Source organism: Astyanax mexicanus, chromosome 8 (genome assembly GCF_023375975.1).
Source record: "Astyanax mexicanus isolate ESR-SI-001 chromosome 8, AstMex3_surface, whole genome shotgun sequence".
In the NCBI taxonomy this organism is placed as follows: domain Eukaryota; kingdom Metazoa; phylum Chordata; class Actinopteri; order Characiformes; family Acestrorhamphidae; genus Astyanax; species Astyanax mexicanus.
The window spans coordinates 11,698,366-11,842,544 of record NC_064415.1 but is presented as its reverse complement, the minus strand read 5'-3'; the positions used below and the strand labels follow the sequence as shown (position 1 = coordinate 11,842,544).

At 36.7% G+C, this 144,179-nt stretch overlaps 4 protein-coding genes and 1 pseudogene across 9 annotated transcripts; 2 read left to right on the top strand and 3 right to left on the bottom strand.

Annotated features, from left to right (window-relative positions):
- Window positions 1-76,191: 76,191 nt before the first annotated feature.
- On the bottom strand, window positions 76,192-76,292 carry LOC125804097 (U6 spliceosomal RNA; annotated as a pseudogene).
- Window positions 76,293-83,964: 7,672 nt separating this feature from the next.
- On the top strand, window positions 83,965-98,401 carry efcab14 (EF-hand calcium binding domain 14). Its single transcript, XM_007254595.4, has 8 exons — window positions 83,965-84,742; window positions 86,543-86,688; window positions 86,984-87,129; window positions 89,543-89,641; window positions 89,796-89,906; window positions 93,189-93,264; window positions 93,359-93,484; window positions 95,409-98,401. Exons 1-8 carry the CDS (start codon window positions 84,567-84,569, stop codon window positions 95,582-95,584), a joined length of 1,056 nt encoding a protein of 351 aa, XP_007254657.3. The 5' UTR covers window positions 83,965-84,566; the 3' UTR covers window positions 95,585-98,401.
- Window positions 98,402-103,020: 4,619 nt separating this feature from the next.
- On the bottom strand, window positions 103,021-104,758 carry znf830 (zinc finger protein 830). The gene is made up of 2 exons (XM_022678119.2): window positions 103,251-104,758; window positions 103,021-103,219 (listed from the first exon to the last, which is right to left on the bottom strand). The coding sequence occupies exon 1, from the start codon at window positions 104,526-104,528 to the stop codon at window positions 103,392-103,394; it is 1,137 nt and encodes a 378-aa protein (XP_022533840.2). The 5' UTR covers window positions 104,529-104,758; the 3' UTR covers window positions 103,021-103,219; window positions 103,251-103,391.
- Window positions 104,759-106,451: 1,693 nt separating this feature from the next.
- LOC103022185 (ankyrin repeat domain-containing protein 13C) lies at window positions 106,452-127,615 on the top strand. 2 transcript variants are annotated; one of them, XM_049481848.1, is made up of 14 exons: window positions 106,452-107,175; window positions 108,328-108,369; window positions 110,122-110,226; window positions 113,056-113,141; window positions 115,427-115,472; window positions 115,693-115,759; window positions 116,456-116,600; window positions 117,651-117,782; window positions 119,113-119,274; window positions 119,393-119,472; window positions 120,714-120,812; window positions 121,429-121,529; window positions 121,724-121,903; window positions 123,486-127,615. In XM_049481848.1, exons 1-13 carry the CDS (start codon window positions 106,788-106,790, stop codon window positions 121,852-121,854), a joined length of 1,584 nt encoding a protein of 527 aa, XP_049337805.1. In that variant the 5' UTR covers window positions 106,452-106,787; the 3' UTR covers window positions 121,855-121,903; window positions 123,486-127,615. The 2 variants fall into 2 exon arrangements, with proteins under 2 accessions (XP_049337805.1, XP_007254658.2); XM_007254596.4 differs by having other exon boundaries at window positions 121,724-127,615.
- Window positions 127,616-128,689: 1,074 nt separating this feature from the next.
- Window positions 128,690-141,831, bottom strand: LOC103022692 (serine/arginine-rich splicing factor 11). Of its 5 annotated transcripts, none has more exons than XM_007254598.4 (12): window positions 141,528-141,831; window positions 139,775-139,908; window positions 136,548-136,657; window positions 136,118-136,183; window positions 135,970-136,019; window positions 135,336-135,457; window positions 133,937-134,024; window positions 133,057-133,176; window positions 131,729-131,818; window positions 130,540-130,617; window positions 130,216-130,408; window positions 128,690-129,521 (listed from the first exon to the last, which is right to left on the bottom strand). In XM_007254598.4, the coding sequence occupies exons 1-12, from the start codon at window positions 141,647-141,649 to the stop codon at window positions 129,330-129,332; spliced, it is 1,365 nt and encodes a 454-aa protein (XP_007254660.3). In that variant the 5' UTR covers window positions 141,650-141,831; the 3' UTR covers window positions 128,690-129,329. The 5 variants fall into 5 exon arrangements, with proteins under 5 accessions (XP_007254660.3, XP_007254661.2, XP_022533841.2 ...); XM_007254599.4 differs by having other exon boundaries at window positions 135,438-135,457; XM_022678120.2 differs by lacking the exon at window positions 141,528-141,831 and having other exon boundaries at window positions 136,932-139,908.
- Window positions 141,832-144,179: the final 2,348 nt, after the last annotated feature.

The window sequence follows — 144,179 nt, the reverse complement described above, 5'->3', positions numbered from 1 at the left end:
AAATTACTGAATTAACTTAGAGTTGACGTATTTGTTAGCTCAAAAAAGATTTGGTGCCACTTTATAATAAGTGTCACTAAGTACTATGTAGTTACACGGTAACAATCCATGTAACTACAGTGTAACTACTGATGAAGTACACATTGTTACAGATTAACTACAGAGGTACAGGTTATGTAATTACACATGTGTATTAAGGTTAATTTTGACTTGTGTAAGTACACGTGTGTACCAGGTGGAGTGTACTTACACAAATGATGGAGTAAGTGTACTTACACATGTGTAAAAGTGTGTGTGATAAGTTGAGTGTAAACTTATCCAACAGCCATTGTCTGGTATGTAATTAGGGCTGATTGAGTGCACACACATGTTGTTACACATGTGTAAGTACACTTGCTCTACTACTTGTGTAAGTACACTCCCCCTAGTACACATGTGTACTTACACAAGTCAAAATTAACCTTAATACACATGTGTAATTACATAACCTGTACCTCTGTAGTTAATCTGTAATAATGTGTACTTCTTCAGTAGTTACACTGTAGTTACATGGATTAATACCGTGTAACTACATAGTACTTAGGGACACTGACCAAAGATTTTCTCCATCGATAAACTGAAACACAAAGATTTGTAGAGCAAATTTCCATGACTTTTCCAAAACTTTCTGGGTATTTTCCCAAAAGTAATCCAGTCCTGGACATTTTTTTAATTTTTAAATTCCATGACTTTTCCAGGTTTTTCATGACTGTACGAACCCTGCATATAAATGCAATAGGGACTAATGCAATATCCCATGGAAGTTAAGGAATGCGGCACTGAGCTGTGGGAAATTCATGTGCTTTATTAAATGTGGCTTGTCTGTTCACTAGAAGAATTCTATAGCCAGATGCCACTGGTTACAATCATTACCACTCACTGCACTGTCCACTGTTGGTGGTAATACTAGACTTTTATGTTGTTGTTGTTTTTTTCTGGTAAACTCATTATACAATGGATTGAAGAATGTTAAATACCAGCACAAGTTCAGAAACAGAATGGTACCACAATTAATCAAACTGCATTAAAATAGATAGATAGATAGACAGACAGACAGACAGACAGACTTTTTGTACATTACCTCAATTTTTAAGAGTGTTTTCTCAGTGTGAATGTGAAATGTGAAACATGCATTATGCAGACTTATCAATTCTGTCCTTTTTTCTCAATGTATATATGCAGATATGATCAATCTGACATAGTGGTGTCAAGTCTGGCTCTTTTTTGACCCCTAGTGATCCAACTAGGCTATTGCTATGTATGACTTTTACCTGACAGACACACTGACTCCATGAGCCAATAGGAAAGATACACTGTTTGTGTAAAGTACCAAGAATTTTTTAAATGTACTAATAAGAAAAATGTCTAAACTCTTAATATACATTTATAACTATATATTTGATTAACGTTTTACACAAGCTATAAAAAATGCAGCAATGTTTATTGTCTGAAACAGTACTACATTAACATCAGCTTGTTACAGTGCAGAAGCAGCCCAAATTCTCTGAAAGCTCTTTTTAACAAGCACGAAATTGGTTAATTTCCATCTTGGCACATAATTTTAAGCTTATTAAATATATAAATATATATAAGTAAGATCCAGAACAAAAAAGTTAGTTCTCAGCTAGAATATATATATATATATATATATATATATATATATATATATATATATATATATATATATAAACAGAGGTACGATGTGAGTACTTTTTTGTGCTCAAAGGTACACTCTTTATAATTGTACCTTCAAAGGTACAATATTGGTCTTTACAGGGTCAGATTTGTTCCCTCTGAAGTACAAAGTAATTCCTGACAGCAATAAGTACATATTTGTACCATTTAACCTGCCAAAGGGTACATTCAGTATTCTGTACCACTGTACTAATAAACAATATATATATATTTTATTGCACATTTTTTATTTGAAAGCTAGACAATTTTGGATCATCACATTTTTGAGCCATATTCAGTTGATGATAATGTTTATAATATTTATAATCTTTACTGGCACAAAAAACATGGGTACAAAAAAGGACTTTCACAGAAAGGTACATTTTTGTACCTCAATATAAGGTACAGCCCCAGCGACAAGCTTTTTACTCTTTTAAGTACAATTCTGTACTTACTTTTCTAAGAGTGTAGATAGATAGATAGTATAATGTAACTGTATGGGATAGGGATGATAACGAAATGATATCTGAATGATATGATTATAGGCTGAAATTCCTTTATTAAGAAACATCAGCATCGGCCAATTTGGACAATATTTTAAAGTGATACTTGCTGATGTATTTATTGTATCCCACAATGACCAAGGGACTCTACTTAAGCCACACTACAACTGGCCATGTTAGTTTAAAATTCATTCATTTCAGCTATTTTTTATGTTATATTAATTTTTAGGTTATAAAGTTATGAAGGTAGTCTCTTTTTAAGTTATAAATGTGTATATTGTCATCAACATTGGCAGATATTTACAGATATCAGATATTTTTATTTATTTATCAGATATCAGCATTGCCCAAGCATTTCCGCATTAGTGCATCCCTAATATGGGAATACTATTATAAAAGTGCTTGACAGTACTTTGTGCTGATATTACGTCTCTTTGAGCCCCCCAGCACCAATACCCCAACCTGCAAATCCGCCCCATTCAAAGCATTTTTTCTCTTTTCCAGAGAAGTCGAGGGGGCGGAGAAGTGTCTGGGATGGTGGGGTGCAGTCACACTTTGAAGAATACTAAAGCCACGCATTCCACAAAGCTCCTTCTTCAGGCCTGACAGCCGTGAAGAGGCTCTGGCACCACTCTCACCTTGACCTCCGCTGACCCTCCAGCTAATATTGACTTTACTGATTACACCTGCCACCTCGCAGCGCTGCGCCGGCCTCCGCAGGGCGGGCTCTGTGAAGTGCAGCGGAGGGGCTTCACTGAAGAGAAGACAAAATAAGGTCAGTGTCTGATCCGTGTGAAGAAATGTAGGGTGAGCTGCTAATTGTTTCAATAGTACTGAAAATACACACAATTGCATAAACCCAAATAAACCTAAAGTGATTGGTCAGTTTGTGTGTTTTCTTAATTTGAGGCTTTCAAAGACTCATACTGAGCCCCACTGACTCCCTAGTGATGCCTGAGGAAACTGGTCACCTTACATTCGTTAAGTAATGTTTAATAATAAACGTAAAACTTTAATTAAAAAGTTATAATGCGTAAAGTGTAAGTTAACTTAATTGACATTCTTTTGTTATTTCAGTTGCTTTGCTAAATACTGTAGTTCTATTTGTTCTAATTTGATGATCAGGTAGATATAATAGATTTGTATTTAATCTTTTTGATTTAGTTTACCTTGGATTTCACCCTAAAACATTGATGACTGGTAGTAAATCAAAGCCTGTGAAGAATGACTACAAACTGCCGGTGAGTGACAAAAACTATAGATTCAGGTACCAAAACGAAATGGAAAAGAAGCTGCCAATGGCGACAGACTAAATTCAGTTATAATAGATTAGTTCAACTTAAAAGTCACATTGGAATATACAGCTCTGGAAAAAAAATAAGAGTCTACTTCAGTTTCTGAATCAGTTTCTCTGATTTTGATATTTATGTTTGAGTAAAATGAACATTTTTCATTTGTTCAACTACAGACAAAATTTCACCCAAATTCCAAATAAAAATATTGTCATTTAGAGCATTTATGTGCAGAAAAAATCGCTGAAATTACGAAAAAAGATGCAGAGCTTTCAGGCCTCAAATCATGCAAAGAAAACAAGTTCATATTCATTCAAGTTTTAAGAGTTCTTCTCCACCAGTCTTACACACTGATTTTGGATAACTTTATGCCACTTCTGGTGCAGAAATTCAAGCAGTTCAGTTTGGTTTGATGGCTTGTATTCATCCATCTTCCTCTTGATTATTTTCCAGAGTTTTCAATTTGGCAAAATCAAAGAAACTCATAATTTTTAAGTGGTCTCTTATTTTTTTGCAGAGCTCTATATGCGTCTGGAAAACATTCACATTAATCAAAGTGATGAAGTAATGTTGGGAAATATTCAATAGTTCAAACATACTGTGGGTATGTAGTTGTTTGATTTGCCTTTTCAAAACTGTGAATCAATATTTTTTCAACCTTTTGTAAAACTACAGTTGACTTAATTGTTTAGTGAAGGTTGGTTGTGTGTCAGCTGGGCTGGGTAGATGCAATAAAACCTGCCATTGAATCCAGTGCAGCAACAAAACCCCCAAAACACCCCAGCCTGCATTGTAATCTGTTGGTAATCAACAATTACAGCTGTGTAAAAAGAGCAAGATGCTGCCGCTGATAGTAGGAGTTGTGATGGTCGCTCAGCTCAGCTGATAAGGTGATTATTTCTCTCTGAAAGATTCGCCGCCGCCCCGAACCCGCCTCACGCGTTTCTGCTTTGCATTACGGAGCGTACGCCGGCCCGTGACAATCGCATATGAATAGCTTGACGCAATATTGCTGACAGCATAATTACTACGGCTATGTGTTTGTTTATCCCAATTGGAAATGACAAATATAATTTGCTTTAGCAAAATGTCAAGAGCTACACTGTATCCATCTTTTGAGCACTTAATTTCAACTTGTCATTTTTCCATACAAAAAGGTGACTGCATAATTGTTGGGATGTGCCATTTCAAAGGGCACCTTGTCGGCACTGAATAAATCATGAGGATGGAACTGTCCGATCTGGAAGGGCAGCGCCTCTGTTTCCGCCGCTCTACCTGAGCTGTAAATGCTATCCCTCACACACCTTTCCTCTAATGTCCTACCGCTCCTTCAGCTCTCCTCCGCCGTAATTACACAGGCCTGCTTTTAACCCACAGCCCACGAGTACACGGGAGTTTAGCACCAGAATGTCAAGCAGCTCCGCTCGCGCTCCTCTCCGTCCTCACACTCTCCCAAACACTGCTTAAAAACGCCTGGCTGGGGGTAGAGGCAGCCACTAAGCGGAGATAAATGACGATAAATGATGTGAGTCACTGAGAAACGCTTCAGGAAAAGCAGACAGCAGTGTGTTAAGTGGATTAACACCCAGTGGATGAAAAAAGAGAAAAAGGAAGACTTGAGATCTACTGTTTTATTTAAAGTGATAGGTTGGCAAAGAACCAAAGTGACACAATTCCCCCCTCTAACTAAGTGTGTAATGGATCAGCCAAGACGTCTTTAGTGTCTGAAGTTTCTGTCGTTTCTGTCATCATGCAAACTGAATGTCCAGATCACTCAACATTATAGAGTAGAGATCAAAGCATCTATTACCAGCCATGTTGAAATTATGTCCTTTTTTTTCCAAAAAATGTGCTAAAGAGCAATTAAATTTTCAATGATTCTTTAACCTATAGAACCCTACAGACAGGATTTTCCGTCCAAATTCGCTCCTTCAGCAGGGTGTTCTCAGCTTAATTACCCAGGAATCCCTTCACACATCAACATAATCCATATATGTTTTGGTAGAGCTAAATATACAAGAAACCCCCCGCACAAACAAAAACTAAAACAAGATTGCAATATTATGTTTCGATGTTATGTAAAACTATTGTGTTTTTTTATGCTGGTCTTTCAAAGTAATAAAGTATTGATACATTAAAAAAGTTTGAACATTAACATTTTTAATGCAAATTGAGTGAATTTTCCTAATGGAACCTAATTTAATTAAAGGTAAGGAACACCACTGCTCTAAATATTAATAGAATAATTAGTAATGGAGTTAGTAATGAAATATTTTTTTTGTTGTTTCTGATATTTTTTGGATAATTAAACGTGCACCGGTCAAACTGACCAGGGAACAGCATTGCTGTTCCTGACAAATGAACATAACAGGAGGATAAAGTTAGAGAATATCGTCGCTGTCCAGTGTAAAACAAGTATCTCCAATACAGCAACTTTTCAGGAATAAGATAAAACCTTCTATACTTTCAGGAGAAGTCAATGTAAAAAGAGTTTATTTTTTAGGCCATTTTGAAGTATTTCTCTTTGTCCGTTCATCACTAAATTTTGGCACAGTGTAAGGGACAGTTTGTCTGTTCAAATGATGTAGTAATCTAAAAATGGACAAAAATGGAGACTTGTTTTTCATTGGACAGCGACGATATACACTGACATGCCTCTGACAAGCCATGAGATGCTATGAGCAGTATGTAAACAGATCAACCGATCATGAAGTGTTATCTCAGGAAATGACTTTGCACTCAAAGGTTGAACACTGGCCAGTGTGCTCATGACAAGGCAACATAAATTCTTTGAGTTGGAGCGAGGCCAAAATACTGACTGAGTATTTTGGTTTGTTTTGTGTGTTCCTTTATAGTCTGGAAGACTTCAGTATTCATTTACAATGTAGGGAAAATAAAAAAAATAAAAAAAAATTCAATGAGAAGGTGTGTCCAAACTTTTGACTGATAGTGTACATTGTGATTAAAATATTCTATTAATGAAGTTAATTTAATGAAGGTTATTTAGTATTGTTCTTCAAAACTGATTTAATAAATATATATAACAGAAGGTTTTTTTGTAGGAGCTGCATTATGTACCCACAATTCTGAAACCAAAAATATCTATAAAGAGAGACATTGGCTTAAATAAATAATAATTGAATTGAATAACTGAATTCTTAAAGGTGCACAGAGTGAGAAACCACATTAGCAGGTTTATTTATGCTCCACATAATTAGAGATAAGCAATTTGCACAATGCTAATTTCTGTTGGCCTACTTAAGCCTGTGTGTCCATTGCATGCAGTGTGCTTTCAGTTTTTACCCGACACGTCCTCTGCTTGTAAGGTAGGCTAGTCTTGAATATATTCTTATTTGTATTCTGTTAGAACTTTTGTCTGTGTTACTAGAATGTGTTCGGTTTTTAACACAGGTTTATACGATCGCTGAATCTGTGGTTATTCTGTATACTATACATTTAGTTACTGAATAGTTTCAGTAGTTCTGTGTGAATTATAGTAGCTATTGAGTTTATTTGATTTTACCAAATTGAAAACCTCTGGAATATAATCAAGAGGAAGATGGATGAGCACAAGCCATCAAACCAAGCTGAACTGCTTGATTTTTTGCACCAGGAGTAAAGGCCTAAGGCTATCCAAAAGCAGTGTGTAAGACTGGTGGAGGAGAACATGCCAAGATGCATAAAAACTGTGATTAAAAACCAGGGTTATTCCACCAAATATTGATTTCTGAACTCTTTAAAAATTGATGAATATGAACTTGTTTTCTTTGCATTATTTGAGGTTTTAAAGCTCTGCATCTTGTTTTCTGCTAATAAATGCTCTAAATGACAATATTTTTATGTGGAATTTTGGAGAAATGTTGTTTGTAGTTTATAGAATAAAACCACAATGTTTATTTTACTCAAACATAAACCTATAAATAGTAAAAATATAGAAACTGATATAAAAATTGAAGTGGGCTCTTATGTTTTTTTTTTTCCAGAGCTTAATTATTTCTATAGGTTCTGTATAAGTAGCACTTATTTCCAACATTTACTAAATAATTTAGCTAGTTAGTAATTGCTTAATAATGAATAGAATTTTCCAAAGAATTAGCCCTTACTGCATAGTGTATAATATATATTTAATAACATTATTGGCTGGGGAAAATAAACTTTTGTAGTTATCTAAAAATAAACTTTTTACAGTTGAGTTTTTAAAGCTTTGCCAAGCACACTAATTCACAAAAATCCACACAAAATGACAGCCTAAAGAACTATTTGAATGCATAATAATTATATTAATTGCTTATAACTAAATAACTCAATACATTTAAAGATTAGCTCATTGCTGTGACTATTTCACAGTACAATAAGCCTCAGGGACCCCACATAAAGTATTTGCTCAATCCTTATGTCTTTATGCGAGTTGGATTCCGGTCTGGAAAAAAAAGTCCGGACCACCCGGGGGTCCCTGTGGTCTGATTCAAGAACCACTGCTATGGTGAACTATATGATTCGTCTGTGGCTCGACTCCAAAGAACCCTTGATTCCGAGAGTTTCTAGGAGTTTAATGGTCTTCAAGTGGTCTTCACCTCATTAATACTCACTAAAAATATACACAGAACGTGATCATCAGTTCAGTTTCCATAAACACTGCCATCTAATACTGAGCATCTTCAGTCACCTCCACTTACACACTAACACACACTCAGCTGGCCCGTCCACTGAGGGGGCCGATTCGGAGAGTCTGGACCAGAGGAGCACATTTCCATGTGGAAAAAATTGGCTGAATGACAAATCGCCATCTAATCCCCTGCAGATGAAATCAAAACAGCAGGAATAGCCCTGTCCTCTCTGTTTGATAACTCTGGCAACGATCTCCCTCTGGGCTTCCAACACGATCATTCTTTCTCCCGGCTCGTCTCGGACTAAAACAGCCCTTAATATATACTAAACAAACTCGCCGCATAACCCGATCAGGCCAGCGAAAAGCCAGCATCTGATAAAGTCGTGCCCCCATTCATTACGACGTGTTTATGAACTGGAAAGTGATAGCGAAGTAATTTGGAATTAAACCCTGTTATATTCTGCTGATTCGGTGAACCGGATCACGTTACAGATAGAGCGACCCTCTCTATTAGTCACAAATATGGCGACTGACTGCAGAACGCAGGTCAGTATTGCATTTCTCGGAAGATAAACGGCGAGCTACATACGGAGGAGAATGTGGCCATTTTATTTTTATCAAGCCAGGCCTGGCAGCGAACATGCTTTTTCAGATATTAAAACATCGCTGGAACTTCCCGAAGCTGTCGCCCGGACAGTGTGCCTTGGCAGGAAACCCTGTTATTTCTATATTCCCACCAAATATGGGGCTCTAGTGAATTTTTTAACCGGCCCACGGGGACCCGGTGTTGGACAAAAATACTGTGAGTGAAAATGAAGAGAGGAGACAGACTTTAAAAGACTTACTTTTTTTCCCAGTCCCACATTAATAACCTAAACCTTCCATGTGTTCATAATTTATCAAAGGCAGGGCAGAAGACTTCGTTAAAAAAAAAAAGACCAAGAAAAAACTAAAAGAGAAAAAAAAAAAACTGTTTCCAGCTGAAATCTGATCACGTAAACAAGTGTCGGATTTTCTCTGCAGGGTTATTAGACTCGAGTTCCTTTGTCATTAGAAGTCATTACTCAACGATAATTAATAGAACAGAAATTAATTACCAGCTCACGCAGCGAGACTATCTGCAGAGTCGTATTATATTTGTATTACTCTGCATATCCCAGCTGCTGTAACAAGCCCTTCTTATACTTATAGGAGAAGAAAAAAATAGCACTTTCTCTTAAAAAAAAAAAAATTAGGCTTACAATTTCAAAATTAAAGATTTTATTTAAAAAATATAAAAGGACAAAATCCACTTTTGGATCTAAAAGGAATTATGGTAGTAATAGAGAAGTTTGAGTCTAAAAAAAAAAAAAAAACATTTTTATAGGTCTCTCTTAAAGACTCTTAACCAAATTAAAATTACATTTTTCGGACAATTAGATTTTAGAGTAATTTTAGTTAATTGGTCATTTTTTATTATATAATTTTGTAAAATATTTACCGTAAACTAACTATGTTTAGAGTCGTATTATATTGGTATGACTGTGCATATTGTTGCTGACACAGCAAAACCTTGTTATACTTCATAGAAAAAAAATCAAGAATGTACAACTTCAATATACAATTAAATAATAAAGTGTAAAATGTGTTTGGGTGATGCCACAAAACAGCCACTTTTGGTTTCAAAGAAAAAAAACTTTTATAACCTTTAAAACCTTTTAAAACCCTTTCTATTGGTAGATTCATTAGATCCTTGTAAAATCTATTGTCAGTCAAAAAACTAAAAAAAAAAAAATAGTTAAGGCATTTGAGTCACAGTAATGATGTGTTTTTAGATTTTTCTATTATATTTGAGTTCCAAATCATGATTTTGTGTGTTAGATTTTAAATGTATGGATGTTGTTCATACATTTCAGAAAATGTTTAATCTTGTGGCTAATCATGGATTTAAAATGTACATGGGTATATGTAGATTAATTACGTGTCGTTAATTACATTGTCAATGGCATGCAAAACCTCATATCTTTAGAAAATCAACTTGAATTTCTTAATTGTCAATAAAAATATTCCAATAACATTTATATTTATATTTCCTTTCAGTATATAATTTATATACAATATAACTAAAATAAAAGAGAAAAATGTTCTAAATCATGGTTTTCTACTTTGATTTTTGGAATTTCAGCTCAGAGCTAATTGTGGTAAATTATGGTAAATTAAGAACCAATTGGAAGAATTCGTTTTAATTCATTTTTAAATGAATTAATTTTTTTTATATTTAATCACTAACATCGTCACTGTTACAAAAACAGCCTTTTTAATTGTCCATGGAAGTCAATGTAAAAAGTATTTCTATTGGCCCATTCTTTATGAAATTTGGTACACTGTGAAGAACAGCTGCCAGTCAAAATTTGAATTTTTAAAAAAGTTAGTTAAAAAAGTTTTTTTTTTTTTTTTGAGTGACAGTGAAGATTTCTTTATATATTTATTTTATAATTCAATCCAAATCACGTGTTTCTCTTTTATTTTTTGGAGTTTATCACCTTACTGAATTTACAGGTGCTTTTCATACATTTCTACATTTTCATCTCAGATCTAATTGTGGTAAATTATGGTAAATTATCCAGGATTATGAATGCAGTGGATAGGTTAAAAAACTGGAGCATTGCTTTCAGTCAGAACTGAATGGATATAAAGGTGGAGGCATGACTATAAAGAACCCCTGGCAGCTTCATTTTTACGAGTGTATGATGCAACACGTGAACACTTGGTACGAACCTGATTTTTTTTTTTTTGCGTAGTGTCCCACTATCAACAGCCTGTAGTCAAATGTCGAGACTGTGATATCTGATGCCATGGGCTTTGAAACACTCTCCTCTCTGTCTCTCTCTCACTGCCTTTTTGATTGACAGCTCTTTGTCTCGTACAGTTAAATCCTTCATTGTTGCTTTTGCAGCAGCTAAGACATGCTAACGCTAACTGTACTCCTGATCCGGCGGCACCACATGAATCTGTCAAATGAAGCGAGCGGCAAAGCTGCTGGAGCCTGAAACTAAATAATCTCTGATTAAAGAAATTCACTCCAACACCCACAGTGTTGGTTGATGCTGTTAAGAGTTGTTTTTTTTTAGGTTATTTGACAGATTTAAATATTTAATTTCAAATAAACTAATATACTGCCCAACATAGAGATTTAATTACTAATAAAACACTCATTTAACTTTTTTGGTTGAGACGAGATGCCAGTGTCACGTCATGGCCCTGTTCCCTGCCTGTCTCTGTGCTGTCCTGTGTCTAATGTTCTCTGTTTGTGTTAATTTGTAGCTCCGCCCCCTTGTTGACTGACTTCAGGTGTTTCTTGTTTCCTGTCCCCTTCTGTGTTTATAAATAGTTCCCTTCATTCCTGTCTCACTCGTCTGTGGTTGTGCGTTTTTAATGTCAGTCAGGTTCTTGTGTTTCTTTGTTTTCATAGTCCTCAGTATTCCTGATGTTTCATTTAGTTCCTTGTTTGATTATTTGTTTATTAATCAATAAATCTACTCACATTTACGTCCGCTTCCATGTCTCCCCTTTGCCTCAACCTGATAGCGGGCATCGTTGATAGAATCTACTCACTTTATTTGTGTAGATACCCCATATTTTAAGTAAATATCACTAAACACTAAACACGTAACATAATTTTTCTATTGGCCCTTTGCATCATTTACTTGCATAACGGACCTGTCTCCCCACAATAACTCACCATCAAGGTATAATTTTGCCCAACAGGGCTACCCTCTCTTGGGCTGCTTTGTTGTAGGCTATAAGAGCAAGTTACCACTTTCTTTTTTGTAATGTGTGCAGCAATGCAGTAATAGTCTGCATGAATAAAAATGTCCATGCCATGGGACAATAGACATAGAAAATAAGCAGAGGGAAAGCAGAGATGTTTTATCTGGTATTAAAAACCAAAAACACAAGCTAACCTTCACTTTTTTAGCAATTTTTAGTCATATTGATTGACTTATGTTGTTTTAATTCATTTTAACTCATTTTAACAGTGTTAGCTTAACAATTTAGGCAGTTAAATAAACACTACTATAAGCTAGAAAAGGAATTCTGGCATGGTATTAAATGTTTAACTATTTTTAAAGTGTTGATTTAACTCCAAAGAATGTGAAGCTTTATAAACCAGGGAAAACAGTTGAAATGAAATCAACTCTGTGGGAGTTCATTCAACACTTGACTTTTTGCAGTCTGTGTGAGTGTGCTCAGGCTTATTATTACCAGTACATTAGTGACCATATTATAGAGGGCAGTATTACAAAGCATTGCCTGGTGGTTGAAATCGTCCTTTTTTCTTATTTTCTAATGGATTGGTAACAGGAATGTGAAAACCAATCTATTGCTCCACTATGTTCCTCAAAGCTGTTCAAGATCTTCTTATGCAAAAGCCACTAAAGTGCCCACTAAAGTGGCCAAATAGAGACATAGTCCTCTATTGGCTGCACTTCTTCTGATTGATCAGATTCTGCTATGTGATATCTCGAATCAGAGACATCATATCCTCAGTTTTGGCTTCTTTATTCTGAACGACTCCTCTGATTCTCACTGTGAGGTTATTTGGGATATGCTAACAGCTAACACACTCCAGACTTACAGTAAACACAAAGTTTGAGAATCCTAAATGCCACCACCTGCCACCACCCACACTGCAAATTACTTTTAATGAAGGTGTACACACTGCTGACATTAGCCGTCAACACATTTCCCATCCAACGACTTTCAATACTTTCCTACTGCACTTTTAAATCAGGTATATTTATATCAAGTGACCCGAATGTGATCTTTTCATCATATCTTACAGAGGCTTTACCTCGAAAGATGTGTTTTTTTGCATCTTTATGATACCAAAGAAACACTGACACACCATAAATCAAGCTAAAATGGTGCCTATGGTTTTGATGTTTAATTTGGGTGTGAGGGTACACTGAAAAAAATGATGCTTAAAATGTACTTAAAAAAAGCTTTGCCACTTTCTGCATTTGCTTTTTTTGAGTAAATTTAATTTAATGTAAATTTAAGTACCTTCAACTCAGTTTCAAGACTTTAATGTTACATAGAGTAAATAAGTGAACTGAACTTTAGTCAATCCTTTCTTTTATTAAACTTTACTTAATAAATTTTTGCTGAATCAATCCTTTCTTTTAGTAAACTTTAATTTCTGTATACAATATTACCTAATTACAATTATTTAATTTATACAGTATTATTTTACATAATTTTAGTTAAAACACAAATTCAAATATTTACATAATCTCAAAGATTTATCTAGTAAACAGACAGAAGTCTCACTGTCTCAACACATGGGTGGCATGTAATACATTCTTTTTAGTATACAAAAAACATGCCATCCATGTGTTGAGACAGTGTAATATCTGTGTTTTAACTAAAATTATATACATTTCAGGAATTATAATATATTATGTATCATAAACGATTTGAGTAATAATATATAAATTAAGTAATTGTCATTAGGTAATATTGAATGCAGAAATGAAGTAAAGTTTACTAAAAGAAAGGATTAATTTAGCAAAAATAAATTAAGTAAAGTTTACTAAAAGAAAGGATTGACTGAAGTTCAGTTCATTTATTTACTCTATGTAACATTAAAGTCTTGAAACCGTTACTTAAATTTACATGAAATTAAATGCAGAAAGTTGCAAAAGTTTTTTTTTTAGGAAATGTTACAAATCATTTTTTTTTTTTCAGTGTACACTAAAAAAAATGATACTTTGGACCAACTTAAAAAAATTACTCTAATTTGTTACAGCTAAATTTATTAATTTTTCTCAAATTATATTTATAATTCGGTTGAAATTTCATATTTTAATTCAAATTCAATTAAAAAAATATTTTTAACCAAAGAAAAAAAATACTTCCCAACAAATTAAAAAGATCCTTTACTCCAAGGGCCAAATATTGCTATTTTACTTTGTTACAACTTACTTTTTTAATTTAGAGAAAACCAATATTTATTATTAAATTCAAGTACAAGTGTAGCCCTGCTCAAATTACAAAAATTGATGTCCATTTGTTGCATCTAAACTATTTGACTTCACTCAATCTAAATAAAGTCAATTGTTACAACCTGATTATTTTATTTTGACATAAACCATATTACTTCACTCGACCCAATATTAATTATTCACCTTGATCCAAGTTAAATTCTTTACATTTCAGTTTCGGAACCAAACTAATACATTTAAATTGAACCGAACTTCAAAAAAAAAAACATGGCAGCATATTCAGAAGTTCCAGAAGTTACTGTGGCGTGGAAGAGGACGGATAACCAGCGAGATTCGTTTCAGTGCTCTCTTGCTCTATTTATTTTGCTCTGAGGAGGACACTAAGAGCTGGATTTACATGGGATTCCACTTTTGAAAGTGAAACTAACTACAGCTCCAACGCAGCTAACCCCACTCCCACACACAGAAAACACACAAAGGGTGAGGCACAAAACAACCACATAACTGATAACTACATGAATAATACTAGAACAGTGATAATAAAACATGACATGAAACTCTGGGATAAACAGTAACATAAACACGCAGAAAAACACCCACTTCCCCCGACAGGGTGAGCTCCCATAATTCCTTCTGCCCCCCCTCCAGTCCCGACGCCACAATACCATAAGCATGTGTTGCTATCTCGCGAGCCCGTTCAGGCACTTTCTCCCTCTCTCATTCTCTCTCTCGCGAGCGCGTTCAGGCACTTTCTCCCTCTCTCATTCTCTCTCTCGCGAGTGCGTTCAGGCACTTTCTCCCTCTCTCCCTCAGTGCTCTGAAGCACTTCTCTACAACTTCTCCCGTGCTCCACAGTGCGCATGCGCAATTCATGTTCGATTCAAATTAAAAATATTACATCCTTATCTCTTTTCTTCGAGTATGATTTCAGTGGAACCAAAACATTTGGTTTATTTCCTTCAGAATTGTAATTAATTTAGTCTGAATCAAAATTGACACATCAAAATTCAAAAAGGTTGAGTTTCACAATAAAGTCAATAATTGTACTATGTGTTCAATCATATTTATTAGCTTGAATGAACAGCTCCATGCTTCACTTTTTACAGTGTACTTGCTCTTACAGCCTACAACACTGCATGCAGGCATTCCGCCATTATATAAAACTTCCCTCTGTAGCTAAGATCACAATGATGGTGAGGGAGGCCACGCCCTTTACGTGTAACAATGGTGACGGGAACCAATGGGAAGAATGTAAGACTGACTGACAGAAAAACTCCAGGAGGAGTGATCTGATGGGGTCATTACCTCTGAAATGAAGTAAGAATATTATTTGAGTTTAATTATTTATTTTAAGTTGTTTAATAGGGACTGGTTTTGCTTTCAGGCAAACTGAGAAAAACAAGTTTGAACCAGAAATCATAATTTTTCATTAGACCAACATAAAAATACACTTTAAATCAATGACATGGTTGGCACACTTTTTTCAGTGTATAAGAGGAATAAGAATAACATAAAAGAGTTTTTTGTGGGACGCACGGCAACTTTTAGAGGATGCTGACTCTGAATTAAAATGTATTGTATTGTTTAGTATTCAACCGACAGGCAACACACTTAATAGAATACTGCCAGCTATGGTCGATAATCCACTAGTAACAGGCATAAGTGCACTGACATGTATATAGATACATATTTGTTTGAGTTGGGGCAGTAAAGTAATATTACAGGATTTCAGTTTTACAGTGTTACACTAAAGTAACACAGTGCAGTAACAGGAAACAATAGAACAATGAGTGGGCATGACAGAGATGCTATTACTGCCATTTACAGTGGACCCTGAACATGTTTCTGGTGCTAACATGATGCTCTTTTAAATTAAATTGAGAATAAAGCCAAAATATATATATAGTTGTTTAAAATTTACGGTCAAGAGTCATTCTAAAGCAGATCTGGGCATCGTACAACTCAGACTTTGGCTTTTTTAATACCTGGCCCTTTGCATATCTACCTCAGAAATGAATCCAGATTTTACTGAATATGTTTAAGCACACTGTATTTCTCTCACTGAATTACCAATGAGGTAATTAGACTACAAACAAAAAGTCATAGTGCTTTGTGTTGCGCGAATTTAATGCTTGTATTTACTGCATAGACATGACATAATATTTTGTTCACCACTGTTTATGTGATTGTTGATTAAATAGTGATATAATATATATTTTTTTCATTATGCTTTCATCACATTTTCATTACAAAACTACAACTTCTACTCTTACCAGGAACAGCTTATCAAAACCATATAATATATTATACAATCCAGATGATCCAGAACGCAGCAGCACGTCTGGTCTTCAACCAGCCAAAACGGGCACATGTCACTCCGCTGCTCATTGAGCTCCATTGGCTACCATTTGATGCTCGCATCAAATTCAAAGCTCTTTCAATCGCCTACAAGGTGATGACAGAACAGGCTCCTTCCTACCTGCACTCACTCCTGAAGGCTTACGCTACCTCCCGGCCGCTGCGCTCCTCCAATGAACGTCGCCTCGCTTTGCCAAACAAACATTCACACAAAGCAATCCAGACTGTTCTCATACAGAGTTCCCCAATGGTGGAACAAACTACCTTCCACTACCAGATCAGGAGAATATCTCACTATCTTTAAGAAACTCCTGAAGACAGAGCTCTTCAAAGAGCACTTACTCTCCTAACACCTCTAACTAACTACCTTCTACTACCAGATCAGGAGAATCTCTCACTATCTTTAAGAGACTCCTGAAGACAGAGCTCTTCAAAGAGCACTTACTCTCTTAACACCTCTAACACACTAACTACTTCTAACCTCATTTCCTTCTTCCCCTCCTTCACTCCTCTATCCTATTATTCCCCTTTGACCTCCTTTTATCCCTATCCAAAGATGTTTTACCTTTAAACTTATTTTACATTGTACTTGACTATTGTAAGTCGCTTTGGACAAAAGCGTCTGCCAAATGTAATGTAATGTAATGTAATGTAATGTAAACAATTACCCTCCAAAACAGTGCCAGGTTATCATGCTGCACCTTAGGAAAATTAATTCCCCACCCCCGTTCTAAAATCTTGAAGATAAATGGGCAAATGTCAGTTATCTGTTGCCTCTGCTATCGCTTTTTGTCTAGTTTATCACCTTGTAAAAACAGTGAGTTTGTAAGATAGCTGATACCAAACCTGATAAACTCACTAAAGGATGCTGACAGCTTTATTCTAGTGAATAAAACATATAAATTAGTTTGACCTCGATGTTCCTCACTGTAACGCACTCGGTGAGATATAGCAGCACTTTGTACTATCTGCTATGCATTGCTTCGCAACAAAGCATGCCTGGTGTGCTGTAGCCTGAAGCATGAGCATTTTTCACTTTATTGGCTTGCAAAAACATATTACATATTATCATGTGGGTTTATGTTGAGGAAAACAATATTGCAGCACAATAAACGCAGTATTTGTAACAACATCAGGTTGTAAATAATGTCAAGCCTCAAATTAAAACCCTTCTGGAGCAGGAGAAGTGGCCTTCTGAGGGAGTTAAGAAGAGAGAGAGAGTCTTGTGAACATCTTCTAACTGATCCACGGGGTGTTCTGCTACCGCTCGGTCAGGCAGGCTGGAGTGATTGTGGGGTGGCTTGTTGCTTCCGGCCAAAAAAAGCTCAGTTGAACTCCACCACATATGGTTTTCTATGGGAGCAAAAGCGGCTTTTCTATGGCAGTGGTTTTCAAACTGTAACTTGCAATTTACTGGTGAATCACAGTGTGAGAATGAGTAGGTCTTTGTGTTTCCCATGAGTGCCAAACAGCGTGTAGTAAATTTATATATCTTATCCATCATATATACAGCTCTGGAAAGAACTAGGAGATCACTTCAGTTTCTGAATCAGTTTCTCTGATTTTGCTATTTATAGGTATATTTCTGAGTTTTCGTTTTATTCTATAAACTACAACAAAATATTGTAATTTAGAGCATTTATTTGCAGAAAATGAGAAATGGCTGAAATAACAAAATCAGACCTCAAATAACGCAAAGAAAAAAAGTTCAAATAAAGTTCATAAAGTTTTAAGAGTTTAGAAATCAATATTTGGTGGAATAACTCAGGTTTTTTGAATCACAGTTTTCATGCATCTTGGCATCATGTTCTCCTCCACCAGTCTTACACACTGCTTTTGGATAACTTTATGCCTTTACTCCTGGTGCAGAAATTCAAGCAGTTTAGCTTGGTTTGATGGCTTGTGATCATCCAGCTTCCTCTTGATTATATTCCAGAGGTTTTTAATTTGGTCAAATCAAAGAAATTCATACACAAATGCATAGCATGCGTATGTACAAAATATATATTAATAATTCTACCCCATTGAGAAGCTGAAGGACTAGACACAATCAGAGTAAGACGAATAAACCATGCTTTCTGATTTCTGCTGCTTTGCCATAAACTCCTTTTTGGACTTGTCGAGGTTAAATACCTTCCCGAAAGCATCATTACACTTATCTTAAATTCCCAAAATCCTCAGAAACCCCCTGTAGTTCCTGGCTTTCCCACTGGACCCTAGTTGCAAGGGTTTGATCAAACCCAGTGTGGACTGTACACTGCAAAAAAAGCAAGTGCAAGTGAAATTATCTAATGAATCTTTTTTTTCTCTTATAAAACATTTTGTCTTACTAAGCACTGTGTAAGTGTACGATTATTTTGCTTATTTTAGGAATTGTGATGTTAATCAGCCTTACTTCGTAGTTTCACCTTGTTTTAAGTAATTTAAACTCAAAATAAGAGCAAAAAGTTATTAAAAAAGTTATTAAACCTATTCTAATTATTCTAATTTTTGTTTCCAAACGTAAGCCATCAAATTAGATATTTTTGCTTAATTTAAGTCTTACATCACTAATGATTATACTTTATGATTGCTTATTTTAATCAATTTTACTAGTCTAGTTTTGACAATGGAAATTTTGCAGTGTAGAAAAGCATAGACAGTTAAAAATCTTCTCAAAATAAGGATTTTTTCATTTTGTTTTTCGATTTTTGTGTGTGTGCTAACTCTCGTGCAGCAGCTTGGGGTTAAACTGCATTGTAGATTGTATGTTTATCTCAGCAGCAAACAGAGCTGATCACAGCAATCAGAGCTGATTGTTAATACTGTAATTTTAAGGACATGTAAATGCTTTGCTAATAAAATACATGAACTGTCTCTACTATTGAAATATTACACTTACTAGACAAACTGGGATCCAGGTAGAAAGGGGCAGGTATATCAAATAAATTGGCTTAATTTTTTCGGGCTTCATTTTGACAGAATGTAAGGCAATGGAATCACTTTGTCCATTGTCTTTGTTGTTTTATACAAATCATTGCATAGAAAAATTACCCTTAGACAAGACGAGACAAAGGCAGAGGCCTTTAACCCATCCGTACAGTGAACACACACACACACACATACACTAGTGAGCACACTCAGAAAACAAATACAGTGAGACAGTGAGCACACACAGCCGGTACGGTGGGCAGCCATTGCTGTGACAACTGGGGAGCTTGCCAAAGCAAGCCCACAGTGCACACCAGGTAACAAATTCAAAACCCAGGTTCTATAGCATCACTCTAAAAACCCTTTCTGGCGCCCGTATGTTTTAACCTAGTGCACAGTCCGTCCTCATCAGGAAGTCTCACTGACCATTCTGCTGATGTCGGTCAGCAGCGTGAAGAAGTGATGGAAACGATACACAGACCTCTCCAGAAGGTTAAGGGTCAGCTGGCCCAGTCCAAACCCACACGGGTCTCTTTAGCTCAGCCCACACAAACCCAGCACTGCCTAATGTTTTCCAGCCGGAGTGAAGTCATCCTGCGCTCGTCAGCAGCAGCAGCAGAGTCGTCTCTTCAGTGTCCAAAGAGCCTGTTTAAGCAGATCTGCTGTCAGTCTCCAACACCCGGTCACGCCCAGCCCCTTCCAACCGGCCAGAGCCCAGTACGAGCGGAATTTCAGCACACTTTACGAGCTCTGGATTCCAGTCACGCATTTACCAGATCTATCTGTTTAACAGAGAGACAGAGAGAGAGAGAGAGAGAGAGAGAGAGGTGATGACTGAACCACAACTTACTGGAAAAATAGCTGACGGATACAAATATATTAATGTTTCTGTCCTGTTGATGTGTCTTACTTAGGTTAGAGTGTAGACAATATGAGAGAGAAAAAAGGAGAGAGAAAGAAAAATGGAAAAATGTAAAATAAATACAGAGAAAGAGCAAGAGAATAAGAGAACTCCAGACAGAAAAAAAATAATACAGAGAAAGTAACAGGAGCAGAAATAAAGTGTGAGACAATTAGAAGTGTGAATTATTAATCAGTAAGAAGGTGCAAGATTAAAAACAAGTAGGTAGGAGAGAAAATTTGAGAAAAAGAAAGACAGAGAGACAGAGAATGAGAATTATAAAAAGGAGTGAGCAGTAAAGTGAAAGAGAAATGAAAAATAAAGAAAAGGAGAAATTACAAGAAAAAGAGAAACATTAAGCTAAGGTAGGAGAGAGTGGGTAAGAGGTAGAGTTTAGATTGGGCCCAAAAAACTGACCCGACTCGACCCGAACCGGCCCAAACCCAAACTCCAGCCAATCCGAACCATAAACTGTCATTATGAGCCCAAACCTGACCCGACTGGCCCTAGCGCTGCAAATCAAAATGAGCTCATGTGTGCGCCACATAGAATATAACAATATTCTAATATTGAATATTATAATAATATTATAATTTTTGCTACTTACAAGGTAATAATAGTTTAGAATTTATTATTATAGTTTAACTTTATTTATTCTCCTCCAATTCAGTGAGTTTTAATTAGTTCATAGAGTGGGGTTGCTGGCTGTTGTGCCAAAATCCGACTTTCCGCAGAATCCGACTCCCCTTTACCAGCAGGATTTTGGCACAACACCGCCCGCTGTGAAACTGCTGGAGTGGAAACAGTGCACATAAGAGGAAGCTCTAGTAAGAGGAAGACAATAAACAGAGAAAGAGAAAAATAAACTTATATATACAGAGATAGATGGAAATATAGAGAGTAGGAAAGTAAGAGAGGAAATGAAAATTAGATAAAGAGAAAGAGAAAGTGAGAGAAAACAAAAAAATGTTTCCATAATATCAAATTTCACGTGTCTAAGTCTCTGTGATGGTCAGTAACAGCAGTACGGTCACGGGCATGTACAAAAAGGTCCCGATACAAGACTACACACACACACAGCAGTTCCCTGCATGGCACTTCCTCCCCCTGCTGTCCTGTCCTAAGGCCCCTCAGTGTGCTGGTGCGGAGGGGCTGTGGCTCCCGGACGCTTTGTTATGGTAATAACAGTAAGCCTAACTGTCCCGCACTTTGCCTGTCAACTCGCATTTACTCTCCTGATTCTTCTCGGGAAAGGATGCTGCCGCGCCTCTCTGGCCTCACGCTCCTTTGTGTTCCCTCTGTTTTTTACTATTTTCTCCCTCCGTTCCCCAAGTTCCTCCACTCCTGGAACCAATTATTCCATGCCTTCCCATACTGACCAGAAAAGTTCAGTTTTAGCACTCGAATGTTGACTCCAACTGAGTCCCATTCCAAACTCCAAAACTTCTACAAAACATACAGACTGAAACTCACTGAGAAAAGACTTCAGGTCTCCTCAGTATTTGCTTTAATGATCAACAGCCATTAGACAGTACCTGCTCTGATGACTGAAAACCATCATACAGCATCCGCTTCAATAGAGCTGATGAAAGAAGAAGTATGATGGTTCTCGGTAATTAAAGATGATCCTGTATTACAGTGTCAATCCTAAAAATAGAGACAGTGCGACGGCTCTCGATCATTCAAAATTATATTCTATGACAGTGTCAACCCTAAAAGCAGGGACTGTGCAATGGTTCTCATCATTTAAGATTATAATAGAATGGTTCTCATCATAATGAACTATGAACCATGATGGTTCTGTATGACAGTATCAATCCTGAGAGCAGAGACCATTATTGTTCTGTATGACAGTATCAATCCTGAGAGCAGAGACTATGTAATGGTTTAGTGTCAAACCTAAAAGCAGAGACCATGATGGTTCCGTATGAAAGTGTCAAACCTAAAAGCAGAGACTGTGTAATGATTCTCAATCATTACAAATTATCCTGTATGACAATGTCAATCCTGAAAGCAGAGACTGTGTGATGGTTCAGTATCAATCCTAAAAGCAGATACTGTTTGATGGTTCTCAACCATTAAAGATGACATTGTATTAGAGTCTCCCCTAGAGCAGAGATTGTGTGATGGTTCAGTTTCAATCCTGAACGCAGAGATCATGATGGTTCTTTATGACAAAACAAAACTGTGTGATGGACCTTGATCTTTAAAGCAGAGACTGTGTGATGGGTCTTGACTATTAAAGATGATATTGTATGATGATACCTTCAATCAATAAAGCAAAAACTGTAAGCTGGATCATCTTCTTTAATGAGAAACATTGTACTTTAATTATCAGACTGTTCTGTTTATATTATTTGCTTTTTTTTCTTTGTCTTTTTCAGTCTTTCTTTCTTTTCGTATTGTTTTATTAAAGTTTATTTCAGCCATTGGCTGAGTGTTTCAACTTCTTTCCATTACTCTCTCTCTCTCTCTCTCGCTCTCTGTCTCACCTCATCTCTACCTTATTAATGGGCGTCATTTGTCTCTTCTGTAGAGACCCTCAGTCTGGAGGAGGAGTCTCCGTCCTGCAGCACCTTACTCCCTCCCATTAACACCTCATCCACACACACACATACACACACACTGCATAAAACCACACTGATGTGTTCCACACTCACGTCTACATGTGGTCTGAATAATTCTCTGACAGCGCTCGTAATCTTTACTGATTCAGATTAAATTTAGTCCACTCAGTCAACTCTGCTCACTCCATCCACTCTGCTCACTCCATCCACTCTGCTCACTCCATCCACTCTGCTCATTCTATCTACTCTGCTCACTCCATCCACTCTGCTCACTCCATCCACTCTGCTCACTCCATCCACTCTGCTCACTGCATCCACTCTGCTCACTCTATCCACTCTGCTCACTCCATCCACTCTGTTCACTCCATCCACTCTGCTCACTCCACCCACTCTGCTCACTCCATCCACTCTGCTCACTGCATCCACTCTGCTCACTCTATCCACTCTGCTCACTCCATCCACTCTGCTCACTCTATCCACTCTGCTCACTCCATCCACTCTGCTCACTCCATCCACTCTGCTCACTCCATCCACTCTGCTCACTCCATCCACGCTGCTCACTCCATCCACTCTGTCCATTTCATCCACTCCATCCACTCTGCTCACTCCATCCACGCTGCTCACTCTATACACTCTGTCCATTTCATACACTCCATTTAATCTGCACACTCCAATCTGCGTCCACTCCTTACAATCATTAACTCTGCACCCTCTATTCACTCCATACACACTGCACACTCTATTCAATCCACTCACTCCATTCACTCCATACTCTCTGCCCATTCTGTTCACTCCATAAACTCCATGCACTCTGCACACTCTGTGCACTCTGCTCACTCCATACTTTTCGTCCATTTTGTTCACTCCATAAACTCTGTGCACCCTGCAGACTCGGTGCACTCTGCTCACTCTGCTTACTCCATCCACTCTGTTTACTTCATACACTTTGTACCCTCCGGAAACTCTGTACACTCCATACATTCCATACAATCCATCTATTCTGTTCACTCCATACACTTCGTATACTCTGTACACTCCATACACTCATCCACTCCGTACACTCATCCACTCCATACACTCATCCACTCCATACACTCGTCCACTCCATACACTCGTCCATTCCATACACTCTGTCTGCTCTGTCCAGTCTGTATACTCCATACACTCTGAATACTCCATACAGTTGTCCACTCCATACACTCTTTACACTCTGTTCTCTTCATTCACTCTGTCCAGTCTGTATACTCCATACACTCTGTTCACTCTATACTTTTGTCCACTCTGTTTACTCTATACATTCATCTACTCTGTTCACTCCATCCATTCTGTGCACCCTGTACACTCCATTTATTCCAGGTTTTTATAAAACTGCACAGACTTGTTTTCTTTTCCAGACTGAGGGTAAATCATGATGCTCCAGAGCTGCAGTACAATCAGAGATCGTAACCCAGAAACAGAATTACTCTGTTTACTCTGTCTGCTGTAAGTTGTTTATAAGATTTAAATAAGGAAGACTTTTTTTAGCCATTAGCGTCACCGCTAAATCCTTCCCTGAACCGGGTCCCAGCAGCACACAGCCCGGGAGCAGTCGGACTATTTCAGCTGCAGTTCTGTTGTTCAACTCTGACAGATCATAAACCTACACTGGCATGAATTATAGAGCAGAGCGGGCGGGGGCAGGCTTTCCAGCTGCCACTCAAAGCCTCTCCTCTGGCAATGCACATGTGACTTCAAGCACTGCGAAATTGGCAAAGACGTTTTTCAAAATAATAGTCAGCTTAAAAAAAACAATCAAGTTTGTGAAGGTGAAAGTTGTGCTTAATTTTGCAATGATGTCTAATCTTGGAAATAAGAAATATATGTTTTGTTTAATTAATGTTTTTAGTTATATTTTGTATTATTTTGAATTATATTTGATCAGAACCTTACAGTAAGGAAAATAATATACATGCCTTCCCTTGGAATTAGTTATTCAGTGTTTTTACATTTACCTTTTATATAAATTGAAATAAAAGTGCTATGAAGGATATTTTACATAAACAATACAATATATATATTTTTAAATAATTGTCAGTTTTGTGGTAATATTTTACCAAAAACAAACCAATCATATTTGCATTTGCATATTTGCATGTCTTGACCATACCCATAAAACATCTGGAAAAAAAAAATGGTGGCAGTGTTTTAGTGTAAATGTTTGTGAAGGTGACATACTGCTTACTATTAATATACAAAAAGTAGTAACGACTTTAATTATAAAATGAACAAATTTTATTTTAAATGACATTGTTTTAAAAAAAATAAACCCTACAAGAAAACAGTAGACTTGCCTACTGTTGTAATGTTTTCTTCTATTACAAAAAAAAATTAAATGTTCTTAATGGAAACACCACAAAAAAAACATTTTCACTAATATTTATATTACTAATATTTATGTCAAGGTGATTATTTGTTTATTTCTTAAAATAAAATATGTACACAAAATATTAAAATTTTAAAATTATTATTATAATGCTTTTTCTACTGGGTCACTTAAGTAAATTATTATTATCATCATCATCATCATCATCATCCTTATTATTATTATTATTATTATTATTATTATTATTATTATTATTATTATTATTATTATTATTATTATAGATGGAGATGGGATCTGTAAATTTCATATTATCAAGTTTTCTACAGTCAGGGTGGCAGGTTGCCATTTTCCTGCTTGACACCAAATAATCCAGACTTAAGTTCAGACTAAATGATATGTGCATAATATTCATTGCATATTTCATACACTTATTTGTGTAATTGTGTGATTAAATTAGAATACTATAAAAAACTAAAAAAAAGTATGTTCCCAGTCATCGTTTATTCTTAGGTTTTCCACTCGTCCACGCTGATTTGTAACACTCAGCTCTGTGCCAGTATTTCCATTTTAACTGTTTTATCCTGATCTACATGGCATCGTGCCAGAACTGCAGTTTCGCAATCAGTTTAGACTCTGCAGTCTCCTGGCACCTACTTACAATTCCACTTATTCATGCCAATTCCAGCTGTATCCTAAAGCGCAGAGGCCGAATGCTGCATCCACTCAGCCCGCCAGACGCCAACCAACACTGCTCTCAGCCCAGTGAAGTAGATTCCCCCAGACTTTCACTTCTGTTCCAGTTAAAGAGTTCCCAAACACCATCACCCGCCATTTTCATACCGTGACAAATAAACGCAGCTGATTAAGACCCAATGTCAGAGTCTATAAGCGCTTTTCTCGTCCTAAGAAACTGTTTCGGAACCTATTTTGCCCTTAAAATGAAGAATTGTGCGGACGGACCTCGGAAAACAGTGTTTCCACTGTAGTTTCTCAGGAATGAAGAAACCAATTTTTTTTCCTTGGGCTGTTTTTTTAAGAAATCCTTACTTCTCCTGTTTTTCAGTGTTTGAAATTAATAAATACAAAAAGGACCAATATAAATCCTCCAAATGGAAAACTTCAGTAACTTTAAACTAAAACTTACAATGTTTTTTTTTTTTCACAGTTCTGTAATGTAGCCATTTTAAAAAGTAAAATAAAGCTCATTGTGTGACAGTGACAAGATTTCCAGCTGTTTATACAGTTTGTTTCTAATACCATTTTCCAATTCCAGTAGTTTCTGCAATGTATTATTTCTTATGCTGAATCATTGTTTTCAAAATTCATTATTTCTAATGCTGTTTTAGAGTAAACTGTTTTTTAAAGCTGTTTCCAGAATTCAACACTTGTAATGTTTCAGAATGAATAACTTCTAATATTTTTCTTATGGTTCATTTTTTATGATGTTTTTAAAATGTATTGTTTTTAAAACTGTTTTCAGAATTCAACACTTGTAATGTTTTAGAATTAATAATAAAAAAATATATTATAGTTCATGATTTTTAATGCTGTTTTTATAATTCAACACTCCTAATGTTTTCAGAAATAATCGTTTCTAATATTTTTCTTAATTTTCAATGCAGTTTTCAGAATTTGTTATTTCTAATGCTGTTTTTAGAATTCAACACTTCTAATGGTTTTAGAATTCGTTATTTCTAATGCTGATTGTAGACTTTAACACATCTAATGTTTTTTGAATTTGTTGTTTCTAATGCTGGTTTTAGAATTCAACAAATCTAATGTTTTAGAGTTCATTATTTCTAATGCTGTTTTTAGTCTTTAACACATCTAATGTTGTGTTGATTTCATTGTTTCTAATGTCGATTGTAGAATTCATTATTTCTAATGCTGATTTTAGAATTCAACACATCTAATGTTTTTTAGAATGAATCTTTTCTAAAGCTGGTTTTGAAAGATTACTTGATGAAATGTCGGTTTTCAGACACGTTTGTTTTCGAGTTCGTCTTCAGAGTGAGCCCACGGGTGCCAAAATCTGTAAACATCCACAAGTGTGCTTCAGAGCAGAGTTTTCTCAGAGTGGCTACAATGGGGAAGAACAAGGACTAACCAAAGTTGAAATCCGTGTCCCTGCCCAAAAGAAGGCGAGTTTCTTTGAAAGAGAAATTCCGGAAGTCTGCGTTATCTGGTCGGGTCGTCTCTCTTTGTCGCGGGTCGGAAATAAAACCCTTGTCTACGGCGAGACGCAGCTGTGGAGAGCGTTAAAACGGGCTGGAAACTTCTCCAAATCCAGCGCTTTGAGATATGCCATTCGGGCTTTTGAAATAAATGTCACGCCGACATTTTAGGTGCGGCGCCGAGGTCCTGGCTGGTTTCGCCTCCACAAAATGGCGCCTGATGCAAAAAAAAATAATAAAATAAATAAAAAACGCTGCTGTCACTGCAGCGAGAGATCTGCATGTGTGCTGCAGTCTGACAGGATTTGTTGGACTTTCTAAATGGTTCCTTTTCCTGGTGCATTGTTATGCGAGCCCATCTCCCAAACAGACTTGACAGAGAGCTTGACACTAATGTCAGTCAATTGGACGTTTTGTTTTGACATCCTCGCTGCGGTTGTTCTGTTTAGCATCCCGCTTACGTCTAGTCACTTCTCGTTTCTTAGCCTTGTTCACGCCGCTTGCCAAGCGTGCCTTGTGTTTGGAGCGATGTTGTGGTAAACTGCTGTTTTGCCAGCAATATCGTAATTGCGCTATTGACAGCTGTATTTACATGAAGCCCTGCTAGTGCGTGTGTTTATCTGCAAACCCGCAGCGGGGCTGAGGGGCGCGAGGAGGTGGCGGGGCGTTAGCTGACAGGCAGATTATGTCTCTGCGAGCGTAGTGGAGTGGGTGGTGGTGGCGGCGGTGGTAGCGAGGGAGGTGGCGGAGGTGCGGAGGGGGAATCGTAACATCGCCTAGGCATGAGGGTGCAGGCAAATTACACAGCAGCCGGGCAGCGAGTGACAGGAACAAGCTGTGGAGGGACGCCTCCGATTCCCGGGCCGGTCCCCATACAAGACAGGATCAGTGTCAGGAAGAATTTGACTCACAATTATTGTGTTTTGGTCACCGTCTCCATGGCCCGCAGGCGTCTCCTCAGCCCAACGTATGGAGCCATCTTATTGTGTATATGCAAATGTTTGGGGAGGGTAAATTCCGAAGCTGGCACCTAAATTTCTCAAGGAGCGCGGGAGCAGGTGTCACTTTGGCTTGTCAGCAGCCCATTAGCCTTGTCCTCCAGGTTTTGCCCGTTTCCTAGTTTCCTACACTTACCGAGACGTGCGTCCGCCGGGGGGCCGAACCTGAGATGCATTTCTGTTGTGAGAGTGGAAAAAACACCCTTCATTAGCTCAGTCTGATGTTTCCAAACACTGCTTACTCATAATTACTCATAGATTTACTTATAATTACTGAGGACTAGATGCTTTTTTAAAGCAATATGGCTGCTACAATTAGAGTTTTTTTTTTTTTTTGCAGTAGTGTCCTCTGATTGGTATAGTCATAGAGTTCTTTTTTAATGAGTTAACAGAAGAAATATATGAAATATGTCAAACATTTTAAAGCAGTTTTACTCTTTCATCAGAGAAGTGGATCAGCTGCATGTCTAGTTTAGACACAGTAAAATATTAAGTGTGCAGAATTCTTGATTTGTGCTACTATGCTGCCTCTTTATTTTTGGATGCACTGTGACAGTATCTAATTCACTGATTGTTTTGATCAGAATAATAGTAAGAAATAAAGTATTTTATTTTTTATGTTTCCAAACAGTGCTTACTCACTTTTACTTATAACTAATTACTCATAGAGACCCTGATTTTTTTTTTTTTTTTTTTTTTTTTTTTTTAACGAATATGGCTGCACCAATTAGAGTTGAGTTGCCTTTTTTTTAGTAGTAGTAGTGTCCTTTGATTGGAGAAGTCATAGAGATGGGAAAATAAAATAATGATCTGTGTTTTAATGAGATATTTTGTACATTTTCATTTCTTGCCATCTTGTACAATCAGATACTTTTTAAAGCCATTTAACTCTTAAGTCATGTCTAGATTAATAAAATAAAATAGGTGTAGAGGTGTGGAGAATTGAAGAACAGCAGTATAATTCACTTCAGTATGAAAATGGCTACTGATTTATTTAATAAGAATAACAATAAAACATAAAGTATATTATTTGTGATGATTAATTGACTGGTAATATATTAGCAGTTGTGTCCTCTGTCTGAAATGGTTGTAGAGTTAAAATAAAAGCATTTCCATTGTTTATAATTCATAAAATGAATAAAAAAGCAAAACAATTAAAATGAAATCTGCTTCACCATTTCAGAATTTCTACCAGAGCAACCCATTAAAAGGAAGAGTCCATTAAAGCTGTTTTCTTGCATTAAACAGTTAAAAGAGAGATGACCTCTAGAGGAATTTTATTAAAGCACTCCAGTGGATCTCCACTCACTGACCCTCAATGAGTCCTTCTTCACAGCAATTTGCTCTCTTTCTCTGTCTCTCTAGATTTAAGACCTTGCTGGTGAATTTATGCTTGGATTGGATATGAGAGCATGGAACCATTGTGAGTATGCTTTCATTTTTTTTATACATATTTTATTTCTTATGAATTTTACAGTCTTGCAAAGCTAGTGCTGATGGGCATTAAATCCAAGATACCATTGAGCTCAATTAGCACCAGAAATAAGCCACAACCTAAGAGATGGTGGTCAAGCCAAGCTGTTCTTAAAGCAGGAAAGGCTTTGGGTACACATCAGGTTTTGACCATTGGGGTCTGATGGATAAATGTTTTATATTTGTATTAAAAGTTTTGTATGTAAATTCAGCTGATTCTCTTATGCATTATTGATTGTGAATTACACACACTGGTAGAATAATGTGTTGTTAGGGTTATTAATCAATGACTCTTATTGATGAAATGTGTTTTGTTAGATCACCAAAGAAAGGAAAGACCTTGACTACCACATGGCAAAAAATGAATTATCATTATGGTTAACTTTTACAGTGAACCGAACAGAAACAAAAATATGCTGTATGAGAAATATATATTTATCATACCTTTTTATCATATCAATATATATTATCTATATTTTTTATTAAGTAGATGCAAATAAAAGGAATCTAAATAGGAAATGTCTAGATAAGTAGATTCCAGATTTACTAGCACAGGCGTGGATTATAGCAATTAATATTGCTACAAAACATGTGATTTAAGAAAGTTATTTTATACTTTAGACTAAAAAAGTGAACAAAATATGGCTTTTTATTTACATTACAATTCCCATTTATTTTCTGAATTGAATATATTTAGCAGAAAAAAAAGGAATTCATTGCTTTTACCCAAACTTTTTTTTGTGTGTGTGTTTGTGTGTATTTGCACTTTAGTGTTTAATATAGGATTTTCATTTTTTGATTTTTGTTTGCATAAGACTGTATATATTATCCAAAAAATATCCTTTGACTCAATAAAAATAGGTTTTTAAAGAACCTTGTTTAGCAATATCTCTTCCATAGATATAAATAAATAAAAAATAAAATGAGTCAGATAAAAAAGAAAGATTTACACATTAAATCCTGTTATTATATACCCATTTCCCTTAACAAATGTCTGTTTAAGTATGATTTAAATCTGATGACTTGCTGTTGCGTCTACAGTATTGTTCTTATAAATAATAATATATAATAATGCCAATCAAATCTACAGTAAATCAAATGGAATAGTGCTAAAAATGTAATAGTGTTATACTTCTAAGAGATTAGAATGAATGATTTTAATCATTCAGATTCTTGCGCATTCTTGATCTGTCACCTCGCCTCATTTTAAAGAAGATTTTAAAAAGGGCTCCGAAGAGGAGCGTCCCGAAAACCAAAAAAGAGGTGTATCTTCCTGTCCCGGCGAGCACGTTAGCGAGGAAATCTGAAAGCCATCTCGCTCTCGTTTTTAATCCCGCTCTCTCTCTCTCTCTCTCCTGCAGAGCACGCGAGAGGACTGTTTAGTACAGCACACACAACTGTAGAGAATGTTAAGAAGCGGTAAATCTCCCTCCTGCATTCTGTTCCAGCCCAGCGAACCCCGGCTCTGAAAGCTCCAGGCTTTGTTACGCACATACTCTCTGTTGACACAACTAAAGCCTGTGAAAATACCTGTTCCCGGCCTCATAATCCGCTGTTAGTACTGAGCCCACCCCTCCTATTACACGTACAGACACTGTGCGGCTACACGCTATCGACTGCTCGGTCGCTACTGAAAAAAAAAAAATCCGACGTGGACGTCGCGTCCTGTTCTACTTCCTGTATTTGGATGTTCACGGTGCACTCAACCCGACCGAGTCAGCACAGAGTGCAGCCAGAGTGCAAAAGTTCACAGAGTGCCATTCCTGCACTCTGCCTCTGGCTTAATAGGCATTTTATAAAGGCTGGACTGTGGCAGAATGGACATAAATTCAGAGCTTGCTTTAAAAAAAAAACTCCTGTCCTGCAATCCTGGACAAATCATTACACTCCCATCACAATTGGTCCCAACTGGACCAGCCTGGTCTCAGGAGAAATTCATACATAAGCGACTAAATGACCATTTCAGTATTTATACCATATGTACTAAATAAAGCTCAACCCTGGGGCATATGCAGAAACTGCTGACACAAACAAGCAATGTGAACAGAGAATTGCACAATTCAACCAATGTGACTTTTTTGACCTATTACTTGAACCTACACCTAAATCTAGACCCAAAAGTAACTTAAACCTAAGCCTCTAAGACTCTAAGACTAACGATAATCTAAAGAGTTAAACACAAGGTTAAACACAGATCAGTTAACCTGGGAACACTTATGTTCTTCCTCACAGCTGAAAATAACAGGAGGGTAATAGAATCTAAGGGTGCATCCCAATTATGTACCAGCACCCAATACTAAATAGCTTTTGAGTATAGAGTATGCAACATAAATAAACAGGTCCCACTTAATTATACGTCTCTCTAATAACTGTTTAGTTACACACTAACAATGCATATAATAAGAAAAGTAACTACTGGTGAGGTACAGATTGTTATGCAGCTCCTCAAACCAAGCTGAACTGCTTGGATTTTTGCACCAGGAGTGACATAAAGTTATCCAAAAGCAGTGTGTAAGGAGGAGGAGAACATGATTCCAAGATGCATGAAAACTGTGATTAAAAACCAGGGTTATTCCAGCAAATATTGATTTCTGAACTTATAAAACTTTATAAATATATGAACTTGTTTTCTTTGCATTATTTGAGGTCTGAAAGCTCTGCATCTTTTTTTTTTATCTCAGCCATTAGTGGTGCACCCTATTCTAAATTTAACACTACATGTTATGTAGTAATACATGTTGGGGTATCCTAACTTTTTACATTTTCTTTAATTACTGAATTTACCTAATGTTTTTAAATAAGTTTCTTTAGTTTAATATGTTCATCTATATAGTCTCCATCTCTCAATACTGTTCAAATGAAGCTTAAATGTCCATTTGATTAAATATTTTTTAAAAGATGGTAAAAAAAGGGCTCCAAGTGGTCCAGCGGTCTGAGACTTTACCACTATGATCTGAGGATCTTCGGTTTGAATCCTAGATCATGCTGCTTGACATCAGCAGCCGGAGTCCGAGAGAGCACAATTGACCATGCTTTCTCTGGGTGAGTAATCACTCTCAATTGATGTCTTTCAGAACAGGCATCTATTAGATAATATATCGGAGTATTGATGTATTGTGTTGCTTCGCTTTCCTCCAAGTGTATGTGCTAGTCTTCATCCTCCTAGTGTTGAGGGCATTGCTACTGATAGAGGAAGTTCTAGGGAGTGGGATGTGTAATTTGCCAACTAAATTGGGGAGAAAATGGGATAAAAAAAAGGTTTTCATGGTGTGTTCATTTTTTTAATATGACTGTATATAATAAGACAAATTCTCCCAGTATGATTAAATATCTGAAATAGTAGAGAGAAGTTTGTCATTCCAGCCATATACAAGCCTACACTGCAACAAAGCAACTGCATTCCTCTAGGGCATCAGTACAACACTCACACACACACACACACATGGCCTGTGTTTTCAAGACCACGCAGTGCAAATCTCAAAGACACAGACCACATATAGTGCAGTTACACAACACTGTCTGCAATGCAGCCCATACACAACTCACCTCAAGGCCAGCAACAAACATATCACAGTACAATAAATATGCTGGACAACACCAGCAGCATTACAACACTGTGCAAGACCATTACACACTGCAGCTGTATAACAACATATAATATACAGAGGAGTAAAAAAATATATTTTCCCCCTTATCTCAATGTTCCCGAAGACTTTGTGTAAATACTCTTTAGAGTGATGTGACAAAAGTGAACTTTTTGGATGATGTGTGTGTCCCGTTACATCTGGAGTAAAACTAACACATAATTTCAGAAAAAGAACATCATACTAAATGTGAAACATGGTGGTGGTAGTGTGATGATCTGCGGCTGCTTTGCTGCTTCACACTCTGGACAACTTTCTGTAATAGATGGAACCAGAATTCTGCTGTTTAACAGACAATCCTGAAGGAGAATGTCCGGCCATCTGTTCATGACTTCAAGCTCAGTTGTACTTGGGTTCTGCAGCAGGACAATTATCCAAAGCACACAAACACAAAGTCCACTTCTGAATGTCTCAAAAAAAACACAAATTGAAGGTTATGGAGTGGTCTAGTCAAAGTCTGATCGAGTTTAAAGTTTGTTTGAAAATCAGATATATATCAGTATGACAAAAAAGCAAAAAAAAAATAAAATCTGCAAGGGACAAATACTTTTTCACGCTACTGTATGTATGTGCAAATGTATGTGGACACCCATTCTCATGAATGCATTACTCAGCTACTTTAATTGCACCAATGCAAATGCACATCTAGTTCCTGACAAGTACTACCTACCTAAATGCCAGATTGAGCTGTAGATTTATGGAACTGTGTTCTCTGGGTTGAGATAAAGTGGTGATCATCCAGCTTGATGACCACAGTACTGCTCTTGTCACTGAGTACAATCAAATCCTCACAGCAATGCTCCAAACATCCATTAGAAGAATTCCCTGGATAGTAGAGACAGTTACTCCAACAAATGTAGGATACATTTGTTTTAATACCCTTGATTTTAGAAGAAACACTGATTGAGCAGATGTCTTTGTACATTTGTCCATATAATGATAGTGACAGTCCACATCAGCAAAATTCAGCACCATTAAAATACATTCAACTAAATATTTATTACATTTACTATAATGTATACAGTCATATCAGCAAAATGGACGTAACAACAGATGGTAACATATTCACTGTTACATATCGCACATTTACGTCATTACCCACTGCTCAGTGGGCTTCATGGTGTTGTGCCGAATTCAACACCCCTGCCATGAAAAGCACCCTTTCTAGGGAGCGTGTCTTATTGATAAAAGCGGAGATAATCAGCTTTAACTTACATATAGGACTTATTTACTTACAGAAATGTTGCATCACGGACATCTTCGCCATCTCAAGTCCAAGTGAACTGGACAATCCGTGCCATGCTGTATGCCAAACTTGGCAAATGGACTATATTTAGTAGCTGGATCCGATCGAGACCGGATCACGTTCTCACCACAAGCGAACCGCTCCAGAGTTCGTTTGGTACCTGTCACATCCTGGTCTCGTCTCGTGTCTGTGTGTCTTCCCCACGTGACCTGTGCTCCCCTGTGTCTCCTGTCTCAGTACTTTTCCACCTGTGTCTCATTTGTAGCTCCGCCCCTTCCCCAGGTGTTTCTAATTATAGTGTTTCCTGTTTCTTTAAATAGCCCTCGTCTACCACTTTGTCTCCGTCGGTCTTTGCACTAACCCCTGTTGTTTTGTCTCTCCGTGTTTCGTAGTTTCTCCGTTTTTCATAGCCTCTGTTCCTTGTTATTTTCCCTGTTTATTGCCCTGCTCAGTTTAGTCTTCCTAGTCCTGTTTATTTCTAGTTTCCCTTGTTATTCTCTTGTATATACCCTGCTTTGTGTTTATTTTCTAGTTTTGCTCCATATATATATTCCCTGTTTGTTTATCATTATTATTATCTCTAGTTTGTTTATGTTCTCTAGTCTCCCTCGTTTATTTTGGTTTATTATCTTTGTTACGTGTTTACTTGTTTCTTTGTTTATCTTTGTTATTTATTTATTAAATATTTCCTTTCGTTCTTACCTGCACTTGTGTCCGCTTTCCTCGTCTCCCTGCCTGGGTCATCCGTGACAGTACCGGACCGAGACCACCTCCTCTAGCTGGTCTCGGTCCGGTTCTTTTGATCCGCACCCGAGTGCGATTACTATTTTCACACCTGCTCAATCGAACCGCACTAAAGTTACAAACGGACCAGAGTTCGTTTTAACCGGACCAAACAGTGCTGGTGTAAAAACGCCCTAAGTGTATTTTCAAACACAGAGGGAGGGATATTTCAATTTTTTCAAAAATATCCAGATTTATTGCATTGACATAGCATTAAATGTGCAGGGCAGGAGATCTTTAAGAACGAAGCATGGAATCATTGGCCCAGAGACCACGAAATCCACGGTAAGATCTACAGTAAAAAAGTTAAATCATAACTGAAGTACAAGCAGCACAAGCACAAGCCGTAATGATCACTGACTTAACTTGCTTTAAAACATTCGCACAGATCCCGTGCCCTCTAAATGCTCTTACTCTAAAGGTGCCTTTTTATTCCAACATCGAGAAAATCCTCCTAAATTTAGTAGACTGTACACTGAGGGCCCGGAGCAGACTCGCTGAAAAGTCTGCGGATTAGAAATCTGTCCAGAGTGCTGGAAGAGAACAGACGAAAGTAGGCCAGCTTGATTAGCCCTACAGTGTATGTCTGCAGCTCTTGAATAAAGATTTCTGCTCTCTCTTTCTGTCTGTCTGTTTCTCTCTCTCTCTCTTTCTCCTTTCCACTTTCTCCTTTTCCACCTCTCAAAGATTCAACGCTTTAAATTAAATATCAGAAACTCAAGCTTACGATGATAAAACACAAGAAATACCATGAAAGAAGATGCGCTCAAAGGAGAGATGGAACGATGGGTAAAATAAAAAGAGGTAGCACCAGTGGACTCCTTTAATCCCACCCCCTTACCCCCCCCCCCCCCTCCCCTTAAACTGACAACACTGCAGAGTGTTCCAGCTCGCTGGTAAAGTAAAGACAAAAGACTGTGGGAACATCCAGACCAGCGGAAAGAACATCACGGCCAGAAGAAGCTCTACATTATAACATTATAACACCCACACCTTCCACACCTTGTCAAAAAAAAAAAAAACAGTCACCTCTTTATTCGGACACACACACACACACACACACACACACGTATATGTAACGTAATTGTAGGTGTTTGCGTTTCATCGTCCACAGGCCGTGAAATTGGACAAAACAAACAGGAGTTCAAACAATCAAGTGAGTAATTAGATTTGCAACAGGAATCTGGAGAAAACAGCCGAGCTGAGAGCTGGAGTGATAAAGCCCGGCCGAGCCGCACGCTCCTGTTTTATAAGATCTGAAATGCACCTGAAATGATATTTTCATGCAAATAAAGAATACATTTAAAAAAACTAATGGAAGAGGACTTTCTGCTCGCATATTCAGCGCATTTTACCTAACCTTTATTTACTCTTCCATTTGCACGTGTTCCACAAGCATGATCTCTATTCATATCCCAACACTAAATTATCCCCAGTCCAGAAACTGCAGAGGGAAAACAGGGCAAAGCGTAGCACAGTCTTTGCATGCAGTTAAGCAGAAGATGTACCATGTGTGTATTAGAGATGATGTATCTCTAAAATGCCACTATGAGCAGGAGGTCGCAGGTTCGAACCCCTGCTCATGCAGCTTTGCCATCAAGCTGCCGGCGCTCAGAGGGAGCAAAATTGGCCCCGCACCCTCCAGGTGGGTAGATGGTGCTCTCTCCCCACATCACTCCTCAGGTGATGTCTGCAGCACAGGGCGTCTGTGAGCTGATGTATTGGAACCGAGTCGCTGCGCTTTCCTCCGAGCGCGCTGTGATGCTGCCCGGCAATGCTGCATCAGCAGCAGCTCAAAAAAAGGGGTGGTGGATGGCTTCACATGTATCGGAGGACGCATGTGTTAATCATGCAGCAAAGTAGCAAACATTGTCTTCTTTTATTAAACCAGAGTCATATCCACATTTTGTGCCCTTTTTTTCCAATTAAACTACCGCATACATAACGGAAGCCATGGCCAAAAGCTGCTTCTGTTTGTTCTCCATTGTTGTCCAACAGTTGCTCATAAAGTTCCACCATGAGTATGATGGGAATAAGTATCTAATAATCTATTTGCAGTCTTGTTAAAAGGAAAAAAATATTGTCTGTTTTTTATTTTTCATATATTTTTACCCAACCCACTCATTAGGACTCCCCCTATCACAAGTGATGCCGCAACACCAGGAGGGTGAACACTGGAACATGCCTGCTTTGACACATGTCAAGTCAAACTCCGCCTCTTTTTGAACTGCTCCTGATGCAGCATTGTCGAGTAGCATCACGGCGCATTCAGAGGAAAGCGCAGCAACTCGGTTCTGATACATCAGCTCACAGACGCCTTGTGCTGATCGATATCACCCTAGGAGTGATGAGTGAGTAAAAAGCTCCATCTTCCCACCCAAAGAGAACAAGGCTTATTGTGCTCTCTCGGGGCTTCGGCAGCCAATGGCAAGCTACATGAACAGGATTCGAACCAGCAATCTCCTGATCATAGTGCCAGCGCTTAGCCCGCTGGACAACTGTGAGCACCACAAACTGAATAATAACAGATAATCTTTATATATAATGTTTTAGGAGTGAAACTATAGTCTTTTCAAAGTATTTTCTTCAACAGCTTAGTAGTTTTAAAAGTTATCTACAGTTTGGCTGGAATTTTGCTAAGTTTGTGTGTATAAGTCCTAATAACTCACAGTAAGAGCTAACCACTCTGTTGAATATCAGCTCCCCCTAAAAGATGAAGAGGCAGAAGTCCATATCCCCCATATAACTTCAATCTAATTCAGAAACGCTCATTGATTGGAGGTTTTTATCTACAGATCCATCAGAAATGCATCACAGACCTCATTTAAATCCACTGCATTTCATGTTGACATTTGCGGTTCTACTTTCTGGTTAAAAATCCATTTGTCACAGCCCCTGTTCATTTATTTCCATTCCATTTCACATGTTTTTGGATGTAAATAATTGTATTTATTATATTGCATGGTGGGAAAACTAATTTAGTTCAAACAGCAAAGAACTGATTTAATTAATTATATACAAAATTAATAATGTTTACCAGGGTTTACCACTGTTACAACATGCTCCTCAGTCTGATACACTGATATAATGTAACGAGAACACAGGATTTTTTTGTTGGTAAATTATTTATTAACAGTAGGACCTGGAGGCAACATGTATGTTTTTTCGTATGTAGCTGAGATGTGTATATTGCTTGTATAAAAAAAAAATATATATATATATATATATATATATATATATATATATATATATATATATATATATATATATACATTTACATTTATATTTATATTAAAACCATAAACTACAAAAAAATAACCAAGTCAATGAAGTAAGTTCAAATCACCATGCATACAAATGTAGTACTCAGTGTAAAATAATCAGTACTAAATACCACAAACAGTTCTAATATTAAAGACATGAAATACACAGTTATTTCACTAAAATAACAGGCTGTTCTTTCTCAGCTTAGTTTCCATCATTATGGTGATTACTACCAAAAATATCTGGCTAAAGTCAGAAGAATGTCTCATAGAACATTAAAGAGCACAAACTGACCAAAATGATAGTATCAAACAAAACTACTACATTAACTTGTAGTTCATTTACTTTATTTTTTAACTAAACACAAATCCCAAACAAGCATTGTGAAAGCAATCATTTCTCACAATTATTTTAAATCACAAAATGCAATAGGACTTCTCTGTTCTTTGGGTTAAATGGGATCATTTATTTATCTAATTATGCAAAAACCTTTTCTCAGTCTCAGACGAGGGTTCAGGGTACCAGCAGTCAGTCCAAAACCAGCTGATCAATTGAGATTCAAGGGGAACGCCTTCTTCTAAGCCCCGCCCACCTGTGAAAACTGTGCCAAAACTCAAAAGCAAAAAACTGAAGCAACAGCAAACGAGAGATTCCAAAAGCAAAAGTCTTTAACAGAAAAATAAAATAAAAAATCTACAGAAAATTTTAAAAACACTATAAAATAAAAGCAATGACTGACAAAATCCAAACTGATTTTTTTTTTAACTACAAAGGATAATAAAGTAACCAAGTATTTGATTTTATTTTTTCACATTTTTTTTTTATACTTTTGTTACCTCACATGACCAATTTTAATAAACAATGTATTCTTGTCAATTGAATGTGTTTTTTATTTGTTTGTTTATTTGTTTTACAGGGAAAACCCTGTAAAATGCATTGGAAAAACTTACATTTAACAGTGTATCTTGCGGTAAACATATATAAAGATATAAAAAAAACTGTGAAATGAAAAAATGAACTACATCTTAATGGTTTATTGCTTATGTGACACTACTTTAAATGCCATCATCATCATCATCATCATCATCTATTCAGTTCTGATGCAGTAAGATGGGTTGGAATGATCAGCTTGGGAGAAAAATCATCTTTGTATAAATCACTTAAAGAAACCTACTTATATAAAAGAGCAAAAGGAGGCTGTTACACATTTTTATATAAAAGGGTCAATGGAAAGTAAGAAAGGGAAAATCGAATTAAAAGCGAATTCCACTGATGTTAAAGTTTCTGTGTTCAATTTCAGGATGTAAACAGTGTCGCTCAGAGTGGTTTGATGTAAAGCGCTGCCTCACAGAGCATCATATAAACTGTCAGTGGTGATGACAGGATCAAAGAGTCACAATGTCTGTTTACATGCAGCATAATGAGTAACATCCATTTATATCTGAAAGATCTGGAGATCTGGAGATGTGGAGATTCACATTATGTCAGAAAGTGAAGAACAGCAAACAATGGAGATAAAATGCTTTGTACGGCGATAACAATATACAGATTTCATGATGATTGGCTAGAAAACATCTAACATAATCTAACATAATGTACTGTATATATGCATATACACACTATCATTTGGTCAAAACTTTTTGAATACCCTTATTGTGTAGTAAACCAGTAGCATTGTTGTATGGCCCAGAAAAAAATGCTTTTTTTTTTATTTTATCTTATCTTAGCAATGACTTTATACGATAGCAATTTACTTAACCTGTCTGACCTCTTATTCTTCTCTTCACTAAAGGCTAAAGCTGTTGCCATGTGGGTCAGCCAAACATGACTCTTCCTGTTTCTACCTGTACCAGTTTTCTCCAGTTTCCAAGATTCTTTTGAAGAAGGTGTAGGAAACAGTACTCACCGCTCTCTGGCTTCATCTGTAATTTCTCTAAAAGATAATTCAGGCTTATATCTGAATTTTTGCATCACTATACACCAGCATTAATTAGTTTCCTAAAAAGCGCCGTTTTTAAAAAAATACAAAAAAAAAATATTTTCCAATATATACTTTTTTTTTAGTTAACTTTTGTACTTTTATGTCCTGGCCCTGTTCCTCTGCACGTGCCCTGTGTGTATCCTATGTCTCCTCACCTGCTGCTCACCTGTTTATTTGTAGCTCCGCCCCCTAGTCCCAGAGGTTTCCTGTTTCCTGTCCTTGTCCGTGTGTATTTATAGTCTGTGTGTTTCCATTTTCCTTGTCGGTTCTTGTACGTTGTTTTGCTGTTAGGTTGTTGGTTTTCCTTGTATTCTTTATTTCTATGTTTTTGTCTTTTTTTTATTTCTGGTTCTTAGTTTGTTTTCTTGTTTATCTTGTTTATTAATACATTCTCACACTTGCTCCTGCTACACAATCCTGACAAGAACCACTTGAGTTCATTAGATTTTATACCATTTCAGCTCATTCATTGAACCAGAAAAACTTAAATGTCAAAAAAAAAAGAAAACAGAGAAAAAAATTGGGGGTGTTCTAAAACTTTTGGCCGGTAGTCTATATAAATTATTTATCCCTGGCACTCCATTTAGTACTTACACAACATTCTGAGCTGGAACCACATGTCGAAATCCAAAGACCTGCTGTAGTTTTCAATCCCAGAGCAGTTCAGGAATGCCAGCGGCTGAATCCTTTTTTTTTTTTCCTTCCACTGGAAATGAAAAGTGCATGCAGTCTTCAATGGTTTGGCAGTGAAACAAGCAAGAAAACAAGTTAGGACATTGGCTTTTATGTGATCCAAATCAATCGCTTCTCAGTTCCCCAAGGAAATGTTCTAGCGCTTTTGACAGGCAAGTTCTTGGCCTGCAACTTTAATTTTACACGCAATTGTCACACGAGCAATATGAACTGGCACGAGCGCATGAAGTCAGTTCATTCACAGGTGGGAAAGTGCTTTTCCACTTCCGCGAGCTCACAGTCACTTTATTCAACCAGAGCTCACACGCTGACTGTGAGTCTCTGGAACAAAACATGAACATAAAATCAAAATTAAACTGAAAGATGTTAAATTACTGTTAAAGGTACGTTTGGCTGAAGTCTGGGCTGCACTGAACTGAACCCTAACAGTTTAATGTGTTCATGGCTTATAACTTAAACTGTTCATCAGCATAGAATGTTTTTTTTTATGTCTGTAGAAATGAGCATTGGAAATATTAATAAAATATATAGCTTAATACACAATAATGCATTTCCATTATAGAAGACCCTGAGACTCTAATATAAAATATATAAAAGTTTTAATATAAAGAATACAAATAAATTATTGTCACAATGCAGTGCTATATTTCAAGGTCTGGAGTTTAAAAAGATAAAGAATACAGAGACCACATTAATCTCACCATCTCAGCAGCTCCTCATTTATTAATATTCAATATTTCTTTGAAACTGAGAAATGGATCATTCCTGATGTGAGGTTATTTGCATTCTAATAGTTTCACAGTCCACTCTTAAAAAAATAAAGGTGTCAAAATGGTTTCTTTGGAGCGAAATAATATAACAAACACCTTTTTGCCTCTGTGTATGGTTCTTAATGAAGGTTTTTTTTTTTTTAAATAAGATGTGTGAATGTGAAAAGCATTTAAAGTTTATCATGCCTCCATATAATATAAAACTTCCAGAAAGAAAACTTAAAAAATTGGTAGAACCATTACATTATGTGAAACTTTTCTGACATTTTTCTCACCTTCACCTTCTGATCTGTTTTTAAACAGGGTTTTTAAGCAAAAAAAGCATATAACCTTGTATGTTGCCTTTTTAATTAGAGAGTTTAATCTGTCAATTATTGGCTGTTGTGAATTAGATTTTTTTTATTTAGATTTGTACACATACAATTAAAATATACCTCAATAAACTCAAAACATTTGATTAAAATATTTCTTACATGTTTTTTGTTCTACACTATTTTGTTCTAACTCCCATCCACTGGTGGTGCTGCTTTGGCAAGCACACACAACCTGTGTGCCATGTACTCGAAGAAAAATTGAGAAAACAGTATCACTAAAAAAGGAATAAATGGATTGAATAAAAACTGATGGAGAAATTGCAAAAAAATGTATATCCTGTTATCCTGTTAAGCTTAGTTTCTGGTGGAGGTTGAGGTGGAGGTTCAGGAAATAAAATTACACTAGTTGCTTTGTAACAATCACTATTGAAATCATTAGATTTTTGTATGTCTGGGTTGTGTATGAATTTTCACATGGGATTTTAATCATGTGTGTTGATTCTTTTTGTCATCATTTACTACATTTGTCATCACTGAAACCAAGTCAATTCCATCCAAATGTTGTCAAAAACAGCTGTACAGAGATCTGGGTTTGGGTCTCCTCAGAGCATGCCAAAGGCGACAGTGGGAGAAACACTCCCTCAGATAAAGAGAATTAATTTTTGATAGAAATCGAGACTCAAGAGGGGAACTCGTTCCCTTTACACTCAACAGAACAACAGCACAGACAGGAAGAGTGAGATATTGCTATTATGAGGTTGTGAGTGAGTTTTGGACACATGCTCAGGGTTAAACAGTTGTATTCTTATCTATGTTTATCTAGTTTCTAGTGTGACGTGATTGAAGCAATGTGAGGGCAGCACAGTAATGGACAGCAAGACCAGGCAGATTTCTACAGAACAGTAGAAATGGGGCATTCATTAGTTTAAAATAGATCGAAAGCAAAAAGGAAGTAAAACAAAGGGGGTTAGAGGGTTGTAGCAAATATAGGCAAGTTTACACAGTTGGAGAGGCTGATCCAGAGTGCAGGGAAGCAGCTGCACCCAACCACATATGGACTCATACCACCATTGAACAGAGAGAACAGAAAAAGGGTTGGGGTAAGAAATGTAAATAGTCTATTGTAGAGACTTGCTGTGTTTGTTCATGATGTTACACCATGTTATCATGTTTTATTTTAAATTTTATTCAGACATACAGCTCTGGAAAAAATCAAGAGGCCACTTGAGTTTTTGTATCAGTTTCTCTGATTTTGCTATTTAAGGGTATATGCTTGAGTAAAATAAAGTTTATTCTATAAACTTCTGACAAGATTTCTCCCAAATTCTGAATAAAAATATTGTCATTTAGAGCATTTATTTGCAGAAAATGAGAAATTACGGAAATGACTGAAAAGATGCAGTTCAGATTTTAAAATATTCTTTCAATATTTGGTGGAATGACCCTGATTTTTAATCACAGTTTTCATGCACATTGGGATCATGTTCTCCTCCACCAGTCTTACACACTGCTTTTGGATAACTTTATGCTACTCACTCCTGGTGCAAAATTTAAGCAGTTTAACTTGGTTTGTTGCCTTGTGATCATCAATCTTCCTCTTGATTATATTCCAGAGGTTTTCAATTTGGTCAAATGAAAGAAACTCATAATTTTAAAAGTGGTCTCTTGTTTTTTGTTTTCAGAGCTGTACATCACTTTTAATCTATGAACCTTTTTTATTACAATATATAAAAACAATGAAACTATAACATGTTGTGAGATCATGAAAGGAACCTACAAACGCAAGCTGTTTTTCTAAGGTTGCTGTTGGACATTCTCTGCTATTTTACTTTTATTAACTTTTTTTCACAGTTACAACTGTTTGCTTCTTGCTGAAGCCTGCGTTTGGCCTTATGCGTTTTGTAGGATAAATAGACTAAAGCGCAATTGCTGAGCAGAGAACTCGGCCTATTGCTGTAATCTCCACTAGGCAATCAAAACAAGAGGCTGTATCAAGCAGCAGCATGCAAAATTCTCACGCAGTCCGATTTATTCCCAATCCTATTTACTCCCAATTTCTCTGGCGTTTTGAGATGCCTAAACATTGCTTTTCTATGAAGTTCAAATGGCATTTGCCAGGGGGGCTATTTCAAAGCTATGCACATTCATTTCATGGTTATCCTGAGCTTTCTTCTGGATCTGCTTGCCTTTTAAGTTATCAGTGTATACTGGATGTGCTGCAGTTCACAAAATAAAGCAATAGAACAAATGGATATCCAGCGCACTTGTAGATATAGATCTTTTAACCAAGAAAAAAACAATATGTAATATGTAAAATGAAAAGTGGCTTTGGTACGTGTTTCAACTTTTTCCTTTATTGCATTTTTATGGATATTTTTATGCATTTTTTTTATAATCCTGTAACAAACATCTGTAAAAAAATATGGGCAAAGTACAGCAGTATTTTGTTAAATACAGTAAAGTAAAAGTACTGAACAGTATTTTTTTAAAACCATCTCAGTCCCCACCAGCAGTTAGATTCCTTTGTCTTCAAAAGCCCTCAGGATTACTCCTTCATGGTCTATCAGGTAAAAGCTGCATTGGTAAAATAAACTGTTGTTGTTTTGATGCATTGAGAATTTTGGATTAATTAACAGATTAAATGCCTGTACTACATTAAACATCAGTAATAAATGATTATGTTTTATTCAGATTTGAATGTGAGAACTGGCTTCCTAATGCTAATCATTCTTTATGGATTCTATAGAACTTATATCTTTTTAATTGGCTCCTGGCACTATCAGTTTTCATCCTGGGCACTGTTGATGTGTTGTCATTTTCTTTTTGCTATATTCTCTTACTTTTACATGAAAATCTTATGTGAAAATTTAAGGATTTAAGGATTCAAAGAAAACAAAATTGTAATCTCACGGTACAGTTCCAACCAAAAGAGCAATTGTTATTTAAGATGAGATATAATATAATAAAATATAAATAAGAATAAAATACTAGATATAAAAATAAATACACATGATATAAAAGGGAAATATAAGTAGGGAAGTAGGAGCAACATGAAAACAGAGTTCAAGTCCATAAGGCACATTGCTATAGCATCATGGATTAATATGAATGAAGAATAGTAACATGTTAAATTGTCTCATTGTGTCAGTGTTGTTTGAAATATGTAATTTAATAATACATGGTAAAATGTGTTTAAATGATTAAAAAACCCTACAAAAATTCACTTTACACTTACATTTAAGACCCTTCACACTGAGTCCACCTGCGTTCAGTTTCATTTGATCACCCTTGAGATCTTGATCCTGATTGCAGTGTGCCTCCAGGTCTTGACTGTGGTCCACCTTCAGTAAATTCAACTGACTGAACATGAATCAGAACGGCCCACACCTGCCTATAAATGGTCCCCCAGTTCACAGGGTATGTCACAGCAAAACCAAGCAATAAAGTCCGAGGAAGTCTCTGCAGACCTCAGAGATAGAATTGTGTCGAGGCATGGGATCTGGGGAAGGACATAAAAAATTGCTAAAGTGTTGATGGTTCCCAGGAGCGCACCAGGCTTCATCATTGTGAAATGGAAGAAGTTTAGAATGACCAACAGGCTTTGCAGAGCTGGCCCTCTGGCCAGACATGAAGGGCCTTGGGCAACATTCACACCGCAACTCTTATGCCGTGTTGGAAACGGCAGTTTTCTGTCTTGTAAATTGCACTCGAGCAGCCGATGAAGTCATACTCGCTAGTGAGAAACTCTGGACTCTAGATATTACAAGAATTTATTACATGTCCGTAAAAATCCCTGAGGTAAAATCCAGCTCAAGACCAGCTTTGGTTTTAACCAGCTTGACCAATATAATATAGGGTGAATTAAGGGTGGTTGACACAGTTTTGGAGCAAAAAGGGCAAATAAATGATCGATTTCTGTAGTAATGAAGATCTCATTTTGATTTTGTGTTTTTTATCAGCTAGGGCTTAGAAAACAAATTGTATTTTTTTCTGTTACACAAGACAATGAGTAATTAGGACTCCCCCTATCACTAGTAATGCCCCAGCACAAGGAGGGTGAAGACTAACACATGCCTCCTCCGATACATGTGAAGTCAGCCACCGCCTCTTTTCGAACTGCTTGGTGCTAAGTAGCCAGCATGCTCAGAGGAGCAACATCCAACCACCAATAGAGCAAAGCCAATTGTGCTCTCTCAGGGCTCCGGCAGCTGATGGCTACGCAAGCAGGATTCGAACCAGCGATCTTCCGATCATAGTCATCATTAAGCTGTTCTAGTAGTATGAGCCTCTTGATCATGAAAGTTGACTAGTTGGCTTGGTCATGATGGTCAACAAGCCTGGTCAAATTGTTTTTCCAGCAAGTTCTCATAATTTATGCACATAGACCTAAAAGGTATTTCGTACATGTTTTACGTTTTACACTACAGCTGCTATCCAATGGCTGCGATGAAGAAGTATTGAGAAAACAGTGTCACTACAACTATACTATTTTTTTCTGTTATGGAATTTCTAAAAAGCAATTAATAGACAGGTATTTTTCAGAAATTCCACACTCTGTTATGGTTACATTTAGGTTGCATTAAGGTTAGAAATAGGTTTAGGTGTAGTATGTTAAGTTTGGGGTTACAGTGTGGGTAAGAGTTGGGTTCAGTTTAGATTAGGTTGCTCTTGAGAATAGGAATCATAATACATTTACTGCAGTGTTTACTGTATCTATAATCCCTTCAACTTATTTGTATGAACTTAATTTATCATGGGAAAGCATGAGTTAATATGAGTAAAAACAAAAAACAAACAAAAGTAAAACAAATCCAATTGGCCTGGCAGTCTAAACATAGTCAAAGTGCCTCAGACCTAATTTAAATGGAACAGGTTTTTTGGGGTTACTTTTTTAGGCCAAAGAAATGTGTTGATTTGTGTCACTTCGACCCTCGAACACAGCTCTAGTCAAGAAGGTAACCTAGAAATCAATAGCTATTCCACCAGAGCTTCTGAGTTCCTGTGCAGATGAAAGAACCTGCCAGAAGGACATCCATCTCTGCAACACTCCATCAATCATATCTTTGTGGTTGGAGTGGCTAGACGGAGGGCACTTGTGCCTCAAAGGCATTGACAGCCCACCTGGAGTTTGCGAAATGGCACTTACTCTGAGGACTCTCGAATAGGCATGAGGAAATGCATTCGGGGCTCTGATGAGCCAGACATTAAACTCTTCAGCCTGAACAGGGAGGCCTGGCAAAAGCCATGTGCTACTCGTCACTTAGTGAATACTAACCACCCCTTTCCCATACTGTTTTGAGTGTGGAAATGACATTGAAATCAGGTTATAGCGATGCTTTCCGGTAGCAGAGACTGGAGACTGGGACTGCAGATCAGTTAGGATTTGGGTAACCATGAGTACAGAGGTCTTCAAAAAATTTGCTTCTCTGGAGTGCAAACTAAGCACACAGTCCAGGCAGCACTGAGGTGACTTTGAGAGCAGTCTCGGAACGCCCTTCAGTGGCCCAGCCAAAACTGTGTCCTACTGAAAATCTGTGCAGAGAGGTCACAGTGACTCCCCAAACAACCCGACAGAACTTCAGAGCTTCTACATTACTCAAATCCAGATGTGCAAAGCTGGTAGAGGCATAGCAAAGAAGAAGCAAAGCTATAATTTATTCCAAAGATACAATCTCCAATCTGAAAGAGTTGGAACAGTAAGGAAAATGCAAATTGAAAACAAGTACAGTGCTTCTTACATTTACTTGCAGCAGTACAGGATTGTCGTTGTCTCATTTTTCATTTTAAATTTCTCTATATATTCTTTGTTTGGAACAGGTTAGAATTGCAAGAAGGTCAGTACTGGTACCAAGTACTGCAGCATATGGTTTTGCATTGTCTTGTTGAAAAGTGCATGCTCATCCCTGGTAAAGATGTTGTCTTAAAGTCAGCATGTGTGGCTATAAGATCTTAATGTATGTTTCTAAATTAATGCTGCCATCACAAAACTTTACTGCCCCACATCCATATACCCTGATAGACCCTGGATTATGCACTTGCTGATGACAGTGAAGGGCCTTGTATAGAAACTGGGGGGTTCCCACCCAATATCAGAAATAGGAAGATTTGTCCCCAAAATGATATCACATAAAAAGCAGAAATTGTTTTAAAATAAACTTTTAATTTGAAACCGTGTTTGGCAGCCATTGCAATTCAAGTGCTGTGTTTGTTGTGAGCAACTGCCTCTGGTCGTTATGTGGTCCTTCACTTTGCTTAGGCTTGAGTTCAGATGCCTGTTCAGAAATTTCCTGCAGTCAGGAGCTTCACTTACCCGAGCTATCGCCTTATTGGGCGTAATCTCTTGCCCATGTAGTTCCAGCAGCTATTACTGAATGACAGTTCTTGATGCACTGCATCTGTGAAGGATGATTGGAGATCATGGTTGTTCAGCTTAGTCTCACACCCTTTCCCTTTACTGACTGAATTTCCTCAAGATTTCTTGAATCATTTAATGATATTATGCAATGTAGAGGGCATATATCTAAATCCATTCCAGTCTTTCTTTAAAGAGCATTGATTTTAACCATTTGAATAATTTTTTAAAACATTTATTTGCAAACTGGATTTTTTTCTTACCATATTTGCTCATCAAAGACTCCTTATGAGCAAATACCCTTTTGTGGGTACTGCTTTTGAACCAAATCAGGATTACATTATTATCACACCATTATCTTTTTTTATTTCATTATCTGCCCTGATTTTGCCGGCTTGAAATACAGGGAAGGATATTAACAAAGGTAATGAAGTTATATAATGAGATCTTGGGTTTATACTGTTTAAATTAAAATAAAGGTCAACGTAAATGAAAAACACTACAAACACTGTCTTATAATGTCTTAGCATTTTCTGATTTGTTGTTGTAGATTTATAAATGAGTAAATTTGTATTTAAATACTGGTTTAAATTAAGTGTGTAACAAAACAAAGAATGTGAAAACAGTGAAGAGGTCTGAATCCACTGTCTCTTCTTCCCTTTGTGTTAACTAAGCCTCAAGGTGGAGTTCATGTTCCCCTGAGTATACTCAGTCTTGGCTCGTCTCTGAAAATAGAGGATTTTATATGCAGCAAGATGAGCTCGTATTTGCTCAGGCTCTCTCTCTCTCTCTCTCTCTCTCTTTCTGTCTCTCTCATTTTTTTTCCTTGTTCTTTTTTTGCAAATTCCCCATCATAATCCATGCAAAGCCTTATTCTGTGCTGTACACGCATTAACTGCCCTTCACGGCCAAAAAGAAAGTTAATCTCTGTTTGATGGAGTCGAGCATCTTCACACTTTCCTGCACACTGCCGCGGCGGCCGGGCGGCCAAGTGAGGCCTACAGAGGTGATGCTATAGCTAGCTGGAGAGGAGGAGAGGTGTCCGACGATAATGAAGACATCAAACAGACAATTAGGACTTCCTGTGTGGGAGTTACGCACCCCGGGATGGTACAAACACTTCAGATGTCACTGTTTGCACTGCCTTGATTGGCAATGAAACTGAGTGATTTCCATGCTCTGTCACTTGCTGAACTCTTAAGTGTGGTCAGAGTAGCTATGGGCTGGTTTCCCAGACACAGATTAAGACTAGTCTTGCAGTGAATTGCAATGACAACGACGATGCTCCGTTAAAAATCCTTTTAGGCGAGGACATGTTTTAATCTGTGTGTGGGGAAAGAAAATAGCACATCACATTCGAACACATTTCTAACGAGTCTACTGTGTTCAAAGCACAGCGGGGTTCCTCTCGGGTCCGTTTGATTCAAAACACCTTGTTCCCATGCATTCCCGTCTGCTGAGGCACGCACCATGTGATTCATGCCTCAGATCATATTTATCATAAATTCTGGCTCAGCAGAGACGGCTCCAAAACAGATCTAACACTGACCTCAGGTGGACGGCTCATCTGGTGTTGATAAAGCCACTGACAAAGGCTTTTCTTTGACGACAGCGCCAGTGCGTCCGGATGGGCTGTTGTCTCTTAGTAGCTCAACGTCATAACAATAAAGCAGTTCTGCGGCTTTGACGACATCGGGTCAGCAGATTCTTGACGTCGGGCCATATCCTGAAATCCGCTCTCATCTCTCTTGCCAGGCTGAGGGTGAGGCAGCAAAGTTTTCATTCTAAACACATTAACACGATTCACGTCCAAGCCAAGCACAAACGTTTGGCCAGAACTCTGACCGGCACTGACCTCATTACACATCTTCACGTCTTCATCTCTCCTCGCGGTGCAGGTGACGACTTTCCAAAAAGTCCAGAAAGTCTACAAAATCCCCAAAATACAAAAATAACAGGCACAGCGCAGAAACGTTGGAATGTGGGGAGCTTTCTTCACACCTTCTGCTTCCTCAGGGCTGAACCGGAATCGTCTGCACGGGGCCGCTGGCCTGTCTGAGCGTTCGTTTGAAGTGCAAGGAGAGACCGCAGCATCTAGATTGATACGCTCGCAGAAGCTGAGAGGAGTCGTGGTGAGGCCAGTTTTACAATTTTGTGGACTGATGATGTCACTGCATTTCCACTATGAAGTCTGGCTCATGCAGCCATAATGGATTTTCAGCCCCCCCACACTTAGCCCTCCGTTTCTCTGTGTGTGTGTGTGTGTTGTGTATCTGTGTGTATCTATGTGTATCTGTGTGTGTGTGTGTGTGTTTTCTTTTTTTTTTCTTTCACTTTTTCATCTGATTTCTGGGCAGTGGGAAAGTGTGAGTGTGGTGGGCAGATTTTCTGATGGCGCTTTGAGTGCAATTGTGTATGCAGACGTGTGATTTCCCTGCCGGTTTCACTGCTCGCCTTTGCAAACCGAGCTTTTTTCGCAGGCCTTCTGGTCATTTGCATCGCCGCTCCTTTTGTACGCTCGCTCACAATGAGAGTGTTTTTTTTTTTCTCTGAGACTTTTCTAAATCTTCCAAATCTTTTATGTCCATTACGAGCCAGCGAAAGGGTTTAATCAAGCTGTTGATGATTGTAATTCTCTGCCTGTTGTGCAATAAGCCCCGGCCTTCGCGGGAAACAGCCCCTCTCCAGCGTGCACCGCAGCATGGATAAGGTAATGTTTGCGAGTTCTGTTCAGCTAAATGTCAGCTGAGTGTTATTTGTCATTATTTTTTACAACCAATATTGACACAAAGCCAAGACCAGTACATAGCCAAAGGCCTTTCCTCGGGGAACTGAACGCTTGAGCGCAGTTTTGGAAGGGACAGTAATGAACATTAAAGTAACTGTTATTATTTTGTGCATTTCATCATCTAAAGACTTTGCCTTTCCTCAAGAGAGTGTCGCTCTCTTTACTCTCCCTCTAATCACCATTTAGCCCATTGCACAGCGCTCAGTGCTTGGTGCGTCTAATTACAATGAAAGAAAGAGGGTGGAGGAGCAGCTTAATGTTAATAAAGGACGTAAAAAAACAAATAATAGAGTGAAGTCCCTTTTGTGAGCAAATTATTGGCCCAATTAAAGCTCAGCAAACATTCCAATTTGGACTTTCTCACCCTTGATTAATAGAGTCTGAAATAGATGGTGGTTTATAAGAAGGTTTTAATAGAATATCATGGGATATGGTAACAGTTAACAGGGATACAATCAAGTATCAGAATGAGTGAATTGTAGAGTTTGAGAAGATTGATACAGGGGATTTAATGAATAGAGATATAGAGATATTATAGAATTACAAGATTGAAAAAGGGTCAGTAATTACTGGCAGATACACTGACATGCCAAACGTCATCACAGAATTGCAGTATGTGAATGCTTGGGAACTCTTACACTTGTATAAGTTTTGAGGTGTTATCTTGTGAGTGAGACTCAACACTGGCCAGTGTGCTCATGGCAAGGCAACATGAGTTATGGGAGTTGGAGTGAGACATTTCTCAAAGAGTAGTGCCACACGTATACCAGAAATAAACAACAGAAGGCTACATTCAATGCAAGAGATACCACTCGCTTTTGGCATGTCTGTGTATTTTAGCTACATTAAACTATTCAGTAATTGTGGTGATAAAGTATAACACAATAGCAATGTATTTGTTTTCTTAGTGTTCTGTTATTCTGGTTTACTGGGGCAAATTGGTTGTTTCATTTGTCATTACCCTTCAATTATTACATTATTTAGGTAACACTTCCTATAAATCCCATGTCCATTGTGCAATGTGAATGATTTATAATGCATTATATAGATATATATGGCATACATAATATTTTGAACTGTCATAAGCTTGTAAAAAACTCAAGTAATATCTGTTCAGAAAAAAAACATTGTACAATGCACTATGACACAGTTTTGATGCTTCTTATATTACAAGTTATAATGCATTATAACATACACATGCTTTGTGTGATGTAGTAATGTCATTATATTAAAAGCCTCGTTCTGTAACACTTTCCATGAATGTCATCTCTATAAGACTCTATAAACATACTCATAACACTTCATAATGCATTCAAAAGGCATTATAAACATTGCTATACATATGTATAAAAATGTATAATTCATCATTGCCATATTTATTATGCATCATGAACTGTGATTATAATGCATTAATAGCTGTGTTTATAACACGTTATACGTCAATACCAAGAAACTCAGTCCCAGTTTGCAGACTGTATCATGACTCTGTATCATGACATATTTTTAATATATTTATATAAATTGAATATAATATTAGTTATAGTCAATTATAATGTATTATAACAGGTATGTGTGCACTCCAAGTAAAGTGCCAGACTTTCATTGTGGGACTAGATTATTAACAATAGCGATTTACTATTTTAACTATTTTAACATACATATTATAAGCACAGCTTATAATGTATTATGATCACAAGTCATGGCTTATACATGGCTATAATGGGTTACGCTTTTTTGTAAATATTCAAAGCCATGTTTATAATGCCTTATAAATGCATTATAATATGTTATAAATGTGGTTATAAAGTCTAATAGAGATGACATTCATAGAAAGTGTTACTGAACGTTTTTTAATATAAGAAAAAAAACCTTATAAAGCATTATAAGTGCTAAGTCATTATGAAATCTGTCTCATTTTGTATATGACGTATTATGATTGTTGCTACAGGTAGTTATGAGTTACTATACGAACTTAGTAATAGCTGTCTTTATAAGGTGTTATGTAAGCCATATCATGCATTAAAAATGCATTGAATTTACAAGAACATTACAGATTTTTTTTTTTTTTTTTTTTTGCTATTTTATCAATCATAGGCAGACAGACAGGTAGGTAGACAGACAGATCTTAAGCAGCATCAGCAGTAAGTGCATAAGTAAGTAGCTCTCTCCACGCAGGGCCGGTTATAGTGGTTGTGTCTGGGCAGAAGCCGGAGGAGGGGGTACGGCTCTCCCCAGCTGGGTTTCTGGCTTTGTGTGGAATTGCCTTAGACAAGTCCAAAGCTCTAGCTAATCTCTTACCCCCTGCCCTGCCAGCCACTCCGAAACCCTCAAACACGTCCGTCTCAGCGGGACGGCGCTAGCCGGCATCTATTTCTAATCCCCTTACTATCTGTATCTTCCCCCCGCGGCCTTGTATTATTGAATTATGCCAGGAGACCTTGTTGTAGCATTAGTCGGGAGGGCATGCGGTTGGCATATCTGCACATCTCCAACATTTTTCTTAGGACAGAAGTCATAGATTAAGTCAGGATTTCGGAGATTATGTCCTTTTGTTATTGACCCATTGTGCTCTTCTTAGATCAGCAACCTAGAGGTTGTGATATGTGGATTTTTAGCATTTCTGTTGCCGCATGTCACCCCGCTGCTCACTGAGCTCCATTGGCTACCAGTTGATGCTTGTATCAAATTCAAAGCTCTTACAATCTCCTACAAGGTGATGACAGAACAGCTCCTTCCTACCTGAATTCACTCCTAAAGGCTTAAGCTACCTTCTGGCCCCTGCGATCCTCCAGTGAATGTTGCCTTGCTTTACCAAACAACCATTCACACAGAGCAATCCAGACTGTTCTCATACAGAGTTCCCCAATGGTGGAACTAACTACCTTCCACTACCAGATCAGGAGAATCTCTCACTATCTTTAATAAACTCCTGAAGACAGAGCTCTTCAAAGAGCACTTACTCTCCTTACACCTCTCAACAAACTAACTACTTCTAACCTCATTTCCTTCCTCCCCTCCTTCACTCCTCTATCCCATTATTTCCCTCTGACCTTCTATAATTTTTTATTGGTTCTTTTATTTACATATCCATAATTAAAGTCTTCATTCTTAAAAAGAAAAATGTGATTATTTGTTATTGATTACAGAAGGTTAAAAATGTAATTTTTCTAATAAATTGACACTGGCCAGCATGCTTATGACTAGGTGACACAAATTATTAAAGTTGGAGTGAGGTCTGATAGAGGGTACCAGAGTGATGAGATGTTTCGTTTCTGAAATTGTGCAGGTATTTAAAATTTCTAGATCCACAGTGTCACATGTGAACCAGGAATACATTACAGATTGCAAATGTTTTAGGCACCTGTGGGAATTTCAGTAAATAATCAATACAAATACAAAAATTTTCCACCAGTCTATAGCTGCTACATGTTAGAACTTGCTCTCAATCCGTCCTCTCTATCATGGGAGAACATTCACATGAGCAAAAGTAAAATTAGGTCAATCGCAATTGACCTGACAAGCGCAATCCTGCAGGCTGATTAAAGAAGTGATATAATCAACTTTTCCATAATCACATTATGACGTGTGACGCAAACTTCCAGGACTATAAAAAAAACACGGCCCATTAGAACCTCACCCATCCAATGATCATTCTGTTGCCGTCCAGATGCAGGACTTATCATTGAGGAGACATTAAGCCCTGATTAACTAATCCAATCCAAACAGGGCTAATCACGGGCATTTTGGTGATTTGCTGTGAATGTGGCTCCCCAGCCGATTCTCTCCTGAGCGCACGGTTCCTCTGGGAAAATTGTGGAATCGACTGCTCCTACACACTATAATATCTACCGCACTCTCAGCCTCTCGAAAGAATGCAGACTGCGGCAACCCTGCTAACATTTTTCAGATTTTGTGTGAGATCTTCTATTCAGGGCGTTTTCACATGAACTTCAGTTCGCTGTTGGAGCTCCCTGGAGAGATCAGAAAGCTTCCAGAGAGCATGTTTTTGTTTCACAATACTTAATCTGATCTGTTTCAAGGCATGACTAGAAAAAGATGCATTCCTACACTTCTAAAAATACAAAAAGAGGGAAACAAAGTGCTCTTTGTTCTATGCAATGTAAAAAAACATTTTTGCTTCCAAAAAACGCTTATTGTAGGGCAATGTAAATAAGGCTACAAGTGAGTAAGATTTTGGGTGGCATTTTCTAGAGTAAAATGACAGCATTTTATGACAAATGCATTTGTAGCTTTTTGGCTTTTTGTATATTTTCTTAACCATTTGTGAATTACTATAAAATAACTGTTAAAAGAACAATGAATAACAAATGAGAGCGCGTGTGTAAAATGATTACAGTAGTCCAATTTTCATTGCACTGAATAGAGTTTTTTTGTCCCACCTGCTCTTCCTGGGTTGCTGGGTTGCCATATTGCCACACAGTGGCAAACGACAGCGAGTCTTACTCTGTAGCTTATCAGTAAATATATACATTTCAGTGTCCAAAATGCCCATCTATACTACGACAGTGGTGGTGCTAATTACCCAGCTATGGTTAGCGAACCTTACTGAAGCTCAGTGAGTACCTCTTCAGCACAAAAACAGCCAGCTTGCCAGTTTGCATGATATTGTCTACACCTGGCAACCCTGAGTGTGGAAATGGGACTGTTTAAATAGTTGAAATAAGCACATACATGAGCAGCCAGGGCTTAAACTTAAGCCTAAAATGTTCTAATTAATTTGTACTTTCAGAAACCTAGATTAGTGTGATGGAATCATTTAATTATTGTCCTTACACTGTCATGCACAGTTAATTTTTGTCAATCTTTCTTGTGACTGTTGTGTATATTTTCTTTATTCTTCTTATTCAGTGAACCTGACTGCAAATCAAGTTTACCTTTTGCAAGATAAAGTAAAAAAATCTAGGCTGCAGCATGTTTAGAATAAAACACAATCCTGCCGATAGGTTCATCAACATACTGCTAGGTTACATCCTAGCCTAGATGTTTTCAGCAACCAAGTTTAATTAACATCACCCATTATTAGCTACCACAAAGACTTTGTTAGTCTAGCATATAGATGAGTTAAATGAATAAATAATGAATAGTACTGATGTATTTAATAAAAATAAGTCTACATCTCAACAGTTTACATTTTCTACATTTTCATTTAGTTTGATAGCATATCTACTGTTAGCTACTGTGCACATTTTGTTAGCTAGCCAGCAAACCTATTCAGAACAAAACAATATACTGAAGGCTTGGTTAATGATGACAAAATGCATCTTCTTCCAGCACCTCTATATATTTTTTTCCCTGCTCCAAATGGATAAATCATTTTTTGAAACATGGCTAACATTAGTTATTGACCACTCAAGTGGTGCCTATCTGCGTCTGCCCAACAGTGGCAGCAGCCAACAGCAGGAATTAAGTATAATCTAATATTGGTGTGACATAAAAATCACTTTTGTGTCTATAATACCATTCTGTTTGTCTTATTCGATGTTATTTTTTTAAATATGTATTTTTTATCATGATATCGTGATGCTCTTCAGGGCCCCCTGCTGGCGTGGAGGTTCTAAACGGCTGCATAATTTGAGTATGCCTTGGGCCAGGCTCTGATCGCAGTGGGTGGAAATTGTATTGGGTGTGCTCGTATAATTGCAGAGTTTGTAAGGCAAGCCGCCATGCAGATCCCGGGCAGAATGACAGAAATATGTAGCACACGCAGCTTAACACAATCCACGGAGGTGATGATTTGCAAATAATTTGATCAGCGTGGAATCCGTGAAGGCGTCTTACCCAACTTTACTGACTGGAAGGGAATTAGATGAGATGAAATCTCCATAAATGTTCATCATCTCCCGCCATTTCTCACACATTCCCCATTCACGTTATTAGAAACAGCAGCCCTGTACTTTCAATCACTGACCGCTTTATGAGATCTGCCAATCTTACAGGTCAATATATAGGTGTATGGATTCAGACTGAGGCCCATCTGTTGCTGTACATTTTTTCAGCTGCCCTCTACCTCATTCATCACCGGTCAGGGCTGCAGTTGGTCAGATATTATTTGGTTAGGGGGCAGTTTCAGCACAGCAGTCTTACCCACATGGTAGCATGTCATACTGCTACAAGTGTATAAAACACAGTGGTGTTTCTAGTGCTTTACAAACATCTCAGTGGGTCTACAGCTTAAAAACATCTGGTCAGGAGCGGCTCTGCCGTCAGAAACTGACCATTAGTGTTAGGCTAGAGCATACCCAACACAAACTGAGCATAAACAGAGGGGTTACAGTCTGTAAAGTATTTAAAGGTGAGATCATCCTCCACTTATTTAAATTAGAGTTCTATTGGCCCTTCAAAGTACAATTTTTTTTTTCATGATACATTAAGAAATGATAAAATGCTACATGATGCAATTCAAACAATACAACACAACAGAACACATCACGATATTAAAGTGATAGTTCATAAGTTTTTGGTGAGAATGTGTAATTGCAACAAACAGTAACACTTTCTATGAATGGTATGTTTTTCACAATCTACACTGTAAAAAAAATATTAATTGGCTCAACTTAACTTAGTCAAGTCCTCATTTGACTCAGTTAAGTTGTAAATGTATAACATTTTAGGTTTATTCAACTTATCTCAGTCAAATTATCTTTTTGATTTGAATCCGTTAAGTAGTAAATATATACAATTTTAACTTTATTCAACTTAACTGAGTCAAAGCTACATGATAACTTAAAACAGTTATGTTTATTCAACTTAACTGAGTTTTGTTCACACAACAATAGTTTAATTAACTCAACCGTTTTTTATATTTATATATATATATATATATATATATATATATATATCTGCAATATAAATATATATATATATATATAAAAACAGTTGAGTTAATTAAACTACCTTTATTCTGTGTTTTATATATATATAAATATATATATATATATATATATATATATATATATATATATATATATATATATATATATATATATATATATATATATATATATAACACAGAATAAAGGTAGTTTAATTAACTCAACCGTTTTTATATTTATATATATATGGTGCTGGAAGCCTATGGGAAAGCTGTATGTAAGAACACTTTTGAAAGAGCATTAACACATGTAGTATACTAAAAGTTGGTTGAAATCACATTTTTTTCATCCCTGTTGCGGCCCTGTTCATAAGGCATTATAAACATGCTTTTACATATTTATAAGAATGTATTATACATTATAGCCATGCTTGTTATGTATTATAAATAGTAATTATAATGCACTATAAGCTGTTATTGTAATATGTTACACATCTGGGTTAAAATATCACATTTCTTTACTTTTATTATATTACTTTTAATATATATTCCCATGATGGACATCTGTCCAGGGTTTAAAAAGTTGTTAAAAACTAATTATAGCATGCTTTGTTAAGGCAGTTTTGTTAAGCTTCTTATTTTTGACATATAACATCTTATAAACGCAGCTGATGATGCATTATGATCACAATTCATAATGCATAATAAACATGGCTATATTGTCTAATACATTTTTAGAAATGTTTATAGATCAATTCTAATCTTACATTTCTTTGGATTAACAATACATAAATGAGGAGATGACTGAGTTTGCTGTTCTGATATTTCCATGTTTATAAGCATAGTTATAAGCATTTTCTGTTTTTCACCATTCAAGTCAACCCAAACTCGTTGGAAGGTGTTGAGGTTTGGACTCATTTAAGAGGCTTGCTCCATATTTTCTGGAGGCACCAACAGCTTCAGCAGTTTGATCTTCTCAGATATTAATGCTTTTTGTCTTAATTTTTTTTTCTTAGTAGAATCGTCTTGATCAGCTTTATATAATTCAGATCCACAGTTAAAAGTGGATTTGTTTATATCTTTTACATAGTTCTGTATTTTAATAACAGTGGTCAGTGAGTTCATGGGTCTTATATAAACCTCCAATATCAGTATGGAAAATGCATAGTAATTGCTTTTACTTAATTGCAGACAGTATGAGCCCAATACATTATATGTTTTGCCTGCTCAACTTCTGTTTTTTTTTTTCATTTCTACATTTAAGGCCTATAATATATTTATAAAAAGTTGTGTCATAAGCATTTAATGTATAGTAACGAAGTCAGATAAATTAATAAATAAAAATATATGGTTTCAAACAGCCCTGCTCAAAAAGCCAGAAAAAAGCTTGCCATATGCTGCTAGGATAGCTCGTTAACTAGCTCTTTAGCAACAAAGGGTTTGTTTTTTCTTGATGACCAGCTGGTCTTGAGCTGGATTTTATAGCAGGGAGATTATGTCAACATGTGATTGTAATGATCCATTACAAAAGCCGTATCCACAAAAGCTGAGTCTTTGGGGAGCTATGATGGCCAGATGATGTCCAGTTTTCAACAAATGTTTGGAAGAAAGTGCTTCAGACTAAAAACAATATGGACCATCCATATTGTTATCAGCAACAAGTTCAAAAGCCAGGTTTTTCATGGTATTGGGCGTGTCAGCACTCTTCTGTGATACAGCATTAATGCAAAAATTACATTTTAGAGATCTTAGAGCAACATACACTCAAGAAGGCTCGAAATAGCATACTGTATTTACCAGGGATGTCCATGTATTTTCCAAGAAGACAGTGCAAATCCACATGCTGCACACATGACAAAGGCATGGCTGTGGAAGAAGAGGTTTCAGGTACTTTACATAGTACTGTGTTTTTAATAAGAGTGGTCAGTAAGTGCATTATCAGTATAAAAATGCATAGTAATTGCTTTTATTAATACTTTTGCTTTTACTTAATTGCAGACAGTATGTATTTTCTACAATGTATTTTCTACTTCTGTTTTTTTTTTCCATTGCTACATTTAAGGGCTATAATATATTTCCATAATATATTCCCAGTACCTGTAACCTTTTCTTCCACAGCCATGCCTTTGTATTGTGTGCAGCATGTGTTTTTGCACTGTTCTGTTGGAAAATACATGCACATCCCTGGTAAATACAGTATGTCATCTTGAGCCTTCTTGAGCTTATGTTGCTATACAATTTCTAGGATGTACTTTTTGCATTAGAACAGATCAGAGTGTGTGTAAAATGTTATAAGAAAAATGCTGTTTACTTTAAAACTTGTTTTAAAAGTTAATAATACATTAAAAATAATAAATTTTATCATTTTAAAACATTTTATCGCTTGGTTTCCTTGGTGCCAAACAAATGCAAGAGCAGATCGTGAAATATCTTGGGTAATACTGTGTGCAATCAAATAAAAATCTAAGTAAATGTATGAAATAATGTGTTTTTTTATTTGCATTTTACACATTGTGCCAACCCTTTCTGATTTGGGGTTGTAATAACAGTGGTCAGGGAGTGCGTGGGTTTTATTATTGTTATTAGTTCCATTGCCAAAAAGAAAAGGTAGTAGCAGTGAAGTGAGACTGAGAGAGTATTGTATTACTGCTGTACAGTAGTTGGACATGACATATCAAAACACTGCAAGGACACGGAACGCTTGCTGGACTCCGGGAACAAAGTGCATGCCGAACAAGCCTTTCCTCTGGACTGTCTTCTTACAGCAAAACGAGCCCAAGCCGCACAGAACGTACCCAGGTTGGACGTTCAGTATGAAGTGGAGCAGGCCAGTTGCCAGGAGAACTGGGGCCCGTAATAATAATAGTCTGCAAACCTTTATAATTATTAATGAATATGAAAAGCGTAGATTACACTAGCAGCGGGGAGTTATTTGAACTCGTCATGTGGGGGGGAGGGAGGTGATTAAATGTAGAGGAATTTCAAAGGCCGTCGATGGGATTCTTCATTTATTTACGCTGTCTTATATCAGGGCTCGCTTTCTTTCGCAATTAAGTGCACTGCGTGAAACGACAGTGCCGAATGCCCTGAGTGACGTTTAAAAGGCTGAGAGAGAAAGATAGAAAGAGCGAGAGCTGAAGAACTGCAATGCATTTCACCTTGGCACACTGTAACCCTTATCTTTTACACTACTTCAGTGTTTTTATGAGGCTAATGCCAGCATGATCCAGCATGCGGGCAAAAGGCTTTGAAGGTAATACCCAAATGTGCTGACGGCCTCCCCTGTGTATCCCCCCACATGCTCGCACTCATCTCCCGGCCTGTCAGGCAGCGAGCAGAAGAGACGCCTTTACAAAGAGAATCGCAGATCAGTCTCTGCATTAGCAAACAAGCGCACAGCACTCTCCAGCCCGAGCCCCCGCCAACCGTATGCCGAGCACATGCCTCGACAACAACCAATCCTGGCCTCCGATTGGTGCACCGCAGCCTGGAAAGCGCCGGCGGCCATTGAAAGTGACAAAAAGCCGATGGTGAAATCGCTTGTCCAAATCTAGTCCGAAAGGTTCGCGCCGAGATTAAACAGAGTCGGGAACTTCTGACAACAACGCGATCCAAACAGCCCACTGAAGGGATTTCCAATTGGTTTGCCATTGATTATGAGAGCCATTAAGGGTTATCTCTTTGAGAGAATCAGTGGCCAGGACAGCCTCCTTCTTGTGGGTAATAGAACTGATTTGACTCCACTATTATTCTCCAGAAATCAGCTCCGTAATTGCAGAGCTCGTCTTCCTTGCCATTAGCGACAATGCTAAATGCTTTATATTTCATTAAGACTGAGGCTGTGACCAAAATGGATCCCAACTCCCTCATTAATGTGGAACTATATAGAGGGGAACTATTTCGTTTAGAAGAAGTGATAAAAACGTACAAGTCAATAAATGAATTCGGGAACTCTGTAATCCCCAGCGACAGTAATGACCAATCCAATGAACAAACCAAACAATAAGTGCTTGAGTTTAGCTGAAAGCTCTGGACATGTGTTAAAAGCTCTAACATGTGGCTTAAATAGGGAAATGGACTTCTCATGGGTGGGTGAAACATGGGCTAGGTGGGTTTCAGGTGAACATGAGCTACCATCACTATACAGCTTACCTTAGAGTCCCATTCACCTTCAATGATCAGGGTATAACCCAGACAGGGGCCATTGTTTAACCACTGCTGTTCCCATCACAGATATCAATATATTAGCCCAACATTGAACCTATGGACAAATCATGTCCTGGTTCGCAGTTGGCCTACCCATACAGACCACAAGACAACATAAGGGTTCTCAGATCGGCAATTCTCAAATTTTATTTAGTGACCTACACTTTAATAAATAAACATGTTTTAAATTTTAAATAGGTCTCTGAGCAATTCCCTAGAGTGTGTGAAAAACTTTTAAAGGTCTAAAGAGCCTTCACTTTATCTAAAAGTGCTTTACCAAATTATCAGTGTGCAATATTGCAATTCAATAAAAAATTAACTAATTTTACAAAAAAGAAATAGCTGAATAGCTGTTTTAACTGTTTAAAAAAAGAGAATAGTGTGTCTGCAATATGTACTGTAAAACAGAGAGGACAACATTTGCGAGAATTGCGTAGCAGAGTCAAATAATGTAAAATTACGTAATAGAATTTTTTATAATCTCATTCCACATGCTTCTTTCAATTTTAGGTAATTCTTCTACAGCTCTGGAAAAAAATAAGAGAGCACTTAAAAATTATGAGTTTCTTTGATTTTACCAAATTGAAAACCTCTGGAATATAATCAAGAGGAAGATGGATGAGCACAAGCCATCAAACCAAGCTGAACTGCTTGAAATTTTGCACCAGGAGTAAAGGCATAAAGTGATCCAAAAGCAGTGTGTAAGACTAGTGGAGGAGAACACGGCAAGATGCATAAAAACTGTCATCAAAAACCAGGGTTATTCCACCAAATATTGATCTCTGAACTCTTAAAACTTTATGAATATGAACTTGTTTTCTTTGCATTATATGAGGTCTGAAAGCTCTGCATCTTTGTTATTTCAGCTATTTCTAATTTTTTTTATTACAATAATTTTATTTGGAATTTGGATGAAAAGGTGTCTGTAGTTTATAGAATAAAACAACAATGTGCATTGTACTCAAACATAAACCTATAAATAGCAAAATCAGAGAAACTGATTCAGAAACTGAAGGGGTCTCCTAAAAAGAAATCCCAGTTCTTGAATAATGCTGCTTTAATGCTCTCACATCTCTATTACAAACATAGAGATATAAATATACTGTAGAAGAACCACTTTCAACCCACGTTTGTTAAGTAAATTGTTTTTGTCTGTTACACAAAAACAACATAATACTCTCGCAAAGGCTTAATCAGAATACAGATTTATTATTACTCATCTGATTCAGTCATTTGAACCTTTTATTGTAGAGGCTAATACAATGACAATCCAAACTAAATCAGATCAAAGTTAATCTGTCACATGCATAGTCATACCCAGTATGACCATGACAGTGAACTGCATTGATCACACTCCATGACATGAGAGAAGAAGATAAAAGATAAAATGCATAAAATATAAGATCAGATGAATTTCACAAAAGTAAAAATTATTTAAGTAAAAATATTTCAATAAGCTTAATATAAATAATGATTAAATAAAGTAATGCTGCTTTAATTCTCACACATATTTTGGTTCAAATATATATATATATATATATATATATATATATATATATATATATATATATATATATATATATATATATATATACAAAAGTAAAAAAAAAAATATATATATATATATATATATATATATATTTTTTTTTTTTTTTTTTTTTTTTTTACTTTTGTACCATAAGTAAGGATAAAGCATGTTTATAATAGATGAAAATGTGTGAAGGTCTTGCAAAAACAATCACTTAATAGACATAAAGTTACTAACACATGAACCTTCCCCATCTCTATCACAAGGATGGATCTTTAGGGAATTAAACATTTAGACATTTATTATTTTATTAACATATTGTATCGTAATCCTATGACAGATGGACCTATAAAAATGCTCCAAAATTATTTGGAATTTAATCTTTTATACTGACCTCTATAGAAAGATAAGAATTTTATTTATTTTCCTGTACAGTTACTATTTGGCATATTCCACCCAATGGGTGCCATTTCTTTCCCCCAGAAATTACATTTATAAATGTGGACACAAAATAACTTTGAAATATATTTTATTATTAGGCATATTGTCTTGTACGTTGACCTAATTGCAAAAGTAAGATATGTTATAAAAATAATAATACAAACTACTTGGAAAACTGAGAAAAATAACATTTGTTATCTGTCCCCACTCTCTAACTGTAAACTTAATAATTAAATATAATTATTAAAATACTTCAGAGGTTTTATTTTGCATTGTTGTCTGACTCCAAATCCCATCCATTCTTAAAAAAAAAAAAAAAAAAAAAAAAAAAAAAAAAAAAAAAAATATATATATATATATATATATATATATATATATATATATATATATATATATATATATATACATATATATATATATATGTTTTATAATAAATTCATATGTTTGAACTAATTCTAATTTTGCTAAAAACTTTTACTTTCAGTCCTGTTACTCATAACATAAAAAGTAACAGAAATGAGTTCCAGTAACAGAAATGAGTTCCAGTAACAGAAATGAGTTCCAGTAACAGGAATTTTCCCCTGGTTTATTGATTTATTAATGTGAATATTAGTTAATGGAAACAACTTTTTTCAGTTTCTGTTTGGTTCATCATTTATCCATTTGTTTAATAAAAAAATGCATGACAATACATTTGATTAATTACAGGTTTACTTTCTTCTTCTTGTAAAGATAAAAATGGCTTTGCATATTTTACAAAAATACAAAGTGCGTGCATATATAGTAATATCTGTCATAAATAAATAAATGTCTTTAAAATAAAGACTTTTCTGAGAGAAAATCTAAGGAATTAGTGGACTTGCTTTTAAACATGCTTTTTAAATGTCACATGAGTTTTGGTAAAAGGAATGAGAAAAATGTGACTATCTTCGGCTTAGAAACCTTGTAAACCTTGTAAAAAATAAGATTGACCAGTACACGTTTTGCATAGTTAAATATATGTGTTATTCGATTAAGAGTTGAAAAAAAGATTCCTATTTTTACAGTGATTTACTGCACACTGGATAGTGCCTGCTAAAGAAAGTTACAGTAAATTCCTTTGTCTGTTGCACAGAAACAACACAATGCACTCACAGAGCCCTCTGGGAAAGATCCAATCAGAATGATGTTTATGAACGTGCAGGTTGGTGGTTTTATAACTATCATCTGGACACACTGTTTATTGAGTAAGATACACTGTTGAGTGCTGAAATGCCAACGGTACAGCAGTACAGAATGGATTAGTTTAAAGTGTATTTCTGCTTATTTTCAGCTTCTAAAAGCAGAACCAGCAAGGAAAGTAAAGCACAGCACTGATTCCCATTGAGCAGCTAATTAACACTCTCACTGAGGATCAGTCCACTTACCAAGTGCAGATTTCTTCATTAAATAATGCAGTAAAAATATGGCTAGGCCTGATTATGTGACAAAGTTAAAAAAAGGTTATTACATGACATGAAAGTGATACTGAACACCATCAAAGGAATAAGAGTTTATTAGAAGTAAATGGAAAAATACTATACAGTACCAGTCAAAAGTTTGGACATACATTTTCTAATTAAAGTTTGTTCTTTATTTGTATTATTTACTACATTGTAGATTCATATTAAAGACTTGAACACTATAAATGAACACATTCTTCACTTTACATAGCAGATAAAGAATTAAAAAAAAAACTTCACAAACACCTGACATAAAAACCAAATCCAGGTGGTTTTGGGACGAGTCTTCAGTGAAGGTTGGACAAATAAATCAGAAAATGCTCTATTAAATGGTATTAAATTCTGTTATAATAATGTATTATCATCTGTTTAATCAAACTGAAACTTTTATTCATTTTCATTTTTTGTGATATTTTTGGTACTATTTTAAAACAAGTCTCTATTATAAAGGGTTTATAAATGTTATAAAGGAGTTTATTAATCGTTAATAATCATGTCATAAACATAAAAAAACAGTGTCCTCTTGTTTGCCAAACAATGATTACACATTAATTTATGAACGTGGCATTTATAAAATTTATAAGATCTTTCTGGATGCTTTTCATACTTTGGATTTTCTATCAGTCAGCATTAACATATCTGTTAACTGTTGATACTTAGATTAATTATTGATCCAGTTATCACAATGTGGTGTATACTAACATTTTAAATCAGAAAACTGACTTTCTGTATTATTTTATTAATTAGCTAATTTATAAACCATTTATAAACCCTCTATAAAAGAGCCTTATTTTAAATAATTATCCCCTTTTTTGTTATTGTGACCTAATGCTGATTTGTATTATTCGTCTGTATTATTCAGTCTTTTGACCTTTTTCTTGTAGAGGGTAATTTAAAGATAGTCCAAACTAAATCAGATCAAAGTTAATTTGTCACGAGCGTAGTCATACCCAGTACTAGCAGTGAAATGCTTTGATCACTTTCCATCATACAAGACAAGAAGATAAAAGATCAAATGCATAAAATATAAGATCACATGAATATCACAAGAATAAAAATGATTTAAATAAAATATATGCAGATATAATTAAATAAACTTAAAAATAATTATTAAATAAAATAAAATACTATGAATAACAAAAATTAAATAAAATAATGCTGCACATCAAACCACCAAAAGCACTTTACAGTTCCTTTTAAAAATAAAAAATAAAAATAAATAACAACGTACATTTGTTCATTTCGTTTTTTAAAATATCTATTAAATTTTTGTTCATTTGTTTAGCTCCCACTTAGCTCTTTTATTATTACTTTATTTCCCACAATAGATTGTAAACGCTTAACTGCAGTGCAAATGAGTGTCATTATTAAACCATTTCTAAGGGAAAAATAAAGGTTCATTAACTAACTGACTTATTGATCTGACTGATTGATTAAAAATTATTAAAAGCAAACTAAGGTCTGAGCAGGGTGGGCAAGCAAAAAGCATTCAATAGGATAAAAAAAAGCATTAAGTGTTAATATAAAACAGAATTACATTTATTTTATATTGAAATATAATGTATGTTACTAAAAAATAATTGGTGGCATTAACTTAACTTATATTTAGTTGGCTTCAGTTACATTAAATTACATTATTTTACTGTAAATGATTTCATCATATCAAATTATCCAGTGTGCTAAATTATGTTGATCTGTATGAGGAGTTTATATGAATTTTTCCACAGTAGTAATATTACTTGCCAAACTCTGAAGTAATAATACAGTAATAATATAGTGTGGTGTCTATATACAGTATGTTATACAGTACGATTCTACAGCCCTAAAACTCTAAAGCACATCAGTCACGGACATGCTGGTGAGGTCATGCCGTTACATCACATGAAACAGATGAATACATTTAGCATTTAACTCATTTAGGAATCTGCAGCGTTCACTGGAAATTACTGTACATGTGAATTAGTGGAGATTATAGCCCTCAAAATAACTGTATGTTTTAAACTCTGAGAGAAAAATGTTCAACATATGGACCAGTACCTAAAAAACTCAATGATCCATCAACTTCGGCCACAACCTGGGTTTAGTTTGCTAAAAATATATATATATATAATAAATAAAATAAATATATAAATAAATAATACACCCCTGCCTGCCTTATATTAACGTCCAGCATCCGCAGCATCGCTACTTGTTATGTGAGCAAGGCCAGGGCTGAACAATTGTCAGTCATTTCTACCTCAGCCCATCAGCCAAGCATATAACAGGTCAATTAGGTTTTGACTTGGCCGGTCCAATTAGCCATCCATCATTTTTTCCTGCCTCTGCCAGTCATTTTGGGTGACACAAGCATCAGGCATCAGTCTAAATGTTTTCAAATTGCAGGTCGCAGTGTTATTTTCCACGCTTATATTTTCCACATGTTCACCGTCTCGTGCCGGCCAGAGAGTTGGCCAGCAACCCTGAACCGGGCAAGGCCTTGCCTTTCTTCTCCCAGACAGGCTGTACATACCCATCATAGCCAATCAGCAACCACCGCAGCGAGGAGCTGCACTATGTGGACGTCTTGGCAAATGTATCTGCGTGCACTGCTCGACTTCTTGTCCACTCTGTTCACCTTATTTTACATGACAAAAACGGAGGGGGGCATCTTTTTTACTCTGTGTTAGAACTACGAGTAGGCAATATGGTGCTACTATAATATCACAATACTTTTAAAATTACAATATTCTTTGGGTTGTGAAAAAACACAGTACTGATGAAATAAAATTATATTTATCATATTTATATCTATTAAATTAAAATAAAATGTGCTGCATTCAACAAATTATACAATAATAATAATAATAATAATAATAATAATAATAATAATAATAATAATAATAATAATAATAATAATAATAATAATACAATGTATTATACAGCTCTGGGAAAAAAAAAATAAGAGACCACTTAAAAATTATGATTTTCTATGATTTTTTTTTACCAAATTGAAAACCTCTGGAATATAATCAAGAGGAAGATGGATGATCACAAGCCATCAAACCAAACTGAACTGCTTGAATTTTTGCACCAGGAGTAAAGGCATAAAGTTATCCAAAAGCAGTGTGTAAGACTGGTGGAGGAGAACATGCCAAGATGCATGAAAACTATAATTAAAAACCAGGGTTATTCCACCAAATATTGATTTCTGAACGCTTAAAACTTTATAAATATGAACTTATTTAAGGTCTGAAAACTCAAATAAATGCTTTAAATGAAAATATTTTTCTTTGAAATTTGGGAGAAATGTTGTCTGTAGTTTATAGAAAAAAACAACAATGTTCATTTTACTCAAACATTTACCTATAAGTAACAAAATCAGAGAAACTGATTCAGAAACTAAAGTGGTCTCTTAATTTTTTCCAGAGCTGTATCTACCACCTTCCAGAGTAGAGGAGCTACGTCTGTGGTTGAAGTCACTATAATTAGAACATCCATCCAAACCTCCACACGTCTGCTCAAACCATTTATTATAAGAAAACCATGTCAGCTTTATAACCGACATTATAACCAACTTTCACATTAAATTAAATCAAATTATATTTATTTATAGAGCACTTTTTACAGCTGTTGCTGTCGCAAAGCCTGCATCTTTACAGAAGTCTGTAAGCAGAAGAAGCAAACAACAGCTACCCGCCCAGTGATAGTGAGCAGCTGGTTTGTTGCAGGTTACAGGAGAACCTGATGGTTGATCATTGAGCAGTGTCAGGCCAGACAGGTGCCCAGACAGGTGAGCAGTCATTAACTCTCAGAAAGTCAAAAAGATTCTATTAGAACACAGCGTACAACAACAGAGAGAGCCAGAAGTTAACATAGACATGAGAGCACCCTAAAACACTGGCTACCATCCACTCCACCATTTGTAAAGCTGATGAATCAAGTTTTCCCTAACAAAATGATGATAGCACACATATAGATGTTTGGGTGGATGTATTCAGTTTAGCATATTCAACCACAGATGCAGCTCCTCTTTAACAGTCTCTGATCTTTTGTGTTTTGTGTGCTGGAAGGTTAGTTAGCTATGCTCTAATTAACTTTAATAAAGATTAAATAGGACTATTGGATTATTGAGTTAGCATAGCTAGATAGCTACTTTATGGTCAGTGTCAGAAATTCTAACACAAAGCCAGGAGTAACAAACTGCAAAAAATAAGGCAAATAGTTTATAGTAAAGTTTCACAGACCTTTGTGGCTGAACTGCGGTCACTGGAGAGTGGATACGGCTAGAGCTTTGTGGTTAGAAGGCCTTTATGCGTGAACATGAAAGGAGTCCGTTGAGCCGATAAGAGCGTTACGGCGAGACTTTACGGGCCTGTTCCTAGGGACTTCCCTATTACTATTAGCTTATCAGGCTTTAGATTCATTACGATAGACTTCAAATACAGTTTGGGAGGGTTGAATTAAGTTTATCTACCACATTCAAATTACATCTAATGAAATACAGATTGAACTTGAATGTGATAGATAAACTTAATTCAACCCGCAGACTTGAAACGCCATCTGATTTATCTTTGTGCAGCATTTCATTATTTATTTCACTATTTTTTATACCCTTCCTTCCCGGAACTGGGCTACTGAACAATCGCTTCTTTTTTTTTTCTTCTTTTTTTTTTTTTTGCATCAGATTAAAGTCTGTCTACATGCTGGCGGACATAAAACACGAGCATTATGTGTGTATAAATAAGGTTTAGTGCCTCTGTGTGTTCGCGGTAGTGGGGTGTTGGGTCAGATAGACCTATAAATATGGCTCCGCGGGGAGAGTTCACAGTCTCTCAGTTACACCCTCAATTGCCGAGCCTCCATCAACAGAATAAGCAAGAGTTCCCAGAGGTGCAGTAAAGCCCATCCACGCTCACCCACTGCAGCACCGGACGATGGACGAGGCACTCGCAAGCCTGCTCCTATAGGAAGCTCCAGCCTTGCCTGGACTACTCAGTTCCCAGCTAACTCCGTGCCTTCGGGGAGCCGGCAGGTGAGAACCTGGCCTCAGCTCGTCTCTCTCCGACACCGCATATACGATGATTGAATTTGATGTTTGTGTTCAGGGAGTTCATGGCCATGCTCGGCATGCATGTCAATTTGGATCAGGAGCAATTCATCAAAGAGGGAATGCTGTAGGCTCTCAGTCCTGACGCTGACATTGATGAATAAGGCATTATCGTAGGGGCAAAAATACTTTTTCAGGCGAAAGGTCTAACCTAATCAGGCAGAACCGTGTAGGCCCGTTTTCCCTCAGAGTCTCTTGAAGCTCCAGTCTGGAACCCGCTCGCAATTGGCAAGCTAGTTATTATGTACCATTACGACAGATCCTTCCGAGCCGCAAAGCAGAAAACACACAGGAACTCCTGCAGAGATATGCAGGATGCCTGTAGCATTGTGTTGCTAATGCTTGTTTTGGCCTTCAGGGCTTTTTGACATACAGTTCTGTATTGCGGCGATTTAAGCCGCACTTAGCCATATGTAGTTATTGCAAACAACAACATGCAGCAACATACAGCACAAAAGATGTGCAGAGTAAAAAAGTAAGAAGATAGAAACTTTGTCATCTGCAAAACATTGGTAAGCTTTATAACATCCCAACAGGGTGTAAGTTACGAGTTGTTATCAAAAAAATAAAATAAAAATCTGTGCCTTTCCTACCTTAAAGCGTTTGCCGTTCTTCGTATGAGTTCTCATCATATTTATAGTATTCCAAACTACACAGAAATTTTCACTGTTTTATCACTTTACATTTTCACCTGCATGCATTGGTCATGGCAAGCTGCACGACCAGATGGACAATTGTAGCAAAAATTGGCATTTAATAAAACATAGCTAACCTAGAGTTGCAAAATAATTTTAACTGTTCATGATGACTTCTGTTCATTTAAAAGAGTTACTTAATCAAACATTATTTAGATTTTAATTACTGTGATATTTTACCACAACAGATTGGACAGCTTAAGCTTTACCTCAGACCTCACGTATTGAGAAAATATGAAAAATATAACAGGGTGGACAGGGAATTCTCTGACGTGTTAAAATAGCTAGATTTTTTTATGAAACAGCTAATTTATAGATTTAAAATGGTGTTTTTTTAACAAGAATCATTGAACTTAACCAGGTTAACCATGTTAAAAAAACTATATACTTCATCAAAGTAAACTGTATTAAATGTAAAAAAAAAAAAAAAAAGGTAAACATTCCTCAGTATTTGTTATAATTAGTGATATCAATGCATGTGATTAATCTGGAAATACCTTAATCATTTCAGGCTCTGAAGTCTGATTTTTGTTTTTGCCTTTTTGGGGGATTTTTTTATTTAGCGATGTTAAAAAAAGGTAGCTCATATATATATATATTTATATATATATATATATATATATATATATATATATATATATATATATATATATATATATTTAACATATGGATTATATATGGATACTTTCCGCATTCCTCTCTCTATCGCTCTCTTCTACACACACACACACACACACACACACACTTGCTGCGTCTGTGAAGTTGGCCATATTTCCTCTTCAGCCTTTTTATTCCACCCATTTATCTCCATAAGGAGAACGTGTCCTTTCTTCATTTTTCATTTTTGCATTAATGTTTTTTACTTTTTTAAAAATCTTAAACATAGTTTACAAAAGAACAATCTGTGTTTAAAGTTAAAGAGATACAATTAAATGAACATATTTCTGTATTAATAAAATCCCTCTGTGATGATCTTACATTGAGTCTTTTATTTTACATTTAAAAAATCCATTATTAACCGTTATTAGTGTTAAGAAGGGAAAATGGGATACTAATTACGATTAATCACAGAAAATTGTCTAATTAATTAGCTAACTATTTAATTTTATAAAAATTGATCACCAGCCCTAGTAATAATGTGTTCATTTAGTACATGACACACTTGCCTAACAACAACTTGCCTTTTCTAATCTTCATAAATACAGCTATTGTTTTATCTTGTAATAATGTTGTGTGCGTTACATTTCACACCAACGTTTGAGTACTTTATCAGCGTCTACCAGTATCTTGTTTACATTTCCATTTACAATGTACGATATTACCACAGTACCACTGTGAACAACGCTCAATATTCTACAGTATACAATGTGCAATCATTTTTCTGTTTTCCTTTCTTCTGTTTATGTTAATGTATATATATATATTTTACTATGTATATTTTAAGTCTCTTAATGCTGTCCAAAATGTCTACTTGTCTATTTGCACGTTGGATCCTAAAAAAGCGCAATCTCGTTTAACTACGCACTTCTTATTTTATAATCTAAAGGAAAATACAGTTCTCTTTATTGACTTTGACTTAAACAAAAAGGTATTCTTACAAAGTGCTTGCATTAAATGTTTTATTAATATTATATACATTTTTTTACAGGATGTAAATGATCTGCTGCTAGTGTTTTGGTGCCACAGATACTGCAGGACACCTTCAGAGCTCTTTTGCGGACCATGCTTTAACAGGACAAAGTTGGGTTGGTGGGATGAAAAGGGGGAGGGGGTCTTTTAATAATGTGCCTGATGGGTGTAAATACTGTACCAAACAGAATTACAAGCTCATCTGCCACAGTTACTGACTGACTCAGCATCTGACTTCCCAACACATTCAATAACGCGTAATAAAGGAATAAAATCCTGATTTACACTCGTACACACCCCGATTTGAATAACTGATGCGCTGTAGTAATAACGTCTCGTCGATTTACGCGACTCTGAAGGACGTGCTGGAGAATTCTATCGAGCTTCCTCAGACAAGATGCAGAGATGTGAAATTAAAATGCCCCCCCAGGACACTTCTCATAGGAGAACTTTTCGTGTTTAATTTTTCCACATTGAAATCATTAAATGGAGAAAGCAGCGAGAGCAAATCCAACTCATATACCGCATACATTTTTTATAAGCTCGTCCTCATTCACCTCATTCATTTTCAAAAAGCAGACGAGCAGACGATTGTCCTGAATCTAAACCTGCCTGGAAAACTGAGCTGCAATTCATTCAGTCCTGTTCACTGATGCAGGCAGGAAGCTGCAGGCACTGAGCTTATTCCGTGTAAAGACAGCGCCCCGTGGTGGCCATGTGAGGTACTATGGGCACTAAAGAACCCAACTAAAGTCCTCCATGAAATATTTCATAACGCTCGAGGCCGACTGAGCTGAAATGAAGGCAAAGTTTGATGCTAATCTCACAATCTCAGCTTCTACATTTTAGCGAGAGTGTAATGATTCGGGGCAGTCAGGCATGGCTGGCCAGATTGACGAGGATAAAGAACGCTCCCCTGAAACGTGGCCTAGGTAAACACAGGATATTGGCTTTGAAAGCATAGAGGGTAGAAAAATGAAGGCAGAAGTTCTGGAGCGCGTTCCAACTACATATGAGCAGAACGTAAACGTCATTAAATCAGCGCCAGAACGTATCAATCAAGTGGGAAAATCTACCCAAAGATTACTTTTTAATCTTTGTTGTATAAAACATGCAGATAAAATCGGCCCGACATTCTCCAGCTCCTTTTTCTGTAAATCAACTTTATGTTTCTTTTTGCTGGAGGCAGAATTTATTGTTATTTTTATTAGAAGGTTATAATAATTCTCTATGCAGCACTTTGGTGAAATGCATGTTGTTTTAAAAGTGTGTTATATATAAATCTCTTTACACACTAGTGTTTCTCTTTTTCTTTTACAGAAACTTCACAACCTATACACACTTGATGTTTAAAACTTTAAAAAAGCAAAATTAGTGTTTAAAACTAAAGATTTTTTTTATTTCAGGGTATTTTCGAAGAAGTAAAGCTTTAATTTTGAGACATTAATAATACAAAAAAAAACAATAATGTTTTTTTGGAAAAAACTCGTTTGATGTGATTTAGTGGTTATTCACACTCACACGCTCACATTTTATGTATACCGTTTTTAAAATAACCTTTTAAAATAAGCCTAAAATAAAAAGGTTATTTAAAGAACAATATACATAAAATGTAGAATATATCAAATATATTCTACATTGTATGTACATTGTTCTTTAAATAACCTTTTAAAACAAGACTATATAAGGGTTCTACTTTAATGGAACATATATGAGTAGTATATAAAAGGAAAATATAATCTATGAACCTAGACTAGAGGCTTAATCCCTGTCTGAGACACTGACCCTAACCTTTTTACTGTAGACAAGACTGAGCTTAGTAATTACAACTTAATAAAGAGTACTCTCAGCACTACATTACTTTTTTAATGGTTATTGGGGTGATTTTTCATAAGAAAGTTTTTTTTTCATATTGTCTTTTTCAACCAATAACAGTTCTACCATGTTATCGCTAATAGCAGGCTTGAAGGTTTATTAATTTATTTATCTAAATGTGTATATATGTGTGTATTTTACTTCAACAAATTTTTACTTTAAACATGATAATTAATGGTTCTTAGCTTGACCTTATTTTGACATTAATGAAGTCGAATCCAGACAGCTATGGCCTAAATAGCACTAGTTATTTTTATATTGTTAAAAATATTTTTCTGTACCATTGTAGAAATCAATCTGATTTGTCAGGAAAACAAATGTTGTTTACTCAATATAACAAACATTATTTTCTATATATCCAATTTTTCAGATAGTTTTGATATAATAAATATTTAACTCTTGAGTATAATTAACAACTTTTATTTGTTGAAATAATAATTCATCATAATCATAATTATGCATTAATCAGCTCACTGGTGCCCAATTTTAAGTTATAGTATGACAGGAGCATCTGTAAGGAATTAAATATTAAACATTTAGATACAATATTGTAGACAGCACATTCTTAAAAAAAAAAATCTGAATCAGGTTTATGTGTATTATTGTGTAAATGTAGTCCACACTGCGGTTTAGTAACTGAGTGCACTGAAGATGCGCTCCCCTACATGAGCTGCGTCTACTTATACTTTACATTGCTTTTCCAGGTATTGTGTTGAATAATTCAGGCTTCCTACCAGAACTCGACTCCCATTTCAGGGATTTGTGTGTCATCCTTTCACAGGGGCCATGCTAATCTTCTCTGTATCAATACAATTTTAGTATGTGTGCTGCCATAACTAGGTAGTTTCATGTAGTCTTATCACAGAGCAAAATGAGTTAGATTGTCCTCGGATTCCATTTATTTCAGAAGTACGGGGTTAATCTACAGTTACAGTAGATACAGAATTCACCAGCATAAACAGGTGACATTGTAAACCTGTTTAAGCTGAATTGACTTAAGTAATCTAAAGAAACTGGTTGCCTTAAATTTGTTAAGTAATGTTTACTAAAAACTTGAGTTAATGAAACGTAAACTTGTACTTAATATGACTAAATTGTAACAATTTAACCAATTTGTTTTTCTTATACGAATTGCTTTGCAAGATCATTCTACTTCATTAGAATAATTTATGGTCCAGTAATCAAGTTGATTTGTATCTATGTCTTATTTTTGACATAGATTTGAAATACTCTGGAGGTAAGAAAATGCTATAGAATAACAGTATAGAGCACACAGCCGACACAGAGTTAGCAGCTCAGAAAATGATGCTTACTCTTACAGCCTACAACATCAAGGCCAGGCAGTTAATCCTAATATCAGAATATGACCTACAAGTCTTACCTACTGTATCCTGGGGAAAGACTACACACTGACAGTGAGTGTCAGAAACTGGGGGATGCAACCAGTATACTAATAGATGGTGCCAGAAGTTAACTGAAAAGAAGCTACCAATGCCAACCAATCAAACTCAATAATTATGGTAAAAGGTCTTTCAACTCAAATATCTCTGTTTGAATGTAACTATGGCCATAAACGTTCACCTTAATTAAAACACTTTTTTACATAAAACAGATTTAATTTACAGTATTTAATTTAAACTAAATGTGGGTTTACAGTGTGTACAAAATGCATTCATTCCAGTAGTACTGCTGCGATGATTGGTCAATATAATCGATTGTTTAAATTTGTTGACTACAAATTTCATTGTCGACTAATCGTTAATTTGTAACATTACCACATTACACAAACTGCCGGAACAAAAGCACAATGTGAAATGGCTGAATAGCTCACTTACACAGTTTACACTTAACTTAGTCTGTGTTTCCTAAAGAGCCCAAACACAACTTTACTTAATAAATATAATATACTTTCCACGTTTAAACAACATCTAGACATTTTAATGGCTTTTAAATTTTATGTTTAGCTGTTTCTATGGTTTTTAGAGATGGAGAACATGGCAGAAATAATCGATGACTAATCAACTAATTGATCTTAAAAAATAATCAGGTTAGTCGTCTACCAAAATAATTATTAGTTGCAGCACTAACCAGAAGCAAATTGAACTTCTTAGAACAAGGATTTACCTGCAAGTCCAAAAAGACTTATAGCAAACTCATAGCAAAGTTTGGGTCTGGACAAATAGAATCAGTATGTATAAAGGAGAGGAATGGTGTTAATGAACTTCACAAAAAAAAACAACAACTGTGCAAATAAATCTTTGTGGATTCCAGTGTTAAAACGTAATTTTAGCAACTGATCAGTCATGGTGTAGGTGATACTAAACAATTCTCTACTCCACTTAATAATTCCAGATCAGTAACAGGAATCCATAACAACCTGTTTGACAACAGACGTAAAAACTTGACAAACATAATGAACTAATGGTTAAGGTTTGGAGAACATGAACTGGTTGATTTGTATTCAGAAAAATATTCATTTTAAAAAGTAGCTCTATTTTTATTCCATTTTTATTATTTTATTCATTATATTTTGACAGTTGCAGATTTACTTGAATATTTTTCTAGACTTTCTATTACAGTTACAATTATGATTTTCAGTAATGTTCCTTGTCACATATAAAACCTTTTTTAATGTAATGATTGAATAGAAATCCTTAAGATTTAGTGGTGTAATGCCTTGCAGACAATTGACAAAAATCCTGGCCTGTTAAGGGGTTAAATAAAAAAAGCTGTGATATATAATATGTATAAAGGTGGCAGATAAAGATGCCCCCTGAGCTCCAGGCCTCTGTACAACTACAGTATGCTGCCAGTATTTGCACCAGTACACTAAAAGTACACTGACTTTCATCAGAGAGGTTACATGTCTGCAGGGTAGTCCTGGTAAAAGGCCGCGTGCCACACTGGCTGTGGTAATCTGTATTCATATGACAGCACGCATCAGATAAAAGTGTTCCAATTAGCAATCTGGTCCTCCAATTTCTATTCATCGCACTGACACTTGCTCGCTTCCTCTCCCACATGAAATGTCTGCCAACCAAAACCGCAGGAATCGGTCCCGGCGAGCCTAAGAGGAACCCCGCGGCGAACAAAGTGTGAAAACAAGTGTTTTCATCTAATCAGATGCCCCCGCCCCCTCTCACACACCACCCCAGCCACCAGCCGCCTTGTAGCGGCCTCGGACGAGGCGGCGCTCCTTCACCCCGCCACAAACGAAATGAAGGGAAGCGGTGGCAAGCAGATGAAACATCACGGGTGTCTTTGAACAGGCGGAGTCCTGCTGAGGAGGCTTTGCCAGTGCCTGAAGCTTTGTTGGGTGAAAAAAAAACACACATCTCAGTGAAGCCTGTCAAAGACTGGATTTGTAAAGGGCTTTCAGGAGCCATCACCCCCACTGAGCTCTGAGATATTTCGGGCGAGGCGAGATAAAGTGAGCCACTCCAGACGCTCGCAGCGGGGAACGGTAGAGAGAGCGCTGAACCCGAGCGAGGACACCCGTTTAGAGTGGTTCTCGAGTGCGCCACGTCCCCCCTGGCTGCACAAAATGTCAAGTCAGGAATCTGCTGGTAATATTTTTTGAGTACTGTAAACTCTGCTTTGGTAATGCAGATTGAATTCAACTCCCTCGTCATGAACACACATCACACAGCAGAATGAGCATAACAGATTACCAGGGGTTTTCTTTTTATAAGCAAGGGTTAATCTACAGTTACAGTAGATACAGGAATCACCAGCAAAAGAAGAAAGTGCAAGTTAGATTTTGGCACAACTGTTTTTTTGTCTTCTTCTATCAGTTTCTGTGTGATAATCTGAACCATTCATTCAGTTAATCTACCACTTTTTTCAGTTTTGGTCCATTGGTCTTTCTTCACCTTTCACACATGAAGAACCATTACAGCTAGAAGAACATTTTCTGAACGTTACAGTGAACATTCTTATAAAATTTAATCTGTCCATTGTCTTCAAAATTGAAGTAATATATATAATATAGTATATATGAAATTTAAGTATTTTCTAGAATTTTGAAAAGTTTGTCTAGTCTTGTGAAATTATTTCAGATTAGACTTTTTTCTGCATTTTTGGTTGTTTCAGTGCAACACTAAGTATGTACTTAACTGTTAAGTTAAGTCAATATTACACATTATTTAGATACTGTATGTGAGAATATGGAATACTGAGTTCTGTATCTAGTACTTAAGTCTTTGTCTTAATAATACTAGTAAAAGTGAATCGCACAAGTTAACCTTGCCCACATGTATTGTTTGTATGTCTTTCACTACTGTTTGCAATTTCTCTCCTGTGTGTTAATAAAGTAAAATCACAACAAATGGCTAATGTTCCAATATGACAATGCAATGTTCCAGATAAAGCATTAAGTGAAATTCCAGCACGTTTTAAAATCGACTGAGGGATTGTGGGACTGCAGGGAGAAATGTGTGTGAATCAGGTTCTTTAAATCATTTTTAAACTTTTGGGAAAACACTGTGTATGTGTCCAACCTTGGAGGAGCTACAATAAACAGATAAACACTACACAGTCACTTCTTACTTACTTACTTACGTTTATTTATGTATGTATTTATTTTTTTATTATTTTATTCATTTAATAAAAACACCTGCTTACTATTGTGTATTAATAAATACAAATTAATTACATCAAATTAATTACATGCTCTGTGATTACTTAATCTAAATTAATACTATTATAACCTGAATGAAACAAAATACATTAACAGTCTTTTCCACTTACAAACTACCTTTCTAACACTGTATGTGCCAAAACAAAATCAGGCAACATACTGTAATTACCAATGTTTAAATTCTATTTACTATAGGCTGTCAAAAACCGTCAATTTCACCGCAATTTAAAATCGAACAAGCAACTTTTTTTTTTATATAGTTTTATTTACCACAAGTGGACCCATTTACCTCACTTTTTGAGCTCTCTCAACCAAATACTGAGACAAACAAGCCTGTCTACATTCTCAAGGCAGAGATATGACAGACCGTATAATATATTGTATATGTCAAATTACTTTTGTTAATTTTACTATATAATTGAAAGTTTTTTTTTACTTTGCGAAAAAAATATTTTAAAAAATCGCCAACGCTCCCCTCATGTTGTAAACCACTTAAGCTCATCATCACAAAATGTGGATCTTGTCAGAGTGTCCCAGAACCTTTTATCAGTACAGCAGTACAGTATGTTCTTTGCTAAAAATGTTATACAGAGGTACTATAGAACTGGATCATTCAAACCCTGGAACTGGAGATTCTGGGCATCTGATTCTTGTTGCCACAGGAAGCCAATGAAGTGATCTCAGCGTGGGAGAACGTTGGGAAATTACGGACAGACGAGCAGCGGTGTTCTGGATGCTCCATAGAGGAGAAATTGGGTGCGGATGAGGGAAGAGCTGCAGGGAGAGGAGAGCTGGAGCTGAGTCTGGAAGAAGAATTGGAACTGCCTCTGCAGTGAGGTAAGGTTGTATTTGTAATTGTAAAGGTTTGAGGAATAAAGGTATTGACACGCAATTAACATCAAGCCGTGCATATGCTGTAAAAGCCATGGTGACATATGATGAGTATTTTTTCCATGCACTACACCCTTAAGAAATTCTATGAATTAAACATTTATTTTCATAAAGAAGAACAATTTAAGAACCAGGGCCTTAAAAAAGCCCAAAAAGCCAATGAGTCACTTTCAGGAGCTTAGTAAACTCCAGCATGGTACCAATATAGGATGCAACATTATAACCCTGTGCAACAACTACAGTTGTGAAATTTGCTCACTACAAAATATTCCCCAGCCAACTGTCAGTGATATTGTAACAAAGTGGAAGGGACTGGGAATGAAAGCAAATTGCTTTGACAATGCAAAACAATACAGCATCTGAAACGCAATGCAGATGCTTTCTTTATCCCATTTTCTCCCGAATTTACAAGACCAATTACCCAACCCACTCATTAGGACTCCCCTTATCACTAGTGATGCTCCAACACCAGGAGGGTGAAGACTAGCACATGCCTCCTCCGATACATGTGAAGTCAGCCACCATCTCTGGAGTGATATGAGGAGAGAGTGTCATCTACCCACACAGAGAAAGCAAGGCCGATTGTGCTCTCTTACCCTGTGTATACAATAGAAATTGACAACATGACAGGTGACCGTTCATTTCCTATTAAACACGAAAGAGATGACAAGCAACAGAGCGACACAGAGTTAAAACTTTATGCAAATGAATTATGACGTGGTAAAGCGACATTCTATCCCGATTGGCTTCTAGCTTTTCTTTGGACCTATCACATACAAGGTAGTCCAAGGTCCTCAAGCTTCTACTCTTAGACTCTCTCGAGAGCCATAGCTGCAGAATAAAGTGGGCAAGCGATTCCTCATATTTATACCATATTTTCCAGGTGAGCATTACAAAATTAAGGTTTACATTTCAAAGTTATAAAATAGCATTTCATGGCTTGAACTGACCTGTGGTTATTGTCAAACTCAAATACTCTGTAGCTCAGGATTTCCTAAAGAATGCTTCAGAGCTTTAAAGCTTCAGAGCTCAGATGATTGTATGTCCTCCTCATGCTGTTCATTCTCAAAACCAAACATTTAACCTTCAGCAGAGAATCAATTACATTCCCTCAATATTTACATGACAATCAAAAGGGAAGCACTTCACCCCACGAGCAGTCGGTGTAAGGGTAAGAAAATCAGCTTATTCTTGGCTACAGAGCTACAGAGGCCAGAAAGGGCCAGAGGAATTTAATATTTGCTGTGCAGACATCTCATATCTTTATATGCATTGTCAGCAGGTTCAGTCAGCTTTGGTTTGACGGTGCAGCTCATGAATAAGAGACTGATTTAGCTTAGGGATTGGATATTTGACTGCCATTATAATGAATGAAAAGTTCTCTCCGTTTTTAATATGTTCCTTCATTTAATACGTTTCTGCTCTGCCAACTTTCTTGTGTGGAGTCAGGTGAAAAGTCGAGTCACCACAGAAATCACCATACATCCTTCCAAATGGCCAAATTTTACTGCTTTTTATTTTTTTTATTTAGGGGCAAACCATTCATAGCTTTATTTTCGGAACATTGATATTCAGTACCAGTCAAAGATTTGGACACACCTCTTCTCATTCAATGTGTTTTCTTTGTTTTTATGATTTTTTTATTAGATTGTAAATTTAATACTGAAGACTATATTAAAGCTAAACAGGAACACATGCTGAATTATTTTGTTAACCAAAAATGTTAAACAAACCAGAATATGTTTTATATTTTAGATTCTTCTAAGCAGCACATTTATCTTTGAGGACAGATCTGCACACTCTTGGTATTTTAATCTCAGTGTCTTCATGAGGGAGAGTCACCTGGAATAGTTTTCTCAGCATCTTGAAGGAAGGAGTTCCTGGAGGTGCTGAACAATAGTTGCTGCTTTTCCTTCACGCTGTGAAGCTCCAGCTCATCCCAATTAAATCACCTCAAATCACCATCAGATTTAGGTCATCTACAATGTAAAACATAAATAAAGAAAAGCATTTAATGAGTATTTATGAGTGGTGTCAATTGATTAAAATTGTAACTGGTTAATCACAGCAATATACTGTGGTTAATCCAACTTTTTCTTCTTCTAAAGACTAAAGCTTGCAAATATTAAAATGTAAAGAAATAAATCAATTGTAGAAATCTAATTATAGACTGTATATCACTGGTGTCAAACTATATTAATCATATCAATATTTTGTGATCAATCATAAAAAAGACATTAAAAAAATCTAAATGCTGGTTCTTGTATACCTGTATTTTGGGGGGATACAAAATAATAGTGGAGTGTGGTATGCATATCTCAGTGTAGTTTTGAGCTAATAAATGCAATAGATAGCTTTTGCATCAAACACAATGAACTTAACATTACAGATGCTGTGTTTACATCCCTAAATAAAATGGCATGTATAATTTAATAGTTTTTGCCATTATTTTTTTCTTGTTTAAGTTTGTGTTTTTTTGTCCATTGGAAATTTGTTTTAATTTGTTTTAATGTACTCATGGTGTACAATGGATCCCAGAATTCTTGTTTTTGCTTTTTTATTTGTTTTGTTTTTTTATTTATGTACACTTCTGCTCCCTTTCTTGATTTGTACATTTCCTTATTCAATAAAAAATATCAAATACTTTCGTTTTAAAGCTCTAGATATGAGCCTTTAAATGCCAGCATTTAAAATATTTTTTCCCTTTTCCCTTTTAAAAAATGTTTTTCTTTTTCTTAATGTATTTTTTATTTTTGTAATTGTATTGTCTCTATATTTCTTTTTTATTTTTATTCCTGAATTTTATTTTGTAATTTTGTTCATGTTTAGCCCTTCTGGGACACCGTAGGTACTGGGTTCAAAACCTGCGATCTGTAGATCATGTGTACTGCGGACTTTAATTGCTGTGTGGTTTATAGATCAGCGAAAAGGCAGCGGGTTTGGATCTGCGCAGGCGCAGCCTCTGCGGCAGAAGCGTAACTAACGTAACCTAACGCCTCCCGGTAGGAAGCGGGTTAGCCGATGCCGCTGAAGGAACGGGGCTGAGCGGGTTTAATTCGGCGCTGAAGAGAAGCTGAGACTGTTTGGGGCGCAGAGGAGGCTTTAATACATATCTGAACACATAGAGACAAAAGGCGCGGGGGTGAATTGTTTTTAAAAAGTGATAAAATCGCTGTTTTATGGCCGGGAAAAGGAAAGGAGCCATGTAGCGCTAGCTAGCTTAGCTAACTAGCACAGGTCTGGTTTACAGCTGGAGCTGTTCAGCGGTCAGTTTAACTATGTTATGTGAGTATACAGATATTTATTACAGTTATTTCGCTGGTTAAAATGTGGATATACCTTAGGTAGCTGACTAAAGCCGGTAAAAGTGTGCTAATCTGACGGATTTATCCTAGTTTAGCTATCTACCTAGCTAGCGGCTGTACCCGTTAGCCCAGACTGTCACCCACAGGTAAACAAACCCAGCCTGGTCTCTGACAGCCCGCCCCGCTCTAACGTTATCTTACCCCAAACTGGATAAAACCCTGGATCTGGTCGGCCTGAATTCTGGGTCGGCCGGGGCTCTGACCCCCCAGAAGAAGATGAAGAAACGCAAGGAGCTGAACGCGTTGATCGGGCTCGGCGACAGCAAGAGGAAGAAGACCAAGAAGTGCTCCGGCCACCGGCTACTGCGGACCGAGCCGCCCGGCTCAGAGTCAGAGTCCAGCTCCGAGGACGAGGAGTTCAGCGGCCTGAGCAGCGGTGGAGTTTTCAGAAAGTGAGCAGCCATGTGTTTACCTGTGTTAAAACATACCATTTAAATCTTAGCTAGATAACCTCTTTACAGGATTTTTGTAAATATTGTGCCTGAGATTATAGCCCTAAATCTTGAGGATTTCTATTCAAGCATTACATAAAAAGGTTTCATGTTTGACATGGAACGTTACTGAAAATCATTACATTACATTACATTTGGCAGACGCTTTTGTCCAAAGCGACTTACAATAGTCAAGTACAAAAGTAATAGAAGTTAAAGGTAACAACATCTTTAGACAGGGCCTAAAGGAGGCCAAAGGGAAATAATGGGATAGAGAAGTGAGGGGGGGGGGGAGGGAAATGAGGTTAGAAGTAGTTAGTGTGTTAGAAGTGTTAGGAGAGTAGGTGCTCTTTGAAGAGCTCTGTCTTCAGGAGTTTCTTAAAGATAGCGAGAGATTCTCCTTACTGTCATTGCAATAGAAAGTATAGAAAAATATTCAAGTAAATTTGCAAATGTCAAAATATAATGATTAAAATGAGCTATTTCCTGAATACAAATCAACCAGTTCATTGCCTCCAAACCTGTCGTTTCATTACGGTTGTCTAGTTTTCACGTTTATTGTCAAACATGCAGAATTTGGGTTTGATTCCTTTTACTAATCTGAAATTATTAAGTAGAGTAGAGAGTAAACAGGCAGCTTCTCCAAGTGTCCTGTAGAAGATTTCAAAGCCCTCAAATTTTACTGCAGAGAAGAAGGGTTTTGTATTATCTACACCTGTAGCAAGTATACAGGTCAAGGCATGTTAATAGGTTGAATTCGTGTATGATTAATTTAGTTAGGGCTGTACATTATATCGTTTCAGCATTGTTATTGCACTGTTCCTAAGCGTAGAGCAAATAAAAGCATACAGTATTCCACAATTTGCTTTATACTAAAAGGAACAACAAACAGTTCTCGTTTTCTGTTATGTAGCTTACATACCAGGGGCAGATTGTATCTGCCCAATAGATTTTATTTTATTCTTAATATTCAGAAGCCTGGTGAAGATTCCTGTATTTATTTTTTATTTTGCCATATATTAGGGTACTATATTGACTATAACTACTCCATAAGATGTGCAACACAATACAGGGCTTACAGCTTTATATATTGCGATACTATGCGCAAGAAGATATATTGAGATATATTGCGATACAATAAGCAAGAATATATATTGTGTTTCTATAAGCAAGGCAGTATATTGCTATACTATAAGTAAGATGATATACTACAAAACTATAAGCAAGAAGATATTTTGTGATACCATATGCAAGGCAACATATTGCAATTATATAAGCAGGGCTATATATTGCGATTATATAAGCAAGGTGGTGTTTTGTGATTATATAAGCAAGGCGATACATTGCGATTACATAAGCAAGGCGATATATTGCAATACTATAGGTAAAGGCAAGATATTGCAATACTTTAAGCCAGACCATATGTTGCAATATGTTGCAGTACTAAAAGCAAGGCAATTTATTGTGATACTTAAACAAGGTGATATATTGCAATACTATAAGAAAGGCACCTTAATGAACAAATAGTTTTAATCTTTTGAGATCCCACAATTTCTCTCTGGGATCAAGAAAGTATCTATCTATCTATCTATAAACAGTGAGGTTTGGAGGGAAATGCTTGAATTATAGAGTAGTTTACAGATAGTTCTATATTTTGGTGATTTTATTGAAACTAGGGATTGCAGTGTCTTTTTGAGTTGTAAATTAAGTTTTATTGGGACTAAATTGGACTGCATATCTTTTTTTCCTTATTTTCTTCAGAAGTTACACTCAGTGCTGCACCATCTGCTACCCGCTGTGTGTGTTCATAATTTTGGCTGCTTGTGTCATGGCCTGTGCTGGACTGATATGGATGCAGATAGCACTAAAAGAAGATTTGGATTCCCTCAAGGAGAAACTTCGCACTAGTAAGTTCACACTTAATGTTCTGATGATACAACCTTACCTTTACAGACTGCCCACAATATTTAATTTACCCTGGGTTCATCTTTGACACACACTGTAATGCTTATTTATATTTTTAATAACTAAATTATCTGTAATTTAGTTGTTAAGTGTTGTAAAACTTAAGGAGGGGAAAGGTGCTGTTCCAGATCTTTACAGCAGTAACTTTCAAATGTGGGAATAACTTGACCAAAGTCCATTCTTATGATGTACTTGTCATTGTAATCATTCCATGGATTTTATGTTTTGTATTACCAGTGGAATCAAGCCAAAAGGCGTCTTCACATGACATACCAAAGCTTAGTGAGGAGCTGAAGGCCAAGCAGCGGATTTTGGAGGACATAGAGAGTGGAGACAAGGGCCTGAATAAACTGTGGTCAAATCTTACAGAAATCAACAGAAAAGTAGGTTTCTCCCATCATCTGATTTAGGTTCAACTTGATAACATGTTTATATGCACACTATTGATTCAGTACTTGTCTAACTGACAAAATAACTAAACTAAACTCATTCAGACATCATGGTTTGATTATCATGTTCTGACTGAGGACCTCACAGGTTTTACATTGGAATTAAAAGCTTTTTATTTGTGCAGTTTGTGGTTATTTGCTCAGTAAAACTCATTTAAGAATAAATGGTAATAATATTTGAAAAGAAAGTAGTGTTTTTAGCTCACTGTATTCATCAAAACATCTCCAAAGCATTCATCATGGGAGTCTAGTATTATTTATAGTATCATATTAACACCTGGGTTGGTTAGTTATATGTAATACTTAAACCTCTGCACAGTACTGTAAGCCAGTCCACTGTGTCTTTTTCACTGTTACTTAGTGTATTAATAACATACTTTGTTTTTGTCTGTATTTGTGTTAACTAGGGGGGTGCCATATCATATTGTTAATATAATATTACAAAATGTTTTGACACAATAGGAAAACCCCTTATGACGATATTGTATGTATATATGTATATTGTATTTGTTTGGTTATTTACCGTATTTACTTTGTCTTGTTTGTTTGCAGTTTATATATATGCACTAAATATTATGTACTTTAGCTTTGAGGTAGATTGTTCTTATACATTATATTTTGTTAAACTATTTGTTTATAAAACGTCTTGGTAAGTTACTGTTTATAAAATAGGCAAATGTTTATAGATTTTGCTGGTTATACTGAATGTATTAAACTATATATTTTATTTATACTAAATACGCCATTTCGTTATAGTACCGATTTCTTGAAATTAGCTTTTTAAAAATGTTATTGCAAAAATACCCTTAAATATTGTGTTGTTATTTTGGGCCATATTGTCTACCCCTAGTATTAAATGATTAAAACGTCTTTGCTGAAGATATTTTTATATTTCAGCTGCTTGGAGCACAGGCACTTAAAGAGCTAAGGCCTCATTTTGTTTACACACACTTTTTGTTATGGTATTATTAATATTATTTGCTGTCTGTATTCAGCATCATGGTAGCCATGTATTCTAGTGATGCTGATTTAAAAACACCACATTATGTACACTAGTATAATAGTCTTTATTTTTCTTTATTAAATACGTCTCTTAAGTACAGGCTTGTGTATAATTTTATTTTCATTAGTTTGATGAGTTGCAATAGAAACAAGCCTCAGGAGTGCAACAACATTGCACCATTTCATGATAAAACATAGGGTCGTTTAGTGTTCATTAAGCTACTCTAAATTAATGTACTGCAGTTAGATATGCACTGGAAAGGGAACACTAGAATGATGCAGGAGTATGATATTCAACATTTACATCTCCACCAGTGCCAATATATACATTTATAAAATTATAGAATATTGTTCTGAACCAGGGTCACTATTACAGAGTGATATGCAGAGTGACGAATGGAGTTAGCGCAGGTAGTTTAGTGCAGTAGTCAAGCACCACCTAAACGTTCTGCTTTTCAGGAGTTCAATAAATGTTGAGAGATGGAGGGAAGATACCTAAACATACAACTTGAAAAAATGTGGGTATCATCCAATAGGGGTGTGCCATATCGTATCGTACGTGATAATATCGCCAAAAATGTTGAATATCGTGAACAATATTATACCCTGAAATATCGTGCCATATCACCCACTTCATTTAGCTAAAGAAAAATTCACACTGTTCTCATTTCCCATTATATATCTGTCCAGTATCATTTTATTTTACTTTGATCCTGGATATATAGAGATATTTGGAGTGCATTATTAGAATCATGACGTTCTGGATCATTGACTTCTGTACAAATCTGATCATTTTTTTTTGTAATATCTCAGTTAGCCATATCCTATTGCATGCAAAAAATAAAATTCTAAATAATTTTTCTTATTCAGTGTTTTGTCAAAACGCCAAAAGTATCGCTATCGTGAAAATACTATGAAATATCGCAATATTATTTTAGAGCCATATCGCCCACTCCAATCATCCAACATACTAACCTTACTAATTCTCTTGTTGTTGAAGGCAATCAGATCTTCACAGCTGTACTTTAGAAGTCCAGTAAAAACATGAACAAGCAGATGTATCTATACTTTCAATACAATCAATGCTTTTTCTGGTAAAATACCATCCTATTTTCTACTCCTAGTGTTTGGTGAACCATGATTTACTGATCTAGTGAGGTTTATTAAATGTATAATTTCTACCACTGTTTATCTGTCTAGATTAGCTATCGTCTTTCATAGTGAGGATGGATTAAATGCTTTGTGTGTGTGTGTTTCCCCTCCTTACTTTGTGTAAACATTAGTGTGAAAATCAGTGGATTGCCTGAAGGTTGATTCATGCTGTGTTTTGTCTCTGTCTGGGTAGATTAGTACACTGGACTCTGCTGTTAACCACCTGAAGGCAAACATTAAATCAGCATCAGATTTGATTACTCTGCCAACAACAGTTGAAGAGCTGCAGAAGGTAATATTGCATGAAGATCTTGGTCAACAGAAAATAATAATGGTGTTCTAGGCTTAGATAAATGTTTTTCGTAGGCTGGGAATAACAGTTATGATTCATATTTTTCTTTGTGCTCCTAAAAAATGTATTTGTATTGTTTGTGTTTGCCCTGCAGAGTGTTGCCACCATCGGAAGCACACTGACTAGTGTTCAACATGATGTTCAGATGATTCAGACCTTTATAGAGGACCAGAAGAAAGGAGAGAACCAACAAAAGGGTCAGACGGTAAATGACCTGAAACATTCACGAAACTTCTCTCCAGATATTTGCTGCCATATCAACACCATTCCAACTCCAAATAGTTTGTTCTGATTTGGGCTCACATACTGATTTAAATATGTGCTGTAGTTCAGATATATGGCTATTTTTTCTAGTTTGCACTCATTTATTTGTCTTTTTTTCATCTCTTCATCTATTACAATATATTATACAAGATTAGTGCTGGGCGATATAACGATATCGATTTGTTTCGCGATAATTTTTCCCTCGATGACGATGATAAGCCTGTGCAATAGAATTCGATAAACATTCATTTCCATTTCCGTCTAAGTGGCGCGGCAAACAACGAAAACACAACGTGTAATCAATCCAGAAGACGCTGGAGCAAATTAATAAATAGTTAAGAAAATTGTAATAGTTATTCTCATGCATGCAACAAAAAACCCTAAAGAATAGTGGAGTATGGCCCGACACACGCAAACAACCATAGTGTTTGTACTTTGGGAATAAACGGCCGCACTGTTCAGCACGTTTTAAATAAATTTTAAGTAAATTTTAAGCACTAAATGTAATTAATTCAATTTATATTAGGACCTCGGGGCAGGTGCTGCAAAAATGTGTATGTGGGGCGCGGATTAAAGGAAGAGGTTTTTTTGCGGAGCGGTAACAGGACAAAAACACCTTAAGAATGATGTCTAAATGACTTTCCTCTAATCTAATATAATTTAACATGGTTTAAGGATATAAAATAATTTCTAAACAAACGAACTTTTTAATATTGAGCTTATGGCCCAAGTGCAAAAACACAAAATCATTTATCATTTAGATTATCTGCCTGAACGCGAGCCCGAACCCGAGCTTGAACGCCAGCCTGACTCAGGCGCTGCATGAACTCGGGCCGGTCGAGAACACCGCTTTCCTCTCAGATTAGGCGGAAGAAAATGGTCTTTTTTTTAATGTAACAAATCACACTGTGATTTTTGTGATATTTCCCCAATTACAGCTCAGCTGCGCGTTTAAAGCTCAACGCATGAATTAATCGGTGCGCTGTGCGCCGCGCGTGCTCTCGGGGGATTTGACGCGTCTGTCAAGCAAGTTAATGGACCGTTTTGGGGGCAGAGATTAAGAAGTACAGCAGGTACATCTCAGATTTGTAGTTTAATGCTCTACTAAATTACTGGCTTTAAAACTGGCTCATGATATGGTCGGTTCTGGCTGGATTTTTTCCTGCCTACAGGCTGCATTTGACGGAAAGCAGCTCCTCAGTCAGACAACAGTGTCAGCATACAAATCGTGTGCGTTTCCTACAGGACAAACCATTTAAAAGTGCAGATAAACTCATTAAAAAATCACACAGTGTCTGTCTGGCTTAAAATACTTTTAATAAGGTACAGCTTTTAAATTAATAAATCAACATTCATTAAAAATCCGTGAGAAGTTCTGTATGCTAAATGACAAGCTAAGCTAATAAGCTAATAACATTTAATAATAACAGAAAAATAGATATGAATTTGGAAAATAACCAACTAAAGTGAGCTCAAAATACAATAATAAATATAATCTAACGAATTTCAAAATATAAATTAGAAATATTGAACTTCAATATTAAATTCAACTTCAACTACAAAAAACGCAAGGACCGATAGAACATAACGAACAGAAAAAAATAAATTTGAAATTGGAAAAAAAGTTCAAAATGCTAAAAGAAATAAAACCTAACGAATTTCAGAATATAAAATCTAAATATTGCACTGCAGCAGTACAAAAGCCTAAGTGCTTAAACAAACAAACCAAAAAACAGCCTATCACAAATCATTTTTTGAGCCCGACCCAGCTGAGGAAAAGGTGGGAAATCTTTTTTTTTCCGGCTGGGTCTTGGAAAACTTTGTGGTGAATTAAAGGGGCCGAGTTGCAATTTTTGTTTTACTTTAATCAGTTTTTAATCCGTCTTTTTAAAAACAAATATTCCAATATTGGCTGCCAATCAGTGCCCAATATTCTGAGCTCAAAAAACGCTATTCGGGCCAGCCCTACTAATCTAATATAATTTAACATGGTTTAAGAATATAAAATAATTTCTAAACAAACGAAATATTTAATATTGAGCTTATAGCCCAAGTTTTTTTTTCAGTCATGGAAAATTGGAAAAAATTGGAAAAAAGCCCGAGTTCATGCAGCGCCTGAGTCAGGCTGACGTTCAAGCTCGGGTTCTGGCTGGCGTTCATGATTAATTTGTTTTTTTTAAAAACTAATATTGGAATATTCGCTACCAATTACTGCCAAATATCCGGAGCTCAAAAAATGCTATTCGGGCCAGCCCTAATAATTATGGAGATACAGAAAAAAATATTGTGATAAAACTTCCATCACTCCCTTATTCTCTCACTAATAAAAACAAACCTTTAAGTGTGACACAAAGTGATTTGATTTATATCGTGATACATATCGATATCGACTGATATGGAAAACTATATCGTGATAAGATTTTTTCCCATATCGCCCAGCTCTATACAAGATATTTCAATTCAATTTCATTCACTTCCATTCAGTTTCCCAGAACATCTGCCAAACTTCAGGGCAGATAACGGAGCTCTCATCCACAGCATATAGTAACCCACATTCCTCAACTTGTCTTTTTTTCACCTCTTGATCACTCCCAGTCATTTTCATGAATGCCCAAGCACTAGAGTGTCCGACAAGATGCCAGTTTTAAATTGTCAGAAAGCCAAAAACTGAAGGAAAAAAAAAGAAGGAGATACAAGATTTTTGCACTGCAGATATACACAATTATGTATTACTCAGTCCTCAGTGTTTCAAATAAGATAAGAGAAGATAAGATAATCCTTTATTAATCCCACAATGGGGAAATTTACAAATAGTGTGTGCAATTTTAAATAAGTATTAAGAATGAGAGCTGTGTATTTACAGGAACCTTGGGTAATGTTTAGTTTCAGTATATAGTGACATATATTCTGTCATTCCACATATTGCAGCATATTGTAAGCAATGTGATAGGATGTTTAAAACTGTTTAAAATGTACATAAAAGAATTGTTTATCCAATCTGACCAATCAGAACAGTGATATTAGAAGACAGCACTGTTTATTAAAAATCAGTGCTGTGTTTATGAGAATCTACACAGTATTGTAAAACATAATATTGCCAAACTTCCACATGTCAATAATCATACACCCCTATTGCAAAGAGCCCCAAGAGTGAATATTTTTTTTATTATTTTTCAAAATGACTTATGAATTCTTTTGTGTAACTCTTGTCATTTGTATGTAGGACCCTCCACAGTCTATGGACCCTGATGATAGCAGCAGACGCCTTGGTGAAGGGACAGAAAACAGTAGTAATTCTGGTATAAATTTATTTATGTCCTTTATTTCTATCCATTTCTAAGCTTGTGTGAAGTGTGTGCATGTATGTGAACTATTATTTGTGTTATTTTGCAGGATCCACACAGTCATCAGGCTCGAACCCCACACGTCATCCACGGTTTCTAAATAAGAACCGAGCCAAGAGAGAGAATGCACCTACACAACAGCGTCTAACGCTCCCAGGAGTCAAATCTGTTGAAGGTGGTTCATTTTAGCTTTGGATTCAGTTTATTTTTAATTATAGTGATGTATTAATATATAATTTCTATTTTTGAAACCCTGTCTGGGTGAAGTATAAAGCAGGGCTGCAGGATTTATCCCTTTTTTTTTAAACGCATTAAGAGCTGTTAGGACTGAGCAGGTCAAATTACATTTACTGATGTGCAGTATTACTGTAATAAGATTGATGGGAATGCAGCATTAGGGGTCTAGTATTACAGCTCTGATGTGCTTCCTGCTTTACTGCATGTAGTTGCAAGTGATTAAACCCCTATGCTGTTTACAAAGGACACGTGAGAGAGATTAGTTTGGAAGTATGTTACCATACAGAAGGAATTAAACTAAAAAATGTATTTATTATTTTTTATTACACTTTTTTCCTTATTACTTTTTCTTTTAAAGTACCTCAGACAGAGACACTATTTATTAGTGCTTTGCGATATGACCTCAAATCAGTACCATGATTAATTTAACATTTTATCTTGTTTAAAATTATTGAATGATTATTTTACCATTAAGCTGCTGGAGTTGCTCAGTTGGCTTGGGATTTTGAGTTCTCCTTCATGTTGATTCCATATCACAGACTGGAAAGGGTGGAATTAAGTAACTACACATATAGCAAAGTGTTTTTGAGGAAAAAGTACATAAACATCATTACATTATATTACATTACATTACATTACATTACATTTGGCAGACGCTTTTGTCCAAAGCGACTTACAATAGTGAAGTACAAAGTAATAGAAGGTAAAAACATCTAAAGGAGGTCAAAGGGAAATAATGGGATAGAGGAATAGAGAAGGGGAAGAAGTAAATGAGGTTAGAAGTAGTTAGTTTGTTAGAGGTGTTAAGAGAGAAAGTGCTCTTTTTGCAAAAAAAAGAACTGAAATGAGCAATATTATTTGGTCAAAAAACTGTTAAAGTTCAATGATTTTCTATTATTTAATACTAATGTATTGCTTTTTTATATCATAGCAGTTTCCACCAAGGTTAATGTACATTGGAATTCATATCCATATTGCGCAGCCTTACTATATATATTTTTCTCCTAATATGCAATTAGTGCTGGGCGGTATACTGGTTTTAATTTTCCCTGTAGTATACATTTTTCATATGTCCATACCACTAGAAGTTCTGCAGAGCGCTGTGTGGAACAGCATGACTAAAGCATACTGGTGCAGTTCTCATAGCTAGATTTGTAGCATAACAAACCGACTGTTATGTAACAGCCATTTTACACCTGTAAAATAGAAAAAAAAAACAGCAAACGGATGATTTTCTTTTGCGATTATTCACTTAGAAATGGAACAGATGGGTTAAAGGAAAGTTCTTGTGTGGAAAACAGACAGACACTTGTCCACCCAGACGACCCCAGGGTTGCTTCGGGGGTGCAGAATCATTTAGTTGGCACGAGATAAAACACCCTAAAATGCTGATATGTCTTCCTGGGGCGAAAATACTGCAAGAGCAGTAAAGCAGTTCTTGGATTGTTTGTATTTTTAATACTTTGCAGTTTGCACAACACAAATTGTTTATATTGTGCATTGGTTTTCTGCAAATGCAGTCTGATTCCGTCATATATTATGTAATCAAAACCTTAATTTAAAGCCTTTGTATTCTATATATTCCTGACAGTAGAATTAGCCACAAACCTATATAAAAGCCCTGTCATGCAAAATAATGTAAATACATAATAATAATAAAAATTCTGTGAAATACATTGAAAATACAACAGTCTTAAAAAAAATAATAATAATAATAAAAACGTACCGCCCAGCACTATATGCAATACATTTGAGTTTAAGATACTGTTGTGAATTTGATTCTTTTATGTTTCATACGGTGGCTTTTAATAAATTAGATGTATCTGTAGAAGTTTAGTCTTTTTAATCTTTTTTTCTCTTAGATTTGGAGAAGCTCCTGCAAGCTCAGCCGGACTTCTCGTCTGGAGGCGTGTCGTATGAAGATTTAAGGAAGATCTTTGGGCCGTCCACTCCAGGCGCCCACCTTCTTGAGCCTTATGATGTGGATCGAGACCACAGGTATACCCTGGCGGAGCTGCAGGCTGCGATTGCTCTGTGAGCTCAGCCCTTGTTTTGTTTTTTTGTCAGTGGATCAATGCAAACGGGTTGGGGCTGGGTTCCTGATCGTGGAACGGCCGTGTAGAACAATAACTTGATATACGAGAACACTTTTCCCTTGAGCCCCGAACAAACAGCTGGACGACACGCTGACTCAGTGGATATACTGTTCAGGGGGGCTCACAATGACTGCTGCACTTTCTAATTTCGTTTAATCAGTATTCGAGTGGTTAACTGGCAAACAGCAGACGGACCTTCTTTGCATGCCATGAGCACAGGGTACATGTCACCAGTTCAGCTGTTTACTTTACTTTTACTTTGGCGATCACAGGTATGATGTAAGCGTTTACAGTGCTCTAATAACTCTCTAATTGACCTCCAAACAACTGATTTTGAAGATTCTGAATGTTAATGGTTTGTTTTAGTAGATGTGAATGTGAAAGGAATAAATAGTTAATCAGAAGTTAATACTCATTGCAGTTCCTGCTGGCCACTTTGAGGCCTAACATAAAAATTAAGAAATGTATGCTAGATTTATTCTCACGAAACGTCACTTTTCCCACTGGTGATTATCTGAATGTTTGTAGTCATGTTTTTCTATGAGTACACAATCATGCTGAAATGTTCTCTAGGCTAGTAGTTTTTTTTTTTTTTTGTCTTTTTATCTCCCTTATTTATATCCTATCCTATTGAAATATAATCCCTTCTAATTATAATCTGAATTCACTATTTGAAGGGCTATAAAGATAATAAGCTTTCTCATTATTTAATGTACAGTTGATTTACTCATTCAGCAGATGTAGCATCTGCCCAGACCAAGATTAAGTGTCTAAAGGCCTATTCACACAAAGCAAATTTTTTTCGCATTAAATTTTTACCTAAATTTGCCTACTCCACATTTTTTTTTTTTTTTGTGAACTATAAAACTAAAAAAAAAACTAAGTTTGCCATATAAGCTTTTGTCTTTTGCTGCGAACAGGATGAGCTGTTCTGCTGCTGTCTATATGCTTGTTTTGTTTAGTCTACAAAAGGACTATAGCGAATAATTAATAACAAAAAAAAGTGAAATAAGTCAAATGTGAAAAACTGAATCATTTATACCACATAGTGATATTTAAGGTGCTGTGGTCAAATCACAATCAGCATGGACTGAGGTATCCTTTGTAAATATTGCAGTTGCGAGATTGCAAAATTAAAGCCTGTAAAAAGCCAAAGTTCGGTTATTCAGCTTTTGGCAAAATGTTTCCCTTTGTCTAATTACAGCCACACATTTTAAATTTAATGCACCCCGAGTCTGAAATCATGTTGGCGGAGCTCCGATTGTCCAGCTTTTTACTAAAACATCTGTACAGTGGAGAAAATAGAGCAGGCTCCGACTTAAAAATGTATTTGTCGTTGGCACCGTAAATATATTTGTGTTCTTTTTTTTAAGCTTGATGTTTTTTTTGTTTGTTTTTATAAAAGTTAGACTTTGTGTGAATAGGCCTTATGCCTTTATTGGACAAAAACAGCATGTTTATTGTTTAACCCTCTTGTTATGTTCATTTGTAAGGAACAGCAATAATGTTCCCAGGTCAAATTGACTCGTTTTTAACAAGGTTTAATATTCCAAACATATTTAACATGATCAATATTTTCACCCTTTGCATATCATAATTTACTGAGCCTAAAATGATTTGGAACAGTATGCGTGTAATAGGAGAGTGTAATAGGAGCGTGTAATAGGTTTCCTGCATCAAAAATGATTGGAAAAATATTTTTCTGTATTTATTTCAGTTTAGAAACAGGACCGTTTGATCTGCAACATAAAAGAAGGGTTAATCCATTAAATTGATCATTTATGCCTAAAGGCATGTGTTCTGGCTCACACTCTTTGTACCCCAGTTGTGTTTAAAGGACTAGAAGGATAATTCTACACAGTTTGTCCATTTACAAGGAAAATCTTAAAGTCCTGACAGGTAGTGAAAAAAACACTGATTTGGTTTGAGTGTATATTTTTTATATTGCTATATGCTAATGTTTCACAGACTGTCCAGTCACATTAGACTGTCTGATGTTCAGTGATGTAAATATATGAACCTGGTATTAGCCTGAGTGTCAGCCCAGTGGCAGCAGCACCGCTTTTGTCCTGCTAAACGTAAACTGCTTCATTGTTTCCCTCTTACTATTGTTTTCCTCCAGTCTCTCCATGACCCACTTAGTTTACTTGATTTTGCTTGATTTTCCAGTCGGTGACTTTTTGAAATTGAAGTTTTAGATCAGAGGCGAGGCCCAACAAATATCTGGCAGTTTTGCTATATGGACCAGTCGGCCATTGCTACAGCCAATGAGAGCGCCAGACACCATTACACAGACAAGACGAGACAAATTTATATAGTGTGAAAGGTACAACCATGTGACCACTCCAAAAGTTGTGTAGTGTGAACCTGATGTATGCTACTTTCCAGTTTTAAGCTGGAAATGCTTATCATTTTAAAACTAATATCAAAGAACAAACAATATCTTCAATGCTGGCTTTAACTGGCGTCACTTGGAGCTTCAGTCCAACTTGTTCTCCAGCCCACTCGTGATGCAGACCTGGCTGAATGTGTTTAATGTCAGACTGTTTGTAGCAGAAGCAATACACCATGTCAGCTGGCTGGTGCTTGGGCTAATTTTTAACTACTTTATGTATTAATAAAGATTGTTCTTATGAAGGTTTAGGTTGGATAACTGGATCATGCAAAATAATTCTCAGCATTGTACATTGTACTGAATTCAGGTTTGCTTTGCGTTTTGCTTTCGACATAACATGTATAAAGGCCTAATTTATCCCAAACTGTTTCTATTGTCTCTCTCTGTGTTGGATATTTGCAGTGCTACAGTATTTCTTTCTTTTCTTTTTTTTGTTTAACCATGTTATCAGCATGTGGTAATCTACGGCCACTGCTGGTCTTTGTTTACTGTTATTTGCTCAGTTCTGAATTCTTTGTTTGGTTTTTGAATTCTTTACTTACTGACTCATGTTTGTTTACAGTGAATTAGTAAGATTGCTGCATCTACGATGCAAATATTACCTTTTTTATTATCCAAAAACACCAGTGAACATAAACACCATGTTTTAAATTGGATTTTTTTTGGTAGCAGTATTGAGTGTTACCTTGGGGAAAAGCTTGGGAATGCTCATGGCAAGGTAATGTGAACTGTGGGAAAAGTGGGAATTAACCAATCCTCGATCCACAGTGTCATGTATATACTGTGAATACATCATAGAATGCATTACCACCCACGGTGGACAGCACAGTGGGTGGAAATGATCATGACTGGCAGTGTCTGTCTGAAATTGTCTGTGCAAACAGACAAGCAATCCTGGCAGAAATCGCATGCAGATTCAGTGCAGGAGATCCTATAAACACATTGCATAGGTCAGTGTCACATTCCTTATCTTTCATGGAAAACAATACTGGTTCCTGTCCTGTGTATTTATTGCTTTAGTTTATGTATTAGACTGATTCACAAACTTGGACTTTAAATTATCCATAATCCAAGTCCAGTACCATAATCTTTATCAGTTCATTACTAAGCTTTTTTATGCTTTTTATAAAATAGATATAAATATTTAAGAAAAAACAAATTAGAAACACCTAATACTGGCATGGCCTTTTTATGTTTCTAAATCATGGTGCTACAAAACCATTTACAGCCATTACAGCTTTTCACAACTTATTATAGGAGTGACTACAGATTATACATGAATATGGACAAAAGTTTCCGGACACCTCATTCATTGCTTCCTCTGAATCAAGAGTATTAAAATAGTTTATTATTGTTAATTGTTAACTATCCACATGGTTTTGTTGATGTAATCGCCTCTACTATATAGGGATGGCTTTCAACTAGATTTAGGAGCCCTGCTATGAGGATTTGATAGCATTCAGCAACAAAAGCATCCTAAAAGTACTGCATGGAGCTCCATCAGTCCAGAGAACACTGTTCTATCACTGTTTCACATCTCAAATGATGGGGGGCTTAATACCTCTCTAGAACACACCTAGCATTAGGAATGGAGACCTCAAGGTGTACGGCTGCCTGTACTTATTCTGGCAGCTCCTACAGCCAAGCAGCTTCCAAACGTATTGCTATGCTTTCCTTTGCCTTTCAAGAGACAATGGAAGCTTGGACAGTGTGTATGGAGATCCAGGGATGCTCATTTGTCAAGATCCCCCTCTCAGCCTCAGTAATGAAGTCCAAAGGAAAGGTGCCTGAGTACAGGCAGCCATCTGCCTTAAGGGCTTCACTTCTCTATGTCCCCAATTAAGGCTACGTTCACATTACAAGCCACATTGCTCAAATCAGAATTTTTGCTTGGATCAGATTTGGCTAACTTGAAGGTTCACATTCACAAATGTAAGTGACCTGGATCTGTGTGTAATGTGAACAAATCAGTCCCTGAAACGCCTCACGTGCACATTGATACGTGTATAAATGTCGCCTTCTTCACCAACAACAAAAAAAAACTCATATTTGAGAGACGACTTGAAGCTTTTAAAAGTTAAAATTGATGTGTTAGCAGCTCATATGTGGAGCATCTTTTGCTGGAGTGGAGAAAAACAGCAAACAACTGGTCTGAAGTACATGCTCAGGTTGAGAAGGTGAAATAAGGCCAGGCGGCTTGCTTTTGCTGTTTTTGTAGCTATAGCTGTAAGAGAAGCACGCAGTGCAGCGTAAAAGCAAAAAGACACATGAATTCTAATTTGACTGTTCACATTAATTTGGCATGTCCATGGATCAGATATGTATCCGATTTAGGGCCACATATGAATGTTACTCAAATCGGATTTGAAATGATCACACAGCTTTGAAAAAATCTGAGCCACGTTGTGCAAAAAATCAGATTTGAGTCACTTCAGCCTGGTAATGTGAACATAGCCTAAATGGTGCCAACAGTTTCATGTTAATCTGCATTCTACAAGTAACCTACATACTTGTAAGTGCAGTTTGTGTCAGTTAGCTTGGCATACCAGAAGATATATTAAAACCCACACTGTGTACACATAGTTCTGTGTAATAATGGAAGGCGTGTTACAGTGCTTTTCAAGTATTCAAGTTTGTTTCATTTTTTAAATGTGCAAGATAATAGTGGGTAAGATGACAGTAGACTCTTACTAAGTGATGCACCTTTGAAGGAATAATTACTGTATCAAAGTGTGATTGGGCTGAGCATGCTTCAGAAACACGGATAACATTTTAGAACACAGTTTTGGAAATATCAAAAGCACTAACCTCAGGAGAACACAGCACTATTTTTAAATATATTTTGAAATTTGTGTGCTCTTATGCAAAACAATAGACTGCACAAGAACTGTGGAGCATGCATGAAAGAATGGTGGAAAAACTGGTTTGACACTGCTGTGTATGGTGTCAACATAATTTCTTTCAACAAACAAAAAAAAAAAAAAAAAAGTGTTGAGCACTGTGTCAACCTAATGCATTGGAACTAAAGCAAACAAACCCATAGAATGTATTGTTTTAGACTGACAATGACAAAAAGTCATTGCAATATCAAACCTACTGCACTTTTCTGTTTGATCACAGCATACAACTTAACTATAAACTTTAACATTACTGTAAATGTAACATTTCACAACATTTTATAGGTATATGTTTGAGTAAAATGAACATTGTTGTTTTATTTTATAAACTACAGACAACATTTCAACCAAATTTCAAATAAAAATATTGTCATTTAGAACATTTTTTGCAGAAAATGAGAAATGGCTGAAATAACCAAAAAGATGCAGAGCTTTCAGACCTCAAATAGTCCAAATAAAACAAGTTCATATTCAGAAAGTTCAGAAATCAATATTTGGTGGATTAATCCTGGTTTTTAATCACAGGTGTCATGCATCTTGGCATGTTCTCCACCACCAGTCTTACGCACTTACGCTTTTGGATAACTTTATTTCACTCCTGGTGCAGGAGATTTTCAATTTGGTAAAATCAAAGAAACTCATCATTTTTAAGTGGTCTCTTATTTTTTCCCGAGCTGTATATCTGCAACAATATACAAAAGCATAAATACCTTTAAACCCCAGAGCACACTGATAAAAAAAATACCAGTGAACAGTAGCAGATGGTTTACTGTAAAGATAATGTTCTCCCTTATTTACCATGTTAAACATTCACACTGATTCATCTGACCTTCCAGTTATCTGACCTTCCAGTTCTTTATAATAACACATAGGGGTGCAGTAATACTGGAAATGTGGGCAGATTCAAATGTATGAAACCGTTTTAAAATACAGAAATTTGGAAAACCTACTTAAGCCAGCATTACAAAAACATGTATTTCTGTAGGGTTACAATAGCAGATGAATAGCTATTGTTTGGTAGTAGTGGTTCAGTATCACTCAAATAAATAGGTTCTAATAAATATGTGACTGAATACCACTTGAAATACTTCTTAACTGCAAAGCTAGTGTTTACTCATTTCTCTAGCCTTAAGTCTCTGCACTTAAGTGCACTTTGTGTTAATGAAGGACAGTCTGAACATGCCAGTACAGATATGAACTGAACCGTATGTAAAAGGTGGGACTATCTGAATGCATTTGTCTGTACATGCAATCCAAAAAAATGATAAATTGATTCAAAATAGTGAAAGCCTCTCTGTTTTTTTTTTAAATTACTACCTTAATGTAAAAACCTTGTATCATCTCCAAAACATCGACTTCACATAAGTAGTAAAAAGTGCATAACTCTCAATGAAACAAAATATTTGTTTGATTCTTTTAGTGTTGCACTAAAATGAAAGTTTTTTTTTATATCAAAAACTGATGTTTGGCTAAAGAACTAAACACAGTTTTATTCATTTTGGTCACTTTTTTCATTATTTAATTGCAAAATTAAACAGCCTAAATATATGTTTGTCTTGCTTTTTAAAGAGAGCTATCACAGATCTGCAAGTTAATCAAACACCGAACATTTTAACATCCCAGCAACAAAGTAAATTTCGTCTTTGGCGTTGTACTTACTCGACCAAGACACCAAAAGTGCGTTTTTCCCCATTTTTGCTCTAAATTATTTCAGTTGCTCAATATTCGGTGCATCCCTAATTTTATTCAATTTTTAGTTATTATAAAAAAGAAACACTTAATTTGGTCTATTCATTATGCTATTTGGACATAATGTAAATAGTGTCAATTAAGGTATGGTTTCAATGTTTTGTAAGACAGCAGTGATATGAAGAACCATTTAACCAGGCAAAACAAGCACTCATTAGTTCTTTAGGCTTATGTGGGTGCACACAAAACCTTATTTCTAATGACTAAAGAACCCTTGAAGAACCCATTAAGCCATGTTTGAAAATACCCTGGAATTATCTGCTGTGTAGTGCTTAATAGCTCCCATGCCTTGTGATTCGTGAACATGCTGGTTTTTAAAACGGCTTGGAACGTCAGGTGTTGTTAAACTTATTTAATATTTAATGGAGAACAGTAAGAAAATAGAACCCAGTGACAAATATTTTAGGATTTTTACACAAAAACAATGAAACATCTCAGTGTACGCAAAGGTCCACACTGTAGGTAGATCAGGGGTGTCCCAACCCCATGTCATCCCCATCACTGTTGCCAGTTCAGTGGCTCGTCTGCTCAAACACCTTTACCAAGCCTAGTGTAGATAGAGAACACCTGCTTTGTCTGAGATCAAGCTGTTTTTGAGCAGGATGCGAACATCTCTACTGCTTTAGTCTAGTCACATCATCCAGATGTGTCCAGATAGATGTTGCTTCAGGTGTCCGGGAGTCAGGAGCTTAAATGAAGTAGCAGGACCTACGCCAGTGCTCCCTTGGCTCTCCAGTCTCTAGACAGCACATGTAGCAGCTTCTCATCGTCTTCCTCATCATCATCATCCTCATCTTCATCTTTCTCCTCGTCATCGTCTTTCTGCTGGGCATTCCTGCTCTGCACGGCCTCCTGCTTGGCCCTCAGGATCTCGACCCTGCGGAAGCACTCGATCTGCTCATCGATCTCATCGATCTGCCTCTCGATGCGACCCTCCTCATCGTCCTCGGCCACGATGGCGTCTGAAGCAGTGTTGACCATGCGCATCTCCTTCTGGAACTCCTCCCACTCGCGGTCCATCTGCTCCCGTGGGGTGTCCACATTGCGGACGCGGGCATCCTTCACGGGGTCATCGAAGAAGCCCTCGGGAAGCTGTGGATTTGGCTCAGGATTGGCTGTCTTGTCTGCTTCATCTGGCTCGTCTGTGGGCAAGGCGGTGGACTCGAAGAAGTCTGCAGGGAGGCCTGAAACATCTGAAGAAGCATCTGGAGCAGCTGGAGGTTTTGAGGCACCACCACTGGATGTCTTGGCCTCTGTACCTTTAGGATGCTTTACTTGCTCATCCTTCTTATTTGTTTCATTATTGTCCTCTTCCTCATCTTCATCATCATCACCATACTGCCCAGCCAGAAGCCCAAGACCTGCTGAAACTTTGATTTTTGATTTGCTTTGAAAGAAATCAGCAGGAAGACCCCCAGTCTTGGCCTTTTTGCCCCCTCCATTCTTCTCCTCTTCCTCTTTCTCCACCTCCCCCTCTCTTTTCCTCTTTTCCACCTTCAGCACAGCATCTCTTCCTGCTTTCTTCATTCCTCCATCTTCCTCCTCCTCATCATCCTCCCCCACCTTCCTCTTACCTGAAGAGGAAGACGCCACAGGCCCCGCCCCCTGCCCCTCCTTCAGCCTCCCCACCCTCTCCTTGTGCCCCCTGCCCAGCACGTGAGCCTGCCACACCGCCTCGCTCTTCACTTGCTCCCCGCAGAGCGTGCACATCAGCCGGCCCGCGCTCGTGTACTTGGCGAAGGGGGACTGCACGCGCCGCTGCCGCTCAGCCGCGCGCTGCTTCTCTTTCATCAGCCGCCGCAGCTCCTCCTGACTCACCGCCTTCTTCTTCCCTTTGGAGGACATCACGGGGCAGGCGGTACACTCGGGAAACGATCGATTACCGCGCTAATATCGATTATATCGCTAATATCGATCAACACAGGCGCACTGCGCTCCTAAACACGGCCGGACAGCGCAGGCTGGTGACGTCGCCTCCGCTAAAACCCACGGAGAGAGCCTGCCCACTCCCCGCTGTCTCCGCCGGTATAATAGAAAATCACTGCGAGCCGATAGGGGGCGCCAACAAGGGAGACCAAAATTGGTAGAGATGAATGGGGCTAATCGGCTAAAAACACAAATTAAAAAGTGTCCAACGAATTGACCAGGATATTCCTTTAACTGTGGAAAGTATAAAGATGTATTTTGCGAAACAAGTAAAGAGAACCCACCTACATGTTTTAGTTTATCTACAGTAAACATTGTTTAGTCAGTAAACACGCTAGCATTACTGCTAACCACTGTTTAAGATAACTGGTTTCCCAGTTAAAAAATAAAAGTAGGACACAACACTGATTTTATAAAAAAACTTTATATAAAATAATTTAGAAATTATTAAACTAATTAAAAAAATGTCATGTAATTTAAGAAAAGAGACTTTACTTCATAATATATGGGTCAAATGATTTAGAACACCCCTGTTTATGTTTATTTTTAATAACTTGAAGTGGTGCAAAATCCAGTTGCCGTAAATGGCAAGGAAAACAGATTGAAAAATATATATTTTTTAGTATTGTAAAAAAAAAAGAATCAATAATACATATTACTATATTGTATACTATAAAGTATATTGTTAAAAAAGGTTATTTTTTTATTATAAGTCTTTTTATCAAACAATTAATTGGTTAATAGAGTAGCAGTGGACATAAACACAATTTAAAATGTCAATTGCTAAATTCATGGCTCAGGGTAGTTTTTAATCTTTAAAATAACCTTGCTCTATTTTAACATGAAAGTAACATGGTTTTTAAGTAAAATATATTTAAAAGCTAGAGTGTGCTGATTGTTTGCTGAGCTGATGCTGTTTAAAAGCTAAATTACTGAAGTTTAAAAGCTTTACAAATGTGTCTGCGGTACTGAAACATGTGATATCGGTCTGTGTCGACTAAATAAAAAAATAGTATAAAAATTGTTTAACATTTAAACTATTAAACTATGAATTTGCTCCCATTCGTTTTGGACTCCCCCGGAAGCGCCCTCTGGTGGTCAAACAAACAAACCCGAAAAAGATTCTCAAGTGGGTGTTCCCCTCTCTATTAGAAAGTCTTTGGCCCGGGTCACCGCTTCAAAATACAGCCGGCTTTTAACAGTATTTCAAAATAAAAGTCTTTTAAACGGTTTTATTTATGTATAGCTACTATAGCGTCGATATTACAGCAAGTATTAGGGTTACACGATATGGGGGCATTATTTTTTTTTTAAAGAGATATATATTTTTCGACACTAAACATTAATTTTTCTTGCTCATTAAGAAGGCAGAGGACAATTAATCAGCTCTGCAGCTGCAATCACCAGTGCCTCAGGAGCAGAGAGACACAGTGCGTACAGTTCGTTTGTAAGTAAGTAAGTATATATTTAGCCTTTTCTTGAGTGATGTTTTAGTAATGTTTGTACATATTTGTAAATGTGAACTGTAAGGAATAAACGAAAAATGGCTGAAATAACAAAAAGATGCAGAGCTTTCAGACCTCAATCAAGTTCACATTCATAAAGTTTTATATCAATATTTGGTTTAATAACCCTGGTTTTTAAACACAGTTTTCATGCATCTTGGCATATTCTCCTCCACCAGTCTTACACACTGCTTTTTTTAATGTTTATGCCACTCCTGGTGCAAAACTTCAAGCAGTTCAGCTTGGTTTGATGGCTTGTGATCATCCATCTTCCTCTTGATTTTTTCCAGAGGTTTTAATTAGGTAAAATCAAAGAAACTCATAATTTTTAATAACTGCCATACTTCATACTGTTCACATTATTGATTATTGTTTATTGATTGCCCAGTAGTTGATCAGATTCACTGCATGTTGTATCTGTCGCCCCCTTGCGGATCTGCGCTAAATCACCTCCAGCAGCAGCAGCAGCGTTGAGATACAGCGTTGACCGAGCAGAGCCGCTGCTGCGGGTCCAGTATGAGGGTCTGCCGGCCTGCGGGTGGTCCCAAAAACCGAACCGACACCCAGCCGGACACCTCCGCTCAGCGTCTGCCGTGATTAACGCCGTTTTAGCGCTTCAGAGACTCGGATTATAAACCCAGCAGCTTCTCCGCCTGTGTGTGTTTTATTCACGATGACGGGGGACACGATCTGCAGCCTGCGCCGAGATCCGGCTCATCGCGACCCACACAGACCCCCGCACAGCCCCCCGCACAGCCCCCTGCAGATCTCCGCCGACCCGCTGAAAGGAGGAGAAACCGAGAAGAAGGAGAAGATCGAGAAGATCGACCTTTACAACAACAACCCCCTCCATCACCTCCTCCTCCCCTCACCCTGCAGACTGCAGCAGCGCCGCGGCGATACTAACGGCAACACCACCCCCCACCACCACGACGACAACAAGACCACCGACACTCCGACCACGACCGAATTCCCCGTCCACGAGTGTGTGTACAAGGGCGACGTACGGAGACTGTCTTCATTAATCCGCACTGAAAACATCGCGCAGAAAGATCTACACGGTGAGCTCTGACCTGTGTCGCCTTGGCAACAGAAGCTGCACGTGTAGCCGGACGTATAGGTTAAATAACGTACGTTTAGCCAGACGTACCGGTTAAAGTTCTCATTCCATCCTTTTTTCATTAATTTTAAACAGTCTAATAGCGTTCTCTAGTATGAATGAATGCAATGTGAGCCGTTTTTTTGTGGAAAAAAACTGCTCAGGTGTTTCTATTTAGCCCTGCTTTAGATCACTGAATTACTGGTCTCTGAAGAAAGACAGGTTTTGGCTCTTGCTCATGAATATTTATATATGCAAACATATCGCCTCTAATTGGTTAACAGCTCTGCAGCACATAACTCGACCTGCGTTCTCCCCCCATATTAAATTTTACCACTCTAAAACTCAAAGGACTAAATGTTTTTAGAGAAAGAGTTTTAGTTATAAAGATACAGCACCAGGTGCTGTAGTGCTAGGTTAAGTAAACCCTTAAACTTCACTTAACATCAGACTTGAGCGGACCTGTAGCCGAGAAACGTTATCAACGCCACGAGGCGAGCCCAGACTGCCCTCCCTGGCTGCACTCTCTCCCCGTGTTCGAGAAACATTATCAACGCCGGATGTACAAACAATGCACATGTAGCTGGACACATGTTAAACAATGCATGTGTAGCCAGACTACAGGTTAAACAACGCAGGTGTAGCCAGACGCACGGGAAAACAATGCATGTGTACCCAGGTGCACAGGTTAAACAACGCATGCATAACCGGATGCACAGGTTAAACAATGTACATGTAGACAGGCACACAAGTTAAACAACGCACATGTATCATGTGTGCTAGCTTACTGTTGCTAATAGCATTTGTGCTGTTTGTGATGTATTCAAAGTATGTAACACAAACTCCTTTATATTCTAAATATTTACAGAGATGTGCAAGATAACTTTAGAAAGAGGTTTTGCAGGATGGTTTCAATTAAATACCCAGCCTTTACAACAGGCGTAAAATGCCCTTTATATAAACTAAATAAAATGTTATTGCTAATTAAACAATATTATAAAATATTTAGATTTTAACATAAAGCGTAAAATGACTATAGCTTAGATCGTTCAGTGTTTGATTTTTAAAATCTCAAAATGTTTAGCAGGGGTTATAATTATTCTCTCCATTCCAGGAAACACGCCCCTCCACCTGGCTGTGATGTTGGGTCATAAAGGTGAGTGGAACAACATGAGCATCCAACACACTAATGACTAATCTGTTCTATTTACTTGTTCTTACCACACTAAAACAGTTCTTACCCAGCTAACAGAGAACATTATGAGAATATGTAGTAACATTCTGAAAAGGTTCCAGAAAGATTAGCCAGTAACAATACAGAAATACTGTTCCAGAATCGTTCTTAAAACGTGCAACACATAAATGGTTTGCATCACAACGTTTTTAGAATGTTTCTTACATAACTAGATGAATACTAGCAGCATGGAAACATAAATAGTAACATTGGCAAAACTAAAACTTGAAACATTGACACAAATGACGTTCGCAGAACACTTATAATGTTAAATTAAAAAACATTCTTAGAACATTCAGAAATCTTTTAACAATGTTAATTGTAACATTCGGAAAATGCTTTACTAACCAAAATTGTTAGTTTAGTACACAGTGTTCTATACAGACATAACATAATAGAAACAATAGAAAAATGTCTATCGTGCTCCTTACCTTCTATCGTCCCTATTGTTTCTACAGTAATTTAATCAATTATTCATGCAAATATATCAAGTAGGCTATGATTAAATGTATTGGGGTGGTCACTTTGCATAAACTCGGTTTATATAGGTGATAATAAAGTAATCTTTGCAAAAAAAAGCTTCATAATGTGGTTTTGCGACGTGACACTGCTTTACTTTATTTGACGGACATGTGCGGACACGCCGGTTTCCGACATGCTTTGCGTTATTAAACTCACGAGAGCTGAACAATGGAGATGCATTGTTCTTTTGAAAAAATTAGCTACTGCATTTACCTCATCTGTTTTCATTTGATACATATATATTGCTGCACAATATTGCTGCACTAAAAATAATTCTCGTTTGTGAAAGTTGGGTTTAATGTCACATTGAAATAAAGGTGGAAAAAAAGTAAGCAATGATATTATTTTGTCATATTTTTCGAAGAATAACTGAAAACATACTTGAATGTGGTATATCATGATATATATCGTTATTGTGACATAAAAAAAATCCATATTGTGATATATGATTTTTCCCATATCGCCCAGCACTACATTGCAGTTTACAGTCTAAGCCCAGATACCGTAAAAAAAAAAAGGAAAAGTTAAAACAGAATTGAAACACAGATTTGATAAGTGGGTGATGTAGTGGTGCTTTATGGAACAACATATTATTTATTATTTCTAAGATATGAAAATCATTATCTGTCAATACTATTACGTTGCATTTAGAGAATGCTTTTATCCAAAAAGACTTACAAATAGTGAAGCAGATTCGCAATAGAGGACATAGAAATAATTCTTTGACAGGGCCTAAAGGAGGCCAAGGGTAAATAGTGGGATAGGTGAGGAAAGGAAAGAAAGAATGAAACGAGATTAGAAGTAGTTAGTTTGTTAGAAGTGTTAGAAGAGTAGGTGCTCTTTGAAGAGCTCTGTCGTCAAAAGTTTCTTAAAGGTAGCGTGGGAGGCTCCTGAAATTCAGTATCAAAGTGTCAGTATCATGGTATACTGGAGTAGACAATCCACCCCCCAGCACAGTGATGTTTGGGTTGTTTTGTGCATCATGCAAAATGAATGAATGTCCTCATTTCCTAATTCTTGTCTGTATTTGATTAGAGTAGATTAGATTACCATTGCTGTTTCTCATTTGTGCTCTTCTCCATTTATTATGCATTCTGGAAAGCTAATAAAGCTCCTATAATGATGTGCCATAATGTTTTATCCTTCCTTCAGAGTGTGCTCATCTGCTCCTGGCCCACAATGCACCTGTGAAAGTGAAGAATGCCCTTGGGTGGAGTCCCCTCGCCGAGGCCATCAGCTACGGAGACAGACAGATGAGTAGGTTCCAGCCATCAGCACAGTAATCTGACCACGCCCTGGGATCATACCTCATACAGGGGTGGACAGGTCCAGTGCAGCAAGGCCATACAGCAGTGGCTTAAATAGGATCTTCAGGGTTGCAGTGCAAAAACAAGCAAGCAAAAAAACAAAAATATGAGCTGTATACAAACAAAACACAGTTATAATTCTAAATGCAGAAACCAGTATAAATTACTGTTTAGCACATTTTGTGGAGTCCTGTGGGGTTGTTTATAATAAAAAATAATAATACAGTTTATTTGTAACAAAATATACTTTTAAAGCAAATATAAGCATAATTTTAAAACCAGATAACTACTATAAAAACGCCTTTACACTCCATAGGAAAATAAGTAAAAATAGGTTCTGCTAAAGAGACAGGTTTTAAGTCATTTTTGAAGCTCTTTCTCCACCTTTATTTTTGTTAATGTAGAATAATAGTATTTTATTTTATTTTGTATTCTGTTTATTCTACGCCCATGGGTGTAGAAATATCCATAAGGTTCTTTGCTAATTTAAGGACACAGGTGGAAGACGGGAAAATAGACTGTTGATGGGGTGAAAGATAGCAATGAACCTTGCATTGCACCTTGCACATGTGTAAAAGAAGAAAATCTTAAGGACTGCTGTTTTAATGTTTTGTTCATAATACACTATAGCTCCCAATGCTCTTTAAATATAACACAGATATGACTTAAATTATAGGGTTTTTTTACTCTCTGAAGATAAATAGGTCAGTGTGAGTATTGATTTTGTCAGTGATTTTGAATACCTCAATGTCACTTTTTATTCATGGCAGATATGTGTTTTTTTTTATTTTATTTTATTTTTTTTTTAACAGTAATCACAGGTCTTTAATGTAATGCATAATAAGGATAATGTATTGTTTCATGCCTGTCATAGTAACAGTTTTTGCTTGAATAATGCATTATTCCAGAATTAATTGAGCTAAACAATATTATTGCAATTTTCGCACCTTCACACACTTTATAATCATTTTCAGACATATAAAATGGAATGTAATATGTTTAAAGTAATGATAAATAATTAAAACATAAGATATAAACACTATTAAAGTTTTCAAGTTAATGGGCTATAATTGCAAAGAAAAATATAATGCACAGTATCGAGGTCAGCACAAAATATTTAGGCCATGTCTTTGTAAGATAAGTCGAAAACATAGTACTGTTAAAAATATGCAAAATTTGGATCGATATGAATTCAATGACACAGTATGTATAATTTATGATCAATAGAAAACACACATTTTGATTTTGTTAATAAACCTACCAATGAACCTATTTTTTAGATTTTAATTATGTTTTTTATTTTAAATATATATACACTTAAAGTAATACAGGGGATGTCTAGTTAATTTTGAGTGTTGAGATGCAAGCTATACATACCTAAGGCCGTATAAAATCTGTTTTATTGTTTGGCAAATTCCGTTTAATTTTTTTCAGTCTTTTAAAGCTTGTTTGTGCTAAAAAAAACAAAAATGGTCCCTAAAGCATCAATTTTCATTTAATTATTAAAGCCCTGATGTGATATGAATCAAGCTATTCTGGATATCTATAGTATAAATGCCCTTAGAGATGGTACCATGCCTCTTTGCAGTTGCTATGCAGTGCTGGGAGCGGAGGAGGTGAATTCTATATAAGGATCAGATTTCATTTGCTGACAGGGGTGTTTTCACTGTCCTTTACGGTTGCCTGAGTTTGAATTGGGGTCTGCAGCAGCACCATCCTGAACTGTCATAGAAGCTGAATGAGCATCAGGAGAGACTGGCCTGAACTCACAGTGGCCTAGTCATATAGTCTTCTGTAGCATTCCTTTTACTCTAGTTACAACTTTACATGAGAAAGATTGATGTTTGCTGGAAGTCAATGTAAAAAAAGTTATTTTGGGAGAATCTCTATTGATCTGTTTCTCATGAAATTAGAAAACAACGCTAATGAAGATGAGAACTTTTATGTCTGACAGCAACATTCATATAAAGGCGTAAAAATATATATATTTTTTCCACTATTGTGAACACAGCAGGAGAAGTTAGTAGAATTAAGTAATTAAAGACTGGAAAGACTGCATTATGTACAGGAGATGAAAGGGGAGGTGTTTTGTCTTTACTAAATAAACAGAAGGTAAAGTGACAAATTTGGCAGCTTTGCTTAACCAGGGCATCAAACCCAAAACCATCTGTCATTACCAATAACCCAGTACTCTAACCACCTCTGCTCCAGTGTCGGTCAATATCGGTATCAGTAGACATCCTTTCCTAAACCTGGAGCACATATTTTGAGTTGTGTGTATCTTTTTTGTGGGGTTGCCAGGTATCTTAAGTAGTTTGAGCATAATGATTTACTTTTAGAATCTCAACTAATTTAAGTGTTTTAGTATTAAAGACGAAATCTGGATCAGTATCAATATTGGACAAAGTGTAATTTTAAAATCTGTATTATTATTGATAAAGAAAAGGTGGTATTGTGCCATCTCTATATACACGAGGCATATTTCAAACTTTTTATGTTTTTAAACCATAATAAACCATAATATTTTAGTATCAGTATCACCATTGATGAAAAAATGGTGGTATCATTTCACTTTTATTTTAAAGCTTAAAAGTCTTTAAAGCAGAAAAGTTTTATTAGGAATAGTATTAGTATTATTGCTTAACATTCCAGTATCACTATTGATAAAGGAAAGGTGATATCGTGGCTATAATCTGTATAGTAGTGTGTGTGTGTGTGTGTATGTGAGAGAGAACTGGGGGATTCCTGCTCGGCTAATGTATTCCTCTCCTTGTTTCAGTCACGGCGTTACTGCGGAAGCTGAAACAGCAGTCCAGAGAAAACGTGGAGAACAAAAGGCCTCGGCTGCTCAAAGCACTGTGGGAGGTAAAGAACACACACACACACACACACACACACACACTCACACACAGACACCACACACACAAAGTGTTCTACACACCAGCATTCTGTAGTTTCAGCAGAAAATGGACAACTCTGCACTCAGGCATTTTTCTAAATCTGTTATGGGAGCATTCAGGCCTGTGTGGCCTAAATCTCAAAGCAGTTTGTCCAGTATCTTTTTTCTGTATTGTATTTATTAGGGGTAGAACATAATATCGATATTATGAAATATTGTTTCAGTTTACATTAAATCAAATATTGATATATATATATATATATATATATATATATATATATATATATACAGTGAGTCCAAGAAGTATTTGATCCCTTGCTGATTTTCTTTGTTTGCCCACTAATAAAGACACTATCCTTCTGCACTTTTAATGGTAGATATATTCTAACATGGAGAGACAGAATATCAAGACAAAAATCCAGAATATAATTTTAAAGAATATATTTTAATTAATTTGTATTTCAATTAGGAAAATAAGTATTTGATCCCTCTTGCCAAACACACTCAATACTTAGTGGCAAAGCCTTTGTTTGCAAGCACAGCGGTGAGACGTTTGTTGTAGTTAACCACAAGTTTAGCACACACACCAGGGGGAATTTTGGCCCATTCTTCTTTGCAGATCCTCTCTAAATCATGAAGGTTGGTGGGCTGTCGCTTGGCAACTCTGACCTTCAGCTCCCTCCATAGATTTTCGATCGGATTGAGGTCTGGCGACTGGCTGGGCCACTCCATGACCTTAATGTGATTTTTCTTGAGCCAATCCTTTGTTGCCTTTGCTGTATGTTTAGGGTCGTTATCATGTTGGAAGACCCAACCACGGCCCATTTTCAGATCCCTGGCAGAGGGGAGGAGGTTGTCCCTCAGGATTGTGCGGTACATGGCTCCATCCATCTTCCCAGTGATGCGGTGAAGTAGCCCTGTACCCTTGGCAGAGAAACACCCCCAAAACATTATGCTTCCACCTCCATGCTTGACGGTGGGCACAGTGTTCTTGGGGTCATAGGCAGCATTTTTCTTCCTCCACACATGGCGGGTGGAGTTGAGGCCAAAAAGTTCAATTTTGGTCTCGTCTGACCACAAAACCTTCTGCCAATAACTTGGTTCATCTTTCGAATGATCATTGGCATACTTGAGGCGCGCCTCACATGTGCTCTCTTCAGCAGGGGTACCTTTCGGGCACTGCAGGATGTGAATCCATTGTTGCGCAAAGTGTTGCCAATTGTTTCCTTGCAAACTGTGGTCCCAGCTGCCTTCAGGTCATTTGCTAACTCCTGCCGAGTGGTTGCAGGACGATTTCTGACCGTTCTCAGCATCATTGCCACCCCACGAGGCGAAATCTTCTTTGGAGCACCGGGGCGAGGTCTGTTGATTGTCATGTTATACTCTTTAAACTTTCTGATAATTGCACCAATAGTTGTTACTTTCACATCCAACACCTTACTAATCTTTTTGTAGCCCATTCCAGCTTTGTGAAGGTCAACAATTCTGACTCTGAGGTCCTGTGACAGCTCTTTGGTTTTACCCATGTTGGAGATTGAAATCTGTGTGATCTGTCTGATTCTGTGGACAGGTGTTTTTCACACAAGTGATTAGTGAGAACAGGTGGCTTCAGGTCAGGTAACAAGTTGATTGGGAGTGTCTAACTGGTCTGTAAAAGCCAGAACTGCTAATGAATACTAAGGGATCAAATACTTATTTCACTCCATGAAATACAAATCAATTAATATATATTCCTTAGATTTATTTTCTGGATTTTCTTTTTAATATTCTGTCTCTCCATGTAAGAATACATCTACCATTAAAAGTATAGAATGATCATGTCTTTATTAGTGGGCCAACGAAGAAAATCAGCAAGGGATCAAATACTTCTTGGACTCACTGTATATATATATATATATATATATATATATATATATATATATGAACTACTAGGGCTCGCTCCTTAATTAGTCTTACTACAGTTATTGTTTTATTACTCCACATGGTGGTGCTATAATTAAATATATAGGTTAAACCTGCAATTTGCTTATTTAGGAGTATTTTATCCTCTTCAGTAACACAGATGCTGTGAAGTATCGTAGTGAATTGTCGTGTGATATATGGAGTATCACTGAATCACAGTATTGTGATATTATCATTATTGTGGGCAGTGTATTGTGATCATATCATATTATGAAATGCCCTGTGTTTCCCACCCCTGGTATTTCTTATTTTGTTTTTAGAATATTAATTAGTTTCTTTAATGTTATAGCTGGGCGACTTTTACCTGGAGCTGCACTGGGATTTTCAGAGTTGGGGTGAGTGCATTTGAAATAGTCTGAAATGTTTACAATTTAATATCTATTAATTGTGCATCCCTGTTGTCTATGTCATAAATCATAAATTAGTTTTCTCCAAAAATATTAGCATGTACATACCCTTAGGGCACATTAAGGCACCTTGAAAAAAAATTGCTGTCTGACAGTTTTTGTGTAATTTTGCAAAGCGGCATATGCTTATTTCTTCTCTTTATTTCAGTGCCTCTACTGTCTCGGATTTTGCCATCTGATGCCTGCAAGATCTACAAGCAGGGAATGAATATCAGGTAACCATGATTATATGGAGTTTTCTCAACAGATATGCTCCAAAATTACTTGAAATATAATATTTTAGTATTTTCCTTCTTCTTTAAAGTTGCCATTTTGGAGATAAAAGATACCAGTGTGGTTTACCTTAAGGACCAAAATTAGGAATTCCCTCTCTAGCGCAGTGGTTCCCAACCCTTGTCATAGAAGACCTCTGTCCTACACAACACAGAAAGGGGCTGATAATTTCTGTTGATTAGCTGGATCAAATGTGTTAGGAGCCTAGTAAACACCAAGGCATCATCCATATGTATCTGGGTATTTAATAAAAGGTGGTTTTGTCTGCATTTTGGGCTTTTATGTACATTAAAATGCTGTTTTTGGTGAAAGAAAGCCAAAAGATTTTAGATTTCCACATATACATAAGTATAAATACTGTTCTTTACAGATATATATGGAAGGCTCTGTTCAGTAATGTGTAATTTGAACTTAAATTTCTGTATTACTTCCTTCTTTATGATATATTGATGAGGTATTTTATGAAGTACTATCATTCCTTACAGTGCTAGCTGCTAGCATTTTTGTCTGTGTCTTAAATGATATTTAAAAAAAAAGCAGAGGGAAGGAAATCGTAGTGTTTTTTTGTTGTTGTTGTTGTTGTTGGACAGAGACACTGAAAATGCAAGTATTTCAGCTTCTGTTGATCTGTTCTGCAGGTTAGACACCACACTAGTGGACTTCAGTGACAGAAAGTGCCAGAGAGGAGACCTCAGCTTTATCTTTAACGGAGAAGCACCACGCGCCGAGGCCTTCACCGTTTTGGACAATGAACAGAAAGTGTACCAGAGAATTCACCACGAGGTCAGAAGTGATGCATGCCTGGGATTATTTACTACTTTAACTTTTCAAAGACCTTTTTTATAGTCTTACCACTTAGTCTCATTACTGCATAGCTAACATATTAGGCTGGGGGTTGTGAGGATTGCACCTTCCTCTACTGGATAACTTTGATTTTGCTTAAGTTTTAAGAGGATCTAACGGAGCTAAGTTGTACAAATATGTTCCAGTCAGTGCAGTGCTTTTAGACTGATTTAGTATGAGGCTCTGAGTGGCTCAGCAGCCTAAAACATTGACATAAAACCACTATCATCATGGTGCTTACTCATACGAGGCTTGGACCTGTATATCTGTAAAGCTGATTCAATACATTTATTGTAAAAAGCCATCAAACCAAGCTGAACTGCTTGAATTTTTGCACCAGGAGTAAAGGCATAAAGTTATCCGAAAGCAGTGCGTAAGACTGGTGGAGGAGAACATGCCAAGATGCATGAAAACTGTGATTAAAAACCAGGGTTATTCCACCAAAAACTCTTAAAACTTGACTATGAATATGAACTTGTTTTCTTTGCATTATTTGAGGTCTTATTTCAGCCATTTCCCATTTAGAGCAAATAAATGCTCTATATGACAACATTTGTATTTGGAATTTGGCAGAAATGTTGTCTGTAGTTTATAGAATAAAACAACAATGTTTATTTTATTCAAACCTATACCTATAAATAGCAAAATTCCAGGTCATGCTGTTTAGCCATCAGCAGCCAGAGTCCGAGAGAGCAAAATTGGCCTTGCTCTTTCTTAAGGGGGGGGTCTAGGGATTGGACGTTTTTCTCTGAATGCATTAGCTGCTGCCTAGTGAGGGCAATTTTAAAAGAGGAGGTAGTTCATTTCACATGTAGCAGGAGAGGCATGTGCTTGACCTTAATCTCCTAGTGTCAGGGCATTGCTAGTAATAGGGTGGGTCCTAGTTAGTGAGCGAGTTAAATGGCTCAGCTAAATCGGGGGGAATTGAGTAAAAGTATGGGGTAAGAACAGTTGGTATGAGCAGATTTTTGACTGTCCCCTTCTGCACAGGATTCAGAGATGGACACCGAGGAGGAGGTGGATATTCTGATGGGCAGCGATATCTATTCAGCCACTCTCTCCACCAAGTCCATCTCCTTCTCCCGCAGTCAGATCGGCTGGCTCTTCAGGGAGGATAAGACGGTAATTATCATGTCTTTTTGCACGATTCACATACAAAACATGTTACATTGTTAAGCAGTACTAAATGGATTCAGTAGGTCTTGTATCTCCATGGTTTTAAGCTTTCAATGAATGGCTCAATATGAATTGGGCAATTGTTTTTACACTGACATGCCAAACATTACTGCACTGAAACTGGCATCTTCTCCTATAGCTTTTGCTATATCCCACTTTGCTGTCCACTATGGGTGGTAATGCCTTTTATGATGTATTCCCAGTACACGCCTCATTGTGGTGCAAGCAGTGTTAACTTTAGAACTGCAGAAATGGAATGTACCATTCATACATTCAATATCAGACCTCATTTCAATTTTGTTAATTCTGGCCAGTGTTCAGCTTCTCTTACTTGTAAACCCTTTACAGCTTATACAGGTGTGGGTGTTTCCAAGTTGTCTTCTGAGGTAACGCTTCCAATGACCTTTGGCTGGTCAGTGGACATTGTGTCAGAATTTTATACTGAATGCACCAATAGGAATGTTCCAGTACGACTTATTCCCGAATGGAATGCAACCTTTACACTGAATTTTAAATATTTTTTCCCTCCTCCTTTTTGAAGTTTCTATTTTGGAGATAAAGGTTTTTGTGTGACCGTGATGATATGCTCACCTATATATTGGTGTGATTATAGGATGTGATTATAAAACATTGCTTTATGTATCTATTTGATTTATTTTTATTATTATTATTTTACATTGTTATCTTGATTATAAGTCACATTTTTAGCTTATTAAATTAAAATGTAGCCTTCAAACTTGTTCCATCTTTAGGCTTATATCTTTGTTTAACTATCTAATAATTCAATATAAAATAAATTATCATGCTTATTTCACCCAACTACAATTTTTATTTGTTTTGTTTATCGAATTGATTAGATTTTTGTATAATTACCTTACTCTTTAAATCACAGTGTGACCAGTGGTGCTTTAGTGTTTCATAACTGTATATCTTTCGGCTTTTTTTAGTAAAAAAAATGTTCATGCATGAGAGATATGTGCATCAGTGTGATATCTTTAAGAGTCATGCTGTGTCTCAGAATCGATTATTTTTTACACTTTATTGGCCAGCAGTTTGAAAGGACGGCCTTGAAGCTCCCTAAGGACTCGTAGATCAGCAGCTCTGGCAGATTGCTCTTAAGGTCATACGGTGCAAAATGCTCCATCTGCTGTGTTGAGATCTTTGAATTATTTATTTGGAATAAATTATTGCTGGTTTTTTTTAAGATCTACCTTACTTTTATTATCATACAAGCACACTGTGTCACATTTCTTTTTGGTGTTTATCTGTATAATAGGAGAAAGTAGGGAACTTTGTGGGGGATTTCTACACGGTGAAGGGTCTGGTTCTGGAGTCCAGGAAGAGGCGAGAGCATCTGAGTGAGGAGGACATCCTGCGCAACAAAGCCATCATGGAGAGTCTGAGCAAAGGAGGCAGTCTGTCGGAGCAAAGCTTTGAGGTGTGCTGTACATCACACTGCATCTGAGAACACATGCACAGCTGTGCTGGAGTGGAATGTGAATGAAGGATGCCTGGGTTGCAGAACTAACATTTTACCCATTGTGTTTATTCACCAGCCTGTCCGAAGACAGTCGCTCTCTGCCCCTGAGCCCAACACACTGTCCTGGGAGGAGTATATCTCTGCAGAGGTGGGAAAGTAAGTACCATCTTCCAGACTCTTGCTGAAGCTTACATTTTCTATAGATGTGCTGGAAGATTGGAGAAGTGGCTGTTTGGTTGCAAGGTAGAGCTTAGATCGGGCACGTTCTGCCCAAGCCTGACCTGATCCGCTCCACAAATTGTCATTATGAGCCTGATTTAAACCCGACTTTTTTTTTTTGTAAGTAGAGCGCTAAAACTGAGCTTTTTAAAAACATTTTGGGCTGTTTGAATGAGCAAAATCTGTTTAGAATAATGTTAATTAACATTGCAACACTGAAGAAACATAGACTTATTATAGAACAGCTGGGCACAGCGCTGCTAGCAAATGCGGACAAATGGAGGGGCTTGCATCTACATCCCAGAGCTTTGTGATTATAACATTCGAACTTGTGCAGCTTTTATAAAAAAAAAACAGATTGATTTGTTACTTTGCTATATTGTGATTGTCATGCTATAGCTTTATATTAAATAAAAATAACATTAAAAATCAGACACCTACATCACAGACTATTTTCTTAAGCCTGGCCCCACCCGGCTTCTAAACTCTATTGCATGGTCACTGGATTAATTTCCTGAACTAGCAGGACATGACTTTATGTGTCCTTGAGCAAAACCCCCAACCCCCAACTGCTTCCTACGATACGTGTCCACTGGCACTTAAGCCTCGACGCATCTTATTCATTTTAATGGAGAGATCTGCCACATGCCGCAGTGCATGCTGGGTTGCATTGCATTGAACGCAGCCCAATCTCCAGCAAAAAAGTTCAACAGAGCTCAACTTTATTCAAATTAATCAGTCAGCTGCGCTGCATCCAGCCAATAAGGGAAGAGCAGGCCTCACACACACAGAACAGGTGCCTTTCAACCACAGAAAAGAAGATGAAAACGGCAAACTATGGATTTGTAGACGTATAGATTACAGAATGATTTACTAAAAATATAAAATATTTAACTTTTGATTGCCTACTTCAGTTGCTTCATTTTAATTTAAAATGTCACAGACACGTCCATACGGCAAGCCAAGAGATCAGCATGATGACATGTTGAAGAAAAGTGCCAGTGGACACATAATGTTTTTCATTGCTAGGACTGACCACTACTCTGCTCCGCACACTGACCGCACGTCTTGCTCACGTCCGTGTGGGCACTGCATGGATTTGGCAGAGGTCAAATTCCTATGTGAGAAACACAAATGGTGATTAAGTGGATCTTCTCTTCTGTGTGTGTGTCTCTTAGGGCTCCTCCTCTGGGCCGAGAGCAGGTGTGTAAGGAGAACAGGAAAAACTTCAAGGCGACTGTAGCCATGAGCCGAGACTTTCCACTGGGCATCGAATCGTAAGTTCACTGACTGTTAAAGGTTTTTGTAGAACATGATGATGATCCTGACTAGAGATGTAGAAAAGCAGGATAAACTCTTTTAACACCCTTAATTTCAGATGAATCAATGATGTCCATATAGTGTATCTCCACAAATGCGTTGCTGTCAAGCAAAAACCTTGTATATCCAAAGCTTTACAGCAGAAAAAAGTCATGATAAAAATTGGTATATAGGTCTATTCATTGTTCTTGAATTTTGATACAATGTAAAGAACAATCGCGAGATTCATAATATGCCAAAAAGTAAAAAACAGGAAAAATAGAAATGGGGGGAAAATGAAAATGAAAGTGATTATTAAAGCTCTAACACTGCAGTATGAGAGAGGTAAAATATTAAAATAGAGCAAATTTATTATGTATTATGATTATAAATTCATTTAGATGTACATACCCAACCATTGGTGTAGTTGATCAAAAAATACCCTGATTCTTTCATAACTTTTTAGTTATTCTTCAGTGTAAAAAGCTCCAAAGTTTGGTCACTGAAACAGAGGCCATTCCATGACACAAGCAGGGATTTCAGCACATAAATGCATTTAGTTGAAAAGTCACTGGAGTGTGCTTGCTTTTCCAGCTTGCTGAATGTATTGGAGGTCATTGCTCCCTTCAAGCACTTCAACAAACTCAGAGAATTTGTTCAAATGAAGCTTCCTCCGGGGTTTCCAGTCAAACTAGGTAAGAACATTCCTGTGATTTGATATATTACGTTTTTGACAGAGAGTATCTGTGAGAGTGCAGCTATCATACTATCAGTACTGACATCGACAGTTCAGTTCTGGCTCCTCAGCTGCATCCACTGAACGGTCAGGTGATTTTGTGATTGACATTATTAAAACTTCCTTTTTCTCCACCACTCTGATTTGTTTAAGACATCCCAGTGTTTCCGACCATCACGGCCACAGTGACGTTTCAGGAGTTCCGCTACACTGAGTTTGAGGAGTCTGTCTTCACCATCCCTGCAGATTATAAAGAAGACCCCAACCGATTTCCTGATCTTTAGCCTCGTGGATCTACAAGCCTGTTCCACAGTTCAGACTTTTTGTTTTTGGGTGAGTGTCCAAGTGTGCCCCATTTCTCAAACATGCAGAAACAACACTAAAGCCCTATCCAGATGGGATTAGTTTCTCAATTTTTCTGGGAAAAATATTTCACACTTCTACTCAGTGATAAAACTCTTGCATCCAGATTGGCTTTCTCGGTCACATGACATCGCGTTCAGTAGCTCCTCCATTTCCACTCGCTGTTGTGTTTATGTGGATCTTCGTAGATGGGGATCCGGATGGGAATAAAATTACTGGAGGACCATGGAGTTCAGTGAAAAACAGTAGGAAATTTAGCCTGTAATTTTCTCAGAGGATGTCTGAGAAAAACACGTACATGGTCGTTCCAGACCGGAATAAAATCACAGAGGACCCTCATAAAAGGAAAAATTACCTCAGGACCCCCTGAGAAACTAATCCCGCCCAGATAGGGCTTGTATGAAATCCCATTCTAAACCCACAGTCGTAAGTGTATAGTCTGTCCCTCTTTCCAATTCTAACAGCGGGTGTGGTACCATTTCTCAACACTCAGACACCCTGCTCTGTGATTTTACCTGGTGGGTCACTTTGTGGCTCAATTGTTGTGGATCCTAAATGTTTCCACTTTACTATTATACTACTCACAGTTTAAGGTAGAATATCTAGGAGAAATCTCACAACTTACACGAGTTTGGGTGTTGTTTCCAAGCTATCCCCTGAGGTAATGCCTCATAATGTATTTTACCTGTTGATATCTTATACCTTAGCACTGTTAAAAGCACGGACGTGAGACTTGTGCAACATACAGGTGCATCTCAGAAAATTAGAATGTCATATTATATAGATGTATTCAGGTTTTTATTTCCTTTATTGTTGATAATTATGGCTTACAGCCAATGAAAACCCAGAAGTCAATATCTTAGAAAATTAGAATATTATATAAGATCAATTGGTGCTTTTAACAATGTAGGCAGTGTGCCAAGTCCTGCTGGAAAATAAAATCTGCATCTTCATAAAAGTCAGCAGAGGGAAGCATGAAGTGCTGTAAGTTTTTGCGGGCAAACACTGCACTGACTTTAGACTTGATAATAAAACACAGTGGATCAACACCAGCAGAGATGGATAAACCATCACTGATTGGTGGAAACTTCACACTAGACCTCGAGCAGTTTGGACTGTGTGTCTCTCCACTCTTCCTCCAGACTCTGATCCCTTGATTTACAAATGAAATGTAAAATTTACATCTGCTGGTGTTGATCCACTGTTTTATTATCAAGTCTAAAGTCAGTGCAGTATTGTTTTCCCACAATATCTTATAGCACTTCATGCCTCCCTCTGCTGACAACTTTTATGGAGATGCGGATTTCATTTTCCAGCAGTACTTGGCACACTGCCAAAAGTACCAATTGGTCTTATATAATATTCTAAGTTTCTGAGACACTGATTTTTGGGTTTTCATTGGCTATAAGCCATAATCATCAGCAATAAAACAATTAAACGCTTAAAATAGATCACTCTGTGTGTAATATATCTATATAATATTTGAGTTTAACATTTTTAACTGAATTACTGAAACAAAGTAACTTTTCAGTGATATTCTAATTTTTTTTAGATGACCCTGTAGCCTATTGATGTGGTTCTCCATTACTGTATGGATGCTGCTCATCGGTACTGCTTTAAACCCCAAGATGAGAAATGGGAGACACTTCAACCTCACAATCTTTAAGTGCACCAACTGGGACAGAGCTTATACACAGTAAATCTCACACTGCAAACTAAGATATAAATGTATGTTTTTGATTCAAATTTATTGAAAAAGAGGGATATGCCTCTTAAATTCAGGCATTTGAGATGAGATGCTTCTATCAGATTTTTGTCATTTGCTTCAGTGGAAACTGTGATTACTGTATGCGTGTGTATGTAAGTGTGTTCTGATGGAATGGATCGAAACTATGCTCTGAAAAATTCACTAAGGTCTCCATCTAGTGGCCAACAGAGGAGACTGTGTTACCACTCTAAAGCTCAGGACTTTTAGCTGCAGGACTGCGTCTTTTCACCAGCCATAGAGAGCACTCAGTACTCACAGAGTCGGAGCTTACTGCGTGTCTGAAGTATGAAATTCGTCACGGTCTTCTGCTGCTGCTGCTGCTGCTGTGTATTTTTCATATCAGGTGTATCACATCAGTAGGAAAAATGTAGACACATTCAGAATCCAAACCCATGTTTATCACATTTGCTTTAATGCAAAAATGTGCAAAGGACTTAAGAAATTAACTATACAACTGAAGACACACAAATTAACTCTTTATATACATATTCTTAATGCGTTAACAAGTAACGTCATCGCATCCTGTTTGAGATCTTGCTTTTCTTGCAGTGTGATTTTATCAAGCTTCTACTAATATTTGAAAATAATGTCACATAAATATCTCACACAGAACATTTCCCACAATTTTACATCTGTAACTGTTTTAGGGTTAAAATCAGGCAGATATTTAGTGTGCACTAAACCTGGGTGATATGGACAAAATTTATATCACAATATATTGCATAATTTTGGAATGATACGATACAATTTCGATACCAATATAAACAGTATAGTCACTGCCCTTGTTGTACGTAATCACACGCTGATAGAGGTGGACCATGTAAAATATATATATATATATATATATATATATATATATATATATATATTTTCCATATCCTTTTAGTAGGACCTTTTCACATACACAGTATTGATCACGTTTTGTCACACAGACAAAATGTATAAACAGTGGAAAATTCTGCTATTTAAATACTCTTTCGTGCATAATACAGTGATTTTAATTTAATTTTCACAACACGTTATCCAATTTAACAGGATTTTCCACACTGTCTGTAATGTGAGGGTCAGTGTTCTTTAAGCACTGGTGGAGTCCTTGATATGCTTATTACAGAATATTGTCAAAAAGATAAATAATCAGGATACGATAAACTATCAATATATTACCCAGCTCTAGAGTAGATTTATCAATCCAGCCCCTTTATTCAGCAGGGACCTTCTTTACTTTACTATTCAGTTCCAAATGTAGCTTTAGAGGAGTGAAATTTTCAAATTATTATTATTATTATAATTATGTTTTCTTTAAGCAATAACCAAAACGACTAAGATAGTATCAGATCTTAGATATTATTAGTGAAGGCGTATCGCAGCCGTGCAGCCGAGTTTGTGGACCTATGCACTGATTAGCAGCACTGTATCTGGATAGTGTGTTCTAGAAGAAGCTCCTGAACGTTCCAGCAAAAAAGTTTAGAGGGCATTCTGACATATCAAACGTACCTCTACTGTTGAGTGGGTTCATTTTGGCTTGTTTCTGTTGTTATAGTCTTACTTGATTAGATGTAGCTTAGCTTATTATGGGCCTTCTTTCCTTTCTGTTCTGTTCATTTTAGCTTGTAATGTTTTTTTTTTTTTTTTACTTTTGGTAAATATGTAGCCAGTGTAGCTGTTATTTTCTCTCACATACATGTAAAGACCAGATTACTGTCAATTAAATACAGAATTTCACTAAATAAACTGTGAGATGTTAAAGGGGCACTCCAGCCAATACAAGATATAGAAATATAAAAACGTTAGCATTGCTACACTATAGGTCTGCATTATGAAATTGTACTCCATAGATAATAGATATATAGATAATATAGCACTACTTTGGGGTTTTGCCAATTGTAGGTGTTAAATTTCTATTCAAAAGGAAGTTTTCAGGCGCAGCTTAAGAGTGATTTTACATGTTTGATAAGACTAGCTAAACTCCCTTCTAATTCCTTATTTTAAAGGTGGAAGAAACTAGCTGGCTAATGCTAACAGGAGCTACATAGCAAAATGTAAAAAAAATTACTGTTAGGAAGCTAAAAGAAAAACATTTTCAGCCATACAAAGCATTACAATAGATGAAAAACTAAGTTTTTTGCTTTTATTTTTTAATTTAAAGTTAAGGTAGCAACCTGGTTGCTTAGATATGCTATCTACCTCAGTTTAGCTTCTTTTTCTCTGACCAAAATCTAAAAGTAAAAGCTACTGTATCAACAGTATTAAAGATGATGTATTAACCTCCTTTCTGAAAGTTGCTAAATTGTTTTAAACACTACAAAACAAATGAAGTTTAAATATTAAACATATCTGTTTGCGATTTCTGTTGAGCTGTAAGATTGACCTCTTTTGTTATCTAGTAAAAGTAATAATGTAGTAAATTTAGCCAATAATTACAAAGTAAATTGTACAAAATCTCAAAAAAGGCCAGGACAAAAATATTAATTTAGGCTGGAATGCCCCTTTAAAGCCGAAGACCCTGTTTACACTTGGGTCACCATACACCATATTGCCAAAAGTACTTGCCTACATTGTTCTTGATGTAAAAGCTTGGATGGAGCTGCTTGGCCATGGATACCCAGTCCATGAGTCTCTCTACACTCTACTGTTCTTGATCTAATCTGAAGCTACATGAAGTTTGGAGGTGTGTAGTGATGGGTGTAGTGACTCTGCAGAAAGTTGGTGAACTCTGTGCACTATGCTCCTCAGCATCCTCTGTTATTTTACACTGACAGAGCACAGAGTCGCTGTCGTTCCCAGTCTCTTCCACTGTGTTATAATATCACTGACAGTTGGCTGTGGAATATTTAGTAGTGAGGAAATCTCCCCATTCTTTTAGTAATGTTTGTAGAAGCAGTCTGGAGGCCTGGTTTTATACACTTGTGGCTATGGAAGGGATTGGAACCCGAGTCCAATGATTTTGATGGGTGAACGAATACTTTTGGCAATATAGTGTGTGTATGACTGGTATCTGGATTGTATTCTGATCAGATTTTAGCCACATGCCCCTTTGTTTTTATTTTTTTTTTTTGTCAAATGGAGAATCTTTACAGAGCGGATGTGGCTCCAATACATTTGTGATGACCTCTTGCATTTTTATTTGTTTTAAACCAAATTTCCCCTATTTTTTGTGTGGCTTGGCCTGTGCTGATCCAGATATAACCCTGATACTACAGATGTGTAAATTGAGTGTTTCAAAATGAGAGCTGCTGTATGTTTGTTGTTCATAAATTCTGAAAGAATTTCAAAATGCTATTTGCTAAACCTTTTTGATCCATCAAGGGACGCATCAAAACTCTTCAGCTTCTCGTCAAGAATTTAAACTCTTTACCATTCTCCTATTCAGTACACATTGCTCATGTAACACCACTTTCGCGTGTTGCACTCAGAACTGTACATATTGTTTTTGTGGAGTGATTCTGATCCTGAAGAATATTCTGTAGCTTGAGTACAGAAACAGTACCAGCACTACAGCTCACGATGGTAACACCCCTGTTTTTTTTTTTTTTTAAATGTATATAATGTGGCAGATCTGTCACTGTGTGTGCGCACCATTGTCTTGTGAAACCTATTATATTGATTAACATGTATTCATAGTAGCATCAGTTATGTTACGCTTTCTAATCTCTGTTCTGTGTTTTTCAACATGAAAGCTACTCATGTAAAAATGATGTAAAAACATATTGCAAACTGTACAGACGGCACATACGCCACACACTATTTTCCTATCAAGCTGAAATTGAAATCTGTCCAGTCTACATTCTGTTTCAACTCCAGCCAGTCAGCACAGCTGAGGTAGAGGGTTTAGCTCAGGTGGATTTGAAGGAGGATGTGGACTGGGTGGAGGCTCTACAGTGCACCATACAGAAATAAATTATATCACAACTTAAGCCTGAATTGTGCGTTTCTTTATAGGCTGCAGTTACCATGTTGTATATGCTCATATACCAGGGTCCATACACTTAACTAATCAATTTTCAAGTTTTTTTTTCTTCATTTTTTTCCATGCCTTCAAGGCAAATGTTCATGACCATACGATTTCTAAGACATCAGTGCAAACATGCACAATAAAACCAAAATGAACTAAAACTAAAAGTAAAATTGATTATAGTAGGTCTAAAATGAACCAGATAAAATGTTAAACACTTTTTAATAAAATCTGTGTCCGATCCTGAGAGCTCCATCTTATAGGGCTAAATTACTAAACCAAATGTATTCGTTACAGGGTTTATACACTTTTTAACCAATACATTGCCATGATATTTTCATTACTTTTCCATGCCTTTAAGGCAAATTTTCATGACCACATGATTTTTAAAACATCAGTGTAGACAGTGGGTAAAACCAAAAATTAACTAAAAACTATGATCAAAATTGATTATACTAGGCCTAAAATGAATTTGATAATGTTGACACACAATCTTTAATAATAAATTGTGTCAGATCCTGAATTTTCTCCATCAAGATACAGAAACGCAAAGGATTGTAGACCAAATTTTGGGTATTTTATTTTTTCCAAAACTGTCCAGGCCTAGAAATTGCTGTTTTCAAACTCCATGACTTGTCCAGGTTTTTCATGACCGTAAGATTTTTTTCATCAATAAACTGAAAAACATTTTTGTATACCAAATTTCTATGCCTTTTTCAACACATTATAGGTATTTGTATTAATCTAAAACTTGCTATTTTCCAGGGTTTTCATGACTATGCACACCCTGATACACACACACTACATTGACATGTCAAGTGTTACAGAACATTGGGCAATTATGTTTTATGACTTTAGGCATGACTTCCCATGGAAGCTGAAGACCAGTGGGGTCTTTTGCACTGAATGTGGATGTGAGTCACTTGTTTTTTTGCATCACAATCATTACGCTCAAACATGGAGTACACCAGATGAAGTGTGATTACTATAAATCAGAATAAAAGCATAGGAAAAAAATAAAAGCAAAGCAAACATCTGTTTTCCACTCAAGTGAGTTTATTTACAGTATAAAAAATTCACTTGACACTTTTAAAGTCCAGGATGACTGACTACAGAGTATGATACCTAAGGATATAAATCACTAATCATATACATACATCATGAATCCACTCTATTTAAAATGACATACCTTCCGAAAATTGGTATCAAAACATTGAGAAGGGCAAAAAAAGGATTCCCAAAACAAAAAAACAATACACTTTTGTGGACAATCAACACCATGTCCTGTTCTCTCAGGAATGGTAGTACGGGTGAGAAGACAACTGAACAAGACAAAAACAAAACGACTCATTGCGTTTAGATGACAGTCGGTGGAACACTTAAAATAAACAGTATAGTTGAGGGGAGGCAGATACAGAGTGACGCCTGGCCAATCTGCTCTTTAACCAAACACCTCCTTCCCTTCTGTAAGGCAAATACATGTGACAGACGGGGGAAGGGCAACGCAACTATAAGTTAACCTGGATGAGCCAGTCTAAATCAGCACAGGGTGAGACGGAGGATAAGAACATTAAATTCTCAAGTTATTAAAGTAGGATAGATACATAGCCAAGTTGGCGAAAGTAATCACAATATTTCTCATTTAATCCATCCAATGTTCATTCAGTAATATTGCCTCAGTCGCTCACATCCATGTCTTGTTCTTCATGGTGGTCGTCACCGTTCTGCTTGGACTGTTTGGGGCTGTGCTTACCCTCACCGTCCTCTGCGTAATGTGTCGGGGAGGAGCCGGAATCCTCAGAATCCTTCATCTCCCGCTCCTTCTCGCTGTCGTAGCCCTGTTCTTCCTCATCATAGTCTCGTGTGACCTGCAGAGAGAGCGAAAGTTAGGTCACCGCAACATAGAGATGCTTTCATCAAGAGCAGTCAAGTTTGTTACAGTGCAAATCTAAACTGCATAAACCTCTGTCAGCAAAGAAATCAACACTGATGCTTTTTAATGAATAAATTAAGCATACATATCAGCTATTTGTTAATACCAGCTTGATAAACAACAATTAAATCCAGAATGCAGCCTGCCACCATGTTATCTGCTACATGGGCAAAGGCCAGAGATTTAATCACTTGTGGTGTGCATAGAGGCCTAGAATTGTGTCCCTTGAAATTTTGTTAAATCGCTGCTAAAAATTAGTACCCAGTTAACACACTTATTTAATAAATACATTAAGAATGATGCAACTGCAAAGCTTAGCATGGAGAACTCTAACCATTACAGTAATCAAAGAAATTAATACATTTAAATTTGGGGAAAAAAAGCAATCAAAACAGTTCATATAATAAGTATTTAATTTATTCTAATTAATAAACTAAAATATGTGTTTGAATCCCTGATTCCTAAGTGCATGTTATGAATTTATTATAGTTTCATAAGCCAATGTGGACATTTGATTGGATCTCTTCATTCTAATGGATAAAACAAGTTTCTCTGTTTCTTTTTGTTTAAAAGCATTTTTGTACCTATTTTCAATATTTGCACTTTTTTGGATGGATTTTTAGTAATACCTTCACATCTCGTTTCTCACTGTCAGACGTCCGCTCTCTCTCCCTCTCCCTCTCCTTATCTTTGCTCTTTTTCTTCTTGCTGGAGGAGCGATCAGAGTCCTCGCGGCTGCGTTCTCGCTCAGACCTCTTATTATCCCTGTCACGCTCCCGGTCCTTTTCCCTCTCACGATCCCTCTTCTTTTCCTTCTTGTGTCTGTTAGACAAAATGTTTCGAATATCAAAGCAAGCAATATTTGCTGTCACTTCAGCACATACATGTTTAGTTGGAATTGTGTGGAATTCTTTACAGGTTTTAAAAAAAATTATGATGTGAGAAAGACTTGCCTTCGTGGTGATGGCGATCTGGATACTTTTCTCTTAGGAGATCTTCGGGGAGACCGGCTAAGACTCTTTCTGCGTCGCCTGTAACAGAAGTGGAAAAATAAATGAAAATATCTAACTGAGGACATGAAAAGTCAGACCAAAAAAAAGTTTAAAGCCAGATCAAAAAGAAGCCCAACATACAGCTCTGGAAAAAATTAAAAGACTATTTCAGGTTTTTAATCAGATTCTCTGATTTTGCTATTTATAGGTATATGTTTAAGTAAAATGAACATTGTTGTTTTATTCTATAAACTACGGAAAACATTTCCCCTAAATTCCCAATAAAAATAATCATTTTGAGAATTTATTTGCAAAAAATGAGAAATGGCTGAAACAACAAAAAAATGCAGAGCTTTCAGACCTCTGATAATAGTGCAAAGAAAACAAGTTCATATCCATAAAGTTTTAGGAGTTCAGAAATCAATATTTGGTGGAATAACCCTGGTGGTTTTTAATCACCAATTAAGTTTTCATGCATCTTGGCATGTTCTCCTCCACCAGTCTTACACACTGCTTTTGGATAACTTTATGCCTTTACTCCTGGTGAAAAATTCTATTTGATGGCTTGTGATCATCCATCTTCCTCTATATTATATTCCAGAGGTTTTTAATTTGGTAAAATCCAAGAAACGAATCATTTTTAAGTGGTCTCATTTTGTTCCAGAGCTGTATATAACAACAAAACAAATAACAGCTTGAGAGTAAGTGTAGTGAGGGATATAAGTGCACTCTCTCATAATGTTATGATGTCAGTGAAGGCAGAGCTGTGGCAAATTTGCAAGTCAAGATCCAAAACGTATGCTTTTCTGAGAGTACAAACACTCATCTTTCCCAGCAGCCAACCAGTGAGTCAAAGCATGTAGAGCAAAAGACAATCTTGATACATGAGATCTGAACATTGAAGACTAATTTTCTGCCAAGAAAAGTCTCCAAACTGTTCTAGAAGTTCTCTTTTAGATAAACCTAAAAACTGATCAATTCAACACAGAAGCAATGTCATGCACAAGTCATTCAATACATGCATTTATGCTAAAGAAAAATGGTCAGGTGGATGGAGGGAGGGGTCATGGTTCAGGTAATGTCTACAACTACAGGTTACTAAAACTAATGATTTTGCATGGGAAAGAATGGTTAAGGTTAAAACATTTACCGGCTGGTGCTTCTGGATCTCCTGGCGGTGCTGTAGCTCTTTGGAGGCGTTTTAGAGCGTTTCTTGTCTTTTTCCTCTTTCTTTCTATCCCTGAGAACGAAAGAGAAGCACCTTCATGTAGGCCTTGTTTTCACTGTACCTGACCTGTCTTTCCATGTAATATCTCATATGTATGACTGAATGATAGCCACGATGCCTAAGGGCCAAATTTCTGCTGCATTAATGTGATTCAAGTCTCAATTACATATTTAATTTGCCAATCAATCAGATTGTGAAAGCAAGTTTCAGTTAGCTGAATCTGTAGGAGAGAGTGGAAAGTCACAGGCTAACTTTCCGAGATTCAAAAGTCAAAATAAACTTCAAGCATTAAGGATGCACCATATATTCAACAAAAAAAATTCAGCGGCAGCGGCAGGCTCACACAACACTTCCTCACCCAGCGGCGCTGCTATATACAGAGCTGTGGGAAGGAGTAAACATGCATAAACTAAATAAAACTCCTTTTCACAAACTTTTCCAGATTAAAGGTACAAGCTGTACAGGGCTAGGATAGTAAATGTTAGCTGAGGTAACTTTGCCTTAGTATTTGTTTGTTCATCAAAAGACTGCTCTGTGTAAATGTCAAGTTCCATGTGATCTATTTTAAATTTCTGCATCTCCATGTGTCTTCATTTTTACTGTGGTACTGTTAAAATGCTGTTTGGCACATTATGCCCTGCTGAGATATCCAATTGTACGACAAGGTTTCTTATTGAATGATTTATCCTGGTACATTATTTTAAAGAAATGATTTTGCTTACTGGATAATGAGGATAGTTTAACGAGACAACTTTAAAACAATCTCATAGAAAAGAATGTTTAGCGATCAGGAAGAACAAAACTACTAAGCTGCCAAATTAGTACACATTATAATCTTACTAAATTCGTAAATAAAATTAACAAACAAACTTGCTACATGTTTGCGAAAGAAAAGAAAGGCAGGATCTAGCATAAATAACAGAAAAACATACATGTGCAGCAATTAAATAGGTTTAAAAACAAATATGCAACAGCTGTTAGCTTGTAATGCAAAAGTCACAACCCCTGCTGCTGGAGAGCTACCTTGTAGCAGACTTCAGATCTGCATCAGGGGGAATTGATAAACAGTTGAATCTAATTAATGCCACCAGGAGTGCTTGAGGTTTGTGAGATTTGTGATAGAAGTGTAACCTACAGTTTGATAGTTCATCAGGAGCAGGGTTGGTGACTTCGGTTGCAATGCATAGTAATTTAAGCTTTTAACAAACAGGCCCTCACAGCTGGGCACAGGTCAGCTGCAGGTCACTAACCTGGATTTGCTGGTGGAGCGTCGGCCCCTGTCTCTGGAGCGGGACCTCCTCCTTCTAGGACTCCTGGAGCGCCTGCGGCTCCTGGAGCGGGAGCGCCTGCGGGATCTGCTGCTGGACCGCCTACGGGGTAAGGACAATATGAACACTACAGATAGCACTGACCAAATACCCAGTACTGTTGTATCTATAGTCTGCAAAACAGACTATAAAAGAGCCAAATGTCTTATCCCATAAACTTAAAGTAAAAAAATAAAAATACCTGTTTTAAATCTACCCAAACAGTAGAGTGTAGATTCTCTGTCTTGAAAACATCGGACAGTGGCCACAAATAAAAGCGATTGCAGTTAAAAATCAGGAAGTATAGGCAAAAACTCTAGTTAAATGCTCAATTTTAAAGCTCCACTTTGTAGCTTGAAAAAAAATCAAAGTGGGGTTTAAATCATTTTTGGGCCCAATCCAAGCTCTACCAAATACCCAGAACTTTTAAGTCTACAGAGCAGTACCCCTGGAAACAGCCAGTCATTACAATCGGTATAGAGACTGTCTTGAATAGAGGCATTAGAGACATATCATATGGTAACCCAAAAAAAAAAAATAGTACAATACCCCAATACTTTGCCCCTGTTAACAAATTCACAATGCAGTGATTCTGAGATTCTCAATATATCGCCAGACAATTCTCTACAATTCCTATTCAGAAAAAAAGCCATCTGTGCGTGATGTGCTCTGGCTTTAAATTAAAGTAGGTTAATCTGATCTTGATATGACCCAGACGTGTGAAACATGAAACGCTGGGTATGAAAACGCTTGACAAGGTTTTGAATAACATAAAACAAAACTGCTAAATGAATAACTAATACAGTACTGCATATGAAGTTACCTATGACGGGAGCGAGAGCGTGATCTCCTTCGTCTGGATCTAGACCTGGACCTGGATCGGGAATGCTTGCGCTTGCTGTCTTTTTTATCTGAAATAAAACCATGCCCACAATTATTATTACACTTTCACAACCTACCTTAACAAGACAATGTTGCTATTCATCACATGTAGTTTTCTTATGCATACAGAATCTGTTCTTCCTAATTACATAACACTATTACCATATCTAGCATCTAAATGCATATGCATGTGTCTTCACAAAGCCATGTATTTAAACTAAAATACTTGTGTATTACATTTACACATACATTTTACGCACTTTATAGTAAGCTTTTAATCTGACAAACCAATATTTAAAAAACATACAAGTTAACCGTTTTGCACAAACAAAAATTACCCTGAAAAAAAAAACTGCAGTGCCTTCTTAATTAGATCTGGCATTAAATTAGTTTTGAAAACAAAACCAGAATTGTATTTAGCTACTATCTTTGGGAGACTGATTTAAGATATCAAGACAAATTAAGGCCCCTTTTGAGCAGAATTTATAACCTTTTAAAACTTTAACACAGCCAGTCAGGGTGTCCACAAATCCTTAGTTACTTAGGGCTGGTTCACACTTCTGTGTTAAGTCAACTTGTTGCCTACAGTGTTTCTAAAAGTGCGCTCCTATGCAGCAGGGTGTGCTTATACTTCTATGATTTGCTTTCAATACTCTGCATCGTTCTGCAGTTTAAACCACACAAGGCGTAAAGGACCACTCTCAGCTGCTGCCGTCCACATCACAGTTACATTTCTGGGGATGTCAGGCTATGGCGTGAGCTACATGCAGGGTAGATATTGGCTATGGTAGGGCTGACCAATATATAGAGATAGATATACAAACATAGATATATTTTAATACGAGACGCAAGATGAGAAAATATTGTTTATATCAATATAGATTAGCTGTGTTCCAATTAGGAAATAAAATACATTAGAAGAATTATGTTTATAATGAGTTTGTCTCATCTGATTTGCCTTTCAGTTGCTGACAAAATAAAATGCTGTTAGAACTACTAGGCTAATCTACTAATATACAGGTATGCCACTGAATGATAAAAGTGATGGCTTTGTCTCAGAAGTGTCTCTGTTAATACCTTAGGTAAGGAAACTAAGAAATATACATCATATTGTCCTTCACTAAAAAAAATATATATATAAAACATGTATGTAGCTATTCAGGGAAAAGGGGATTTTTTTTGTCCATATCGCTCAGCCCTAGGCTACGGTGAAGGTTAAATGTAGTAGTATAAATTGGCCTTTACCATTAAGGAACCTAAATATAAAGATGAGTGTGAACCAACACAAATCCAATACGAAACCAAGTTTGAAATCTGACTGAACTGAATGCCCTACTCACTCCCAGGCTCTATAGCAGCAGAGATCAGAGACTGGGCCTCTCTGACTCTTTTCATAGCCTCCTCAATCTCCTTGTTAGAAGCATCTGCCTTCAGGGCCATACCTGCAGCCATGGGGTTCAATCTGAAACAAACAAGGAGAAGAGAATAGGTTCACCTCAGATTCTTAAGCAGCTTCGCAGAAAAACAAATACTGTAGAAAAAGCCTCATGGCTAACGTCAGCATAAACATTTATGAATATAAGCAGAGTCAGCAGATGGCTCAGTGAGATTAAAAACAGACATATTACACAAAGACAAAGAGACAGACCACTGAAATATAGATAGGATGGCCAGTAATGCTTTAAATGGCAGCTGTACCAAAAAACAGTCCTGCCTTTATATAAAAAGAGCCAAATGCCATGTCCCAAAAACTTAAGTGAAAAAAGAAAATGCCTTAATTTTAAATATGTGAATGTACACTAGTTACACTATATTAAATGCTTTATTTATTAAATTATAAATAATTGTCACTAAAAATATGATTTATATCAAAAACATTAGCTAGGCCATCCGTTTTTGGTCTATTCAGCTCTTTCCTCTTAAGCAGACGTAATTGTCAATAAGTGCTGCTGTGTTTTACTCTGAAAAACTTACTTGGGATCCACTGACGACATTAACTTCAGCAGCTGTTCAGCCGAAAGAGCCTGTGAAGGAGATAGACACACATCACCGCGTGATACCAAGCACACACTAAAACACAACCAATTATGAGTAACACAGATAAAAAAACATGACCACACACCTGGGGATTCATGCCAGCTCCTGGCATCATGGCAGGACCGCCAAGACCCATTGGGACACCTGCCATCTGCAAAACAAGCAAAAAAAAAAAAAGGCATTGATAGCAGTAACTTATGCTATGGCAAAAGTTATTTCACTCAGTTAAACAAGAATTTGCAAATAAATAAACTGTGCTCCAAAACATTCTGGGGGAAAAAATATTTTATTGCCATGTCACAGTAATCTTACCTAGACAACCCCCCCCCCCCCCAAAAAAAACAAACTGAAACGGTCTAAACTGTGCATATTACTCTACTGCAAATCAAATAACAGAATAAAGACACACAAGCATACTGTAAATGCTCCAAAATGACCAGTGCAACAGTTAAGAAAATTAAGATTTTTAAACTTTTAAAAATTGTTAAACTGTAAAAACTGTACTTTAGCCTTACCGAAGCTAGAGGGTTTGGTGTTGGTAGCAGTCCTCCACCCGGAAGAAGCCCAGCAACAGCATTGGCAGGAGCCAGCAGAGACAAAGCCTTCGACTCATCCGGAATCACACCTTTAAGATTAAAAGAGTAAGAATTAGAGCAAGAAATATACCAGGAGAGGCTAAATAAGGGAAAACATCAAAAAACATTCAGATTTTCAAGCAATAAACATACTTGCCCCCCAAAGTCATTACCACCTGCGACTCTTTTCTCTTATTAGGTATCTTTTGATCAAAAAAACGTTGTCCAAGTCACTTATCACTGTGTGCGAAGCTAAGATGGGGAAATGTCATAAAAAAAAAAAAAGACACACTACTGCAGTTGGTACTGCCAAGATGTGATCACCTGGACGCGTGTAATTTAAGTCATGAACCAAACGTGAGCGAGCACAGTGGCTTCTCCGGGGATGTGCTTTCAACTTTCATATAGACGTTTTATGAACAAGCGACTCACGTTGGCAGCTTCGCTAAAAGCACAGAGAAAGATCGAGATACACAACACAAAAAAATACTTTGAGAGATTGTGAAGAACAGTAATGAGCTTCAGATTTACACAGAATATCATTTTTAAAAATGACAAGACAGGTAGAACTACATGTTTTTCCTCTTACACGTAGTTAAAATCTGGGCTTTTGCTAGGGACTGTCCTTACCTGATGACACACAGGAACATTATCTACAATTCAGCACGTTTAACAAATGCTGAACAAGCAATGCTGCTTTACACTTGAACACTTCCTTACAAGCTAAATAAGACCATCTCCCTATTTCAGTCCCAACAAAAGCCCTAAAATATACTCAGACTTATTTTCTGTGGGAGGGGGAACTTCACAAATCCACCAACATCTAGGGATGCACCGAATATGTAGCAACGGAAACCATTCAGCCAAAATTGGCTACTGATTAACTAGAGCAATAAGATGAAATTTATGGACAGTCATATTTCAGCATATTGCATTAGGATTTGTTTCAGCAGTGGCTGCCATTAGAATAGCACTACTGAGGTAAATGTAAGACTAGAACAGCTCCACTAGGGTAAGGTTAAAACTAAAACATAAAATAGTACAGCAGATATACCTTCAAGATGAATAGCTCAAATGAAGCAAAGAGAAAAAGCATTTCTGCTGGTTCCTTAAAAATATTTGTTAATAAAAATGTGGTTTGAAATTGCTTTTTCTTTGAAAAGCTTAACAGAAAACAACTTTATGCTGTTCAATTTGCTCAAACGTGAAAAAAAAGTGGCAGAATATAGGGAAAACTTGCCAAATGTACATTTCGGTGCATCCCTACCAACATCAATTATTATAATACTTATTACACATGATTGTGTTAGCAGTAAAAATAAATAAATAAATAAAACAAAGCTTGACAAAGAGAACACATTAAAACGCATTTCAAACAAAGAACACGAGAAAGAAGGCTGCAGGAGACAAAACTGTAGGGCTGTATTTTCGGCTGGGCCTGGTAAACAGGACTGGCAGAGCCAGGGAAAAAGAACTGTAAAACACAACAACAAAACAAGAGACCACTGTTAAAGATAGGACATCACACCTGTCTCTTACATCATGTGGATTTCACCCAGCAAATCACAAACCACATAAGTGCACATGTCAAAAAAGGTTAACCCCCTATGATTATTCTAGCTTTTCTGAGGCGCTCCTTTTGGTAAGTTAGTTTAATGCTGGGAATCCAATCCCACCCTCTTACATTCAAGAGTAGATTTAAAATCACATGAATATGATAAAGATTGTAATGTTTCATACGTGCATTTCTGGTGAATCAGTCCATATGGTGACACCTCCTCTGAGCATTACAGTAAAATGTGGAGATTGACAAACAAAAAAAAACAACACAAGAGGTTGGCAGAGATCTACAATGCTTAAGTGTTGGTAACTATGCATAGTGGCCTTTTTGGCAAACTATGCACACTGTTAACATAAAAATACCTACAGAGAGACAGAAGAGAGAGTAGAGAAAGAAAGATAGGGGAGGGGGACAAAAAGGCGTGGCGGCTGGCGTTTTGTAATTGCCTACAGTCGCCTGTTGGCAGGGAGAGGACCACTTTCAGCCTTCAGGGAGGGGGCTCTGCGTTTGCCTTCTCCACTACAAAAACCACACACAAACAAACAACAAGAGAACATTTTAATAGGAGACAGTCTAACATGGGGAAGAACTGGTGGGAAAGGAAAAAAATGATATGTATATATATTTAAAGACCAAGTTTGTGAAATGAACCATTCACTTGTCTCCTGCTGCACGTTCTGCTTAGTAAATCCCTGACCAAGCCTGTGAGGTGCTCTCATATCTCGCAGGAACCTTACTCACAGTCTAAGTCTCTCCTCTGCAGGTGGGCTTGATCTTCAGAGCACACAAAACTCTACTGGCAAAGAATGAGCAGAGAAAAATGCCACAGAAGCACATACAAAAGTGAGGACGCAATGTAGTCCTGTTTTCCAAGAAATTAAGTTGTGTTAAATGGAGATGTAGGTGGTCTTGGTTTGAGAACAATGAGCAATAATGGCCTACCAAAATACCAATATTTATATATTTTTTAATAAATAACTTCTACAGCAAATCTTGTGTAACGCTATTAACACAAAAAAAAAAAACACTGAACTCACTGCAGTTAGTATTTCCCTTAATTAGTCCAAATGTGATTATGTTCCAGTTTAAGAGATTTTCCCGTAATTATAGGCTATATTTAGGTATATTAAAAATCAGCCTGCTTTCTGCTTGAAAGTTTCTATAAAAAGATTTTTAAGTGCAAGTATAAATAGCTCTAAACTGAGCCGAGGTTTTGTTCTAAAAATTAGAGTTTTCACCACCAACCATGGGTTTTACAAAAATGAAGTATGTGAGCTGTGCACATAAACACACTGGTCTCCAGGACGTGGAGCTGCAGATCCCTGCTTTAAAATCTAACCTCAACTGACATTTTTTTTACAAACTAAATGAAACATGCATCATTTTATAGCCAAGCTGACCTCAATCCACTTCAGGTCTTTTGGAGCACAAGTCCATGTGTAAGCACTTGCTCAGGACCTGTCCAGTGGAGTGTGCACTTGACTAAAGTGACTTTACTCAGTGGTTAAGATTTTCAGCAGCAAGAGCCACTGATTTAAAGTCTGTGCAAGAGGAACTCACAGAGACTACACTGTTTTCAACAGGCAAATTTTACTGCGGTACCAACCTTCTGCATAGGGCACAACTATAAGAGCTCTGTCCACAAACACTGTGTTAGTGAGGTGCTGGGCCACCCCCACAGACTCCTGCTCCTGGAACCGCACAAAGCACACCCGAGACGTCACCGGCATGGTCGAGTCACTGGAAATGTAAAGAAGAAAGTAATTCGATTATAGTGTAGTTCGGTTTCATTTCTAAAATAAAATCTGCTTACAAAAACAGCAAAAAGATCTAGGTAAAACAATAGTACATTATTAGGGAAAAAAGGTAGCACTTATTATTTGGTACCCTCACTATTTATTATTTTTTAAGATCCAGTATAAAAGCAAGATAACTTGGTTTTAACCTTCCAAATAAGAAATGAGATATCGTATAGAAAACACAGAATATTGTGTTCCCAGTAAAATCAGAACCATTATAAAAAATGAGTTTCCATTATTTATTTTTTGGATCTTTACGTAATAAAATGTTTTTATTGTATGGTTTATACAGTGTTGTGTTGTAAAATTTACTTATCTTTCTTTTAGAACTTCTAAACATCAGTATTTTTCAGGTCTTATAAAATCTATTGCTGCTGATTTTGACTGGAAATTTTGTCCTATGGTATTTTAAAGCTTGTTTTAATGTTTACTTGCAATTTTGATGCTTTAAATAATCTGTTATTTTGGGTTTTCGTTTAAACATTTTAAGCAATGTACAAGACATTATATGGATATTTAATATACCTCAGAACTGTGACCAAAATTAAAATTAGAGAATCTTCTACTTTACATAGAAACCATTCACACTTGCCACACCCTCTCCTCCCACCATTAACAGTTTGCCCCTTCTTTTCACCCTGGGTAATTAACAAGGTAATAAGTGTGAGCAAAATACAGACAATAAATCAAACTAAACTCAGCAACAAAGTTGCAAAAAAGAGAAGTGAAAAATAAAATGTGTATAATAATGGACACATGTTTTTAATAAACAAAACTGGTCTAAAAACAAGATAAGATTACGTATCCAATGAGGGATATTGTATTGCGTTGCAAATAGACAATCAGAAGCGAAAAGAACATGTAGGTTACAATATTTATGGATTTTTTTCTTATATATTTTGTATACATACAGTATAAGAGATTGTATGAGCTCTAAAAGCAAGATAAGAAATAATAGACACTAACCTATATCGTTTTTTATTAGACCCAGTATAGCGAGCTGCAGCTAGCTGCAGATTTAGGTTATAGTTACAAGACCCAGAATAACAGATTTTTATGAAGTTTAACAGCAAGACAATCCACCAAAATCCTTAATAAGCACGACAATAAAACATTTATATTATTCAAAATAACAGATAAACCAAAGAACATTATTTAAAAGAGCCAGAGCTAAGATTTTTAATTATATGCTTTAAATAAGATATAATAAAAAAAACCTAGATTAATTATTTAACTTGGTTAACTGGTTAACTAGCTAACAAGATTTGACAGAACTGATATAAAACTTCCAGTAATGATACTACAATGTAACAGGCTAGTAAGCGTTATGTAGCTTTCCAGGCTAGGCTAATATTAACTAAGCTAAGCTAAGCTAAACTGAGCTAGGCTAATATAAACTAAGCTAAGCTAAACTGAGCTAAGCTAAGCTAAAAGCGCGGCCTACTTTTCGCTGTTTGATAACCGCTGAATAAAATCACCCAAACTCAACGCAGCTGCTCAGTATCTGCTAAATATTTACTCTGCATGTGTTTAAACAGGGTCTGTGGAGGCTCCACTTACTCTGGAGGGAAGAGCCGGAGCTCCTCGATGGTCCCGAGGAAGCCGAACAGGGTGCGCATCTGCTCGGACGTCGTGCTCGGAGACACGTTGGTCACCTGCACCACGTTCGTGCTGCAGTTCATCTTCAGGCAGGTGGAGACAAACCCAGCGCTTTCAGGACTTTCTCTGCACTCAGATATCCGCCTTTAAACAGCCGCAGGAGATCCGCAAAACCGCGCTTCGTCTCTCAACCACCCGAGAAACGCGCTCTTCACACGGGCCGCAGCGCCTCCATTCACCGCTTATGGCGGAAAAGCCGAGAATCAGACGCAGAGCCGAGCCACAGACTCTCTATAACTGAGAGGAGACCGCCCACTTCAGAAGCTCTCTTCTCTCTCTTGTTGTTGTGTGTTTTACCACTAGGGGGCGCTCCGGAGCGAGCCCAAAATGAATGGGTTCTAATGGAGCAGTTAGGCAAAATCAGTGTATATATATGTTTAACCTCTTATGCTCCAAGCCTATTTTTACCATTTTCCGCCTGAAATTACATACTCACATTTGAAGGCTTATCACTCCAATATTAAATTATTTAGAGTCAATTCTATGAAGTAATATTACTTAGAAGCCTTTACACAATTCATTTAAGGCATTTTAATTATTCAATTGAACATGTAATGGCCAATATATGGTAAAAACCAGGAAAATTTTTAGGCGCTTTTCAGATTTTCTATTATTTTTTTTTATTTTCAGACACATAAAATGAACTATTTATATGGATGAAGGGTTTTGACAACTCTATATTTTACTATAATGTGTTTACAATCATCATATAAAATTTTAAACTGCTACCTATTACTGGTTAGAAGTTATAGTGATTTGAACCAGTAATGGTCTTTTCTTTCTCCAAAGGACTGGAAACTTTATAAGAATAAAAAAGACCACTTTTATAACTCATTTTGCAGTAAACTCTGGGTTTTTGTGTGGTCTACTCATATACAAACAGAAATCCGCACTGTCTCTTTAAGAGCGGTTGTTCTGCTCAGTGGAAAATCTGTTAGATAAAGTATCTATGGCCAAGCATCTCTCTTCCTTAGCCTCTCAGCTGGCCGAGCTCGCCACCTGATTGGCTGAGAGACCTCATTCTCATACCGTCATGTCCAGTAGGCTCCGCCCTGTCTGGCTGTGGGCCAGAATCGGAGCAGCGTCGAATAAAATGCTTTTAATTCGGAATTAAAGTTAAGATTCCGTCTCACATTATTCCTCGCGCGGGGTGGATATAACTGTGGATTATAGGAGACTGGATTGATGGATTTTCTTGCGTGTGGACTCGTTTTGAAGGTAAGAGAGTGGGGGACGCGCTGGTGGGTGTTGGGGGGGTGGGGGCAGTGACTGTAGATAACTACAGGACCAAACCTGTGCATTTTTCAACTCTGAACACGCGCTGCCACGCGCTCTTTCAGCTCTAATTCAGGGACCGTACATCCTACACTAAAACGGAGCACAGTTTCGGAATCCGGAGAGCCAGACGGTTCGAATGGTGTATAACATGTCCGCATTCGATCAAATATGGACGTCCGATAAACGGAAATATGAAAATTATGATTTAATATTTTCATAACCAAGGCATATTTCGCCCTAAATGTTTATTTTCTGAAAGGAGATACAGCTAAATAGGCTATATAACTGAAAAGCAAGGATTCTAAGCTTTAAAATGGTATATTGGGTGTCTATATTGAACCTATAACTATTCATAAACACAGCCAGATATTAAATATCATATTTTTCTGGCCCGCCGGCGGGCCAGGGCGTATTAAGAGGTTAATAATTTTTACACTGTAAATTGTCAAGTCAAGCCACAAGGGTTAACCAAAGTGATATACAATACAGAAGTATGAACAATACACTGTATAAGACTAAATAACAATAAGATATAAGATAAGTAAATATATACGATATATATATACAATATCACATGTTTTAGTACCAAAAGGCCTATTATTTAAAGCGTCTAAACTCCAAGTATAAGCTTTTTAAATGTGCTCCCAGCATCAGCTAGCACTGTATGCACCCATTTACTTTACCAACCTTAATCCTTAATAAAACTCAAACCACTATAGCTCAAATTAATTTTGGTTGCTTATCGCAAGCAGTTAGTGCATCTGTGTAAACAGAATTTGATATCAGAGCTTGATATCATCATGTACTTTCAAGATATGACGATTTGTGTGGGACAAAAATATTTTATTTTTTTATTATCAAAATATATTATCAATAAGAGGTTATTTAATTTAACAGACAGTGAAAACCAATAGGTCCATTCTTGGGGGGCCTAAGTATCTACATTCTCATGAGCCATTAACCGCCAGGGTCTAGTGTGTTTTTTAAAAAATATTCTAAGCTGCACAGAGGGACCCTCAGAATAGGCGAAAAATGCATTTTATCATGGCCACTGTGAAAATGGGTTAAACAAAACGTGACAAAAATGTCTCCAAGTGTCCCAAACTGTATCCAAATATCAAGTGTCAAACTTCTCCATACAGCCCCAAACCTCTCTAAATGACCTAAAACTAAAATAATAACACAATAACATAATTTATAACTGGTACACTCTCACTCTTATATGGCACTACAGTCTTGTGTCTCTTGTTCATACATTTAGTGTGTCTTATTTAT

Coding starts and splice junctions, on each gene's coding strand:
- efcab14 (XM_007254595.4), top strand. CDS start 84,567: ATGAAGAAACGCAAGGAGCTGAACGCGTTGATCGGGCTCGGCGACAGC. Junction 84,743..86,542: donor AGCGGTGGAGTTTTCAGAAA/GTGAGCAGCCAT, acceptor TATTTTCTTCAG/AAGTTACACTCAGTGCTGCA. Junction 86,689..86,983: donor CAAGGAGAAACTTCGCACTA/GTAAGTTCACAC, acceptor TTGTATTACCAG/TGGAATCAAGCCAAAAGGCG.
- znf830 (XM_022678119.2), bottom strand. CDS start 104,528: ATGTCCTCCAAAGGGAAGAAGAAGGCGGTGAGTCAGGAGGAGCTGCGG.
- LOC103022185 (XM_049481848.1), top strand. CDS start 106,788: ATGACGGGGGACACGATCTGCAGCCTGCGCCGAGATCCGGCTCATCGC. Junction 115,473..115,692: donor CTGGGATTTTCAGAGTTGGG/GTGAGTGCATTT, acceptor TCTTTATTTCAG/TGCCTCTACTGTCTCGGATT. Junction 117,783..119,112: donor TCTTCAGGGAGGATAAGACG/GTAATTATCATG, acceptor TCTGTATAATAG/GAGAAAGTAGGGAACTTTGT.
- LOC103022692 (XM_007254598.4), bottom strand. CDS start 141,649: ATGAACTGCAGCACGAACGTGGTGCAGGTGACCAACGTGTCTCCGAGC. Junction 136,184..136,547: donor CACCAAACCCTCTAGCTTCG/GTAAGGCTAAAG, acceptor CTTGTTTTGCAG/ATGGCAGGTGTCCCAATGGG. Junction 134,025..135,335: donor TGCTGCTATAGAGCCTGGGA/GTGAGTAGGGCA, acceptor GTTTTATTTCAG/ATAAAAAAGACAGCAAGCGC.